Below are 144,179 nucleotides of genomic sequence, written 5' to 3'. Positions count from 1 at the left end.
ACGAACACTAGTCAGCACGATTCTCATAAAAATTTCCATGCTGCTCTTGATGGAGAGAGGTGTAATAGGGCTGGAACCTATGTCGACGGAGAATGTGTAGGAAACCTGCCCCACTGAAGTCCCCTCGTGCGATTGCGCTGTTGCTAAGGCACGGAGCAAATGCAACAGCAGCAAGAACAATAATTTCCCCCTCTTTTATCGTGACTTGTTTATTTCTGTTACTTTGTCTTGGTGTTACATGTAACTGGTTTAAGAGGGTGATAAATTGCACACTGTAAGTAAACACAACAATATCGTACCTAGTACTAACACGTGTCGGAGTAGATACGATATGTTGTGTACATAGTTCCGCGTAGTCAGCGCGTACACAACTTTCCCACTAGAGTGCACCCCACTAAGCACAACATCGCAGGCACAGCGCTCGTCCGTGTCCGCACTACGGGATGGCGCTGTCTTAGAGACGGACCAAATTCTGCTTCCGCCGATCCGTGTATTAATATGTAACGCAGCCAATGAGATTGCTGTTAACGTAGAATCTTTTCTCGTCGCAGATCACACTCGCGCAGTGATACCTGAACGCTCGAGGTATTATAACGAGTGTACAGACCTCCGATTAGTCAGTCTGCATTAGCCTTGTCTGGATGAGGTATCGAATATATTGCTTACCCCTACTTATACCTCCCGAAGAGATCACGAATGTAAAATTAGAGAGATTAGAGCGCGCACGGAGGCTTTCAGACAGTTGTTATTCCCGCGAACCATACACGACTGGAACAGGAAAGGGAGGTAATGACAGTGGCACCTAATGTGCCCTCCGCCACACACCGTTGGGTGGCTTGCGGAGTGAATGTAGATGTAGACGTAGATGTAGCCTGCATTAGTCTGCATTTGTCTGTACCAGTCTATAGTCAAGTTTCAGTCTGCGCCTAATAAGATTATCATATTCCTGTACATAGCCATGAAGAGAAATGTATAGACACTTCGTCAAGTATCAGAGATATGTGAGAATAAGATTAACGTACCAAGACCAAAGGAACTTCAGATTGTCAATTGTAAACAGCATCCAGAATCAAGTTATGTAATATCTATGATTTTTATTATTTTAACAAATGTGTGTGAAAATTAATCAAATTCTGTTTAAAGTTGGTCACCGTCAATCTGCTACTCTAAGCGTGCAAGTGGCATTTCTATCGTCTGACCTAACGGCAGAAGATAAACACGCCACGATAAGGCCACGAGCCATATTGCTGACACTCGCCTACTTCGCTAGAGCGACAAGTCAACTAATCTGATGGTGTGTGTACCGAAGGTCTTACAGTACACACACCGCACGATATTTTGTAAACCGACTCGCACTAGAATCCTGCAACGAACACCACTAACATTCTAACTTGCACTACTTTTAGACTCTTAATGTCAAAAGGCATTGCTCCATTTAAAAAGAGTGTATTTGCACAAAAAATACACTTTTTAAGTATTATTTCACTCTGCTGATTGGCTAACAATTCCAGCCCCTGACTACCAATCATTCAGTGAAAACCGCACATCAACAGTACTTTTTATTTCCGCAGTTTTAGGTGATTCATACTGTACGAGGGGCATGAAAAGCTTCAGATGTTGAGTCAGCATTGTGATGGACACGAAAACGCCACGTGCTCCTGTAACATAGCGCTAATGGCTCCGGACACATGTTTGAATGTGGCCTCATTGTGAGTCGCCATTAGGCCGGTGGTTTGCCAATGGCCTGTAGTTGGTCTGCATGGGAACGTGAGGACAGACATACCCGTGGTCATGGCTTCAGTCGACCACATTGCGACCTCCACAAGAGATCGTCGTAAGCGATTCAGATCTATGGCTCCCACCCGAGAACAAATAATCGACTCCCTGCAACATACTGTGGCAGCACACAGCGTCGATCGGAGCCCATCATCAGCTGGACTAGCGAGTTACTGTCCTACGTGTGGACTGTCAGCAATACCACAACACAAAAGGCTATGTTTGTGACTTGGATATTGTCCCATTGTGATCAGCGATGAACGGCAGTTCACCACTAACGCAGATGGTCACCATCGGTGAGAATGGCGGCGACCAGGGTAGAGTTCCTACTCTTACAATGTTTTGGATAGACAGAACGGTGTTACTGTTACCGTAATGGTGTGCAGATTGATAGTGCTTGAGTTCAGGTCACAGTTGTTAGTGACTAAGGGAACTCTGTCAGGAAAATGATAAGTCACGGACATTCTGCGTCCACAAATGGTATGTTTGTGGATGAACTGTGTGTGTGGTTTTGAGGCTCTCTCACAGCCGAGTCCCAAGGTTTGTTCTCAGCAGAATACGTGTGGGACGAGCTCGGACATCGACTGCATCCCAGTGTCAGTGTGCAGGATGTGAAGGACCAGCTGCTACAGTTGTGGGACAGCTTGCCTCAGGAAAGGATCGGACGGCTTTGTGGCACCTTTTCCAACTGAAACAGTGGATGCTTCCAAGCAATAGAGGATGCAACGTCATACTTGCAAGTTGGCTCACACTGCCAAGTACTTTGTAAATAACTTAATCCCTTCACTCAGTTTTTTTATCGCAGAGGGTAGTTAACCCTCATACCGATCACACTGAGCTTACTGACTGACCTGTGTTCGATTCCCTGCCGGGTCAGAGATCTTCTCCTCTGGGGGGCTGGGTATAAGCTTTTCCTTACGTTCGTGTCCTCGTAACATTTCACTGTTGGCATGGCTGTATGAGCACGTCCTGAAGCCAATACATGTATTACGGGAAAAAATAAACCTAAGAAGTACAATGCTTGGGCAGCTATTGCGACATGAGTCGTCTGTGGGCTCTGTGTTGAGTGCGGAAGTGAGTATGCGTGGGGCAGAGGGTAAACAGCACCCTAATCTGCGCGGGGCAGTCGGCCACATTCCGTGGTTGCCCGGTAACACCACGCGGCCGGTCGTGCGCTCCGTCACATCGCTCTCGTACTGACAACGCGCGCCACTGCCGCTGCCTGCATTCGTCTCTGCCAGCTGCAATTTCGAAGCGCGGCGCCGCTGCAATTTAATAACATGCGGCCGTTTCCGGAATCACTGCAAACACGGTCCTCTCGTCAAAAAGGGCATAAAAACGGGAAAATGTGCTCTCGTATCGTTCGGCAGTCTGTCTGCCAATTCCGGTCGGGTAATCAATCGCTGTCGTGTCGGGGAGAGGGGCGTAGTTTACAGGCGAACATGAAATTTTAACAGGACAGCCCATACGTTTCAGCACTAGTGATCGATTTATTAGAATCACTGGCTTTCCGATGATAGTTCATGGAAGCAGTGCCGTAAGTAAAATTAATGAACCAGAAAGCTGTTACCAATACATTATAATTCTGGATGACAAGTGCACATGTGGCTAAAGTGCACATCCAACTAAAGGAGACAATCCGGATTATCTCTGCAATACTCAGTGCCACCACATGTGCCAGGCTCCGTGATCTAGCAAACAGAGCCCTCTGTAATTGGACGATCACAAAAAATGATTCAAATGGCTCTGAGCACTATGGGACTTAACAGCTATGGTCATCAGTCCCCTAGAACTTAGAACTATTTAAACCTAACTAACCTAAGGACATCACACAACACCCAGTCATCACGAGGCAGAGAAAATCCCTGACCCCGCCGGGAATCGAACCCGGGAACCCGGGCGCGGGAATCGAGACGATCTCAGCTAGCCACAATATCATACAAAAAATCTTTGACAACCCAGAACTCTCTAAAGACTCAACACCTAAACATAGACTTAAATCTAGGTCACCTTTATGAAAAATGGGCGATGAAGTGCAGGGCTTCGACTCGAAGACAGCTTGAAAAGAACTGTGGGCTCAAAGTGATCATAAGTTGTGGAGAACCCCAACAAGAAAATCGGTGGAGTCAACCTCCAGAAGAAATTGTGGAAAACTTTGAACCGTGTCAGGACGAGTGTTCGTAGGCACAAGCAACTAATGAACAATTGGGGCCTGTTGGACAGTTCGAAGAGTGTGCGAGTGGGGGAGGGGGTAATCCAATCAGTGGACCATTTACTTATGTGTGAAGTTCATGGCTATGAGGGTGATCTGAAAGAGATACGCAGACTCTCCAATTTAGCCACAGAGTGGCTCAGGAATATTTGTTATATTGTTTATTATTATAAGAATATATGTAAAGAGTTTTGTAACTCACTGTAGAACTATCGCAATATTTTACTTAATATATTATGTGATAAAGGCCTTTGTGAAAGCCTAACGACTAAGTAAATAGGGTGCGATCAAAAATTTTCTGTTCAAAGGCCATACTGTCCAGAATCGGTATTTCAGTAAGGAAAATCGCTGTGAGCATTGAGGTAATCATTCCACCGATACATAAGGTTGAAGGTACCCATTTGGTGAAACGCCGTGTCCTTCTGTGTGAAGAAGTCCATAAAAGGCTGCTGCACATCCTTGTCCTACAGGAATCGTCGACTCTTCATGGCCTTTTCTTAAGGGACCAAAGGCGCGATAGTAACATGAAGAGAGATCAGGACTATAGGGCGGTTGGTCGGGTGTATCCCACATGAGTTGGGTAGCCTCCCAGATCGACTGGCGTCTTGCATCGAATCGCGACCAGCACAGAGCTTGGCGCACCATTCCACAGCGGTATTTTCAGACAGACTGGCCGCTCCAAACACAACCTTTATTCTCCAATGGACGTCTACAGGTGTTTGTCGTTCGTCAGCCAAGCAAATAATAACAGCACGTTGGTCCTGTTTAGTACCTATAACGATGAGCCAAGACGTTGTGACCACTTGTTCAACAGTGTGTTGGTTTATTATCGGGACGCCATACAGCTGCGATTCTGCGTGGTACAGATTCGCCTGGTCCTCGGTGAGATTACGGAGGTACACACCATTAGATGTCTACGCACAGGCCACACAATTCCCACAAATAACGCGCCGGCGTTCTGGTGCTTATCATCGGATTATTATCAACCAGATTTGGTGGCCTGGACATCAATGTAAATTCACTGTCAATCTCCTCAAACAACTGCAGGAAGATTAGGGGCAGCTAGGCTGCTGGATGATGGCACTAATTGCTGAGAAGACATCAAGCATGACAGGATGCATGTGGTCACCAATAATGTTCATATAGTTCACGGTAGTCACACTGCCTTCTATTACTGCCACAGGCCCCAGTAAATGTCCTCCACAGCACTGCACTGCCACCCGGAGAACTGCGTGCTTGTTTAGAGCAGCCTTTATCCTGGATGACGAGGATCCAGACAGGGAGACACGTATCCACTAATCCACGGTGCAATCTCGATGACCTCATTTCCACTTTAAGCACAAATGACGATCTTGGGTCAACTTGGGAGCACGTATGGTAACCCACCGATCTCCACTTCCTCTGATGAGGTGTTGACATACAACCCCTTCCCTTCCACTTGTGGTTTCACCGTCCTTCTACCTATAGCTTGAGCCTTGTCCCGTATTTACGCAGGCTCAGCCATCGTTAATCGGATTTTGGCATGTTAATGTCTAAGGGGTGGCCGTATGCCCTTCCTGCCGCCACCCCGTACCCCCAGGGACAGAATTAGTGTACCGCAACTGTCGGCGTCGAGTATAATCCAGAGAATAGTTGCGAATGTGTTCAGATGTCTGCGAGCCTTGTAACTGAGGCGGAACATGGGGACCAGCTCGGTATTAACCTAGCGGGATGTGGAAAACCGCCGGGGCCGGCGCGCCTACCCGAGTCCAGGAAGCGGCGCGTTACCGCTCTCGGCTACCTTGGCGGTTCGTTTCACCGTCCTGCAACCTTCCTATATATCTCCACGACGGCAGCACGCGAATAACGCAGCAGCTCCGCCGTTGCAGAGATGCTTGATTTAGCCGCCATGTTGTAACAGTCTCGCTTGTGTCAAAGTCGCTTATGGCAGTGGTTTTCCCCAGTTGTGGCCCTTATTGCGCTGGAATGATTCCGTATTTTTCTCTGCTCTACTTATACAGCGTGATTCAGTTACCCTTATCGATGTCGTTTTATGCAACCCACAGTGTTATATCTGGCATTCAAAAACCATTTGGAAAAACAGACATAATATCATGGCGCAGCATGTGAAGGTTGCTGTGTGTGGACGGGTTACTCCTGCAACCGAAATTGCTGATCTGAAGATGGTTCTAGAGCACCCGAAACCGGTCATGTGAATAAACATTTTATGGAATCAAAACGATTTTCAAATCGTCTCGCTCTGTATGCACGAACTGTTAGTCCCGAAAAAAAAAAAAAATTCAAATGGCCCCAAGCACTATGGGAGTTAACATCTGAGGTCATCAGTCCCCTAGACTTCGAACTACTTATACTTAACTAACCTAAGGACATCAGACACATCCATGCCCGAGGCAAGATTCGAACCTGCGACCGTAGCAGTAGCGCGGTTCTGGACTGAATCACCCAGAACTGCTAGGCCACAGCGGCCAGCTATAAGTCCTGCATCTTCTCACATATAGACCAGAATATTATTAAGGAGCAAGCAGGGTTTTGCCCTGGGAGGCCATGCTGTGGATAAATTTTGAACCTCACACAGCACATAGAAGACGGCTATGAATGGAAACAAACCACAGGTACAGCTTTTATCGGCCTCACAGCCGCGTATGACACCATTAACCGTAATAAGTTAATATCAAAAATATGTAACATCACCAAGGATTACCGACTACTGCATTTCATCCAGTGCCTACAGTAGAACAGACGCTGCTTTTTTACGGTGCAGACAAAGAGGAGCCGACGGCGGACCCAAAAAAATGTACAACCCAAAGGTAGCGTCCTTGCCCCACTGATTTACAACACCCACACCAATGACCAGCCTATTAGCACAGATGCTCGCACCTCCATTTACGCAGATGATACAGTTATTGCTGCTCAGGCATACCATTTGAAGAGGTGGAAAGAAAACTAACAAAATTACTTGAGCATGTAGCTGTCTGTGTGACGATAACCACCTCAAGCCAAACCCAGCAAAATCTCAGGTCTGCCCTTTTCACCTGCGTGGTAGGGAGGTCAGGAGAAAACTCAACATAACCTGGAGGGGACAGTGCCTCTCTCATTCTGACCCACCAAAATATCTTGGAGTCAAACTCGAGCGCGCTCTCACGTTCAAGGGTCACTGTTTGGGCACAAAGATGGAAGTGAGTACCAGGAACAACATCATGCGCAAGCTTACAAGTAGTAGACACGGAGCACAACCCACAGTTCTCCGTACGTCAGCTCTAGCGTTATGTTTCTCCGCTGCGGAGTACTCGGCACCTGCATGGTAAAAATCCACCCATGCAAAACATGTAAATATAGCTCTGGCAGACTGGATGCATCATAACAGGCTGCCTCCGCCCAACTACCACAAACCAGCTGTACCAACTTATGGGTATAGCCCCTCCAGACATCAGTAGGAGAACAGCTGCAGAAATCGAAAGACAAAAACAAGAAACAAATCCCAGGCACTCAATGTCTGGGCACTACCCCCAAGGTAAAAGACTTAAATCAAGGAAGAGTTTTCTACAAGCAACTGATACAACCCCTTTACCGCATCAGAGAATAGCTCCAAGGAATGAACTACAGTCGCCTTAGAACTTTCATACACGATCTGGGAAGCCTTGGTCGGGTGTATCACGACGCAAAGCAAACCTGAAGAAACGGGGCTATATCAGTACAGACGAGCTCTGCGAGTGTGGAGAACTGCAAGACCCACAACAGTTGCCAGTCTGCACTAAACTGGAGGAACTTTGCGCGATACAGGCCCTACTAACAGCAAATTACAAGGCCGTAGAAGCTGCAACATACTGGGCTTCGCATGGGATATAAAGATTGTAATCCCAGACAGAATCATACCCAGATCTTTTAAATGAACATTGTTTTCTGTGTTTTTATATTTGACTTTACTTCTCTCACTACCATGTACGGTACTGCTTTATGTTTTATATTTTCTCTTTACTGTAATCTTAAAGATTTAGTAAAAATGGTGCCTTGAATTTGATTTATAAGTACTTAAGTCCTAAAAAAAATGAACGTGGCTTTTCTGAAGTACATTTAATGTAGTTAAATTCTGTAGTGGAATACGTCTTCGCCAGGGGCCTTAGTTTTGGATTATTCGAGAAAGTGACCTTCAAATCCATCCACATTTATCCCGCAGCCGTTGTTCATCCACTCCCTCCTACCACTGTGCAAAATTTACGACTGCACGAATTATATTGAATAGTCAACTCGACCTCTGTGTAAATTTAACTAACAATTTTTCGAGTTTTATCAGTATAAAATAAAATGACATCGTTGTATTCGTTAGGCCTTCTTTCCAAGGCCTAACTTTTAAGGGTGAAGTTTGGATCGAATTATCAGCGTAGTTACTTCTAGCGTAACGTTTACAAATATCGTTCTCCTTGCGTTGCCTGCAGGGGCAGGTTTAAAGTAATAATGATAAAGAGTACCTTACTGTGCTGTGCCTACTAGCCATGTCAATAGGTACCAAAAAGTGTCGAATATCGGAAATAGTTCGTGTAGTCGGAAACTACTGTACTGTGGTAGGAGGGAGTGCCATGAAAAACATACAATATGTGATCAAAAGTATCCGGGCACCCCCAAAAACATACGTTTTTCATATTAGGTGCATTATGCTGCCACCTACTGCCAGGTAATCCATATCAGCGAACTCAGTCGTCATTAGACATCGTGAGAGAGCAGAATGGGGCGCTCCGTGGAACTTACAGACTTCGAACGTGGTCAGGTGACTGGATGTAACTTGTGTCATACGTCTGTACGCGAGATTTCTACACTCCTAAATATCCCTCGGTCCACTGTTTCCGATGTGATAGTGAAGTGGAAACGTGAAGGGACACGTACAGCACAAAAGTGTACAGGCCGGACTCGTCTGTTGATTGACGGAGACCACCGACAGTTGAAGGGGATAGTAATGTGTAATAGGCAGACACCTATCCAGACCATCACACAGGAATTCCAAACTGCATCATGATCTACTGCAAGTACTATGACAGTTAGGTGGAAGGTGAGAAAACTTGGATTTCATGGTCGAGCGGCTGCTCGTAAGTCACACATCTCACCGCTAAATGCTAAACGACGCCTCGCTTGGTGTAAGGAGCTTAAACATTGGGCGTTTGAACAGTGGAAAAACGTTGTGTGGAGTGATAAATCACGGTACATAATAGGGCAATCCGATGGCAGGGTGTGGGTAAGGCGAATGCCCGGTGAATGTCATCTGCTAGCGGGTGTAGTGCCGGGAAAATTCGGAGGCGGCGTTATAGTGTGGTTACGTTTTTCATGGAGGGGGCTTGCACCCCTTGTTGTTTTGCGTGGCACTATCACAGCACAGGCCCACACTGTTTTAAGCACCTTCTTGCTTGCCACTGTTGAAGAGCAATTCGGGGATGGCGATTGCGTCTTTGAACACGGTCGAGCGCCTGTTCATAACCCACGGCCTGCGGCAGAGTGGTTACACGACAATAACATCCCATTAGTTGACTGGCCTGCACAGAGTCCTGATATATAGAACACCTTTGGGATGTTTTGGAACGCCAGCTTTGTGCCAGGCCTCACCGACCGACATCGACACCTTTGCTCAGTGCAACGTTCCGTGAAGAACGGGCTGCCATTCCCCAAGAAACTTTCCAGCATCTGATTGAACGTATGCCTGCGAGAGTATGAGCTGTCATCAAGCCTAAGGGTGGGCCAAACACCATACTAAATTTCAGCATTACCGATGGCGCCACGAACTTGTAAGTCATTTTCAGCCAGGAGTTCGGATACTTTTGATCATATAGTACACTGGAGATCCTGATGTCACGGGTAAGTGTGGGGGTGGAGGTGCATTTGAAGGTCACTTTTATACATTCGCCTTGAATGATTCGAAAACCTTAGCCTCCAGCAAAAACGTGTACCAACACAAAATTTAAATACATTAAATTTCCTACATAAAGTTCCTGTTCCTTTTTCTGCAGGACTAATAGCATGCACAGAGCGAGCGAGATAACATGAAATTTTCGTGCATGGTTGCATGAAACGACATCGGTAGGGGCTGCAGAATCACTCTGTATACTTTCGTTACTGTGCCACGGGCCCGCAAACCACTAGGAGGTGTTTCATCTTGCAGAGGGCAGAGGCCGTAATGTTTTTCGCACATCAGTGTCCATGTAGACGTAGATACGGATGTAGATACAGATGCACATGGAAGACAGCTTAGCAAATCTGCAAGCTATGTCTGGGAACGAGTGAACTAAACTTTTACAAGGAAGAGCGTAACTCGTGAACGCAATGCTTGTAAGCTGTAGTTTGTGTGAACATTTTTGAGGAGCAGATTACAAAATGTTAAAACTAAATGCCATCATCAATTCCTCTATGAACATTTGATATCCCCTTATAATTGACCATATCTAACATAGTATTGTGACCTCAGCACCTTTAACTATTGTTAATTTGCATAATAATTGCGCTGTAGAATTCAGTTTTTTAATACACATTTAAATGGAAATCGTCAGCCATAGTGGAAGACTTCCAAAATAAGGAGACACGTTCTTTCTGCTAACGGTCTTGTCAAAGAAAACGGAAGAGCGAACAGAGTTTGGGAGCAACCTTGAAGTGGGAAACTCCCCCTAAAAGACGGTATTAAAACGAATTCCCATGGCATGAGGGTGGAGAAGGCAATGGAAATCCCTGCGTTAAGGACACACAATACGTATAAATGCACATCACGTATGTTCCGTAACTGAAAAAGTGTCAGGGTGGCAAAAGATCCAAATTGGTGCTCCAATAAGATGTCCAGTAGGGATCTGTCAAGATTAAGAAAGCAACAGAAAGGTAACATTCCGTGAGTCGGAGCGTGGGACGTCAGAAGTTTGAATTTGGTAGGGAATCTAGAAAGCCCGAAATGAAAAATGCGAACAGTTCACTTCCGCCTGTCGTGGCGTTCGGACATTCTCGCTAGTGCACTCTGCGTGGACGTGATTTATTAACGTTTTTGTGAACGAGTGTGATGCTTCGTACACTTCGTGTTCTTACTAGTATTTACCTATTCATATTGTCGTTTTTCGAGGAAAATCGTTTACATGCAGTGTAGCGTACGCCGGATTGTGTATGTTCCTTCGTCACACGTTCGCGGCGACAGTGCTATATAATTCACCGTAGAATCGCCGATCGCCCTGATACGGGTCAGGTCATACAGTCTGCACTAGAAAGCAGCAGTTTCAACTATTGCAGCTACAACAACAGCAAGTCCAGCAATATCACTACCAACAACAGCAGTTGCATAACAACAGTTGCGTAAGATTAGTCAACATGTTAGCCATCCCAGTGACCCTACTAGTTTCGCGCATGAAGCCAATCCACCTGCAAGTCAGCAGCAGGAAAGTTGTCTCCTAAGTAAAAGGCTGTGTGTCGACTCACCTTCTGTCGATGAATGTGATATGTGTGAGTTACCGATGAGCCATGGTAAAAATTACTGGTTGAAAAGCGCGCCGCAGCGCGTATTGTGAAGCAGTCGCCCTCCGTTTCTGGCGGTGGCGACGCTGTGGAAATCGCAGCTTTGGTGTCTCCCTCTGGTGGGAAGGGGGAAAGGCTACCTGTTCACCTGCATTTAAGGGGCGCTATGAGCTCGCCAGTCGGTCAGTCTGGGTCAGTCTCTCGTCCCCAGCTTGCTAGTCTGTCTCTCGTCCGCATTGGTTAGGCTGTTAGTGTCTGTGTGTCGTTTGGAGTGCTAGTCTGTGTGGTGTCACCGCCAGACACCACACTTGCTAGGTGGTAGCCTTTAAATCGGCCGCAGTCCGTTAGTATACGTCGGACCCGCGTGTCGCCACTATAAGAGATTGCAGACCGAGCGCCGCCACACGGCAGGTCTAGAGAGACTCCCTAGCACTCGCCCAGTTGGACAGCCGACTTTGCTAGCGTTGGTTCACTGTCTACATACGCTCTCATTTGATAAGACGAGAGTTTAGCATAGCCTTCAGCTACGTCATTTGCTACGACGTAGCAAGGCGCCATATTCTTCAAGAATGTATTCTGAACAGATAAAATTGTGAATCATGTACCGTCAAGAGCGACGTTCATCTTCAATGGATTAAAGTTAAGTATCAAACTAATTACATCCGCTTTCTGAATTCTAATTCCTTGTCATGTTCCAGACCTCACGTCAGTATAGTTCTTCCCTCCTCACGCTAGCCTGCGTGAGCTAAAACGTGTGCATTTCGGCCTCCTCTCGTAACACGGTGTTGGCTCTTCTGGCAACACAACAGTCTGTCTGTCGTTCGGATCAACCTTTAAAGCCGGCAAAATGAGAGTCTTTCCTCTCCGCCGTTAAGAGAACTCATCGAGTGGTCGCCCGGTCGGGGCTTATTTCCTGCATCTGAGTCTGCGCGTAAGGCTGCCAGTCTGCTCGAGTTTGCTCCGGGAATGGTTGTTGGCGGTTGGATCGATCGGTTGGTAGGTCGCGCACTGAGACACAAGATGACTTGTCCGTCTTGAGCGTCGGTGCATGTGAGGTCGCCACATGAGTCCAGTGGGCCGCGGCGTATAGCGAGGCTAGTGACTTCGCGGTCGACACGAGAACGACAGGAGTCAACCCACATCAGTCTGGCCGGTGGGAGCTGCGACGCCGTGAGATGGGAGATCGGCGCGCCTTCCTGCATCCGTTGAAGCGGCTGGCAGCGGACGGTTCGGGAGAGCGATTTGGGGGTGCTGCGTCAGGTCTTCTCGAGAAATCGCAGTTTATTAGAAGTTAAGTGATTGGTGATATGTTGTTTGATTTACTCTTGTTAAATTCTACTTGTTTTCTAGGCACCAGCCGTTTTGCTTTGGGGTCGTCCCACCATTCTTCTCCGTTTTCCCACCCGCGAGAAGGTGGTTGTTTGTAAATTGGGTGGTCCGTTTTTCCCTTATGGAGTAGGGTAGGGTTAGAGCAACCTGCGGTTCGGGTTGTTCGATAATCTCCCTATCAATCTACTGTATGTTAGTAGCTGCCTCTGTCATGTTTGTCGGATTGGTGTTTTAACGAATTTATTGCTTGGAGTGTAACGGCCTAGTACCTGAAATATGTTTTGATCTTTGGAAACCTTGATATTATTGCCTATGATCTTGAGAGGTGGTATCTATGTAGAGCATCTTAACTATTGTTTGGCCAACCTTGTAGAATTTTATATAAGATTGCATTTCATGGGCTTTTATTTAAATGATCATTTTATTATATAAAGTTGCCACCATTTCACCGTAAGACTTTTCTTAGAAATTAAAATCAAATTGCACCTTCGGTGGCAAGGTTAATACTTTAACTGTTAGTGTTTTGTACAATTTCCAATCCTCCTACCTAGGGGGGGGGGTCATAGTTTGTGTGCTTGTGTAAATTGTTAAAACTCTTAGTTTAAAGATATCTGGTGTGTTACAGATTTGAACCAGAGTAGTCTTTCAGAAGCTGTTGTGAGCGGTCGTAACTACGGCCGTGTCGAAAGAGAGCGGGCAAGGTTCTCTGCCCAAAAGCTCATACAGACAAAACTTGTTTCTTTCTGCCTCTGAATAAATTGTCACTTTGATGTTTAGAAGGTGCTTTCTGATTATAATTTTAAATCTGTTTCTTCTTAAAAAAAGGCTTTTAGGCACTATTAAAGAGAATAAAATTTCCATTTGTTAAAAGGAATTTGGTTACGATTTCATCAGTTACTCACTGGCAACTACTTCCATGCTTATATAGTGTGATTTAATGTGTTAATGTTCTTGATGAATCGCTAGTAAATAAAATATATTCCTAAGAATGTTCTTTGAAAATAAATCACGGTTCAACTGACTTCTAATCCCCCTTCTATTAACGGTACAGCGCTGACAAACTCAGAACGCTCTCAGTCAACCGTTGACTTCAACTGCTGCAGTGGTTTGGCCAAGTGTCGATCACATGCAGGCCCTTATATTGTCTTTGTGGAGAGCTTAGATAAGAACGTTGGCAAACCCCACCCTAGGTCGGCAGGCAAGTTATTATTTTCTTGTAACTCACATCTCACGCATGACAAACATTTATTCGTCAGGCAGAAACAGAGGTAATATAGATCTTAAAACTGCTCCGGCTGCCAACCCTTTGATGGGAATCCCTATTTTCAAAGATCGTAAGTTTTGTGTTCATGTTCTCAGCTTCCTGCTCCATGCGTATTGTATTATTTGTGATGTTGACATCAGCCTGACAGAGAAGGAGTTCGTTGACGCAATGGAGGGCAATATCCTGCCGCAAGTACTAAACGATGCACCAAGGAACATCATTCACATCCTGAACAAACTGTGACGATTCCAGTTTGTCTCGTAGTGTTTCGCTCCCAAACTCCGTCCTCACATGTTGCTGCTTTGGGGATGCCTTTTCCAGCGGAAACGTACGCCACTCCAGTCATTCAATAGAGAAATTTCTGGCGTTTTCATCATCGGACAAGCCAATGCAGACGTCGTACTCGTTGCAGCAAGTGTGGTGGTCCACGCCCAGCGGATTCATGTACGGCGCCGTTTCCGAGGTGTTTAAATTGCTCTGGTCTTCAACCAATGACAGAACGCTAATGCGCGCCCTTTATCCGTCAACAAGAGCTCCAACGTGCAAAATGCTACGCGCCGTCGGGGAGGGTAATTGGTAGCCTGCAGCTCTCATGCTCCGCTGCTCTCCGATAGCGTCCTAGTATCTAAAATCACATGGATTTTACCGCCTCTACCTGCAAGGTATTCCCCATAACCAACAGTCGCTTTACATGATTCTTCTGCGCGACCAACGCCACCGCCGGTGTCGTCCCAGTTGGGCCCCCTCCTACAGTGTGCCGCGTATCGTTAACACGAGTTACAGTCGTGTCATCTCTGGCACTGGAGGCCCCATCGAAATGGTGTGCTCCTAGGCCAGTACGGCGACATGGATTCTCAGACATTCCTCGCGAATATTCTGCCTCACATCATCTTCCCCAAGTCCCGCTACCACGCAACCCATATTCTACTTAATACAGTCAACAACCGCCGCCACTTTGTAATAACAAGAATATGTCATCGAAAAGATTATCTCGTTTATCACGCACCTCTTGGAAGATTCGAAGACACAGTCATCTGGAACTTTACGGATGCAGTCCATACGACAACTGTTGACGATCCTACTTACGCCTCGCAGCTGTGGCGGGCTTTTGGATCCTCGAATGGAATGCACGATCTGTGATTGCCAATAAAGGAATCCTGCAACGTGAACTTCTGATGCGGAAGATAGCAGTGGCGAACATCTTAGAGGCGTGTTGCCAAGCAGGTTCTGTTGTCTGTTTTCGAGGATACCAGGTTTATCGCCAAGCCAGAACACATGGTAGTGGAGGTGTCACCCTCTTCTTTAATAACGGACTGTATCACAGCTCAGCAAAATTATCCCACGAGGCTATTGACAGTTTTCAAGCGATAGCGGCCAGGCTCTCTACTTTAATGCGTCGCCCAACCATCGTGGCTATTTATAGCCGGCCAAGGTCGTATATTTCCCTTGAAGAATGGTACGCATTGGTTCAGCAGTTGGAACCTACGCTTTTATTTTGTGGGAGTTGAACGTGCACAGCAGACTGTGGGGATTTAGTGATAGATTGGGTGACGGAATCCTTGAGATTCTGGATGAGTTCAGTCTTACCCTCTTCAATAATCGATCCCCTACATTACTTCCATTACTTGCGGAGAGACCCTCAGGCGTCGATTTGACTCTGTGTTCAGCGTCACTTTCTTCGTTTTTTACATGAACTACTCTTTCCTATGCTATGGGGTCTAGCCACTACGCTCTTGTTATACCGACTTTCACTGAAACGCCTGTTACGGCCTATGGGCAATCTCGTAAATCCGATCCCCAGTTCACTGGTGGGACCCAGAATGTTCGCGCCAGGTGTTGCAACGGAGATTGGCTTGTAGTCATCTTAGACGGAATACCACGAGGAAGAACTACACTCCTGGAAATTGAAATAAGAACACCGTGAATTCATTGTCCCAGGAAGAGGAAACTTTATTGACACATTCCTGGGGTCAGATACATCACATGATCACACTGACAGAACCACAGGCACATAGACACAGGCAACAGAGCATGCACAATGTCGGCACTAGTACAGTGTATATCCACCTTTCGCAGCAATGCAGGCTGCTATTCTCCCATGGAGACGATCGTAGAGATGCTGGATGTAGTCCTGTGGAACGGCTTGCCATGCCATTTCCACCTGGCGCCTCAGTTGGACCAGCGTTCGTGCTGGACGTGCAGACCGCGTGAGACGACGCTTCATCCAGTCCCAAACATGCTCAATGGGGGACAGATCCGGAGATCTTGCTGGCCAGGGTAGTTGACTTACACCTTCTAGAGCACGTTGGGTGGCACGGGATACATGCGGACGTGCATTGTCCTGTTGGAACAGCAAGTTCCCTTGCCGGTCTAGGAATGGTAGAACGATGGGTTCGATGACGGTTTGGATGTACCGTGCACTATTCAGTGTCCCCTCGACGATCGCCAGTGGTGTACGGCCAGTGTAGGAGATCGCTCCCCACACCATGATGCCGGGTGTTGGTGTGCCTCGGTCGTATGCAGTCCTGATTGTGGCGCTCACCTGCACGGCGCCAAACACGCATACGACCATCATTGGCACCAAGGCAGAAGCGACTCTCATCGCTGAAGACGACACGTCTCCATTCGTCCCTCCATTCACGCCTGTCGCGACACCACTGGAGGCGGGCTGCACGATGTTGGGGCGTGAGCGGAAGACGGCCTAACGGTGTGCGGGACCGTAGCCCAGCTTCATGGAGACGGTTGCGAATGGTCCTCGCCGATACCCCAGGAGCAACAGTGTCCCTAATTTGCTGGGAAGTGGCGGTGCGGTCCCCTACGGCACTGCGTAGGATCCTACGGTCTTGGCGTGCATCCGTGCGTCGCTGCGGTCCGGTCCCAGGTCGACGGGCACGTGCACCTTCCGCCGACCACTGGCGACAACATCGATGTACTGTGGAGACCTCACGCCCCACGTGTTGAGCAATTCGACGGTACATCCACCCGGCCTCCCGCATGCCCACTATACGCCCTCGCTCAAAGTCCGTCAACTGCACATACGGTTCACGTCCACGCTGTCGCGGCATGCTACCAGTGTTAAAGACTGCGATGGAGCTCCGTATGCCACGGCAAACTGGCTGACACTGACGGCGGCGGTGCACAAATGCTGCGCAGCTAGCGCCATTCGACGGCCAACACCGCGGTTCCTGGTGTGTCCGCTGTGCCGTGCGTGTGATCATTGCTTGTACAGCCCTCTCGCAGTGTCCGGAGCAAGTATGGTGGGTCTGACACACCGGTGTCAATGTGTTCTTTTTTCCATTTCCAGGAGTGTATGTTGTCTATAAACGGCTGGATGCGTCCACGAAGGCTTTCTCAAGGTCCGCAAGAAAAAACACTGGAGGAAGTTCTATGAACAACTTTCTGTGCACAGTGTTGTTGGACGGACGCATTTGATCGATGGTGAACTCGCTCAAAAGGAAACTGGTACCTCTCAAGCGCTTGCAGCTCGGTATGGACGAGTTTACCGCCATTCACATGCTGTAAACCATCGATCTCGTGGCAACAGGTGCCGCTGCCGACGTACGAGACGGTTTAATCACGTCGTTCTCTTGCGCCGAAAATCACAGGGCTCTGACATCGTCATCAGATACCTCGCCCGGCTACGAGCAGATACGCTACTCCATTGTTCTAAATTTGTCAGAGGATGCAAAATGTGTTCTTGTGAATGAATTTATTTAATGGCATCTGAAGGGATGGGAACGTTCCCTACGGCAGAAGACTCAGAAATTGGTGTCCATACTGAAGCCTAGGAAAGAGCCTGGCCAAGCAACATCGTAACGTCCAATTGAACTGACGTCCTGCGTGTATAAGAATTCGAACGTCCCCTCAGTCTTCGGTTTTATTGGTGGCTGGAACACGAAAACTTTTTCCCAGGGACGCAAGTGTCTTCTGAAAGGGCAGAAGTACTTATGATAATATTACTTCGCACGCGATGGACACAGTAAACACGTTCTTCACTAATGGATACTTAACGGCCTTATTTCTTGAATTTTCGAGAGACTACAACATTGTCCTGATATCTGTTCTTATTAATAAATTGCAACTGCTGCACCTCCCGGTGTTTGTTTTGCGGATTACATACAGTTTTCTTGGTTCTCATACCATATATATCCACGATCAGGACAACAAGTTGTGTGGACCGCCCATAGTGTCTCCTGCCCTCTTGCAGGGATTCAGCCCCACCGTCTAAGTTCTTCAGTATGCGGACGAAGTCTGTTTATACGATCACTAGTCGTGCTTTTGTGTGACACACTTATGGCTTACCGATAAATGACAAATTTTGACCGCATGGGAGTTCAAAAATTGGCCCACTTCGTCACCTGGAAAATCAGTTGTTTTCATATTCACTAGCAAACGTCACAATAACTTCTCATCCGACCTTCAGCTTAGTCCATATGCTTTTCCTGTTCGGTCACATGCCAAGCTCCTTGGTGTCTACTTCTTCGACACCAAACTCACCTGGACACAACATGTTGCATACCTCATCGACAAGGTGGATAGCACTGAATGTCTCATTATGCTTGGTCGAGTACTGTAGGAAACGTAACGGATTATGCTCTTGACTCTGTAAAAGGTTCAGTTTTATCTTAGGTTATGGTAGCACTGCCTACAGCACTGCAACACAATCAACTTTGCACAGCTCGATGTCATCATTATAAAGTCATTCATCTTGTCCTCGGAGACATGAAATCAAAGCCCGACAATGCCGTGTTACGGTGATTCAATTTTGGACAGTCACATAGGCACCTCACGGGATGACGAATGAACAGAAGCCTTTACTTGTTCGCAGCTACGAGTAATGGCGCCATCTCTTTCCGCTCTTTCTACAGGACCCAAGACTCCCCTGTTTTCGTTTTTCATTTCGTGTATTCTTCACTCCAACCCCAGTGTCATACCTGCCGTCTGATTTCCGAACGGAGACCAACATCACTCGTGACATGTACCATTTTCTCAGCATACAATGACCGCAGTACGCTCACATCTATACGGATGGTTCTAAATCTGAGGCGGGTGTGGGATACACCTTCTTTAACCCTTCCAGTGGCGCCTACGACATATTTGCGCTTCCACTTCAGTCTTCTGTCTACACGGCGGAGTTACTGGCGATTAGGGAACCCATTCATTATGATACCCAGTCAGTCAAGTTCGTCCTGATACTTACGGACTCTCAAAGTGTGCTACAGAAATTTCAGTTTTGATAAACGGACCAACAGATAAGTTCTGGACGTCTTAGCGGCCATAAGAGACACGCAAACCTTGGGCATTGCCCTCCAATTACTCTGGATTAAAGGACATCATGGCATTCTCTATAATGAAACTGTTGACCGCCTTGCCAACAGGAGTAATATACAAGGACAGTTACCCCCAACGCAAATCCCTAATACGGATCTCATATCGACGAATCGAAGACTTCTTATCAAGCTTGGAACTGTGAGTGGCATATCTCTGAGCACTCTAAGGAAGTCCATCTGGCGGCCGTACAACCGGACGTCTCTTCTCGACCGGCTCGCCTCGGTGCAGCTTCGTAGACGCGGGTGCTACCCTGCGCACCAACAGCAGTTGAAGATTATCACTTCTGGACACTGCGAAAAGGACTCAACGGCAGTACTGTATCTTAATCACATAATATTCGGATGTTCCAAGTGCACGACTGCACAATCCGTCTTGTATAAGAAACTGGTTACGCTGGTTACGAGACGTTCGCCTTCCCCCCCCCCCCCCCCCGCAAAGTGTTCCTATTTTACTGCACCAATTAAGTATAACTTATTCATAGACTATTTAAAAACCATTGGCATTCAAATTTAATTTACGAGTTGCCGAGGTCTTCATTTTCATATGGTATGAGTCCTGTTCGTAGTCGGTGGCTTAAATTTGTGTTTCAATTCGCGTAAAGACTTTTATTTGTACATTAAGTTTTCATTATTGCTTTCTTGTACATTTTATGACACTGTTCAGATGGTTCAAATGGCTCCGGGCACTATGAGACTTAACATCTGAGGTCATCAGTCCCCTAGAACTTAGAACTACTTAAACCTAACTAACCTAAGGACATGACACACATCAATGCCCGAGGCAGGATTCGAACCTGCGACCGTAGCGATCTCGCGGTTCCAGACTGAAGCGCCTAGAGCCGCTCGGCCACTCCTGCCGGCTATGTCACTGTTCTACTGGTACTATTGTGGATACCGTTGGTTGCATTGTGCTTGTCATTTTGGGTTTTTCTTTTATTTTAAGTACGTCTATCTGAATGGTACTTTTCTCATAGTGTTATATGATGTTATCCGCAGTTTTCTTCTTCAGCTATTGCTGTACTTATAGTATGATGTACGGTATTTGCCCTTTTATGTTTTGTCTTTTATTTTAAGAGCATATGCGTGTTTGTCATAATGTTGTTGTACAGTGCTGTTTGTAATTCTGCTGCAGTGTCATTGTTATCATTATCGCCGACTACCTAGTGCTTGCGTAATTACGCTCTCATTTTACTTTAAGAGCGTGTTTGTATGCCAACTTCGTAATTTTGTTCTATTCTGATTTTTTGTTATTATGTTCCTCTGGCACTTTATAGCCGTTGTTTGCTGTATGTTTCTTGTAACCCAAAACCAAAACAAAGGAATAAAATAATGCCAACTCTCTCTTTAGATATAGTGGAGGTAAGTGGGCTTAAATGGGAAGATGATAAGAATTTACTGTCAGATGAATATTATGATAACGTCAATTTTGAATCTTTGCGAAGTGTCCACTTGCCAATCATACCCAAAACCCCATGACTGTCGACGAACAGCATCATTCTATTGCAGGACAATGCCCATTCACATGTTGCTAAGCTTGTTTCGACTATGTTGCAGAAGTATCATTGGAAAGCCCTCACAAATTCTCGATACAGTTCCGAGCTCCCCCATGCGATTCCAATATTTTTGGATCACTGAAGAAAGACATTCGTGGCCAACGTTTTGCTGCGGACGAAGATGTGCACGCCTGGATATAATCATGATTCCGTAGACAATTGCAAACATTTTTCTACGAATGCATTGACCGCCTTGTCTCACTGTGGGATAAGTATATTAACAGTTATGGCGATCCCGTTTGAAATAATGAACAGTGTCGTTCCTTCCATCTGTCTCGCTTCCATTTGACCGCCTCTTACATGAAGAGATGGAAGTCTTGATTCTGCTTACAGAAATGTCGAAACAATTTTCGGTGAAATCTAAAACAAAAGCACTTCGAGAATTGCGCTGTAAACGCAGAGGACAGATCGTATAGGTGGACAGAGTACATCGAAGGACTTTACGAGGTGAACGACTTGTGTGAAGACGTGATAGAAGAAGAAATGGGAGACGATGGACAAGACGTAGGGGATCCAGTCTTGGAGCCAGTTTACCAGAACTTTGAAAGACTTGCGATTAAAAGAGGCAGAAATACAAGTAACATTGCTTTGAAATTTATAAAATCATGGGAGGATGTGGCAAACGAACCACTGTTCAGGTAGGAGTGTACAGTCTACAAGGCTGAAAACATGCGAACAGAATTTCGAAAAAAAGTATCATCCACATTCTCCTGAAGATACCAGCTCCATGAATTATCGCAAAGTCAGCTTATCGTTTCATGCATCCAAGATGCGAACAAGAATAAAATACAGAAGAGTAGCGAACAAAACTGAGGATTCGTTAGATGATGACCAGACAGAGTTCAGGAAGGTAAAGACGCCAGAGAGGAAATTTGAAGTTCGCTTGATAATGGAAGCAGGACTTACGAAAAATGAACACACATTCATAGTGTCTGTCGAACTAGGAAAATCATTCGACTGTATAAATGGTGTAACACTTTCAAAATTCTGAGAAAAATAGCAGTAAGCTATGAGGATAGAAGGGTATCAAAATTCTGAGAAAAATAGGAGTAAGCTATGAGGATAGAGGGCTAATAAGAAAATATTTACAAAAGCCAATAGGGAATAATAAGACTGGAAGACCAAGAATGAAGTGTTTGGATGAAAATTAGTGTAAGACACTGATGCCGTCTTTCACTGATAGTTGTAGAAGAGACTGCCATCCCCACAAGGGAAGTGTGTGAACTTGAATGCTCAGAAATACACGTAGGATATCGCCATTGTAGCGCTGTGCTATAAGGTTGCCGTGGCTGACAACTAAAGCTATCCTGCTATGAAAATAAATGACACCCCAGACCACCTTCGGCCCGGAATTTCATTGACGGTAGTAGAACTGTATTCACTGGTGAGTCCCTCTTGGAACTGAGCAGCGAAGACATGTCTGGAGACGCTGCAGACAGCGGTGGGATATCAACCGACTGTCGCCCGTCATATGGCCTTCATCCAGGAGTGATGGTCCGGGGTGCCATCCCTTTTCATAGCAGGACACCTTTGGTTGTCATCCGTGGCATCCTTTCAACACAGCGGGAGGTCAACGATATTGTACATCCCGTTTTGTTGTCCTTCATGGCACGCCGTCCTGGACTCTTATTTCAACAAGATAATGGGCGCAAGCACATGGCGAGAGTTTCTACCGCTTGTCTTCATGCTCTCCAAACCCTACGTTGTTTAGTAAGGTCACCGGATCTCCCCACCCCTCCCCCAACTGAGAACATTTGAAGCATTGTGGTTAGGGGCCTCCAACCAACTAGGGGACGTAATGTGCAAATTGGACATAATTTGGTACGATATCCCTCAGGGGAGACACAACAATTCTATCAATCAGTGCCAAGTCGAATAACTACTTGCATGAGGAGCTGAGGTGGACCATCGCCTTTTTGACCTGCTCAAATCTGGAGCTCTTTCTCTTGAATGAATCATCCAGTTTTTCTAAAATTTGGACATGTACATCGCAGCTACCGATTTCCGTCTCATTCAGATGATTTCTCCGTGGTTTGTTGTTTTTATTTGTCTTAGGGTGCATTTCAATGAACAATATACACATTTAACTGTAGTCACTTTTTCACATTCAGTATCACTTCAGCATTCAAGCAATCCCATATCACAAGCTAAGTTTGAAAATGTAGTTGTGTGGGGATTACTACGATTAGAAAATGAGGAAATGCGGGAGTTCAGAAAGAGTCATATTCAGCCTCAAATTATATATTGAAATAACACATATATTGAAATCATGACTTGAAAACACAAAAATATCACTGTTTGGCAAGTAGAATAGCATTGAAATCGATATTAAAAGGTGCTTAATTTGTTGAAAATGAGAACATAAAATAAACCTGCAAGTTTGTTAGAGAATAAAAATAACAAGAAATAAAAGAAGATCCTACATAATGAGAACAACGAGAGAGGTATTGGCAAATAATTGTGCACTAAAACATTTAGTGTTACATGAGATAATGGCTTTGTGACAATCGTACTTACGATTTATCATCGTTAATTTACTTGAACGAGTTTCTGGGGCTAGCGGGCAACAAGATGATAAATATGATTGCTCGTTGCAAACGGCAAGCCTCCTCTACGCCTCTGAGGCTTCAGCAGTCCGGTAAACCCCCACAGTTGTGGCACCTGCCACAACTGTGGAAGCTGATTATGCCGACAGTGGAGGTGAGTGTCGTTCCGTCAGGGACCATGTAAATAGTGAGAGCGACGTCTGTGATCTGGTGCTGGGTAAAATCAACCAGTGAGGAAAACGGCCGACTGAGCCACGTGCATATACTTTTTTATGATCGAACTGGCTCTTCGTAGCAAGAAATAAAACCTAGGTATTAGTTGGGTTGCAAGGTTTTCGGACGTTTTACCACCAACATCGACTTGAAGGGGCATTCAGACATGCAAAGGTAGGCTTTCTTCGCACAGAGACACAGTTTTAACGGAAGTAGCCATGTTGGCGATACTATTTAACTTAGTACCGTTGTTATGTGGCGACTCTCAAAAATAAGGGAAGAATACGCCTACACAAATGGAACATTATTTTATTGTCATAATCTCTCAGTTTCCCTCGAAACACATGTACAATTGATAGTCAGAAATTCGCCCACACTAAGAAAGAGTTTTCATTAATTTTTCAATTTTACGGCTCTCTTAATTAATTTTACATGACTTTGGAGTATCACATTGGTATTGCTACCGCTTGAGGGTGTGGCATCACAAAATTGTGTTCACCATGAGGATTCTGTGCATGCAGGGTGTGATCTTCCGAAGTTTCTTCAGCCGTGAGGTTTCCACAGAGGCCGGCCTCGATAGTTGTGTGTCCTATTCGCTGTTGCACTTGTTCTGAACAAAGTAAATACTGTAATGTCGTGGCTTTCAGTATTTTTCAGTTCGTGTCTCCTCTGGCGAACTGTGTTGCTTCCGTGTCCCCCCTGTAGGAAACATTTAAAAACTGAAATAATAAATAAAAAAAGTTACAAAAAAGTAGTACGCTCCTCAATGCGACAATTGGGCTTGCTTCTTGTTACACAGCTTGTCAAATCTTGTCACCAAATTAGATGCAACTACCCCCATCTCTTTATCCGCAGAAGGTTTGAACTGTACATCGTTTTAAAGACAGCAGCTGCCAAAAAGCACTCTCGCAAACATAGGCGATTAACAACTTTAATACTTTTTTGTTCCCTGTTGGAAACTCTTTTCTTACTAAATATCAGTATTTTGGCAAAGTAATGGAAAACTCACTTTTAGTGAAGAACACGATGAAAGTTTTGTTAAATTTTCCTGAGGACTAGTATTAATACAGTTCACCACATTTACGACACTTTGCGGCACTTGTCTTAGACAAACACTCAAATCTTGCGAAGGAAGTGATTCTCTACGGATAAGGCAATGGACCCACATAATATCAGGAGCTTCGGCGCGGATAAATGCCTACATACCACTGTGACGCCACGACAGGGATCGCGGCAGCACACAAACCAACAGAGTGAGCCCAGTTAATTTGATTTTCCATCATGAACTTGCCTACTATTTCGAACAAATCTTTGCCTGTCGTATCTGAATTTATTTCCTTACAAAAGAAAGATCTTCCATAGTTTCGTTACTTTTGTTCATCAAGAAATCGCGCATAGCAAATTAAATGAACATCTCTAATGTTTTCACTGGCCTCATTAAGCTGCAAAGCGCAATACCTATGTCTAATTTTTTCTATGATTTGTTAACTAAAATCTTTTCCTAAATCTTGAATTCGACGACTACCTACAGCATCAGATAGAAGACTTGTTTTTCCATGGACTGTCCAAGCACGAGGGACATCGTGTCAATAGCACGCGCTAGAATTAGGTGTTCTGCAGTAGTATGAGCTTCGTTACTTTCGCTACTAGGTAAGCGACACTGCAGGACGCTAAAAAGTCCTTAACTGGAGATTTTCGCCTGGTAAAAAATTATGATATTTGTTCTTTCATTTGACTCAGTTTTCTAAAAGAAAATAGTCTGTCGGTTTGACCAAGTCATTCTTACGAATGCTTTCTAAATGATTCTTTAATATGTTAAGAAGCATACGTTACAGGTGAAGTACTTTGAAACTCTTCATCGTTCAGAACAGTGCACGTGAAACCAAAATCTAAGTGGCTACGGTATTTTCTATACTTGCGTTTCCAACCTTCGTTACCACTTTCCTTGTTGTTCTCAGTAAGTTCTCATTTCTTACTTTCACTTGACAAGTTCAAAAACTTTTCCGTAGTTTACCGCCCTTATCAGATTTATAACAAAGGCGCAATATAATAAAAACTGGCTGAAAACACAACAGTTGCTGCTGGTACTACGGTAAGTGTAACGCCCACAAAGTCCAGCTTCGAGATAGGACTGCTGGCCCACATCTAAAATGGAATTTCTCTGAGGCGACGCGGGCTGACACGAGAAATGAAATTTCCCGTAACTGTCTTCTTTGTCACTAACTACGAGACAAATCCGCGGCGTTGCAGGGGTCACTCGTGGCGCCCCAGGGCGCCGCTGCGCAGAGCCTGAACACGGCTGCGTGTGACAGGTGTGACTGCCGGAGGCGTGTCGAGTAAAGCACGTCTCGCTACGGTGGTATGCAGGAAGCAAGGCGGCAGCGTGACGTGTTCTGCGCAGAGCGGGCTAGTCCGCAGGGTGCTGTGGGTCTGTCTGCCTCCCACGCCTCTCCCTCCATCTGGCAACCAGTCTGGTAGGGATGGTGGTTGTCGCTAAGGCAACCAGTTTTCCGTTATATCGTTTTTTCTTCCGCGCCGGTTTAACGTGACTTTTAGAACCCCTCAAAACAAACTGTTTTTTAAATAACTTGTTCTCCGTTTCTTATTCCTAGTAGTTCCTGTAACGAATGTAGGAGTCGAACAAAGATTGACAGCGAGAAACTACCATACAGATCAGATGGGGCAAGCCTTGCACACTGCACGTTCACGTGTACCTTAAGCCACGACGCACACCTAGCGGACATGATTGCTTCAGCAATGCTGTACCAATTCTTATGCAATGTATTTGTTTATTGTTTCGGTCAGCATTGTTATGAAATAGTATTGATCGCTTTCCTCATTCTCCATAATAATGCAGTGTTTCAAACTAATCCAAATTTTACGAATAAAAATTACTCGTTTGTTAAAGGTGTATTTAAAAAGGAAAAAATTGGAATTCCTGCTTTGCCTAATTGATATATCTTTTTTTACACGGTTATTAGCAAAGAATTTTAAAAAGTCCTATTACATTCGCGACAAAAGGAATACCGGACAACACCGTTTATTCAGAATTAAAATACCAGTATCTGATTCAACCGGTCGTTTCTTCGCATTACTGCAGTGAGATGGAGAGGCCGTGGCTCGGTACTTGCACTCCCTGCCGTATCACGCCTTACTATTGGCCGCCGTTCCGAAGATGTTCTCAGAGCGAAGACAGTATTGTTTTGTAGATGAAAGAATGCTAATTTATTTCCGGAATTTTGTTTGCCGGGCGCTCCAGGTGCTATTGCACACACACGTCATGAAAAAAAAAATATTGAGGAGTGTACACATTTCTACGTGTGTTCTATAGCTGTTCTGTATTTTGTGTTCATTTACCTATTTCTTTCACCCAAGTTCTTCTTGCCTTACGCCATTACGCCATGTGATATTCTGGGGATTTTGTGATGGAGAATCTCGACATAGGCTTGGATTGTACTTTGTAACATGTACAAAACTTCAGGAGCATAAGATAGTAATTTGCGGGATGGGGGATATGGTAAATTACGTCTATTCCGCCCGAGTAATATAACGTTAATTATTCATCTTTTGGCAGTAGCAATAGACACTACTCCAAAAATGTAATTTGAAACTTTTGGAAGTTTTTAAATGAAATATGCTTCCCCCACATCACAAAAAATGAATTACAGACAGAAAGGCCTGTTATCTCCCGTGCGCAGATAATTAGATAATTATAAATTGAGATTACAATACTAGTCCTTTTTATGAAAAGTAAGAAGTACAAAAACCCTATGAAACAATTCCTCTAAACATGGGTACCCATTTTGCACTGTTTTGATACTTATAATGAGCAGATGATACAGTAATTTAGGGGGAAGTGCCTTAAATATTAATTCCATATACTTAGGGTCAGGAGACAACTTCTGCTGGCTTAGGTCGTAAGGTACCGGATTAATGAACCAGACTTTCTGTACGTGACCCACGTAACACAAGCCCTATTAATTACACAATGGATCTTTCTTCGGTTTTCACAACCAAACCAAGAATGAGAAATGGACAAATGGAGTATCGAACTGACCAGCGTGACGTCTAGTTCTGGAAAACAAAATATGTTTAAAAACGTTCAAATGTGTGTGAAATCTGATGGTACTTAACTGCTAAGGTCATCATTCCCTAAGCTTACACACTACTTAACCTAAATTATCCTAAGGACAAACACACACTCCCATGCCCGAGGGAAGACTCGAACCTCCGTCGGGACCAGCCGCACAGTCCATGATTGCAGCGCCCTGAGACAGCTCGGCTAATCCCGCGCGGCAAAATATGTTTAATAGATTGAAAGTAATCAGGGTAGTTAAGAAAAATTGAAATACTTCACGAACAGCTGCTGCTAGACACTTAAAAAAGTGTTAAAAATTTCATCTCTTCAAGCCGTAGCTACTTTGCACATTTGATCTGGTATTTTTAACTGTCAGCAAATGTCTGAGCAGACAGATCACAAGACTCGATATAAATTACACAAAAGGTTTTAGTCCTCATTTTCATAGCCAAAGGAAGAGAGGGAAATGAACAAATGGGGTACAAATTTCCCACCGTGACTTATAGTTTTGCAAGTATTATTTAATTGCTTGAAAACGATCATAGTAATTAAGAAACAGAACTTGAAAAAAAAATAGTGGTCAAATATTTTGTGGAATGAGCCATCTAATAGTAAGAAATAAAATAGATTAGAGAAAAATTTGACTTGTCTTTGAATGCTGATCGAAACCATGTGCAGCAAATGAGATGCCGAATGAGCATTTAAAATTCCACCAGGAAACTATCCTCCAATACTCTTGAAAATTTTAAGATTCTGAATTAAACATTTCATTTTCGATCGTTATTTTATTCGCTGTACATGGTTTCAAGCATAATTTAAGGCGAGGCAAGAGTTTCTATGTTATATTTTATTACTTACTTTTTAGACGAATTATTTTAAAAAAAATTGACCGTTTGTTTCATTTTCTTTTGTTTCACTTGTTTCAAATGAAAATATAAATTAGTATATACGCTACATACAGTTTGTATGGAAGCAATCTTTTTCTAGAACGTTCCTTCCTTAACTCTGTTCTCTGAAACTTGTGAGTTATACATATCTCCGATTAATTTTGTAATTTTTCTGTATTGGATATGTGTTATGTTTGGTAAATTGTGTATTAAACCTCATGAAATTGATCGTAAATTAAATTTTCCAGATAATTTCTTCTAATTGTGAATATCATTTCGTCTGGAACAAGAGTAATAGTGTATACGTATTACAGTTATTCCTGGAGGAAGATCAAGTGACTATCCTTCATAATCAAGGGCAATTTTACTTCTGACTGTAACTGCTGAACATTAACAATTGGATGTTATTTCCTAGTTATTTGACATGTAGTCTACCACCACGCCACACTATGGCTGTTGTTTTGACGGCATAGAACACGGCAGGGGATTTTTCTGTTTGGCTCACTGTCGTCGTCCTGTTACCTCTTTGTGGTGTTCTGTCTCTTTGCTGGCAACACAGTGTTCAGCGCCACATTGGGCTTCTGTTTCGGTTTCTGAATCTGCCTATACAAACTGTATGCGAAAAAAGCTACCACTTCTGCATCTTCACGTAACACTTGTCTTATTTACTGTGTGCCACTTATAGTGATCAGTATAGAGGCCAAGCACTGTCGGCATACCCAAAGTACAGTAGGACCTTGATAATTTGGCGTGCTCGGAGGTCCGTCAAAGGCAGTTATCAAGTACGCCGGATTATCAAGGTCATTTTTAAAAACTTTATTTATAAAAGGGGATTTATTATTTGTTTTTAATATTTTAATAGTTGAAAGTGTCATTTTCAAATTTATTCTTAGTACTGATTCAGTTCATACGTTTTTCCAATTTTCTTACGGCGTCCAGTGTTTGCTAGACTGACAGCGTCACATGCTTGCATTTAATCGTTTTAGGCACAGGTTTGCTCTGTTTGCAAAAAGTATTCACTGTACGAACGAACTTTTTACTGTATTCTAGTCTATTTGACACTCGTACAAGTAGCCGAATAGTGGTATAGTAAAATGACTTTATTGAAGTGAATTGATCGTATGGCAATGATGACCGGGAGTCCCCACCTCGGGAAGATAGGCCACCGAGTTGCAAACATTTTCAGGTGACGTCACATTGGGCGACTTGTGTCTCAGTGAAGATGAAACGATGATGAAGACAGCACAGCACCCAAATCCCGAACGGAGAAAATCTCCGAGCCGGTCGGGAATCGAACCCGAGCCCGCTGCATGGCAGTTAGACGCACTGACCTCTCAGCTAAGGAATCGGCCAATCGCTTTATTTAATAACTATTACATGAAAAGTATTCCCAGTTGCGAATACGAGTAAGTATCTCCCGTATAAGCGAATGACAACAACAAAAATATCTGCCAGACCGGGACTGGAACCCGAACTTCCCACTTTATGCGAGCCGTCGTCTTAACCGCTTTGGCTATCCGTGCACAACTCACAGCCAAACCAAAACTTCTACATGTCGTCGTTCCATCCTCACAGCCTGTACTCGTACACACGTTGTGTAATTCCAACACACGGGAGGATATTTTAATTGAATGTAGCTGCCCAGTATCGGCGAATAAGTACGATATTCTAGTGCCTGTGTTGTTAAGAAGAACGATACAGTTTACTAGCACTTAACTATCAATGTAACTGGCTTAAGTCTATTTTACACGAACGTCATTCTGGTCAATATCGACAACTCTGAGTGCGTGCGTATTTCGTGGCAGCGTGTATATCAGGAACCAACCACGACGCTAGTGTGTCTATGACGTCAGTGGTCTATAGATTGTGCCAATATGGAGTTCTAAATTTCCGAGTAGGCTACATTTTGCACATGCGCAGAAGCAATGGACTGTGGCAGCTTCTGCTACAATCGCAAGTTAACGTGTTCTGGGCGATCTCATTCCCACTGTTAAAATGGATTTTCTGCTTCTTTTTTCTTAATCCTTATTGAATTGCTTACTTTCCGTTCAGGCCACATTGAAAAGGTTGCAGGAGGTACTGATCTTTTTCCCATTAACGATCACCAACAAGAGAGAGGAAATATGTAAAGGCACAAACGTATCTACGGTTTACGAACAAGAGGTCTAATGTACGCTTAAAAAAATAAAAAAGAACTGGACAAAAGTATTTCAATGAAAACGATTTAAATAGGGAAAAAGAATGATTTCAGGAGAAAAATAATTTTCGACGTTTATTGGCACAAGAACTTAAGGTACAAAGGATAAGGCGCTATTTACTCCTTTCTAAATATTATTTTGCGTGCATATATTTTCTCGAGCAAATAAACGTCTATGTTGGGAAATGTTTGGATGCGTCTTTTCCTTTTCTTACAGTGTAAAGAGTTTACCACACGAGGCTACAAAAGCCGATTTCGCAACAACATCTCCTTTCAGTGCGACAGCCTTACGCCACTTTACTGGGAGGCTCTGTGTGGTTCAAATGGCTCTGAGCACTATGGGACTTAACATCTGAGGTCATCAGTTCCCTAGAACTTAGAACTGCTTAAACCTAACTAAACAAAGGTCGTCACACACATCCATGCCCGAGGCAGGATTCAAACCCGCGACCGTATCGGTCGCGCAGTTCCAGAATGAAGCGCCTCGAACCGCTCGGCCACACTGGCCGGCGCTCTGTATGGAAATTTTGACGTAAGGTCTTGTGGGACCAATCTGCTGAGGTCATCGGTCCCTAAGCTTACGCACTACTTAATCTAACTTACGCTACGGACAATACACACACACTCGTGTCTGAGGGAGGACTCAAACCTCCGATGGGGGGAGCTGCAAAAACCGAGACAAGGCGTCTGAGACCGCGCGGCTACCCCGCGCGGCAGGTCTGTATGCCAGCATGGTTTCACTCTCTCTACTGGTCGAAGTCGGAGCTAACGTCTGGCTGCATAGACAACCTCCCCACCATCCACGTACTGCTTTACTCGGAGCTCATCCTTCATTGGGCCAAACAGATGGAAGTTTGACGATGTGAGATCCGGGCTGTGGGATGGATGAGGAAGGAAAGTCCAGTGACTTTTTGTGAGCTCCTCTTGGGTGCGAAGACTTGTGGTAGGCCTTACATTGTCATGGAGAAGGCAAAGTTCGTTTGCATTCCTATGGTGACGAACACGTTGCAGTTGTTTCATCAGTTCCTTGAGTGTAGCACAGTGCACGTGAGAACTCATCGTTTCACCATGAGGACCCAGAAGACCGCCGCCATGTATTTAGCGGTTGACGGTTCCACTGCATGAATTGCAGTTTTGTTTCGAAGTGACGAATTCAAGTCTCATCGCCTGTGACGATGTTCGACAAAAAATTGTCCCGATCTGCCTCGTAAAGTGCAGGCAAATGTGCACAGATGGTCGAGGAACCCAACGGCACTGGTGTACGAATGTATCAGGACTACCAACTGACATATCAGTTGAGCGGCGACGTGTTTGACTGTGACCCGTTGATGATCTCGAATGAGACTGTCCGCACGTTTCACCATTGGCCGCAGTGGGGAAGATGGGTCAGGTTTGCGCTACCTTATTGCGTTGATGACAGACGCCTCGCCCAGTGACTCACCGTCATTTTGCTGACTGCTACGTATCCGTAAACATTCTGCAAGCTCTATGAATATTTGCGATGCTCTCAATGACAGCTCTCTGCTCGGAATGCGCCTCCGTTGCAGACGCCATTTTGAAGGCTACAAATAGCGCCGCCATCTGTCGGAACTTCGTGAAACCATGGGGGCTGAATCCGGAATATTCCACGTTGTTACGCCGCAACAAACTCCGCATTTTGTAACCGAAACTGGTCAAAAACATATGCTGCATTACTTATTGTACATCCTTCGCATACCCCGATTTTTTAGTGAAAAGGATAATCCCTCATAATCTCCCTTTCACCTTTCAGATGTCAAACAGCAGACAGCTCTCCCAACACACACAATTCTGGCGCTGACATGTAAACTAAAATGACCATCCGAGACTGACATGACCGGAATAAAACGCCAGGGGCCCTGCAGTAGATTCACTTGTCTCGAGTAGTCAGTTGAGACGAGAAGTAGACCGTGTAAAAGGGGCTTCACATTGGCTAGAATATAATCGCCCGGTGGGGCAGACAATTGTTACTGATGGGGCGCCGCTGTGATCAGTTCAACTGTACTGGCAACCATGCTGAATTAAAAACAAGGGGAAATTTCCGGAGCGCGCCGGACTCTGTGATCTGCTAGATTATCTAGTGCTGGACTACCACGTCTTATAACGTGTAAATCAACGCAACGACAGGCGCAGGTGGCAGAATGGCGCTTCTGGCTACATCGTCACATGCCGCACCGCCCTTTGGCACAAGGGATGGGAACAACCGACCGGTTATAACCCATACCGGTATTGTAGTTCTGAACAACGGATATTTTTCGGTATTTGTTTTTTGTTCCTTACAAGGGAACCTCCCCATCGCACCCCCCTCAGATTTAGTTATAAGTTGGCACAGTGGATAGGCCTTGAAAAACTGAACACAGATCAATCGAGAAAACAGGAAGAAGTTGTGTGGAACTATGAAAAAATAAGCAAAGGATAACGTTAGCTCAGGAGCTCCGTTGTCCCGTGGTTAGCGTGAGCAGCTGCGGAACGAGAGGTCCTTGGTTCAAGTCTTCCCTCCAGTGAAAACTTTAAATTTTTATTTTCAGACAATTATCAGAGTTCAGGCACTCACACATAATCAACTTCGCTCTCCAAAACTCCAGGACATGTTCAGATTTGCTTGGACATATGCAGGATTTGACGGTCTACACACGGTAAAATTTGAAAACGTTAAAAACATATGTTTTGACAGAGCACAGAGAAAACGCTGCGACTGTGAAACTGTTGCATTCATTTGTTGCAGTTTATGTCACACACTCTTATGTTTTCATCACTTTTTTGGGAGTGATTATCACATCCACAAGAAAACCTAAATCGGGCAAGGTAGAAGAATCTTTTTACCCATTCGCCAAGTGTGCAAGTTTGGTGGGTCGACAACATATTCCTGCACATGCCGTCACCAGTGTCGTATAGAATATATCAGACGTGTTTTCCTGGATCAAATGTTTCCGTTTCCCATTGGAGAGGCACGTCCTTGCGTCTACTAATCGTACAGTTTTCCGGTGCGGTCGCAAAACACAGACACTAAACTTATTACAGTGCACAGAGACGTCAACGAACGAACGGACAGATCATAACTTTGCAAAAATAAAGTAAGTAAAGTTTTCGCTCGAGGGAAGACTTGAACCAAGGGCCTCTCGCTCCGCACGCTAACCACCGGACCACGGCGCTCATCTGCTCACATCATCATTGATGTGGCCTATGTCGCCCATGGACTACTCTGTTTGTATATTTTGTTTATTTTTTCATAGTTCCACACAACTGCTTCCTGTTTTCTCGATTGATCTATGTTCAGTTTTTCAAGGCCTATCCACTGTGCCAAATTATAACTAAATCTGAGCGGGGTGCGATGGGGAGGTTCCCTTGTTAGTTTTTACTAATAATCGAGGTAAAAGGGACGCAATTCCAGTTAGTCCTAGCAGCAGTGTCAACATTTTTCGTTTTTAAATAATGCTTTAGTTACAAAAGAATAATTTTTATTTTTAAAATTTGCATTGTGTTGTTACGGAAAATGAGAGAAGCGATCAGTGCTATTTTAATAACAATGCCAACGGAAAGATCAACAAATATATGTCATAAGAATCGGTGTAGAATTGCTGAGACAATTATCTTCGTGTCGCAGTGGCTCGTGGCTTAAGGTACGGCTTGTACATGCAGAATGCCAGACTTGTTTTCCCCTGGCTTATACGATAGTTTCACGCTATCGCCGCTTAACATAAGTTGTGTTACTGAATGGCGCCAATGCCTATTCTGCAATAAATTTATGAAGTGACATAGCAATGAAGTACAAAGCTTAATTTGCTGTAAAAGATTATAGCCTGGTTTACAATCCATATAAAATAATAAAAGGGGAAGGAAATTATAGAAACATTAACAAATTAAAAATTTAACAGAAATTCATTCACAGTATATCATATAAATAGAAAGTGGAAGATCTGTTGCCTGTATTTACATGTTGTTGTTGTTGTGGTCTTCAGTCCTGAGACTGGTTTGATGCAGCTCTCCACGCTACTCTATCCTGTGCAAGCTTCATCATCTCCCAGTACGTACTGCAGACAACATCCCTCTGAATCTACTTAGTGTATTCATCTCTTGGTCTCCCTCTACGATTTTTACCCTCCACGCTGCCTTCCAATACTAAATTTGTGATCCCTTGATGCCTCAGAACATGTCCTATCAACCGATCTCTTCTTCTAGTCATGTTGTGCCACAAACTCCTCTTCTCCCCAATCCTATTCAGTACCTCCACATTAGTTATGTGATCTACCCATCTAATCTTCAGCATTCTTCAGTAGCACCACATCTCGAAAGCTTCTATTCTCTTCTTGTCCAAACTAGTTATCGTCCATGTTTCACTTCCACACATGGCTACACTCCATACGTATACTTCCAGAAACGACTTCTTGACACTTAAATCTATACTCGATGTTAACAAATTTCTCTTCTTCAGAAACGCTTTCCTTGCCATTGCCAGTCTACATTTTATATGCTCTCTACTTAGACCATCATCAGTTATTTTGCTCCCCAAATAGCAAAACTCCTTTACTACTTTAAGTGTCTCATTTCCTAATCTAATTCCCGCAGCATCACCCGATTTAATTCGACCACATTCCATTATCCTCGTTTTGCTTTTGTTGATGTTCATTTTGTATCCTCCTTTCAAGACACTGTCCATGCCGTTCAGCTGCTCTTCCAAGTCCTTTGCTGTCACTAACAGTATTACAATGTCATCGGCGAACCTTAAAGTTTTTATTTCTTATCCATGGATTTTAATACCTACTCCGAATTTTTCTTTCGTTTCCTTTACTGTTTGCTCAATATACAGATTGAATAACATCGGGGATAGGCTACAACCCTGTCTCACTCCCTTCCCAAGCACTGCTTCCCTTTAATGCCCTTTGACTCTTATAACTACCATCTGGTTCCTGTACAAATTGTAAATACCCTTTCACTCCCTGTATTTTACCCCTGCCACCTTCAGAATTTGAAAGAGAGTATTCCAGTCAACATTATCAAAAGCTTTCTCTAAGTCTACAAATGCTAGAAACGTAGGTTTGCCTTTTCTTCATCTAGATTCTAAAATAAGTCATAGGGTCAGTATTGCCTCACGTGTTCCAATATTTCTACAGAATCCAAACTGATCTTCCCCAAGGTCAGCTGGTCAGCTTCAACCAGTTTTTTCATTCGTCTGTAAAGAATTGGCGTTAGTATTATGCAGCCGTGGCTTATTAAACTGATATTTCGGTAATTTTCACATCTGTCAACGCCTGTGTTCTTTGGGATTGGAATTATTATATTCTTCTTGATGTCTGAGTGTATTTTGCCTGTCTCATACATCTTGCTCACTAGATGGTAGAGTTTTGTTAGACCTGGCTCTCCCAAGGCTGTCAGTAGTTCTAATGGAATTTTGTCTACTCCCGGGGCCTTGTTTCTATTTAGGCCATTCAGTTAGTTAGTGTTAGTGTTGTTTAACGTCCCGTCGACAACGAGGTCATTAGAGACGGAGCACAAGCTCGGGTTAGTGAAGGATGGGGAAGGAAATCGGCCGTGCCCTTTCAAAGGAACCATCCCGGCATTTGCCTGAAACGATTTAGGGGAATCACGGAAAACCTAAATCAGGATGGCTGGAGACGGGATTGAACCATCATCCTCCCGAATGCGAGTCCAGTGTGCTAACCACTGCGCCACCTCGCTCGGTTATGGTCATTCAGTGCTCTGTCAGTCTCTTGTCGCAGTATCACATCTCCTATTTCATCTGCATTCTCTTACATTTCTATAACATTGTCCTCAAGAACATCGTGCTTGTATAGACCCTCTATATACTCCTTCCACCTTTCTGCTTTCCCTTCTTTGCTTAGAACTGGGTTTCCATCTGAGCTCTTGATATTCTTGCAAGTGGTTCTCTTTTATCCAAAGGTCTCTTTAATTTTCCTGTAGATAGTATGTATCTTACCCCTAGTGATATGCGCCTCTACATCCTTACATTTATCCTCTAGCCATCCCTGCTTAGCCATTTTGCATTTCCTGTCTACCTAATTTTTGAGACGTTTGTATTCCTTTTTGCTTGCTTCATTTATTGCATTTTTATATTTTCTCCTTTCATCAATTAATTTCAGTATCTCTTCTGTTACCCATGGATTTCTTCTAGCCCTCGTCTTTTTACCTACTTTTTCCTCTGCTGCCTTCACTACTTCAGCACTAAACGCTACCCATTCTTCTTCTACTGTATTTCTTTCCCCCATTCTTGTCAATTGTTCCGTTATGCTCTCCCTGAAAATCTGTATAACCTCTGGTTCTTTGAGTTTATCCAGCTCCTTAAATTCCCACCTTTTTGCAGTTTCTTCAGTTTTAATCTACAGTTCATAACCAATAGATTGTGGTCGGAGTCCACATCCGCCCCTGGAAATGTCTTACAATTTAAAACCTGGTACCTAAATGTCTGTCTTACCATTATATAATCTATATGAAACCTGTCAGTATCTCCAGGCCTCTTCCATGTATACAACCTTCTTTCATGATTCTTGAACCAAGTGTTAGCTATGATTAAGTTGTGCTGTGTGCAAAATTCCACCAGGCGGCTTCCTCTTTCATTTCTTATCCCCAATCCATATTCACCTACTACGTTTCCTTCTCTCCCTTATTTACATAATAGGCCTTTATGTGCTCCTAGTTCTCGAAAACGGACAAATTAACACAAAGAAAAGAGTTGTTCAACCTCAGTGTCTCATCCTCTAGCACTGACTATTCGCAATGATGAAATAGTAGTATGATGCCCGATTACAATATGATACTTGAGCAGTGTTTAAAAAAATTAGACTCAATAGGATAATACCTATCACCTCTCAAGAAAAGCAGCGAACAATTTGGGGACTAAGTTTTCTTTTATTTACCTTTTCAATTTCCTACTTTGATTCTATGTATCTTGAAACTGAGGGATTCAAAATTTTTCAATCTTTGCTCGATTTATACGTTTATACCAGGAAATAATAGCAATAAAGAAACTAAAAATCGATAATTTCTGAAACTGGTTGTTTAGAGTTGTTTTGATGGTCAAGCTAAACTGGTTCAAGTACAAACCTGATATAACCGAAAACCGCGTGTTTCAGCGATAACTGCCATCCTTACTTGGCACTGTGCATCGTCGTACCAACCACTGCCTGGTGTGTGCACCACTGTGGTAACCAGAGAAGGCAGGCGGACAGGTTCCCGGGTTCGATTCCCGGCGGGGTCAGGGATTTTCTCTGCCTCGTGATGGCTGGGTGTTGTGTGCTGTCCTTAGGTTAGTTAGCTTTAAGTAGTTCTAAGTTCTAGGGGCTGATGACCATAGATGTTAAGTCCCATAGTGCTCAGAGCCATTTGAACCATTTTTGAGTAGGCGGACAGGCATCCGGCCTGGCTGCGAGTGTACTATAGGCGGAGTCACGAACGATGGCGGTCGGGTTTGGGCTTATTCTGCGCATGTACGTCACGCATATTCCGACAGCCAATGAGTGTTCAGTAGTGTTCCAGGCGCTCTGCTCTCAATGCCGTAGCTAATGCGAGCATTAAATATGAACGTAGCGAATTGTTTAGTGAATTCATATTTCATTTCTTGCGATTTGTCATTGATGGTGGTGGTAAGTGATAAATTCTGCATAAACGAGCAAGAGACATAATTTGCAGCATACACGCCTCCTAGCGGAAAGCATTTTCAGGCGCGTACCGCAACTGTCGCTTGGAATCGTCAACAATGCCGTGCATCTACGCGAGCGAACCGCCATCGTTAGTGGGTCGAGCTATAGTAGCGGCAGGGCCAGGACAGGGTCTCGTGCCTACAGACCAGCTTACATGCTCTCTCGCGATATTTCGTGGCGGGTTCCTTCGCGGCGCCAGCAAGCGCGGCCGGGAATGTCTACGAGGGGCGAAAACAAGCTCGCGCTCTGGCCGTAAACTGGCGTCCTGGTTTATGCACGACGCGTTATGCGGCTTGCAATTCCGCTAGGGCTTACGGCCGCTGCTGACGGCGAGACTTTATGCTTTCGCAGCGTTGCCTCGTCGCTGGGTCCGGGAGCGGCGGCGTCTGCATTGCCGCCTCGTTCCATCCCTGCGTTCGTTCAGCGTCAGTGTGAGTGGTGCTCTCTTTGAATTGTTGTGTGACAGAAATAAGGCACACTCAAACGATAGTACTTCCATTTTCTGCAATCTCTCTGGAACTGCCGTGAGGCACAGTAGTTTAGAAAGACGTTGAAATTAACGTGTAAATATGGCAGCCGGTTCCAATAGCAACTGACTCGGATGACCGGTCTTATCTAGGTGGGGTCGTCACAGTGATTAACTAACTCCGCTAAGTTGCCAGGACACGACTTGGATCGTATTGCGATCGCAGTGCAGGATGCAGATCTCCCTTTCCTTCCGAATGCATGTCACCATCTGCATCTTTTATTAGACCCACCGTTAATAGTACAATACATTTCATGAATTCTGAGTGACGTAAGCTGAGTTTCCGAAAGCGATTTCCAGGTGTAAGCTGAAGGTAAGTATGCATGAGTCAGTTGGTAACTGATAGCCATCAATGGCTTCAGATAGAGACTACAGGGATCCAATACGCGGGCTATTGTTTTTCGCGAAATTTCTTCATATTAGGTGCCCTGAGACTGATTTTTCGTTGCTGTAGCCTGTGAACTTACTTTTTGGTAGACTTGAACTTGCGTAACGCAGGATTCTGTAGTTACCCTGTCGCTGGGTCCGCGAGCTTGAAGACAATAAATGATGAAAAAACTGGCAATCTGATTAACAGTAAGCAGAAAAGAGAACGATTTGATAAGAATACAATGTTATTGTGGGATCCTGCCCACTCGTCCCTTAGAGAGTGCCTAGGAAGCTTTTTTCTCGGATAGCTAGACAACAAACAAGCAAATCATATTAATGGCGTTTATTACGGTAATTGAATTGTCAGTACTTAATTTGCATATGTACAAGGTGGTGTCCCAAGCAACTGGCGACATGCAAATAATCAGTGTCCTTCAAAGTAGACAATTTCCATGCAAGTAAGTCACGGCTCGTCTTCCAGTGCGTCTCTTATAGTGCGCCCGAGGCTAGGCGGCGCTTCGCTTTTATTTTATTCGTGTAGAGGTCGCTCTTGTCGTGGTGAAGTCCAAATCAGCGTGCTATTGACTGACGGCATCTCACAGACCTCTCTTGTGTATCGTTCTTGATCTTCGTGAAGCCGCTCTCGTTACGCCGGAACAGTTGTAAAATAGGTTAAATTCTGTGTACACAAAAAGGTGGCGAATAGGGTTTTCGTGCAACGGCGCATAGAGCCCCAAAATTCATGTTTCAAATGCGTTTTCTATAACTCTCAAATAGGAACCCCTTTGCCCCACAGCCAGTCGTTTGGGGTGTAAGTGTGGAAAGAACACAGTTCTACGACAACTCACCTTACACTCATGAGTGGAGAAAGACACGCGTAACAAAATAATACTATAAAATCCGGGGCTTTCTACACTTGTGGTGAACATTTTCTGCACCTCATCAATAATCCTACAATACTTTCTGTTGATAAAGCATTAAGAATATACATGGCCCAACGGGAATAAGCGCAGATATTTTTAAATGCGGTGCCTTATGATGTACACACATCACTGTCTTGGCTCTTTCTTCTCTGCGTCGAACAGTCTTCCCGCAAACATGTTACAAGCTTTACGACCTCATGTTTTCTGCTTGGATGTAACAGCGTCACTAAATGAACTACCCCTGTCCCTAAGACTAACCGTTTTGCGTCTACACGTCCACAGTTCGACAGCTGGCTTGCTGTCCAGGTCAGCATTAATGCCTTGCTCTGGGCATACATACTTGGAGATATTAACTAATCAAAAAAGACAGCACTTGTAATGGCTATAATTATTAGTCTGCAAAGGACGTAAATAGTGATGTAATGTAGTTCAGTGCACCTTCCTCATTCGCCGATATAAATGTCTGCACTTATAGCCAATACACTTTGTGTGATGGAAAGTTTAATGGTTTAATGATAACCCACTGCCATTAACATACGGTACATCACAGCCGCCTCTCTCTGAACAGTGATATTATATGAGGTATTCATTAACAGGGAATTTTAACAACACTGAGTTGACAAGTCATGAGATAGCGATATATATATATATATATATATATATATATATATATATATATATATATATATATATATATGTGCGGCAGTATCTCATAAACAAGGTAAGGAAGTGCAGCGCACTGGCGCAGCTCTCATTTGCACTCAGGTGATTCACGTGAACAGATTTCCGAGGTGATAATGGCAGCACGACGGGAATTAACAGACTCTGAACGTGGAATGATAAGGTTGGAGCTAGACGCATGGGGCATTCCGTTTCGTAAATAGTTAGGGAATTCAATATTCGGAGATCCACAGTATCGAGTGTGTCCCAAGAATAACAAATTTCAGGCATTATCTCTCACCACGAGTACCGCGGTGACTGACGGCATTCACTTAACGACCAAGAGCAGCGGCATTTGCGTAGAGTTGTCAGTGCTAACTGACAAGCAACACTGCGTGAAATAATCATCCGTCAGGACAGTGCTGCAAAATTTGTCGTAAATAGGCTACGGCAACAGACTATCGACTAGGGAGCCTTTGAACAGCACGACATCGTCTGCTACGACTCTCCTCGAATCGTGACCATACACGTTGGATCCTAGAGGACTGGAAAACCTTGGTCTGGTCACTTGAGTCCCGATTTCAGTTAGTAAGGGCTTATGGTAGATTTTTGTTTTCCGTAGACCCCATGAAGCCATAGACCTAAGTTGTCTACAAGGCACTAGTGGTGACTCTATAATGGTGTTTACATGTAATGGACTGGGTCTTTCCGGCCGCTGTGGCCGAGTAGTTACAGGCGCTTCCGTCTGGAACCGCGCTGCTGCCACGGTCGCAGGTTCGAATCCTGCCTCAGGCATGGATGCGTGTGATATCCTTAGGTTAGTTAGGTTTAGATAGTTCTAAGTCTAGGGGACTGTTGACCTCAGATGCTAAGTCCCATAGTGCTTAGAGCCATTTGAACCATTTGACTGGGTCTTCTGGTTCAACTGAACCGATCATTTATTCGTAATGGTTATGTTCAGCTCTTTCGAACCATTTGTAGCCATTCTTGGACTTCATGTTCCCAAATAACAATCGAATGTTTATAGATTACAACACGCCATGTCACCAGCCGTGTCTGAGGCATGTTTACGTGACTTAACATTCCGTCTTCTAATGCCACAGGCATCATCAGAATCTGTAAAGACTCGAGTAATACCTTCCAACTCAAAGAGGGTCAACAGACCTAACTCAGATTGTTTGCATTTGAAGCTACTGTCTCGGTCCTCATAGCCGGTGATGGTGGCGCCAGCATAATGAGTCGCAACGTTAAATACATAAACATGCTTGAGACCACGCCCTTACGCCCATAAAACAAAAATAAACAAGGATGTTCCTTTGATATGACTTAACACATGTCGCATTGTCGTATCCTTTCTTAGCCTTTTTCCACACATCCCCTCCTCTGTCGATTCGGCAGAATATCTCGTCATTTATTATCAGTCTACGTAATTTTCGGCATAATTATCTTGCACCACATCTAAAATACATCTGTTCGCTGCTTTTACAATCGTCCCACAGCGTATGCCGGTATCTGAAATACTCCTCCGTGATACTGACAAGAGGTAGATTGAGTCAATTATTAAATCACTGAAGACGGAGGACTCTCATGGATATGATGGAGTATCTAGCAGAATACGAAATTACTGTACTGCAGATGTTAGCCCTGTACTTACTCAAATTTGTAATTTTTGCTTTAGGAATAGTCAGTATCATGAACGACTAAAATACTCAGTGGTAAAGCTGCTTTATAAAAAGAGGTAAGAGATAATGTACACAATTTCAGGTCTATTTCTTTGCCGTCATTGTTTGATAAAGTTACTGAAAAGGCTGTGTATGTAAGGATAATTGATCACTTCATATCACATAATTTGCTGCCAAATATATAGTTTGATTTTAGTAATGGTTTAACAACTGAAAATGATATATTCTCTTTTCTCTGTGCGATATTGAATCGATTAAACAAAAGGTTTCAAAAGCTAGGCATCTTTTTTGATTTAACTAAGGCGTTTGACTGTGTTGCTCACAAAATATTGCTCCAGAAGTTGGATCATTATGGAATACGGGGAGCTGCTCATAATTGGTTCACATCTTACATTAAGAACAGACAGCAAAAAGTCGTTCTGCACAGTATTAAGATTGGCTATGATGTGGAGCCCCAGTGGGGCATGGTTGAATGGGGGGTACCCCAGGAATCAGTGCTGGGGCCACTCCTGTTCCTTATTTATGTAAATGATATGCCTTCTAGTATTACAGGTGATTCTAAAATATTTCTGTTTGTTGATGACACTAGCTTTGTTGTTAAGTATGCTGTGTGCAACGATGGCACTCGAATAGTGCAGTTCAAGACATAAATTCATGACTTGTAGGAAAGAAACTCACGCTAAATCATAGTAAGATTCAGTCTGTACGGTTTGTAACACACAATTCAACAAAACCTTAAGTTTTAATTACACAGAATGGGTACATCATTTGTGCGACAGAACTGTTCAAATTTCTAGGTGTTCAGATGGACAGCAACCTGTCGTGGAAAGTCCGTGTTCAGGATCTTGTTCAAAGACTTAATGCTGCTATTTATATTATTATAACAGTGTCTGAAGTAGGTGATAGTTCAACAAAAAAAAGTATTCTGCTTTGCATATTTTCATTTGCTTATGGCTTATGTTATTATATTCTGGGACAACGTCCCCCTTTCTAAAAGGGTATTTTTGGATCAGAAACAGACTGTTCGGGCAATAAGTGCTGTAAGTTCGCGAACATCTTGTCGACCCCGTTCATTAGTCTGGGTACTCAGACATTGATCGCTCGTTACACATGTTCTTTAATGTCATTTCTTGTTAACAATATCAGTTTATCCCCAAGAATTAGCAGTTTTCACTCAGTTAGTACTAGCCAGATCTCCAATCTGCATTTGGATCGTACCTCCTTGACTTTTGTGCAGAAAGGCGTACAATATTCTGCTGTATCCATTTTCAGTAAGCTACCACAGGAAATCCAAAATCTTTAACAGTAATCCACGTGTTTTCAAATCTAAATTAAAGAGTTTCTTCATGGGTCAATCCTTCCATTCTGTCAAGAAGTTCCTTGAAAAATTAAGCTGATTACTATGTTAAACTGTTGATTGCATTTATATAAACTTATAGTTTGTCGTCTTTTTAGGACGTATGAACATTTTACTTTGTCTATTATTACTTTTCTGTTTTAATTTCATGTTCTGACACGTTCCATATCCATGGAGAGTTGCTCCTCAATTTTGTCCCACGGCACTAGACGTGTAAAATAAATATAAATTAAAATACATGTCCCCCACGCCTTATGTTCACAGAAATGAGTCCGTCGAATTGGGGACGATGTTTGATATGAGTAGACTTCTTTTACCCAAGAATTCCTTCTTTTACTGTGGTAGTCTGCTTCTTATACCCATATAGCTTCATTCATCAATTGGTATTTTGCTTTAAAGGTTCAGAATACTTTTCCGTCTTTTGCTAAGTGGCCCCAGATTTTGACATAAGTTTTATCCATTATCTCATTTGCGCTAAACCTCATTACTTCCGTCTTTCTTCGGTTCACTCGCAATCGCTGGTTCGTGCTCAGTGGACTGTTAATTTCATTCAGTATGTCCTACAATTCTCCCTTATTTTCACAGTGAATGGGCAATTCACTCCTATCCTTTATCCTCGAATTTTTAACTCATTTCTGAAACTTTATTTTATTTGCTTTACTGTTTCTACAATAAACAAGTTGGACACTTTAGGAGAAACACTGAATCGCTGGCTTACGCTCTTTTCATTCCGGGTCTTGCGCCTTGATTTTCCATTCTTATTGTTTTCTCCCCGTTCTTGTTCATGATGGTGTCATGCCTCGCTTTTCTGATACCGCTTATCTATTTTGCTGAGGACTGAAGAACTCCCATAAGCATCTTGCACCCCTTTAAATTGTCGAGCGCTTTTTTTTGGTCGGCAAGTCGTATTAAGTGCTTATGTCTTATTCCATTATAAAGTGTAACACCAGACTGCCTCTTTAGTTCCGTTACTTTCTTAAAGCCAAACTGATCGTCAACCAACAGAGCTTGAGTTATCTTTTACGTCATCATCCTGGATACGTGGGCCTCATACTGTCACTTGTGACTGTCCCGTTCAAGATTGTGTGCACGATATTCATCGAAAAGTCTAAAGGAATGTCCGTATTCTCACAGATTCTAAATACTAAATTGAAAAATCTAATTTTTTCAATTTCAATGATTTTAGAAATTTGCAATAATGTTATCTATCCCATGTAACGTGTTTGATCTCAAGACTTCCGCCGTTTGTAAGTCTTATACTGGATCCATAACGTCTTTCAAACCGATATCCATTTCTTCATCTGTGTTGTTATCAGACAGTTCCTCTGCTTCATAGAGGCGTTCAGTGTACTCTTCTCACATTTCTACTCTCCCCTCGTAGAGGGGGTTTCACTTTGGAATCTCTGTTGCGTTCTTAGTACTGACACGTTTGTTTTCAAATTCACCGAAAGTTGATTTCACTCTCGTATCTGCTGACGCCCTTCATCCAGTAACCATTTCCTCTCGATCAATCTCTTCTTACTGATTCCCATTATATAAACTGTTTTCTTAGGTTCGTCAAAACTCTTCTCTGTTTTCGAACATTAATTAACCTTCTCGCTATCATTATTTCACATTTTTTGGGTCCTCAGTCTGCTGAAGTTTCACTCGGGCCAACATTATTTACTTTCCTTGCCTTCGTTGTCTTTCGATACGTCATCGATTTCTCACCTCTCATTTCAAGTCTCAGCTCTCGTTCTTCCAAGACATGCATCATGTTCATTTCCTCAACTTGTAACCCTAGATTTCTTTGAGAGTACTGTTAAATTGTTTATATGCTATGTCAGATGTAAAATTCCGATAACGAGTTTCGATGCTAAATTTATATTCAAAGATTCCGCTTTAAAGTTCATATTTCCCTTTCCTTTTTACAGAACTCTTTTCATAGTCTTTGTACCATCCATATTCGAATTTAGGTACTAGCTGTTCGAATACATTTTTGAGTCCATATTACAACGCCAAAGAATAACCTGCCATCTGTTCTTTTTGTGCTCTGAGAATCGTGTGATATCGTAGCTTCGGCCTACTTTGCAAACTCTTCACTCTTCACGCATCTCCAGATCACTTTTTTTTCCTAGTTTAATTCTTCTGTTTGTTTCCTAGTTAACGTCATTTACATTGCAAATAACACTTAGGGCAGCAAAGATCAATCTGCCAATGAAGGAAATACTATTTACGATTCATACTGGATTTGTTCATATCAACTGATTGCGTGAGATTACTCGTTTCATCCTGTGATTATGTAAATATCCTGAATGATTTTATTGGATTTGGTCGTCGTTTTATTGGTCTGCTCGTTAATAAATGCATTAGCAAAAATAATTATAGAAATTCGTTTCGCTTGTGTTTATAAAAAAAAAGCACGTACACAGGAGCTGCTCGTATGGCGCGCGACACACGAGAAGAAAAAATGAACGTCGACTGTTGTCACAGGGTGTGGTATGAGTAAACGCTGCGTAATTAAAAAGGGCAGCATATACTAATCCACATGTGCTGCCAGTAAAAACAGCTGAACGGTGTTTTCATTATTTAGTTTCCGTAGATGTACACACTAGACTAAATGACGTCAAGAGGGTAAAGGCCAAAACAACAGCAGAACTGTTGCTCTACACAAACAGTATAAATCTTTTCTTTATTTTCTTCTAAAATTCACGAAGAAATGATAAAGTTTCGCAAATGACCATTTCAGATAACAGTCTGCCTTAGTAAAAAAAAAGTCATAAAATAATAAATTCATGCAAATATCAACTGCTCACTCACAATGAAGAGTTCTGTGGTGATAAGTGAATTAGCACTTAGTATAAAGTATGCCACCAGTGTTGTGATAATAATAGAAAATATGCAGGTTCCATTTATAAAGCTATTTGGTCACAACTCCTTAATATAACGAAAATAAGTAAAAGTAAGACGCATTGTACAGAAGCGCAGAAGCATGTGGTATGCGGTTACATCCACGCCCTGTGTACCAGACAACTGGGAAGGCTGAAAATATTCCAGACACATTAACTACTGCATAAATGGGTCCCACTAGGCTCTGTTGTTGTTGTGGTCTTCAGTCTGAAGACTCGTTTGATGCAGCTCTCCACGTTGTTCTACTCTGTGCGAGCCTCTTAATCTCCAAATAATTTCCTTCTGAATCTGTTTCCTGCATTCCCCTCTTAGTCTCCCTCTACGATTTTTACACCCCTCCCCCTCCCCAACCACGCATTTCCCTCGAATACTAAGTTGGTGATCCCTTGATGTCTCAGAATGGGTCCTATCAACTGATCTCTTCTTTTGCTCCTGTCTTCACAATTCTATCACTATCTCATTACTTTCGTGATCTACCAATCAACATTCTACCCTTCAACATTCTTATGAAGCACCACATTTCAAAAGCTTCTAATCTGTTTTTCTCTAAATTGTTTATCTTCTATGTTCCATATCCATACATGGCTACACTCCAGACAAATACCCTCAGAAAACCGTTCCTAACACTTAATGCTATATGCGATATTAACAAATTTCTATTCTTCAGAAATATTTTTCTTGGCGTTGCCAGTCTGCATTTTAAATCTTCTCTACTTTGGCCGTCATCAGTTACTTTGATGCCCAAACAGCAAATCTTATCTACTACTTTAAGTGTCTCATTTCCTAATCTAATCCCTTAGAATCACCTGATTTAATTTGACTACATAATATTATCGTCGTTCTGCTTATGTTTATGTTCATCATGTATCTTTCTTTCAAGACACTGTGCATCCCATTCAACTGCTCTTCCAAGTCGTTTGGTATCTTTGACAGAATGTCATCGGCAAACCTCAGAGTTTTTGTTTCTTCTCCCTGAACTTTAATTCCTGCTTCAAATTTTTCTTTGGTTTCCTTTGCTACTTGTTTAATCTACAGATTGAATAACAGCGGGGATAGGCTGCAACCCTGTCTCACTCCCTTCTCAACCACTGCTTCCCTTTCATGTCCCTCGACTCTCACAACTGCCGTCTGGTTTCTATATAAGTTGTAAACAAAGTTTCGCTCCCTGTATTACACCCATGCTACCGTGAGAATTTCAGAGTATTCAAGCAAATATTGTCAAAAGCTCTCTATAAGTCCACAAGTGCTATAAACGTAGGTTTTCCGATCCTTAACCTATTTTCTAAGATAAACCAAGAGGTCAGTATTCCCTTGGATGTTCCAGCATTTCTCCGGAATCCAAACTCGTCTCCCCAAGTTCGGCTTCTACCAGTTTTTCCATTATTCTGTACGGAATTCGTGTTAGTACTTTGCAACCATGACTTATTAAACTGATACTTCGGTAATTTTCACATCTGCCAGTACCTTCTTTCTTTGTAATGAGATTTACTACATTCTTCTTGAAATCTGAGGTTATTCCGCATGTCTCTTACATCTTGCACACCATATGGAAGAGTTTGATCATGGTTGGCTCTCCATAGGCTATCAGTAGTTCTGACGGAATGTCGCCTACTCCTAGTTTCGACTTAGGTCTGTGAGAGCTCTGTGACATTCTTCTCGCAGGATCATATATCCCCTCTCATCTCCATCTATATTTCCCTAGATTTCTACAATATTGTCTTCAAGTTCATCCCCATGTATATATCCTCTACATATCGCTTTTACCTTTCATCTTTCCCTCTTTTCGTAGGACTGGTTTACCATCTGAGCTCTTGATATTCACACATCCGCTCCTCTTTTTCCCAAGCGTCTCTATAATTTTCCTGTAGGCGTTACCTACCTTTCCCCCAGTGAAATATGCTTGTAAATCCTTACATTTTTCCACTAGCCATTCCTGCTTACTCATTTTACACTTCCTGTCAATCTCATTCTTTAAACGTTTGTGTTCATTTTCGCCAGCTTCACTTGCTGCATTTTTATATTCTCTCCTTTCATCAATTAAATTCAATATCTCTTGTGTTATCCAAAGGATTCTAGCAGGACTTGTCTTTTTACCTATTTGATTCTCTGCTGCCTTTGCTATTTCATCTCTTAGAGCTATCCATTGGTATTCTACTGTATTTTTTCCCCTGTTCTAGTCAACTGTTACATTACGCTCCCTCTGAAACATTCAAAAATCTCTGGTTCTTGTAAATTAGCTAGGTCCCATATCCTTAATTTATTACCTTTTTCCAATTTCTTCAGTTTTAAACTACAGTTCATAACCAGTAAATTGTTCAGAGTCCCCATCTGCCGCTGGAAATGTCTTACAATTTAAAATCTGGTTCCTAAATATCTGTCTCACCTTTATATAGTCAATCAGAAACCATCCAGTGTCTCCAGGTCTCTTCCACGTATACAATCTTCTTTTATAATTCATAAATAAAAAATTATGCTCTGTGCAAAATTCTACCAGGTTGCTTCCTCTTTCATTCCTTTCCCCCAGCCAATATTCACCTAATATTTTTCCTCCTCCTCATTTTCCTACTATCGAATTCATCACAATTTAATTTTCCTCTTATTTAACTATCTGAATAATTTCTTTTTTCTCATCATACATTTCTTCAATCTTTGCTTATGTGGAGCTAGTTGACATATAAATTTGTACTTCTACGGTAGGCGTGGGCTTCGTGTCTACCTTGGCTAAGATAATGGGTCCACTATGCCCCTGATAGTAGCTTAACTGCATTCCTATTTTCTTATTCATTATTAAACCTGCTCTTCACTAATTCGCACTATATCTAACTTCAACCTATCCATTTACTTTATCAAATTTGTCTAACTTACCTGCTCGGTTCGTAGAACACTAGTTTTGTTTCTTCTGACGATGACGTCCTCCTGAGTAGTCCCCGCCTGGAGATCCGAATGGGGGACTATTTTATCTTAGGAATATTTCATCTCAAGAGGACGCCATCATCATTTAACGATACGGTAGAGCTGCATGCATACGGCTGTAGTTTCTCATAGCCTTTAGCCGTTCTCAGTACCAGCACACCACGGCCGTTTCGGTTGACGTTACAAGGCCAGATCAGTCAGTCATTCAGACTGCTGCTCCTTTCCAGGAACCACACGTCTGTCTGGTCTCTCATCAGATACCCCTCTTCTGCGGTTGCAAGCCACCTCACCGACAGAAAGGTCGGACCATGGTTAGTTAATTGCGGAGGGCGGGGGGGGGGGGGGGGCGACATAGGCTCTACTACACAGAAAATTCTGACGGAATGCCTTTCAGGCTTAAGCATTGCTTGCTTTGGGTAAATTAAAGACAATTTGTTAACAAAAGTGTTATACTTATTCCCATAAAATCAATGACAATTTAAGCACAGCATAAATAACTAAACAGGCAGAAGTTTGTCATAAATAATCTTCATCGTAACGAATAAATCTGTAGACAGTTAAGTCTAACTGTGTGTGTGGCACCGCACCTGATGGAACTGGGTACTTAGCAGCAGTACCGTCCTCCTCAGGAACGCCAGTGTGTGTGCCACCTCCTCAAATGGTTCAAATGGCTCTGAGCACTATGGGACTTAACATCTGAGGTCATCAGTCCCCTGGAACTACGTAAACCTAACTAACCTAAGGACATCACACACAGCCATGCCCGAGGCAGGATTGGAACCTGTGACCGCAGCAGTAGTGCGGTTCCGGACTGAAGCCCCTAGAACCGCTCGGCCACAGCGGCTGGCGCCACCTCCTCGTAGAGTAATCACCACTGTTTTTGTGCGGGCCGACGCTCCTATTGTCTTTACGCGAAGGCTAGAGTGGTGGTTTCTTTAACCTAACAATTTTACGGAAGTTAACGTTTTCTTGCTATACCACGCGTTAAATAACACAACGTTTCATGCGTTAAATGTCGCCGGTTTGGGAGCACGCCGGTTACACGAGGTACAGTTAAAGTAGTTTCCTTTGTGCAACGGTCCACTGTGCACTGACTGGCGCACATGTCAGGCACGCGTGTCTCACAACTACTTCACATTCAATCATCCACACATCTTGTTTATTAGAACGACTTTTTAATCAGTCTCGCGAACATCATGTAAAAATTCATGATTTTCAACTGCCATTATAAAATGTACGCTTTCATTAGATTCCACTGTAAGTGTCTGGCTAGCCAAACATATTGAGCCGCATGTAGAGCAACTTCCAACTTCTATAGCTACAACCGAGGCCAACGTTAGCCCTTACCCGCTATTTAACGCACGTTCGGAAGCTTCCATTTCCACCTTTTGGCGGTAATAAATGGACCCAAGACTTTAGTCAGCGTTAGGGCATTGAGGACACACCTGTCCTTCAGCAATAAGTGTTAATTTCTGTACCGTTTAGCCACCATCACATAGCACAACGCTGTGCTTACTTATCACACAAAATTTGCGTTCAAAAACGCCCGTGTCGACTGAATCCGTCATCATACGGATTTTCTGTTCCGGCGTAATGACAAGCGCCGGCACGAAGATGAAGAGAGCAAGAGCAGAAAAGGCTGTGAGACGACGTCAGCCAATAGCCCGCTGACTAAGACGTCACAACGGCAGGAGCGGCCTCTACAAGAAGAGAATACAAGCGCCATTTCTGCCAGCTCCGGTCGGGAAGAGAAGACGGTCACCACTAGACCCGGAGCAGAAGAGACGACACGGGAAGAACCGTCATCCTGACTGTTATACTGACTTGCGCCTTATACTAATTGCTTGTACGGACACTGAATATAGCGAAGGACACTGACTTTTTGAATGTCGCCAATCGCTTGTAACACGTTCTTGCAAACAAAGTTAAGTATGAAATTACAGTTAAATCCAGACCGTTAGCTGCTAACAGCCGTTAATAAATATCAACGGGGACAATTGAAAATGTAGGCCTCGACCGGGACACGAACCCAGGATGATCTGCTTACATGGCAGACGTTCTATCCAACTGAACCATCCAGGGCACAGAGCATAGCGCTCCTCGTGAGACCCACTTACAGTTCAAACACTACATTTGTAGTGCCCCTGCCGGCCACGGTGGCCGAGCGGTTCTAGGCGCTTCAGTCCGGAACAGCGCGACTGCTACGGTCGCAGGTTCGAATCCTGCCTCGGACATGGATGTGTGTGATGTCCTTTGGTTAGTTAGGTTTAAGTAGGTCTCAGTTCTAGGGGACTGATGACCTCAGAAGTTAAGTCCCATAGTGCTCAGAGCCATTTGAACCATTTGCACGTCTTTGGTCCTTGAGCGCCAAGCTGTTCAAAAAACAATGGGCCAATGATGAACGTAGCCGTGAAGCCACACCATGCGGTTAAACTTTCACCGCACAGAGGAACTTCAGGTGAAGATCCCAACACTAGGCAATTCTGTATGCTCACCTCACCTGTCAGAGAAAAATGAGCTCTGTCTGCCTACAGGATGGCCCAGAGCCAGCCCTCGTCAACTTCAACCTTTGAGAGAAAGTGGAGAGCGAAGTCACACGTCGTGCGTCCTGTGGTGCAAACCGCTGTACGATATGGATCTTGTAAGGATACCATTTGAGAATGATTCGAAACACCTTCCGTACAGCGGACAGTGGACCACGAGATGTTTAACTGTCATGACACAGCACGCTCACTGTCTGACGACTGGGAACTGCGCTCAGTGATGTCTGCCATAGCAACAGCGGCTTCATTAACCACCTGTGGTGCAACCGGTCGTCAGCCTTCCTGGAGCGACGCTCAGTTCTCCAATTGATTCAAACTTGATCATGCTACTCACAGCAGGTGGAGAAAGACGACCCTTCCGTAATCCTTTCAGTTGGCGTTATTCTCGAAGTGCAGCTGCAGAAATACTGTTGTTTTTGTGGTGTCACCGCCAGACACCACACTTGCTGACGCTGACGCTAGAATGACGAGCCTGTCCATGGCTCGTGGTGGTGCAGTCTAGACAAAAATTGTCATTCCTGCGGTTCCTGTAAGAGAGAGAAATATATATTACCACTCTTGTCGAGTGGTAATATATATTTGCCAGACACCACACTTGCTAGGTGGTAGCCTTTAAATCGGCGGCGGTCCGTTAGTATACGACGGACCCGCGTGTCGCCACTGTCAGTGATTGCAGACCGAGCGCCGCCACACGGCAGGTCTAGAGACACTTCCTAGCACTCGCCCAGTTGTACAGCCGACTTTGCTAGAGATGTTTCACTGACAAATTACGCTCTCATTTGCCGAGACGATAGTTAGCATAGCCTTCAGCTACGTCATTTACTACGACCTAGCAAGGCGCCGTTATCATTTGCTATTTATCTTGTGATGCATGTACCGTCAGACCGATGTTCACCAATTATGGATTAAAGTTAAGTATTCCAGAAGCTACGTACTTTTTTTACTAGACCCAACTGCTATAACTGTTTCAGACCTCACGCCAGCCTGCGTGAGCTTAAACGCGTGCCTTTCGGCTTCCTCAGAGTGGCTTGGTTGTCTTGCCAAGTCACAACAGTTTTCACTATAGAGCTTCAACAATAACGCCCTGCTCCTTTTGTCCAAGGTAATGTTGACACGTCAACAAGTGCACTGCTACTGGTCAGGTGTGAGACTATGAATCACGATCACTGATCACGGCACCTGGTGGTCATAGTTGGAACTGGACGGTAGCGCTGTGACGCATGGATATCATGGATCCCATACTCTCGACATTAATGCTATCACGTTTGGTACTCGTAATTACTTTCAGTGTTATAAGTTGTTAAACGGAGGAAGTATAATTATAAACACCTGGTATAATATTCGATGTTATGTAAATAAGCGTGTGCTCCGTCTCAGGAGTGTGTTTGGTCCATTGGCCTTATCTAGAAGAGAGCTTGCGCTCCTTGCAGTACGATGTTTTGGACTTGCTTCTTTAGTCTTTTTTTCCACATGTACTAAAGATTCTGCTACTGAATGGAAACGCCGATAAAATAAGAATGAGCTTAGGGTTTTACCAAAAAGTGAGAGTTTTGAAATAACTTTTCTCCTATGTGGAAGACTATTGTAAATTTGTATCGCATTATTTGCAATGGAACTTTCATGAGCAACTATCCCTACTGACTCTATATAGAACTTTCCTTTTTGCCTGATGACATGTTCATGGATGTTGAAGTTTTTATGTCTGTATGTTACAGATAGGACAACATGGCTAGCATATGGACAAGAGAATAATAGGGCTAACGTAGGATTTTTACGCCCGTCCACTTCGTAAACAAACCGTCGGATTTACGAGACAGATACAGCCTAGAACTACCATTGCAACACGCTTATACCACGTCGAGGCACACATTCTGTTCGCACAAGCCGCGTAGTTTGTGTGCATTCAGCAGCGCGGCGAATTCATAACGATCCATATTCATGTTCCCGGGCACTGACCGTGGGAGGACAACTTCAGCCTAACTGGTCAGCTTTGAAATCGGCCAATAGGCGACAACTTTACCACTCTCCACATGCCACGTTTATTTTCCTCGCACTATACTTACTACTAATTTAAACTGTATTTAAACTGTATGTCTCTATTCCTTATTCATATGCAGTCACCGTTTTGTGTTGTTCGTTAGTGAATTAGATCTCTCACTGTTTATATGACTTCAGCGTTTTCTAATATGCGAGCTTCCCACAAGGGAAGCGTACATGCAGCTTCCCACGCTTAAGAAAGTCCGTTAACCCTTGCTATGGGGGTGGTGCGGGGCTATAGGCCCACCCGCCGGCCAGCGGACGCTTCAGCAGAGAAAACACGGACATCAAGGCGCCCCGTTTGTATGCCGTGCCTGCCGTGCCCCAGTGGTAACGCGCGCCTCTTAAAAGCTCTGCTGTACGTTCTTTTCTGAAACATCGAGTAAATGGGCTGAAAATAGCTAGACAATGTTTCATAGGGGAAGAAAAGAGTAAGTTGCATACTTGCTATGTCATAGCTACGAGAAATAACAATTATTCTCAGTGATAAAAGAGACAGTTCTACGTTCTACATTAAATATGGAATATTTGGTATGTTTGATAAAAACGGGAAAGGAAATCTGCGGTGTGCTTGTAGCAGCAGCAGTGTTTACATTCGTGAAGGGGTCAGTTTTATCGAAGTGAACATGTAGTGGTATGGCAGTCTAAGTGAAAGAAAAAGTAATTAATATATACAGAAATTTATAGTACACTAACAGATTTGGTCTGACAATGACGGGAATTGTAGTCGCGCATATCGTTACAGCAGCAGCCATCTCGGCATTTGCCTGAAATAATTACGAAAACCCAGGGAAAATTAAAATCACTGCAGCTTGATGGAAATTTGGGCCTGCATTTCTACATCCGTGAGCAAAGAACACACAGAAAGTTCACAGATTAGGAGTAACCGGAGGGAGATTGATGGTAAAGTATGCTGCTGAGCGTGTGTGTTTGCGGAAGTGAAAAAGACACACAGCTACACTCGTCGTGAGGATCTGAGAGATTCGAAAGATCACCAAAGAGAAATTTAAATTCCTAAATAGTAGAAATTACTACCCTGTTCAGCTTTCTTCAAAAAAAGGTTCAAATGGCTCTGAGCACTATGGGACTCAACATCTTAGGTCATAAGTCCCCTAGAACTTAGAACTACTTAAACCTAACTAACCTAAGGACATCACACACATCCATGCCCGAGGCAGGATTCGAACCTGCGACCGTAGCAGTCCCGCGGTTCCGGACTGCAGCGCCAGAACCGCTAGACCACCGCGGCCGGCCTCAGCTTCCTTGTTCACGAGTTTAGGTTTTTACTGGACTAGATACACTGATCAGCCAGAACATTATGACTACTTCCACAACAGGCAGCATGTCTACCTTCGGCGCAGATAACAGTGGCGATGCGTCGTGGCATGGAAGCAATGAGGCCTTGGTGGGTCGCTGATGGGAGTTAGCACCTTATCTGCCCACAGGTCACCTACTTTGCGCAAATTCCGGGGATGTGGGTAGGGGGGGGGGGGGGCGATGAGCTCTGAGGTCTGACGACTTGTTCAGTCAATCCAAGATGTGTTCGATCAGGGACCAGCACATCAATTCGAACATGGCACTGTGTTCTGAAAAGCGCTTAATCACACTGCTGGCCCTGTGACATGGCACATTAACTTGCTGAGAAGTGCCATTGCTGTCAGGAGACACGATCGTCATGAAGGGGTGTACGTGGTCTGAAACCAGTGTACGATACTCCTTGATCGTCATGGTGCCTTGCACGAGCTCCACTGGACCCGCGGACGCACACGTGAATGTTGCCCAGAGCATAATGCAGCCACCACCAACTTGTCTCTGCCCCGCAATACAGGTGTCGAGGACTGTTCCCCTGGAAGACGACGAATTCGTCCCCCCCCCCCCCCCCCCGCCCATGGAACCTATTGTGTACATAGTTCCGCGTAGTCAGCGCATACACAACTTTCCCACTAGAGCGCGCCCCACTAAGCACAACAGCGCAGTCGCAGCGCTCGTCCGTCTCCGCACTATGAGATGGCGCTGCCTTAGAGATGGACCAGATTCTCCTTCCGCCGATCCGCGTATTAATATGTAATGCAGTCAATGAGATTCCTGCTGACGTAGAACCTTTTCTCCTCGCAGATCACACTCGCGCAGTGATACATGAAAGCGCGAGGTATTATAACGAGTGTACAGACCTCCGATTAGTCAGTCTGCGTTAGTCTGCATTTGTCTGCACCAGTCTGTCTGCATTAGTCTGTACCAGTCTATAGTCAAGTTTCACTCTGTACCTAATAAGATTACCATATTCCTCTACATAGCCATGAAGATAAATGAATAGACACTTTGTCAAGTATCAGAGATATGTGAGAATAAGATTAACGTACCAAGACCAAAGGAACTTCAGATTGTCAATTGTAAACAGCATCCAGAATCAAGTTATGTAATGTCTATGCTTTTTATTATTTTAATAAATATGTGTGAAAATTAATCAAATTCTGGCCCGCATCTCGTGGTCGTGCGGTAGCGTTCCCGCTTCCCACGCCCGGGTTCCCGGGTTCGATTCCCGGCGGGGTCAGGGATTTTCTCTGCCTCGTGATGGCTAGGTGTTGTGTTCTGTCCTTAGGTTAGTTAGGTTTAAGTAGTTCTAATTCTAGGGACTGATGACGATAGATGTTAAGTCTCATAGTGCTCAGAGCCATTTGAACCATTTTAATCAAATTCTGTTTAAAGTTGGTCACCGCCAATCTGCTACTCTAAGCGTGCAAGTGGCATTTCTATCGTCTGACCTAACGGCAGAAGATAAACACGCCACGATAAGACCACGAGCCATATTGCTGACACTCGCCTACTTCGATAGAGCGACATGTCAAATAATCTGATGGTGTGTGTACCGAAGGTCTTACAGTACCCACACCACAGAACCCGCTGCTACTGCGCCAACGTACAGCGCCCATGGTCATGTGCCCATTTCAGAGGTTGTCACTGATGTCGTTGCGCTAACATTGGCATATGGATGGGTCGTCGGTTGGGGATATCCATCATTACGAGTATTCGGTGCACTGTGTGTTCAGGAGAACTCGTGCTCCGTCCAGCATTAAAGTTTGATGTTAGTTCTTCTACAGTTCGCTGCCTGTCCTGTTTCACAAGTCTGCCCAATCTACGACGTCCCACGCCTATAATGACGGATGGGCGCCCAATCTTACGACGTCTAGACGTAGTTTCACCTAGGTTGCGCCACGTTTTGAAGATACTAATCACAGCACTCTTCGAACACCCGACAAGTCGTGCAGTTTCCGAAATGATCGTGCCGAGCCTCCAGGTCATCACAGTATCTCCTCAGTGATACTCAGATAGATCCCACGGCTTCCCATTTACACACGGACAGCACACTCACTGATATTACATGCACCGTGTGTATTTCTGACCAGCACTCATTCCTCTCCAAGTGACGCTGCTGTCGCCTGGATGGATTTATAACGTGGTTACAACGTTATGGCTGATCATTGTATATCCCCTTGAATGCCGTTATCTATGATCAACGATGAGAATTTGAGAAAAAAAAAACATTAAATAAATTCGACCTTTTCTTGTTGTACTACAAACAAGACGCTGTCAACAACTCGAGAAAGGGCGTACAAATCAAATTTTGTAAAGTGTTCGCAGAGCCTGTGCTTTTGTAGGGATGAGAGTATTGGGCTCCGGAAGAAAGGAGAAGTATGAAAACAGAAGAATTTATGATTGGAAAAGCTCCACATACCCCTGTAGGAAACGAAAAAATCGGAGAAGAATGTTAATGATTATTAATATATAATCTAAGACAAAAGTGATGTACCTTGAAGGAATTATATGAATGGGACACAAATCTCTGGATGTGATGTACATGTACAGAAAACAAATTTCTACAATTTCATAAAATTGTGCCGGCCTCGGTGGCCGAGCGGTTCTAGGCGCTTCAGTCCATAACTGCGCGATTGCTACGGTCGCAGGTTCGAATCCTGCCTCGGGCATGGATGTGTGTGATGTCCTTAGGTTAGTTAGGTTTAAGTCGTTCTGAGTTCTAGGGGACTGATGACCTCAGATGTTTAGTCCCATAGTGCTAAGAGCCATTTGAACCATAAAACTGTAAACGTAGGCTTCCCCGGACGTAGTCACAGTCAATAAAATTCTTCTGGCTTTGAGGCCGCATTGTCATCCTTAAAATTCCGACGTTTCGGCGGCTGTTGCAAGCCGCCTTCCTCAGCGTGTATTGCTAACTGCTGAATGAGCACTAGTTTGGAGACACATATACTTTGGAGGAGTTGGTTCAAATGGTTCAAATGGCTCTGAGCACTATGGGACTCAACATCTTAGGTCATAAGTCCCCTAGAACTTAAAACTACTTAAACCCAACTAACCTAAGGACATCACACACACCCATGCCAGAGGCAGGATTCGAACCTGCGACCGTAGCAGTCCCGCGGTTCCGGACTGCAGCGCCAGGCCCGCACGGCCACCGCGGCCGGCTTTGGGAGGAGTGCTGTCATTGGATGTGAGGGTGATGAGGAAAGGTATTAGGAGTTCATTTATTGGTTTTTGCATTGCGTGTTGTCATCGGCGGAAATGGGGGTTTTCCGTTGGAGTTTCCTTTACTGCTTGCCAGTGACGGACATCGGCGAATAGGAGACAGAGCGGCGACTACAGCGTAGCGTTGTTTACTAACTGCCTAGTATCGGCTAGGCCGCGTCTGCGCTCTGTGTACCCTCCACCGCTGTGGCCTGCCGCGCCTGGCTGCCAGCTGTGACAGCTTTGCGGAAGGACAGCTCACGCAGAGCAACAGGCACGGCCTAGTCGATACTAGGCAGTTAGTAAACAACGCTACGCTGTAGTCATCGCTCTGTCTCCTATTCACCGATTTCCACCAATGGGAAGCAATAAAGGAAACTAAAAAAAAAAATGTTCAAATGTGTGTGAAATCTTATGGGACTTAACTGCTGAGATCATCAGTCCCTAAGCTTACACACTACTTAGCCTAAATTATCCTAAGGACAGACACACACACCCATGCCCGAGAGAGGACTCGAACCTCCGCCGGGATCAGCCGCACAGTCCATGACTGCAGCGCCCTAGACCACTCGGCTAATCCCGCGCGGCGAAACTCCAAAGGAAAACGCCCATTTCCGCCACTGACAACATGCAATACCAAGACCAATAAAATGAACTCCTAATACCCTTCCTCCTCACCCTCACATCCAAATGGTTCAAATGGTTCAAATGGCTCTGAGCACTATGGGACTTAACATCTATGGTCATCAGTCCCCTAGAACTTAGAACTACTTAAACCTAACTAACCTAAGGACAGCACACAACACCCAGCCATCACGAGGCAGTGAAAATCCCTGACCCCGCCGGGAATCGAACCCGGGAACCCGGGCGTGGGAAGCGATAACGCTACCGCACGACCACGAGATGCGGGCTCCCTCACATCCAATGACAGCACTCCTCCGAAGTATATAAGTATCCAAACTAGTGCTCATTCAGCAGTTATCAATACACGCTGAGGAAGCCACCTTGCAACAGTCGCCGAAACGTCGAAATTTTACAGATGACAATGCGGCCTCAAACCCAGAAGAATTTTATTGACTGTTCATAAAATTGGATGATTTATTCAGGATAAGGAGTTTCACAAATTGAGCAAGTCAATAACACGATTAATAGAGCCGTTGCGTCTCCTCCTATGGGATATCGTGCCACATTACGTCTGATTGGCACGTTAGATTCCCAAAATCCCTAGCTGCTGGGAGGGCCCTGCCCATAGTGCCTAAAATGTTCTCGATTGGGGGGAGATCCGGCGACTCTGCTGACCAAGCTAGGGTTTGTCAAGCACGAAGACAAGCGGTAGAAACACTCTCCGTGTGTTGGTGGGCATTATCTTACTGAAATGTAAGCCAAGGATGGATTACCATGAAGAGCAACAGAACAGAGCGTACAATATCGTCGATGTACCGCTGTGCTGTAATGGTGTCGCGGATAACAACCAGAAGGGTCCTGCAATGAAAAGAAGTGGCATTCCAGACCGTCAGTCCCCGTTATCAGGCAGCATGGCGGGCGGCAGTCAGGCTGGTACCCCACCACTGTCAGGGGCGCCCCAGGCACGTCTTTGACCTGGAGTCTCAATGACTGTAGTTGAATTATCTTCAGTGATAAATCCCGCTTCGAACTGAGCTTCGATGATCAGTGAAGACGTGTCTGGAGACGCCCCAGTGGCGGTGCATAAGGACCTGAGGTAGACCAAGGCGTTGCTGACTTGCTCAGTTTGTGAAGCTCTTTCTCTTGAATAAATCATCCAAATTTTCTGAAACTGTAATCATTTATTTGTCTATAGATGTACGTCACGTCCACCGACGTCCTTCCCCCTTCGAATAATTCCTCGTGACGCGCCGTCCTTTTATTTCATACAGTGTACACAAAGACATAAACAAAAAAGGAAATGGTGCAAGTCCGTTTTACAAAAGGAAGATAAAAGACCTGTGATTCTACAAACCGACTGGACTTCTGCAGAAATAGCTGTTGCTTCATAACAAATGGTTCAAATGGCTCTAAGCACTATGGCACTTAACATGTGAGGTCATCAGTCACCTAGACTTAGAACTACTTAAGCCTAACTTACCTAAGGACATCACACACATCCATGTCCGAGGCAGGATTCGAACCTGCGACCATAGCAGCAGCGTGGTTCCGGAATGAAGTGCCTAGAACCGTTCGGCCACAGAGGCCGGCGTACTGCGTAACAGATACAAAGCAAAATTTAGGTTTATAGACAGGGAGATGCTGAATGAAACGTGTTTATCAGTCAAGTGATAATGTATTTAGTCTTTAGCGACTAAAGTTGGAGAACATTATCGAAAGACCACTCAGAAAACAGAAATAAATCGTGGCAACATGAAAAGCTGTCAGGGGCACCACAGTTAATGTTCAGACACAGATGACAGAGGAACTGAAATTAAATGTGGCAAATTAAAATTAGAAGTGGAGACCATTTTCTGTGGAAGATACAGTGCTACTTCCCCTGCTACGTTCTCAGATCGCTGCAAAGATAAGTGATATAGATATTGTCTCAGTGGCGCTCAGAAATTTCTGAAACTGAACAAGGCTCCGGGGCTACATGGAATCCATCTCACATTCTATACAGAACTTGCAGTGACTTGGCTCCCATTTTAACCAAAATATACTGTAGATAGAGTAGGTTCCTTGAGCAAACGCTGTGCCCCATGAGTGAAAGAAATACAGGTCACCCCTATCTACAAGAAGAGTAGCAGAACTACTGTCAAACGTCATTCATGTGCACCAGTTGTAGAATCCTAGAACATATTATGAATGCAAACATAATGACGAGTCTTGAACAAAATGATTTATTTTATGGCAACCGGTACGGATTCCGGGTACGTCTGCCATGCGAAATCTCACTTACGTTGTGTCAGATGACATCCTGAAAGCCGTGGGTCAATGTAATTAGCTGGGTGTATAGTTTCTTGATATTCGGAAACTGATTCCGTGAAAGACATACAGAGTGTTTGGAAATTCCTGTTACAAATTTCTAGGACTTGTAGAGGGGAGTGAGTAGATAATATTTTGAATGGGAATAGATGTCCAGAAACGTACCGTTTCCGAGCTACAAGCATTTGAATACATATTGATAATGCAACCACTTTTACAAATAATTGATTAGGCCTGATCCAGACAGTATATCACTTGCCTCATAGGTCCACTCACTGTTAGCTAAAGAAACCGCTCGTGTTTCGTTGACGGGTTCTCTTCAACATGATGCAGTATGGCCTCTTCCAGTTCGGGTGTGTGGCGTCTGCTTCGAACACCACAGTTACGCCTGCTAACGATGATGATAGCCGCTGCGTAATTGTGGTGAACATGGTATGCGATGGAGTCCAAATTGTGGAGAACGATCATGATAAAGGCGACGAGCAGCCCTTCTATTACCGAGAGCTTCACTATTCAGAAGATTAATGTCGGTGTTTCCTTGAAATGTGTACTCAACTATATTGCTCTAACATTCACAGACACGTGAATGAGGCTCGAAGCAGGTCAGTGAGATAGGGCAGACGTCAAATGACATCAGTTAATCGGGGGTAGCCACCCCCCACCATGACTATCTGGGTGAATTCCTACCTAGCAAACATGTTTCCTAAATGGCTGTAGCACGGAAACTGTACGTTTCCGGACACGGGTTCCTGATCAAAATATTTTGTATTCACTCCACTCTACGAGTCCTAAAAGTTTATAATGGGAATTTCCGAACACTCTGTAAGTATAATTATTTCGTATATCACAAAAAGTTTGTGACAGTATGATTATTTCTTGGTAGGAAGGTCACACCATTTTATCTTTGATGGAGAGGCAGTGACAGAAGTAGAAATTACTTCAGGTGTGCCGCAGGAGAGTGTGCTGGGACGCTTGCTGTCCAAGTTGCTTGTTATTGATCTGACACACGATGCTAATAGTAACCTCAGACGTTTTGACGGTGACGCAGTTGTCTAGAATGAAGTATTGCCTGAAAGTTGCACAGATATCCAGTCAGACGTTGATATGATTTAGAAAGATTGGCAACTTGTTTCATATGTGAAGAAATGTAAATTCGAACACTTCACAAGACGCAGAAAGCTATTATCCTGTGTTTACAACATCAATGAGTCACCATTGGCGTCTGCCAACTCTTACGAACATCTAGCTGCAGCAGTTCGTAAGGATGTGAAATGAAACCATCACATAGGCTCACTGTAGCTTGCGGCTGGTGGTTGGTGGCTGTCACACTTGTAAATATAGTAAGTCGATAAATCTGACTGCATAAAAGACCCTTTAAGATTGCCGAAGTGTGTGTGACCATACCAGATAGTACTAGCCAGGTTATTGAACCTGTACACAGAAGAGTGGCACAAATGATGACATGTTTTCTTGACTGATGGGAATGCTAAAAGACCTGAACCGGTAGAATCTCGAAAATGGACCTCAAGTACACAATGAAAGCTTACAAAGTTTCTAGAGCCATTATCAAGTGAAGAGTCTGGAGATATTCTTCAACCCGCATCCTTAGTCCCTGTAGCGACCGAGAGGAGAAGGGCAGACTACTCACAGTGCGCACACAGTTGTTTAAGCAATCGTTCTTGCCACTCCCCATATGCGAAAGGTATGAAACTCAGACATGTTGTACAGCGGAAAATAATCACTACCATGCACTTTCTATGATTTGCAGAGTGTATATGGGGGTGTAAATGTTGACAGAGGTATTTCGTGTGCCGTGGGGCAGGTGGGCGGATGATATTGCTATCCCTACACTGTCGGAAAGAATGCGATTCTAAAAAGAACTGTGTTCATTGACACCAGAGTATAATTCGTGCTTACTGAGGGGTTATAGTGGTAGCGATTCGTTTTTCACTGTCTTCGGCGATCAGATGGCGCTCAGAAAGCCTGTTTTGACTTTGCAGGCAGCGACTATGCTGGGTTTAAAGGTGAAGAGTTATTGCGACAATGATTCTAGCGTACAACCATGCCCCACTGGCGAGTACGTACTTCTGTTAAATAGCTTCACCCATGTGAAAGGGGTCATATTGTGGGCCCGCGGGAAACTGTATGGAAGTATCGATGGATTGCTGCATATATTGACACAATGCGTCAACTGCATGTCCCTGCTCTCAACAATGGTTTGTGGAAATTTCCCACAACTACAGTCCAGTAACGGGACGTCTACATGGTAAACACACACGCCAAGTTCGACGCATTGTGTGGACAGTGGTCGCCGACTGAATACTGTCCAAGAACGAAATCTGGCGACATATTGCACATGCTGTATCATCAGACACCCTTCATAACTGTCTGCCTGCAGCAGAATTAAGATCACATGTGGCTCTGGCGGGGTTACCACTGGCACCATGACACCGCCAAGCAGGGATACTCTGGTGCCATCAGTGAGGTGACTGCAGCATTGCATGTTGTCTTCAGTGATAAGAGTAGTTTCTGCCTGTATGTGAGGGATGCATATGCAAGTGTATGGCATGGACCTGGTGAGCTACCTACTCCAGAGTACATTCGCCCACATCATACAGGCCCCATTCCAGGCTTTCTTGGTGTGGGCTGCCATCAGTTCAACTAGCTGTCACATTTGATGTTTCTGCAGGCTAAAGTGACCACTGCCTGTTATACTGCACAGGTTGTTACCCCGTGCTATTGTCATTTCTTCAACAGGAAGGTGATGTGCTTTTCTTGTGTGGCTCACACGTCCATGTAAGCAGAGGGGTAGAACAGGTTCTGGGACACTTTTGATATCAAGCTGATATCAAATTAATTATGCAAATTAATTCAATTGATCAATTAACTACTCCCACCCCAGATGATGTCATGGCTTTTCCCCCGCCAGCTTGTGGGCCTTCATCACGGAGCTCTCAGCACCCTCCTCTCCCCTCTGCTCCTGTGACACAATTTAAGATGGCAACCCATAAAAAAGGAGGGAAATTCGCTCAGTCTCTGTCAGGCTGCTGGACTGGGTGGACCTCACGACAATAGGATAATATGGCGTACGTAGGCCATTGTTTATATAATTTGCTTCTGAGATCGGAATACATCTCGAAATTGATGCTGATGTTCAAACAATTTAGATAGTATTAAATAATAGTTGTCCTTTTTCTAATTCCGATAATGAAAGGAACCGCGTAATCACACTGTCATAGAGCACATTAAACATATCTGAAAAACTTTCTTGCACTTGCTCCATCCACCAGAGTCGCGCCCACTGGAAGGAGCCGGGCACGCGGCACCTGCCAGGGTCTGAGACAAGGCAGCTGCAGGGATGGTGTTGTGCTGGAAATACACCCAGCCTCCCTTCTCAATGGCGCGCTTTCTCTTTGTGGCACACTGATCACACTACCCTCCTTCCTGGTACACTTTTTTGGCAAATACCCCAACCTTTCTTTGTGGCACACTTCACGTGCTTTTTGTGTGAAATACGCCAGCCTTCCTCTGTGGCCCACTTTCTTTGTGGCACACTTGTGAGAAATATCTCAGACTTCTCATTGTTGTCGAACACAAACTGCTTCACGAGTTATTAAATCTAGTGTTTAAGCAGTGTGCGGAATATTGTCACATACATATCATGAAGATGCCGAAAAAGTCTGTAAATATTGCACTTGAACAATGTCTCTAAAAAGAGCGTGGCAGTTTGTGGCACACTTGTGAAGCCTCCCAATCATCATCCAGTCTTTCTCCCTCAGACACTTCACGTGCTTTTGTGGGAAATACCATAGCCTTCCCTAGTCTTTCAGAATGGGCTGCTTCATGAGTTATTAAATGCTAATGAATATGTCTCTAAATACACATTCAAAAAGATCGCTGCACAATAGTTTGCTTTATGATGTGTTACTATTAATTCGGTAAACAATTTGCCGAGATGGATTTCACAAATTCAGTATACACTTGCACAGTTCGAAGTATCAATTAAAACTACAAATCGACACTACATTGAAATATTTGTGCACATAAACATATTAGGTAAACTGTTTCATGCCTCAATACATATGCAAATGTTGCTTTAGACAATTTGTTACAAACACAGAATCGTCGTCCCAAAGAAAGGTACATGTGCCTCAGTGCATACCCTTCTCCCCAGCACGCACCTCCTCCCCAACGACGTCATCCACCGAGTTGTCCCCTAGTCGTAGTATTAATGATAATGAACCTGTGGTTAGCGGTAGTGTTCTCTCGCGTCCTAGTAGTGAAAGACATCAGATTAGTGGCGACATGACCCCTATAGAATACTTAGTGATTGCTAGGGCCTTTGAGGGCCACATCTCTTTCACTAGAATTGAAAATCCGACTGGGAGGTATCAGTACCCAGTCATATTTCTAGAAGCCTGGCTCCCGATGTTGTAGCTCCTCAAAGCCCTAGATGATCTGTGGTATAATGTCATTAAATGAAAGCAGTACTCTGCTGCAGGTTGACGCACCCTCCCGAACAGCAGTGTGCTGATGAAGAGAAAAGCCTGCATTACATCTAGGGTGATAATGGCATTATATCTCAGAGCACATCATCTGCTGAGTGATATCGTGAATCCACCGTGAGTGTTACATTGACCCAGTTTTTCGAAATGGAAGTAAGAGGGTCAACTACAGTGTTCAGCCTAATACCACACCTCGACATCCATATTCATGTCTATGAGACATTAAAAGTTGAGGCCATTTACATCAAGCTCACTAAGGATATAGCTGATACGAGGACATTTATTACTGTCCAAATTAAAGAGGACAATGCGCGTTTTGAATGGTCAATCCTAGCTTGCTAGTGAACTGCGTCCTAGTTTCCTCGAGCAACCACAACCCCAAACGCTGGCTCATCTCTCTCTCCTATCTCCAGCCCTTTCCTAGGGGCCTATGTTGATGCCCTCTCCTCAGTTGGTGGATGATTTTCCCGGAGATAACCAGCAGACGCCGGCTGCTAGCCCCGGCCGCCGCATACTCCAGATCCGGTGCAGCTCCGTGACCTTCCCCTGAACCCACTTCCCGGCCCCTCTTTGGCGCCGCCTCGGTTGGACGCCGCAGACGTCGCCATGCCGCTTGCCCAGCCCGACGTCGCCTCACAACCGCCACTGTTTCGGCGTTCCAGCCGCCTCGTGATGATGGCGGCGCCCTACTCTCCAGCGGCCGGGTTCCACCGCCTCCTTCAGGAGGACTTAGCCGCAGATCAGCCTAAGGCATCGGGCGTTACATTGGTACTATCTCCCAGACGGTCGCCAGTGCTGCACCAGCTTTTCCAAGTGGGGACGGATGTTATGCTGGAGTCAGTGTAGCCCCTGAGGGCTGGCAACCCATATTACACCACAGAGGACAGGGTTTTCTATGTCCAAGGCGTACCAAAAGCACCATGGTAAACACTGGCTATTTACATACCAGATAATGGAAACAGACATTCCAAGCACTACTTCCTGCAGGGGGAGCTCGAGCCACGGCCTGCGGGAAGTATCACTACGCCAAAACCTGATTGGCTGGAGACAGCTATTTAGGGGCTAGAACCAGCCCTGAAGTTCAGTTCAGTCCGGTTGCCGACCTCGTGGACTTCGACCATTGAAGACTACGTCTTCGTCTCTGAATTGGACTTTTTATAGTATGTGTGGGTTACCACGAATCTTTGTGGATAATTAGAAGTGAACTTTTGTTTGCCTCAGTTAGGAGACTTAATGGCATCGTTATTGTTACCTTTGTTTTGTTGTTGAGTCATCAACCTTGTAAACGTACATAAATAAAAGTTGTGTTGTGAAAATTGCGAATTGTCAGTCACTACACTACCCATATTATCTTTTCATGTACCTGCAATTATATCATTGTAAAACATAAACAGGAGTTGGATTCTGTAACGAATCGGGAATGGACGACAGGTTACTCGTGATTACTGTTTTGTAAAAATGACCTCCTTTAAAACCCTTTTTCTAACGAAAATACGAACTGAACAGAGTTTTGTTATAGCCATTTTTGTATTTCCCGTACGCAGGGAATCGCTCTTTTAAGTCAGAGAGCGCGGCATTTTCTGCACCGCACTGCCTCACTTGGGAAAATCTAGAGCCGAAGTAGGTGACAGGAGTAGGATCGAGAAGAGCGCACCGAAGGGACGAATAGAGATGTAGTTTAGCATGGCTAATAAAACAATCTACGCAACACCTGCAGCGACATCCGCCATGGACACAAAACGCTAGGAAGTCAACGAGGACGGTAGCCGTAATGCTCAAATTACAGATACATAGTGGTTAATTCTAGCTAGCGCAATGCGTTGCAGTAAAACATACAATTTATTTTCACTTAAAGTTTGAGAAGCCTTCCACTGTCTGGAATGCCTGTACATCAAGCAAATGTTGAAGTTAACATAGAGACCCGCGAACATTACTTTACAATTAAATCACGCAATCTCTGAAGACAGTTTTAAAATGATCAATTAGATGCATTTTTATTTTTTAATACCCGTACTTTTGGGGAAGTAACACTCTTTTCTTGTTGTGCCACCTCCAACATAATTATGTTTCATACCGTCACTAAACATGTGAATCAAGAATACCTTGTCCACGGAAAAATATATTATCAGGGGTAATCATTTTGCAGAGTTACATCCACTGCGCATTACGATTGAGGAATCACTTTATGAAACTCCGTAATTATTTCTCATTGCGACACAGAAGTCTGAAATTTGGTTCTAACTTGTCTGAGACGTTCCTCTGTCAGGGTGCTAAGCGTGGCGTCTTGAGATGCTTTTAATTGCGAGGTATCGACCCATGCGGAAAAAGAGGCCACAGCTCAGAAATTTATGTGAGGCGTAAGGTGGGTTAACGATGTCACATTGTCATCAAATTTGACCACAATTACGCCCAACGCCACCGTGGCCGTTCCACTCGATTGTAAGGTCGACACACGCCACCTTACCCAGATTTCAACTCTTCTTGCGATGACTCCGCGACGGAGGTCAGGACCGTGACGCTCAGTGTTGAAATCACGCGATTTTCTTATGGACAGCAAGGAAAGCAATTCATACTCATCGCCGCTCAGAATCGACACGAAAGGTCCTCAGGCGGCAGCGTGAAGGGTGTCAATGAAACCATCTCTTTCCATGGGTCATTGATACACAGTGCATTCGAAAACGCCCGTTCCCAAGACGTTCAACAACCGTACGAAGTTCTTGATAAGCCTTGGCAGTGCTGACATTCTCGTACAATTCAACCCTTCGCAAGGACATTGTGGGCCAGCAATCCCACTGACATGATCTCACTCCTAGAAAGTCAAGTGTGACCGAAAAGAAAAAAAAACTTTAAATAGCTCTAAACACTATGGGACTTAACATCTGAGAGTTCATCAGTCCCCTATACTTAGAACTACGTAAATCTAACTAACCTAAGGAGATCACACACATACATGCCCGAGGTAGGATTCGAACCAGCAACCGTAGCACCCGCGTAGTTCCGGACTGATGCGCCTAGAACCACTCGGCCACAACGGCCGGCGAAGTGTGACTTCAATTTTTGCTCTTTTGTACAGGTGGAAACACTAGAGACGATTCAGAACAATTTGACGGAATTTGTACACAGTCCAAAGCAGCAAAAGATGCTTATGTTTTATCAGCCGTACTGCTTCGTGCCCCAACTGGCGTGATCACGGAGCCATGCGACATTGACATACGCGTGAATAAAACAGCAAAGCTTCCGTTTAAACCCCCGAGTTTGGCAACACCCTCCGTGCCACCCACGTGCTTTTGAGGAGCAGTTTAAAAATGTACTTGTGCAGAGACAACATGCCACGAAGTCCTACGCACTTCCAGACAATCGAACCCCTTCCACCCCCCTCCAATGCCACAGGCGCAAGGGCAGCATCGTAGCCTTCCTCCAGGCACCTTCATCACAGTTTGTCCCTGTACAGGTACATTTTAAAGGTGCTCAACAAAGGTGGCAGTGTGTCACCGAGGGTGTTACCTAACCGGGCGGTCTTAACGGGACCGTTCACCATTTTATCCAAGAGTATCTCAATGTCGCAGCCCCTCCTGGTAACATCACAGGTGGGCGTGAAAGACGAACGCTGGAAATGTGTAAGCGCCCTTTGCTGGTTCAGGTCATGTTCAAATCTCGTCGAATAGTTTTTAACGGTCCACAGTGGTTTCGCACTGTACTCTATAGCGAAAATTGCGGTCTTATTGCACTCCAGCGGTGTGCGATCATGTTCAATAGTGTTTCTGTCTCACGATGTCTCAGAGACGTGTGCTTGAGAGATTTGTACCAAATAAATTAACAAACAACGCATCTGATTCCCCATGGTACACAAAATAGGTCAGTAAAACCGCATGCCAAATCCAAACGAACGCCAAACACTCAAGATCTTTTACAGCAGCTCGAAATTTAGTGCGGACTTCAGTGCGAGATTCTTATAATAGTTTCCACAGCAAAACTCTGTCTCGAAACCTCTCAGAAAATCCGAAGACATTTTGGTCGTATGTGAAGTATACTAACGACAAGTCACAATAAATGCCTTCTCTGCGCGGTGGCAATGGCAGTACTATCTATGACAGCGTTCCTAAAGCAGTGTTACTTAACGCAGCCTTCCGAAATCTCTTCAACAAAGAAGACGAAGTAAATATTCTAGAATTCGGGTCAATAACAGCTGCTGACATTAGTAACTTAGAAGTAGATAAGATCGGGGTAATCAAGTAACTCAGAAGTAAATGTGATCGGAGCAGTAAAGCAACTTGAGTCACTAAATAAAACGAAGTCTTCTGGTCAAGATTGTGTACCAATTTCGTTCCTTTGAGAGTATGCTGATGCAATAGCTCCTTACTTAACAATCAGATGCTACAGTTCGCTAGGAGTTATCCACTGAACTACAGAGCCATATCAAAAACGCCGATATGCAGCAATATTTTGGAACATATATTGTGTTCAAACACTATCAGTTACTTCGAAGAGACTAGTCTATTGACAAACGGATTTAGAAGACATCGTTCTTGTGAAACACAACTAGCTCTTTACTCACACGAAATGTTGAGGGCTGTCGACAAACGATATCAAATTAATTCCGTATTTCTAGATTTCTTGAAGGCTTTTGACACCGTACCTCACAAGCGGCTTGTGATCAAATTTCCTGCGTATTGAATGCCGACTGCATCATGCGACTGGATTCCAGATTTCCGGTCAGAGTGGTCACAATTCGCAGTAATCGACAGAAAGTCCTCGAGTAAAACAGAAGTGATTTCTGGCGTTCCCCAAGTTAGTGTTATCGGCCCTCTGTTGTTTCTTATCTATATAACCGCTTTTGGAGACAATCTGAGCAGCCGTGTTAGGTTGTTTGCAGATGATGCTACCGGTTATCGCCTGGTAAAGTCATCAGAAGATAGAAGCAATTGCAAAGCTATTTTGATAAGAAATCTGTATGGCGCGAGAACTGGTAATTGACCCTACACAATAAAAAATTCGAGATCATCCACATGAGTGCTAAAAGGACCGTTAAAATTCGGTTACACAATAAATAAATCAAATCTAAATTGGTAAATTCAACTAAATTGTTCAGGCGCAGCGACAAGCGCCAGCAGAAGAACGGAAGAGCAGAGAGGACTGTGAGAGGACATCAGCCAATAGTACACTGGCGAAGCCCTCTCTAGGACTAAATTGTTCCGGCGCAGCGACAAGCGCCTGCACGACAATCAAGAACGGAAGAGCAGAGAGGACTGTGAGAGGACATCAGCCAATAGTACACTGGCGAAGCCCTCTCTAGGACGACAGCAAGACAGGAGTGGTCTCTGCGTGAAGAGAATACAAGCGCCGCCCCTCCTAGCCGGGGGCGGAGTGGAAGACGAGCCGTAGTACAACTCTACAGCAATGACTTATGAACTGTATTTTTTTGCTGGCTTTGAAATTGTATATACCGAAGGACATTGATTATTTGCATGTCACCATTTGGTTCCGACACACCTTTGTGAATACGCAAAGTTAAATACTATCAATTTAACTCAGTGTAATAAACTCCATTAATACGATTTGCTTGATTTGTTGTCTAGCGATCCATGAAAACAGCTTCCTAGGCACCCTATATTAGACGAGCGGGCAGAACACAACATAAATATCTAGGAATTACAGTTACGAACAACTTAAAAGGGAACCAACACATAGAAAACGTTATGTGGAAGGGGAAGCAAAGACTGTGTTTTATTGGCAGAACACTTAGAAGAAGCAATAGATCTACTAAAGAGACTACATACACTATGCTTTCCCGTCCTCTCTCTGAGTAATGTTGTTCGGTGTGGGATCCTTACCAGATAGGATTAACGGAGTACATCGAGAAAGCTCAAAGAATGGCAGCACGTGTTGTATTATCGAAAAACATGGGAGAGAGTGTCACGGACATGTTACAGCATTTGGGATAGACTTTATCAGCACAAACGATTTCCTCGTTGCGGCGGGATTCTCTCGCGAAATTTCGATCAACAACTTTGTCCTCCGAATGTGAAAATAATTTATGGATGCCGACCTACAGAAGGAGAGACGCTCATTATAACAAAATTACGGAAATCAGAGCTCACACGGGAAGCTATAGGTTTTTGTTTTTCCGCATACTACAGATGGTTCAAAAAAATGGCTTTGAGCACTATGGGACTTAACTTATGCGGCCATCAGTCCCCTAGAACTTAGAACTACTTAAACCTAACTAACCTAAGGACATCACACACATCCATGCCCGAGGCAGGATTCGAACCTGCGACCGTAGCGGTTCCAGACTGTAGCGCCTAGAACCGCTTGGCCACTCTGGCCGGCTGAAGGTGGCTCGATGAACCCTCTGCCAGGCACTTAAGTCTGATTTGCAGAGTAGCCGTGTTGATGTAGAGAAGAGTTGAGTCCTCGGGGGTTTTCAGCAGTGTCAAGGGTTTTCAAGAACGTCGTGTTAGTGCTCATCATACTGCGAATTGTTTTTTACGACCGCCAAACGTGTGGTAATCATCGCCGCAGGGAGAGGAGTGAGTTGTCGCCGTTCATGTCCCTTCCCCCTCCCCTTGTGGTCTGAACGGCGAAATGGTTTCCTCGGCCACCATAAGAAAACCGCGTCATTTCAAAGCTCTGTGTCGCGGCTCTGACCTCCATCGCGGAGGCGTCAAAAGAATGGGTCACACATGGGCAAGATGGGGTGCGACGACCTTCCCATAGTGCGGCACGTCCGCGGTGGCTTTGGGCAGAACACAAGGTACCGACTTGACAGAAAATCCTAGGAAGTTCTGGTCTTACGTTAAATCAGTAAGTGGCTCGAAACATCATGTCCAGACATTCCGGGATGATGATGGCATTGAAACAGAGGATGACAAGCGTAAAGCTGAAATACTAAACACCTTTTTCCAAAGCTGTTTCACAGAGAAAGATCGCACTGCAGTTCCTTCTCTAAATCCTCGCACAAACGAAAAAAAGGCTGACATCGAAATAAGTGTCCAAGGAATAGAAAAGCAACTGGAATCACTCAACAGAGGAAAGTCCACTGGACCTGACGGGATACCAATTCGATTCTACACAGAATACGCGAAAGAACTTGCCCCCCTTCTAACAGCCGTGTACCGCAAGTCTCTAGAGGAACAGAAGGTTCGAAATGATTGGAAAAGAGCACAGGTAGTCCCAGTCTTCAAGAAGGGTCGTCGAGCAGATGCGCAAAACTATAGACCTATATCTCTGACGTCGATCTGTTGTAGAATTTTAGAACATGTGTTTTGCTCGAGTATCATGTCGTTTTTGGAAACTCAGAATCTACTATGTAGGAATCAACATGGATTCCGGAAACAGCGATCGTGTGAGACCCAACTCGCTTTATTTGTTCATGAGACCCAGAAAATATTAGATACAGGCTCCCAGGTAGATGCTATTTTTCTTGACTTCCGGAAGGCGTTCGATACAGTTCCGCACTGTCGCCTGATAAACAAAGTAAGAGCCTACGGAATATCAGACCAGCTGTGTGGCTGGATTGAAGAGTTTTTAGCAGACAGAACACAGCATGTTGTTATCAACGGAAAGACGTCTACAGACATTAAAGTAACCTCTGGCGTGCCACAGGGGAGTGTTATGGGACCATTGCTTTTCACAATATATATAAATGACCTAGTAGATAGTGTCGGAAGTTCCATGCGGCTTTTCGCGGATGATGCTGTAGTATACAGAGAAGTTGCAGCATTAGAAAATTGTAGCGAAATGCAGGAAGATCTGCAGCGGATAGGCACTTGGTGCAGGGAGTGGCAACTGACCCTTAACATAGACAAATGTAATGTATTGCGAGTACATAGAAAGAAGGATCCTTTATTGTATGATTATATGATAGCGGAACAAACACTGGTAGCAGTTACTTCTGTAAAATATCTGGGAGTATGCGTGCGGAACGATTTGAAGTGGAATGATCATATAAAATTAATTGTTGGTAAGGCGGGTACCAGGTTGAGATTCATTGGGAGAGTCCTTAGAAAATGTGGTCCATCAACAAAGGTGGTGGCTTACAAAACCCTCGTTCGACCTATACTTGAGTATTGCTCATCAGTGTGGGATCCGTATCAGGTCGGGTTGACGGAGGAGATAGAGAAGATCCAAAGAAGAGCGGCGCGTTTCGTCACAGGGTTATTTGGTAACCGTGATAGCGTTACGGAGATGTTTAACAAACTCAAGTGGCAGACTCTGCAAGAGAGGCGCTCTGCATCGCGGTGTAGCTTGCTCGCCAGGTTTCGAGAGGGTGCATTTCTGGATGAGGTATCGAATATATTGCTTCCCCCTACTTATACCTCCCGAGGAGATCACAAATGTAAAATTAGAGAGATTAGAGAACGCACAGAGGCTTTCAGACAGTCGTTCTTCCCGCGAACCATACGCGAGTGGAACAGGAAAGGGAAGTAATGACAGTGGCACGTAAAGTGCCCTCCGCCACACACCGTTGGGTGGCTTGCGGAGTATAAATGTAGATGTAGATGTAGACTTGTGAAACTTGGTGCCGATGTGACGTCATTAATCCACCTTGCCAGTCACGTGACCTTTTGAGCTCGGTGCTCGAGGCATCGCAGAGCCCGAGGGTGACGTCACAGGGCGCCATGCTTTTGCACAAGTACACAGGAATGTTGTAGACACCTTCGAGCCAAGCTTCTGCGTCGCATTGTGGATAATTACGAGGTTATGAAAATTGACCCTTTAATTATCTTGCGCTGTTTAATTAAGTATGACCTCTAGAGTGACGTAATTAGAAACTTTAAGAATGGATTCGTACCGTAATTACAAAATGATTCATCCTTCGCTCAGCCGGTAACGACGCTCTAGAAGTAATGGAGGACATAAATCCCGCCTGGAACTGGGCGTCTGTCGCCGCTCGGCGGCCGCGGCGTTATGGATGTGAACGACGACTAACAGCCGTGACGGGGTTTAAGTGGCACGCGCTAAGAAGCGGCCAAGTGAACGCCGCTCGTAACTCAGGGGTCTGCTGCGCTGTCAGGCCGACATTTCTTCCCTCGCCTCTCGCTGAAAGTGGTGTACTCGTGCGGAAACGTCGATGTAGGGCAATCTGTTGTTCCAGCCCGCCACAAAATTTCGATATATTCTTTCGTACGTAGGTCGTTGAAGCGGAATATAAATTTCAGTGTTGGGAAGCATTTTTTAAGAGTATTTGTTTTGTACGTAGCCTAATATGGAAGCGGAAGTTGGGTAATAAGCGCAGATCAGACAAGAAAGAAATAGATTTTCAAATGTGATGCTACAAAAGAATGCTGAAGATTAACTACTTTGTAACATCAACATAGGTGTCGTTACATGATTAAAATAATGAGTGATGCAACTAATCAATTTAGCCCCAACAACCGCATGCCTGTAGAAGCAATATGGGTCTACACATTTCTTTTTTTCATTCTTATGTGCACGTCCCGTGCCCTTATTTCCATTTTCACCCTTCCTGAAAGTGTGTGGTCAAATGTGAATGATTTCAATGCAGTAGCAGACGAACCAGAGAATTGGTGGGTTTCTTAATCTATCAATCTAAACGGTGTCGGTAGAAGGCAGAGAGCAGGAACAGGAGGGCTTGGCCAAAGATGAGTAAAGCAAAACGTTTTCCTCGGGCGGTTCGGAGAGAGCTTCGCATGACGGTTACAGGTTGAGTTCTGAAGACAAGTAAGCGACCACACGTTCCCTGACAACGTCTGTGTCGAACAAAGGACAAAAGGTACTTGAATCTGTTAATAATAAATTGTTAATCGCAACGATTTCTTGTCCCAGCCATTTTCTGAATTACCGTTTAGGTTCTGTTACAGTTTTTGGTTCAGTTAATCAGCGTCATAACAGTGTGATTCCCGTTAGGCGCGACCACGTGGTCGATAGATTTAAAGGGCAGCCCAAGCCTTGAAAGTTACTGTCTGCCATTTTATTTTATTTGCGCGGGACATTTTAAATTATCAATAAAACTGTACCGAGCGTATATTCGGCAAGATGAATCGATTTGATTCAAAAATGGTTCAAATGGCTCTGAGCACTATGGGACTAAACATCTGTGGTCATCAGTCCCCTAGAACGTAGAACTACTTAAACCTAACTAACCTAAGGACATCACACACATCCATGACCGAGGCAGGATTCGAACCTGCGACCGTAGCAGTCGCGCGGTTCCGGACTGAGCGCCTAGAACCGCTAGACCACCGCGGCCGGCGATTTGATTCCAAAGATATGCGGTCACCAAAATCCTGCTCCATGCCAGCCAGGTGGTGCATACAATTCTTCACACTAATAAATGCTGTCGACATGTTGTTTGCCGTGTGAATTAGTGCATGTAAATGTCTGTGTTACAAACTTGAGCAGTGACCATGTGTTCCCAGATTTTCACACCTCACAGGACTACAGATTAAGGCCAAGATGGCTTGTTATTCTCGTATGAGAAAGCCATAGGATCATATAAATGTACCAGGAATGTCTTGTCCATCAATTAAATGCAAAAAGATTACGGTTAACTGCGAAATATTAGCCGAAAATAAATGTTTTATCATTTGAAGCTATTTCCGTGATCGTTAATTTATTTTCAGTACATCTGAAAATAGTGTGACATTTGTAGTATTGATGATTATGCTCCTAAAATCAAAAGTGCTTGGCTCAAGTTTAGCTAACGGTACGCAGCTTTCTCTGACTGCCCCACAGAATACCATTGCGTTATACGTTGCGACCTTAATAAATTCAGTCAGTGAAGGAATTGTTCCTAAAATTTAGGTGAGCCTAAACCTATATCAAATAACGGGCAAAACTACTCAGAGACGGTTACGTTGCCAAAGAAAAATAAGAGCGAATGTGGACAGGATATGACATCATAGCAGGCTGGAACAAAAGAAATAATAATAATCAAAAGAAGCTCTTACTAGTGAAAGTAAGTAACCCTCCATAGGCTGCCACTCAATGAACAGTAAAAAAACCAGAAGTAAGTTACAACTTTACAGGTACTGAATGGAATTTGAGAGAAAAGAGATATATTGAACGACTTAGAATTGTTCAGAGGCTTCCCTTAACGTAATAAAGATTAGCTTATAATTTTTCAAGGAGCATCTTGTGGAGAAAATGGTATTCCATGTAGTCTAAGATCTCGATTGAAACCGACTTTCCCTGACCCAGTTTCCTAATAAAATATATATTTTACACATAACATAGTATAAGTACACTCGTGTTCAGAAAAATCAGAACACCTTAACATCTAGAGACAAGACGTTCATATTTACAGGACATGTATGTTCTGCAGAAATGTGTAGCATTTCAACCATGTCGGTACGCGGGTTCAATGTCAACATCGATATCGCAGCCCAACACAACCTACGGTGGAGTGTACCTGCGGTTCTCGTTGTCGCTATAAGTGGAAGTTAATGGATCAGTGTGACTTGAGCAGAGGTATGCGCGAACTGTACCCTCAAATCAGTGAGCCTAAACCAGGGCACATTATTGACGTGAGAGAATGTGAAGCTTCCATCCAGGAAACTGCTGCTCTAATGGGACAAAGTGTCTCAGTAGTGCCGGCCGGTGTGGCTGAGCGGTTCTAGGCGCTTCAGTCTAGAACCGCGTGACTGCTACGGTCGCAGGTTCGAATCCTGCTTCGGGAATGGGTGTGTGTGATGTCCTTAGGTTAGTTAGATTTAACTAGGTCTACGTTGTAGGGGACTGCTGACCTCAGATGTTAAGTCCCATAGTGCTCAGAGCCATTTGTCTCAGTAGTGCAACGAGTGTGTGCAGAATGGTTTACCACAGGCCAGAGAACACGACCAAAATGGGTGAAGTCATCCCCCCCCCCCCCCCCCGAGAAGATTGACATCTCATACATTTGAATGGCATTGCAAGACAGATCTGCGTCCACCTCGGCTCTGGCGCTACAGTGGAACAGTGTAACACAACGTACACTATCCGGGGTCGCAGTACATCGGTGTTTATTACGGCATGTGTTACGTGCGCGGCGTCCACTTCTCCCCCTACCTTTGACGAATGTAGAGAAACGTGCTAGATGGCAGTGGTGTATGGAACGACGTCCCTGGGGACAGAAATGGCGCCAGATAGAGTTTTCGGACGAAGCAAGGTTCTGTTTATTTGAAAATTATGGCCACAATTTGGTTCCACTCACACAGGGGGAGCAGCAATACAGACTCCATTCGCACAAGACATACAGCGCCAATTCAAGGCCTTATGGTGTGGGGTGCTACTGTGTACAACCGCAAATCACGGTTGGTGCGTATCCAGGGCACTGCGACCGGTGTGACTTCCGTTAATTTTCAGCATGACAATGCACGATCACATAATGCTGCACGAACACGTGCCTTCTTTGTGTCACAGAATGTCAATCTTTCGCCCTGGTCCACCAGATCACCAGACTTGTCGCTACTCGAAAATGCTTGAGATATGGTGTAACGACGTGTGCTACTCTTTGACCCATTGCCAACCACCACAGAGAACTTTGGAACGTGAAGAATGCAGCATGAGCGGCTATACCATAGGACCCTTACACGCGTTAATGCCCATGGCGGACCCTGTGCCTAGTAGGCAACAGGACACATGCTGAACCGAGGTGACTGAAATGCTAATCATTTCAGCAGAACACACTAATGTACATGTCCTGTGAATATGAACGTCCTGTCTCTATTTGTCGAAGGTTTCTGTTTTTTTCCTGAACATGAGTGTATGTGCGGAAAAGGTAATGTCCCGACTGACTGACTCACTGATTCATCATCGCCCAGCCCAAATCGCTAAAGTCTGAAATCTGAAATTCATTTCAGAATTTTTGAAAATTTAATTCCTACGTGTGTGAAATCTTTTTTGAATAAGAAAACCATTATTAAAGAATTACTAAAGTATTTTTATACCTACATCTATGAAATTTGGTATTTGATGACTCGGTTAGAAATTTAAAAAAATACATGTTTTAGTGTTCTTCAAAGTTCAACTGCTAAGGGGGTGAAGTAGGCCACGAAATGTTTTATGAAAATATTTTATTATGATAGCATTTTTTGAAGCTAAATCTATGAAAATTTGTATTTGGCTTCTCTGTTAGAGATAAAAAAATACGTGTTTCAATGTTTTTTGCAAATTCAAAGCCTTAGGGGGTGGAACAGAAGATGAATTGTACTAAGAAAATATTTCTTTGTATTAAAAACTTTTAAAGCTAAATCTATGAAACTTAGTGATTCACTTATCTGTTGGATGTATTGAAATATGTGTGAATGGATGAAAGCTTCTATGGAAATGTCAGTACAAGAACGCAAAAGGCATGACTAACAAAAACCATGAACACCAGATACTGTAATAACCTTTTGGCCAGAAGTACATTGGGAAAATACCATGCTTCTATGACCTTAATCAGAGGAAAGTTTAGAAGGTATTACAGTTTGTGAACAATATAAAAATTTAATTAAAGGAAAAGAAAAAAAATATCAGTGCAGACCATAAAGTCTACGCGAGTGAAGCAGCGGGTGCTAAGCTAGTATGCAGTATGTACAAAAAAAGAAGAGTGAGTGATAAGAATGGAACACCAAGAATGGAATCAGCAGTCTAATGAGTACAGAATGTGGATTGAGGAGGAGTACCATAAATGAGATTATCTATACACTTGTCAAAATTGGCGACCACGAAGTACACGAAGTTGTGTTACCTCTGAAGGCAAATAATACGATACGGATGATGCAAGGAGGAGATGTAGAGCGGGCCATCAGAGGAAAACAGGGAATTTGCGGCCAAAAGAAGTCTACTAGTTTCTTCCCGTTTGTTTTCCAAAACTGTACCTGTCGGTCCTTGTGCGGCAACTAGCAAACTACGGTGGTCACGGGCAAGCACAAGCAGCTATTACTTCCCTACTTGTTTCATACACTAACAAACAGGCTCGAAGCAGTGTCTGCACGTTGAGAAGTTAAGCATAGTAGCGATATTGTGGTTGTTTACACTATATTTAGGCACGAATCATAGTGTAAGTGTGATAGGTTCCATCATTGTTTCTATAATCTTTTCTTATGGGTCGTTTTCATATTAACTGAAAGACAATTTTCCTGTTTGTTTCTATAGATCTGAGGATGGTTGCGTATCACCCGAAACCGGTAATCATCTGTCACTAAATAACATTGCTTTCAAGGGTATTCAAATTTATTATGTAACTAGATTTTCCCGCTCTCACGTTCCTATGGCGCAGTTTAGTGAAATGGTACAGGAAGGAAAGAGAAAGCACACGTTTCCACTACGTATGGGAGTGAGACATACGCCTAATCTTCTTCTCCCACTGTCTCTGTTCATCTTCTCTCCCCCTCCTTCATCATCTCTCAGTCCATCACCTCCTCCTCCATCTCTCTCTGCATTTCCTCTTGTCGCTCTCATTCTCTCTCTCTTCGATCATCATCTCCTCCCCCTATCTCTGTCCATCTTCTCTTTCCCCCCTATCTCCGTCTCTTCCTACCCACTCTCTCTCTCATCCCGACTTTGTCCATCACCTCCCCCCAAATTCTATGCCCTCTGCTTCTCGCCCTCTCTCCATTTCCTCCTCCCCTCCTTCTCCCTATCTATTTGTCCGCCACCTCCTCCCCTCTATTGTATGTTTATCTTCGTCTCTCCCTTTCTCTCCATCTCGTCGTGCCCCCTCTCTCTATTGATTTGCTTTCCACTTTCTATATCCATTCCCTCCCATTCCTTTGTCCATCCCTTCTTCCTCGCTCTCTCCGACGTTTACTTTATTGTTGTTGCAGGACCAGTTTCTATAGTAGTAGTAGTATAAGCGAGCACACACACACACACACACACACACACACACACACACACACACACACACACACACACACACACCCTCAATAACGTGTACATGCTGCTTAAACAGGTGGATCACATATATTTTAATAAAGATGTAATTAATGGGATGTAGTTTCACACTCCATTTTCACAATAAATTATGGCATCCTTTTTATAGGATTCATTTGCTTCGTTCCTCAGAATACTTCTTGCCAGGACTTATATATCTCATGTGACGCTACAGTAGGTATACAAAAACAAGAGAGTAGTTCAATGCAACGTTCTGTCAAAATTTCAGAGTAATCAAGAAGTTTCGAATATTTAGAATTTTAACAATCGAACGTTTACATTTTTATTTTTATAGATAATACAGTTCGCTGCGTATCCCATGCATGAGGATGTCAGATCTTGGACATATTTCGTTGTTGTACAGGGCAATAGTGTCATCAGAGAAAATGCTTTTCTATTTGGCACGTAAATTACACAAAACCCATTTACTGCTTTTCGTCAAATGAGAGGGTACTCGGTTTCCTTTTATCCTTGTATGAGAGTACGTTAAGTTACCATTGGAAGCGCACTATTCGCCGACTCCGCAACGTATGTTGCTCCGGCCGGCCTCTCGATAGCTCGTCTCGTCACACGGGCAACGCAAAATACTCATAAAACTGCCCCACAAACTATTTAATGCACATTAAGACAAGCGAGCCAACTTGTATTATCTGCACCCATAGTGGATGATTAAGTTAGGTTGCCTATCTAACGGTGTTTGAATTACGTTCGGGGCCTGTTCTATTCTTTCTGGCCTCTGTGACAGCACTGTAAGTAGATGGACAGGCTAGCTCACTTCTCACAAACTGCGACTTCGTCGCTGGTTAATCGGAACCCTTCGCCAGCTCTAGCTGCGGCAACTGAGACAGGAATGCGAGCAATCGGGAAGCGGCAGTGGAACTTGGCAGTGTGTTTCCCAGCTGCAGGTCGCAGGCCAACAAGAAACTAATTTGCGCTTCCAGAACGGTAAACGACACGCTTTATATCAGAGGCTCTCGCTGCGCGTCTGTACCTTCGAACGTACGAGCACTCAGTTCGAGGTCTTTTCTGCTGGAAACTGACTACACGGATCGAACATTAATTGTTGGCTGCATCGTAAAGCCGTGAGAAATGAGACTTCACCGATGCGACAACACACTGTGACCACTGCCCGACGCGAAACGCCATTACGGGCACGTGACATGGTTAAGAAAAAGTATGAGGGGGCAGTCAAATGAAAGCGATACATATACATACAGGGTGTTTGTTTTAACTTGAGACGACGTATCGTACGAAATGAATATTATAAGTGAAAAGTTGATGTCAGTAAAAAGCTGTCTGTGTTACAACTGCCCACCTCCTACCTAACCTTCCTGCATCGGCGGGCTCAACTTCATATTTTAAAATTGGGGAACCACCCCGTATTTTTATTGCTCATTCGATTTATACGCCAAAAAAATACACACGGTTCACTCAAACCATTGTTCACCATTCGTGGTAGATGGCGCTGTAATCGACAAACATCAAGTGTGCCTGTTTCTGCAACTGAGTGTCGACACATGTGACTCTACTTTTTATTTACGACATAAGTGTAAACCTGTCTGTTCTAACGATTGATACTGATATTCAACCGCTAACTAGTGTTGCAAACGTGATTGTATAGTGCACGTAATATGGCTAGACATTGACATTTCTGGCAACTAAACTACTTATATCGTAAGGTAGTTTTCTCTTATCAACGGAGATGACTGCGGTGAGACGCAAGACAGTTCAAATGCTCGATTTCGGTGGCTGCCCTCGAGCACCGCCATCAGGGTGACTCATTTTGGTGTGTGTTTCCATGCAACCTTCGCAATTGGCTCTGAGCGCTATGGGACTTAACTTCTGAGGTCTTCAGTCCCCTAGATTTAGAACTACTTAAACCTAAGGACATCACCCACATCCATGCTCAAGGCAGGATTCGAACCTGGGAGCGTAGCGGTCACACGGTTCCATACTGTGGCGGCTAGAACCGCACGGCCACCCTAGCCGGCCCTTCGCAATTCTTGCACTGGCCCCTACGCGGCTACCGGCCAAATACTAACCATAGCCATTGCAATAAGGTTAAGTGTTCAGCAAGCTGCGGCTGGTCGCGGCGGAGATTCGAGTCCTCCCTCGGGCATGGGTGTGTGTGTTTGTCCATAGGATAATTTAGGTTAAATAGTATGTAAGCTTAGGGACTGCTGACCTTAGCAGTTAAGTGCCTTAAGATTTCACACACATTTTTTTGTTCAGCAAGCGACAGTGACAAGCGCACCTACCATGGATACTCATCGAAATCGAGCACCCCATTAACGAGAGGCAAGGGGATTCACCGAAATCAAACACCCTAGTGGTGATAGTTGACGGGACTTACAGATATCAAGCAACCCGATGGGAACAGAAAATTTATTACGCCCACATCGTCCATCCTGGACCACGCTAAACGTAGTTTCTAACCAGACATTCAAAGGCCTAACCATATCGTACTAAACAATGAAATTTGCAACGATAAAGTAAATTCCGAACGTAAATATCAATCGTTTCAACACAAAGGCTTACATTTATATCGTAAATCAAATATAGGGTCAAATGAGTCTCCTGTTAGCCGCGCACTTGCTATTTGTCGAATACAGCGCCGTCTATCGCGAATTAAAAACAGTGGTCTAAATAAACTGTATGTAGTTTTTGTGTGTAGAACCTGAATATGCAATAAAAGTGTGTGTATGGGGGGAGGGGGGGTGGGGATCCCATTTGAAAATACAAAGTAGACACCTCCGATGCAGGAGGCATGGTTGGGAAGTGGTCAGGTGTAGCACACAGACAGATGTACGCTTAACTAATATTAACTTTTCAGCTATAACATTTTCTTCGTACGATGCATCGTTTTCGAGATATGTAGTTGTCTCACGATTTAACAAAGACCCTGTTTAGCCTGGCGCAGATGCTGGTAACGCAGACAGTTCTGTGTATAAAAGTGTCCTGTATTGAGAATCAGAAATGAACAGCACGAATGTTCACCGCTGCGCCTTTTACCTGCGAGACGTGCTGGACGTGAGATCAGCGAGTCGTTTGCGCGTCCGATTTCACTATCGAGGCAGGGAAAGAGAAACAGCGAGGCTCAGTGTGGTGTTTGACTGCGGGAAGGAGTGTCAGGAAGTGAAATTCAAGCCGGTATGTCCGCTCTGCACGTCGAACACGCTGCGTCACGTTCGCGTGTGTTTGTGTGGAATAAACGGTTTCGAGAAGGTCGGGTGTCACTGAAAAACAGCAATCGGCCGGGGCACACTCATTGTGTCATTTCCCCCTCTGTCACTGCTGTGCTGGATGCTGCGTCAGAAAAGAGCGACGCCGGATGGTGGAAGACATTTGGCTCAAGTCAAACGTAGAATTCGAATATGAAATAAAAATCGGTGGTTGCCGTTTGCTCATGCCGTTATGACAGAGCGTCTGAAGTTTGAAAAATTGTACGCAGTGGGTTCCCCTCAGCCTGACGGAGGAGCAGAAGTTGAAGAGAACGTCGACCTTACCGCAGCAGCTGGAACGGTATCACGATGAAGAATAGCATTTCCTGTCCTTTACTCACACGGGAGCTCAAACACGGCGCTATCAGTTTGAGCCGAAGAGCAAGCGTCGGAGCAAACAAAGGAAGTAAGTGGATTCATCACCACCAAAGAGATCGAAAGCTGTGGAGGCCAGAACCGGGTAAGGTTGATGAACTACTTCTTTGACTGAAAGGGCTGTCCGCCTCCGGTAGATGAGTGGTCAGCGCGACAGAATGTCAACCCTAAGGGCCCGGGTTCGATTCCCGGCTACGTCGGAGATTTTCTCCGCTCAGGGACTGGGTGTTGTGTTGTCCCAATCATCGACACGCAAGTCACCGAAGTGGCGTCAAATCGAAAGACTTGCATCCGGTGAACGGTCTACCCGACTGGAGACCCAGTTACACGACTGAAAGGGCCCACTGGTCATTGACTTCCTGGAACACGGCTTCACAAGTAATGCGTGGCGGTACCTGGACATTGGAAAATCTGAAGTGCACTATCAAGTCGAAACGCCCAGGGATGTGGACGGACGGCATCATTCTACTGCAGGACAACGCGCACCAACAAGCTGCCAGGGGTGTTTCCACTACGCTGTACAAGTTTCGCAGGAGAGCACTTACACATCATCCATACATACCCCATCTCTCCCCATGCGATCTCCATTCTTTTGGGTCCCTGAAAAATGACATTTCTGGCTGTTGATTTGCTTCCGAAGTAGAGGTCCATGCATGGACACATTCGTGGTTCCATACACTACCACAAGCATTTTTTACTCGAAAGCATTGACAATCTTGACTCACAGTGGAGTAAATGTATTAAAAATTGTGACGATTAATATTGAAGTAATAAAAAGTTCACTTACATTTTTCGATATTTCTCGTTTCATTTGACTGTACCTTATATATAAGCGGTATAGAGACAGATTGGAAATCATCCGAACGTCAAAAGGGACATAAGTGAATTTTATGTACGCTCACGGAAAAAAATCAAAACACCAAGGAGTTGTGCGACATAAACGAAAGTTGGTAGACCAGTTTCTACAAATGAAAGATGATCTCTATTCAAATTTCGCGACAGGGGAATAAAAGTTACTATGGCAGTGCCTCTATGAGGATGCAAATGAAGTTTATTTGAAATACGCACTGTGAAGGTCTTGGGTGTTTGTTAACTTTGAGACGACGTAGTGAGTCGATATTAAGGCGACAAAGACGCTATTATCAACACCTCGCCGAGTTTGAACGAGGTTATGTATTAGGGCTACGAGAAGCTGTATGTTCATTGTGCGATATTGCAGAAACACTTACAAGGAGACGGCACGACCGTGGGGTCGGGGATTTGTCCGAAATTTTATTTGGTGAGGAAGGACCCCTAACACCTCACGTGGTTAAAATATTAGGACGCACTGCCCGGAAAATTTGATCCAGAGTTTCTTAGGTGCCGTATGAGTATAAAATGTTAGTGCATTGCCGAGGCGCCGTCTGCCCTAGATGTTTAGGGCTCGGACACTTACGCCAAAGAACTCGGGTCCGATTCCTCCTCCGGCACTTTTTTTTCCTTCCGTTTCATTTTCTTTTGTTATTCCAGCAATTATTGAGAAAGTTTCCCAAACCTACATTATCTTTAACAAATTAGTTACATTACTGAATAAAAATTATTTTCTTTTTGTCCAACAACATAATTCATGGTAGTGGGTTTTCCATTTTTCATTGTAAAGTATATGAGGAGAAACATTGGGTTTTTAATGAGAATAACAAAGTCGATTTGGAAACATTCAATTTTTATACATATAATAATTATAAACAAGAACCGCAGCGGTAATTATCGTAAAAACAAACAAAGCAATAGTTTATGCGACGTCTTGCGCAACATATGAAAACGGATTTTTCACAGTCACTGAGCGTTTGCAATAAATCTGTACAAAAACATGCCCCATTAACATTTACGAAAAAGGTTTTGAGTTTCTGATAATTCTGAGGCAAACCAGGAATATTGAATCATGTCTCGGAATATTGGCGACGATAATTGATGGTGGATTATAGAATGAATTTTTACACAATCTTCCCGGGAATTAATTTCACGATTCTCCTGTAACAATGCGCTGCAATTTTGCAAGCAACAGAAGAAAAAAAAAATGTGCTGGAGGAGAAATCGATCCCGAGACCTCTGGCGGCTCGGCAATGGACTAACATTTTATACTCATACGGCACCTAAGAAACTTTGAATCGATTTTTCTCGGGATTTTCCGAGTAGTGCGTCCTAATATTTTGACCACGTGAGGTGTTAGGAGTCCTCTTTCACTACACAAAATTGCGGACAAATCCCCGTCCCCACGGTCGTGCCGTCTTCTTGTTAGTACAGGGTGTTTCAAAAATGACCGGTATATTTGAAACGGCAATAAAAACTAAACGAGCAGCGATAGAAATACACCGTTTGTTGCAATATGCTTGGGACAACAGTACATTTTCAGGCGGACAAACTTTCGAAATTACAGTAGTTACAATTTTCAACAACAGATGGCGCTGCAAGTGATGTGAAAGATATAGAAGACAACGCAGTCTGTGGGTGCGCCATTCTGTACGTCGTCTTTCTGCTGTAAGCGTGTGCTGTTCACAACGTGCAAGTGTGCTGTAGACAACATGGTTTATTCCTTAGAACAGAGGATTTTTCTGGTGTTGGAATTCCACCGCCTAGAACACAGTGTTGTCGCAACAAGACGAAGTATTCAACGGAGGTTTAATGTAACCAAAGGACCGAAAAGCGATACAATAAAGGATCTGTTTGAAAAATTTCAACGGACTGGGAACGTGACGGATGAACATGCTGGAAAGGTAGGGCGACCGCGTACGGCAACCACAGAGGGCAACGCGCAGCTAGTGCAGCAGGTGATCCGACAGCGGCCTCGGGTTTCCGTTCGCCGTGTTGCAGCTGCGGTCCAAATGACGCCAACGTCCACGTAACGTCTCATGCGTCAGAGTTTACACCTCTATCCATACAAAATTCAAACGCGGCAACCCCTCAGCGCCGCTACCATTGCTGCACGAGAGACATTAGCTAACGATATAGTGCACAGGATTGATGACGGCGATATGCATGTGGGCAGCATTTGGTTTACTGACGAAGCTTATTTTTAACTGGACGGCTTCGTCAATAAACAGAACTGGTGCATATGGGGAACCGAAAAGCCCCATGTTGCAGTCCCATCGTCCCTGCATCCTCAAAAAGTACTGGTCTGGGCCGCCACTTCTTCCAAAGGAATCATTGGCCCATTTTTCAGATCCGAAACGATTACTGCATCACGCTATCTGGACATTCTTGGTGAATTTGTGGCGGTACAAACTGCCTTAGACGACACTGAGAACACCTCGTGGTTTATGCAAGATGGTGCCCGGCCACATCGCACGGCCGACGTCCTTAATTTCCTGAATGAATATTTCGATGATCGTGTGATTGCTTTGGGCTATCCGAAACATACAGGAGGCGGCGTGGATTGGCCTCCCTATTCGCCAGACATGAACCCCTGTGACTTCTTTCTGTGGGGACACTTGAAAGACCAGGTGTACCGCCAGAATCCAGAAACAATTGAACAGCTGAAGCAGTACATCTCATCTGCATGTGAAGCCATTCCGCCAGACACGTTGTCAAAGGTTTCGGGTAATTTCATTCAGAGACTACGCCATATTATTGCTACGCATGGTGGATATGTGGAAAATATCGTACTATAGAGTTTCCCAGACCGCAGCGCCATCTGTTGTTGAAAATTGTAACTACTGTAATTTCGAAAGTTTGTCTGCCTGAAAATGTACTGTTGTCCCAAGCATATTGCAACAAACGGTGTATTTCTATCGCTGCTCGTTTAGTTTTTATTGCCGTTTCAAATATACCGGTCATTTTTGAAACACCCTGTAGGAAGGTAGGTAACCACTGCTGGCAGTGGTGGCCACCAGAATGTACGGCCTCAAGAACACCTGGCTCCGCACGGCCACCTGGCACTACCGAGAGGGAACACCATAGTGTTCGGCGTATGACTCTAGGGTATCGCACTGCATCTGCAGCAGAAATTTCAGCAGCAGTTGGCACCACAGTGACACAACGAACTGTTAAAAATCGGTTGCTACAGCTCCGAGCCGGCCCCCCTCTAGCGTGTATTCCACTTACCCCAAAAAACCTCCATTTGCTGCTTCAATGGTATCAAGCGGCAGCTCTTTGGAGAGCAAGGTGGAGGACTGTTGCGTTTTCTGGTGTAAGCTGGTTGTGCCTCGGTGCCAGTGATGACCGTGTGTTGGTTACAAGGAGGCCAGTTGAGGACCTGCCAGCAACCTGTGTGCTTGCCAGACACACTGCACATCAGCCTGGAGTTATGATTTTGGGTGTGATTTCGTATGACAGCAGGAGCGCTCTCGTCGTTATCGCCGCAACTTGACTGTAGACTTGTACGTCGTTCTGATGGTTCGACCTGTTGTGCTGCCTTTCATGAACAGCATTTCAGGCGATGTTTTCCAACAGGATAAAGCTCGCCCACGTACTGCTGTCTGCTATCGAGTACACACGGGACATCATCGGACGGCAACTCCAGCGTCAGCGACAAGCGGCATTCACCGTCCCTGTATTGACCGACCAAATGCAACAGATATGGAACTTCATCCCACAAACTGACATCTGGCACCTGTACAACGCATACACGTTTGGATCCTTGCTTTCAATATTCTGGTGGTTACAGCAGCAGTTAACATTTTCGGTGTCTTATCTCGCACTTACATCAACCTCCGATCTTGCAGTGATAATCTCGTAAATACTCAGCTACACAAATGTATTCCTGAAATTTCGTTACTCTGCTACATTAACGACAGTGTAAAGAAAGATAGTTTGCTACTTACTGTAAAGACTACAACGCTAAGTTGCTGACCTGCCATTGTAGCCCGAGCTGCTGGAGCTGGCAGTCGCGTGCGTGTGAGGTGTGCTTGCTTGTGTGAATGTGCCATCCGGGTGGCCGAGAGGTTCTAGGCGCTACAGTCTGGAACGGCGCGACTGCTATGGTCGCAGGTTCGAATCCTGCCTCGGGTATGGATGTGTGTGATGTCCTTAGGTTAGTTAGGTTTAAGCAGTTCTAAGTTCTAGGGGGCTGATGACCTTAGAAATTAAGTCCCATAGTGCTCAGAGCCATTTGAACCATTTGTGTGAATGAATGTTGTGTGTTACTCCGACGAAGGCTGTGGCCGAAAGCTTATGTGTAAATGTCTTTAATTGTGAATGTCTGCAACTTAGCGTGTTATCTTTACGTTAAGTAGCAACCTCTCTTTTCCTACATTGTTGTTATTCCTACCTGGAGTTTCCATTATTTGATTACTCTACATTTATTATTTTTTGGTGTTGCGATTTTTGCTGTCAGTTTATGTTGTGTGTGTTCTTTCCGCTATTTCGGAAAGAACAGCTGCTACATATATTGTTAAGTTAACGACGAGCAATTTATCACTACAATGGAGAAGCACTTCACACTCTGTTTGGAATACGCGAATGGTCGCCAGTAGTGAAGATAACGGTCAGTAATAGCGGATACATTGAGAATTTGGGATTTTCGGGATGAATGCTACTGTCATGACCATTGTGTCTAGTTGGTGCAGAGGTCAGCGCATCTGCCTAAAGTCGGCTTTTGGCCGTGGTCGCATGCGAACTGGCTCCGGAGCTATTTACTTCCGCCCGCGGTATTTGTGTCGCGTAACGTCCATTACTGTTCTACCTCGTGGAACACTGTTACCACCGACTGACACTTTTAATTCCAAACCAAAAATGCATTCGTTCACGAAGAGCTACATCTCGAACCACGAGAAGTGACAGGTATTCACTGATCTATAACTGGCAGTATCGTCTGTGTTAACATGACGATGGAGGAACCATGTGCTGACGTATTTCGACAACACGCACACGGACTCAGGTTTAAGCATTTTGACGGGCATACTGGGGAGGTGTCGGTAGACCACGCTGGTTTCGGTCTTCAAGCAATTCGGGTCTTTGAGCTCCCTTTTGAAGCGCCACAAGACGTGGTCATCGAAGCCTTCCGACACTGCAGCAATGGTGTGGGCCACAGCGCGGAAAAATGGCAGACGTTCACGACATACCGTATGTTGAATGGTTTTCGCCAGATCAGAACTGTCCAAACATGTACCACTGATAGGCGGTGTGCGAGCTATCGTTACGTACGATGGCCAGCTGCGGACGTGTGCCGGATGTGGACAAGAGAACCATTTCTGGTCAGATTGTCTCCGTCACCCTTTTTTACAGATCCCTAGCAGTGACGCAGCTTCTAAAGCGATTGTCACTTATTTACCAGACAGCTCCGCCACAGCCGTGAGCAGCCCCAGTGCGTCACTTGAGGAAGCGCCTCTTCTCCCGCCAGCACTCCCCACTGGGAATGTCGGTGAGGCCGAGGCCTCACCGCCACCACCTGCTTCGACGGCTACGAGACCACCAACTCTCCAGAGTTTAATGACCAGCGTGCCTGCTGCGATGCACACTGATGTGAGTGCAGTGCCTACCTCTGATTTCTTTCAGATGTGAGCGACCTCGGACACTGAACGTCCACATTCTGACACAGAACAGCTCCTCCGAAAACAGCAGTCGACCCGAAAGCGGAAGAAGCGAAGTCGAACACTCTCTGACGACACATTTCTTCTTGTGCATCACAGGCAGTGGACTGGATACCAGACAGTGATCTCCATTTGAGCGCCCTGACTACACGAGTGGCCATTCCTGATGTCCCATCTGAGGAGCATTCTTTCCTCCATCTTTGATCCCATCTGACAAAGATGGATCCCGTGGAGGGAGGTTCGTTGGATCCCACTACGGCAGCATCACCACACCTACCCCTCAACTAGTGCGACAGTTACCTGCCATCTGTTCCGATTTCCTGGTCTGACGATGTTGACAATGAAGCAGGTAAAGATGGCGACTCACCTGTCAAGCAGTGCCCCACAGAGGTGCCGGACCCACCTTCGACCCAGTCATTGTGGCTACAGTGGCTGCACCTCATGTGTTATGCCAGTCAGGCATCTCTGCCTGATCCTCTGTGCCAATACTGCTACCATTCAGGCTCCACATAAACTGGAAATGTTCCAAGAGACCATTTACGCTGATGATGTAGACATTCCCTTCCTCCAAGAGGTGATCATCGCTGATTTCTATGCCCCACTGGCTACATGGCACACATCTTCCATGACTCTCCATGCTGGAAACCCCAAGAAGATCTAGTGTACTTTCCTAATGGTAGAGTATGGCCCTTACACTGTTCAGCGTCGGCATCCTCAATGTATGCGCCATCTGGCTCCAGTCGATATCGTGACCGACACAACTTCTTTGCGGTGGAGGTAGCGCCGCTTTTTGAGGGTCCCCTGGATGAAAGTGTCATCAGTGGCGATTTCAACATCACACAAGGGCCTACTGACCAACTTCCACGAAATTCCCCATGCGTGACTCTCTCTCTCATCATCGACTGACTTCAGCCTGTCGAGACCTGGACGAAGGGTCATGGCAGCCACGCAGGTTGCGCACACTATATGGCGCACTCGTCCAATCGCCTCGACCAGTATATCTCACATGTTATCTTTCTGGCGACACTTGGCATGCCGAAGTTTGGCCTCTGGCATTCTCCAAACATGCAGTCTACATCTGCGATGTCGTCCTCGTCCGCCAACAGGTGTAGCACAGTCGCGGACTGTGGAAATTAAACGTTTCCCACCTGCCTGTCCCTGATTGCCGACGGATCGTTGAGGATTCGTGGGTCCTCTGTCGTCGACGTCGCCCAGCCTACACATCCACCTTATCCTGGTGGCTATCCTGTTCAAAACCAGCTCCACACAGGGCACTGTTGGGATATGGCAAAGACTTCAAAGCTTATCAAGCGAGCACTATAGACCTTTATTATGCGATGCTAAATGACTGCACTTCAATGGCATTCTCTCTTTTCCGACAGATGATAGCGAATCGTGCTAAAGCGCAGATCACTTCACTCATGCGACGACGCTTGGAAGCGACCATTGTCACGTTCTGCATCTGTGATTATGTACCTCACGAAACGCTATCGATGTACCACCTCCTTACAGAGAGCCGACGTTGTCATCGAGCTCCCATACATGACCTCACTGATGAAGAAAGACGGCGATACAGTACGCGATGCGCCATTGCTCACGCTTTCCACTCTCATTTCAGCCGGCTGTATGCTGCCGCCTCACATCAGCCGACCGAGGAGGTAGCGGCACTCACTGTCGACACTGTGCCGGAGGACATGGCTTAAGAACTTCAGGAAAACATGACCCTGTCAAGGTGCGAGCTGCCAATAAGTCCCCTGGACATGACGCCTTTCCCCTCGAATTTTACATTTGTTTTAGCTATCTGTTTAGCTATCTACTTGGACGTCCACTGCCGTGAACTGATGTCACCCACGACGACGATCCCAGCCAGTTTCCTTGATGGTGCCATCACCCTGGACCTATGATTACCGGCCCATTGCTCTACTCAACAGTGAGATGGAAATTTTTTTCCATTTGTTGACCTCGCGACTCAAAAAGGCAGCAAGATACGTCACGTCCCTTGATCATACTTCGCTGAGCAGTGACAACAATATCCAAACGTTACCATTACAGGGACATGATCGCACTCGCGAGGTCGCAACATTTGCCTGGTGCATTGGCATCGTCTGACTTCAGTCAGGCGTTGAACTGTGTCGACCATACCCCCCTTCTTGAAATCGGTCCTCCAGCATATATAGTAACAGTGGTAATGCGCCTCTTGAGCGACTTCAAGAATGTAAAGGTCGCCTCACCGCGCCTCTAGCAGGCGATGCCTGCTTTCCACGATACTGTATGCTTTGGCATTAAAGCCCCTACTCCAGGGTCTTCGCCAACCCCTGGTGGGCCTGACATTGCATGAACACCGCTTCTGCTTTACGGCCTATGCTGTCGATCTTGTCCTCTACCTAAGCAATAAGGACGATGTTCTATCTACACAATGAAGACTATGTTCGCGCGGCTCTGACTTGGATGGCGACGTACTCCGGAGGCATCGGGTAGTTCTCTTAAAATTTCCAAATCGATGGTTCTGCTCACTGGAAGGTATGTCGCTCCTCTAAGTAAGGCCACCAGCGTCCTCTGTTTGGGCACTGATTTTATGAATGTCATTCAGCGGAAACGTCTCCTCTAAACGATCAGAGCTGACCTTATGGACCACCAGCTTGGATCCCTCGACATTGTACAGCGTCGCAAAATGTGTCTACCACGCCTGTCGCATCCTCCATGTGGCAAGCGTTCCAGGTACCGATTACCCTCGCCCGTCGTTGTGTTGATTGCGATGGGATCCTTTGTCTGTACTAGAACGTTATTTAAGGTTCAATATTCCTCCCTCGCCCTCCCACGAGAGCGTGGTGAAGTGGGCTTATTCCACGTGGCAGACAGAGTTATGGCACTTTCTGTTAGCTCCCAACTGAAAGTCTGGGGCCGTTACCCGACGATACCGAATGGTCTGCTTTTGCATGAATATGCGCCAGTCTCCATGTCAGCCCCAGTCATGTTATCAGACATTCGACCGCCTTTTATCACTTTCGGCATTTATTTCAGGAATGAAGTTACATCCTCCTCTCCGTGCCCCTTTCACGCACATTTTCGACAAAGACTGTACGCGACACATTACAAATGTCTCGATCCTCCAATCCTGTCGAACACGAGATCATATGGCGTCATGTGTGGAAAGCGGTGATTGCAGGCTTCCTCGACACCAGCATGCAGCAAGCCTGATATATCACCTTCAATGCCAAACAAATCAACCAGTTTCGTTTGCACCGCACCCGCCTCGCTGACACATCCATCTGTGTTCGCTGCGGTGTAGACGACACAGACGCTCACCGATTCCCATGTGGACTGACGTCTGGAGGCTCGCACAGCGTACCTTGGCTTTCCTTACCCGACAGACACCTGCTCAGATCACTTTCCAGACGCTTGTATTCCCAGATGTGATTCATTACCCCCACAACAAAAAGTAACGCCGTAATTGGATACACGACCATACGGTCCGCTGCTTTTTTGGCCCAGACGAGATATCAGAAATAGGTTATTAGACATACCTTCACGATAGCAATTTGCACTTTTTCGTAAGCCAAAGCAGCTCTTTTCCAAATTTCCATGGAGCACCTTTCATGATCCTTCTTCCAGATGAAACGTCCAAGCCATGAGATACTGATGCTTATTTGGCTGACATTATGCTCTGAATGCATTACAAACGGAATCTACATCAAAATTTCGAGAAGACACGATTGGATGTTCCGTCAATCCGAAGGCGCTAGCGACTCCTGGAATTCTGGTACATAGAACAATTAAAAAAATAAATATAAATAAATAAGAAACGGAAAGGTACAAAAAAATAATAAAAACCAAAAATGAAATAAAATATGCTAAAGAAAAGAAAAAAAGCCTCTACACAACTACTTCCATTTTCATTGCTGCTTTATATGTTATTCCCCTTACTTCCCTTTCTACATCCTTTTAGCAAATAGGTTAATTGTTTTGGGATAGGCGTAGACAGGCGCCAACGCCTGAATATGTGCAGTTTCTATTCTCGTAAGAACTTAAGTGGCAGTGGTGGCAAGCCCTATTTTTTTTTTTAGACCCGAGTTCGAACCAAGCCACGGCAAAAAATTTCAACTTACACCATCGATTTAAATCAATGTGCACTAGCAGCTAGTGTCATTAATTCTTTGTGTCTTGGTAGGTGTGTGTGTGTGTTAAGCAACTATGGGACGAAACTACTGAGGTCATCGGTCCTAAGACTTACACACTAATTCGGGAGGACGACGGTTCAATCCCGCGTCCGCCCATCCTGATTTAGATTTTCCGTGATTTCCCTACATCGCTCCTGGCAAATGCCGGGATGGTTCCTTTGAAAGGGCACAGCCGACTTCCTTCCTTAATCAGATGAGACCGATGACATCGCTGTCTGGTCTCCTCCGCCAAACAACAACCCTTACACAATACTTATTCTAACTTAAACTAACTTCCGCTAAGGAGATAAGGAGAACACACATGCCCACGCCCAAGGGAGGTCTCGAACCTACGACGGGGGGGGGGGGGGGGGGGGGGGAGGGGGGGAGCCGCGCGAACCGTGACAAGGCACCTAGACCGCGCGGTTTGGATAAGTGAATTTGACAAATGAAGTCATTTAGGGGGGCGGGGGAGCCGCGCGAACCGTGACAAGGCCCCTAGACCGCGCGGTTTGGATAAGTGAATTTGACAAATGAAGTCATTTTGAGAGGAATTAATAATTTGCTCAATATGACGGCGGTCGTTAAAAGAAATGAAGTAGAAACGGAGCGTCTTCTTGGTCTTTTGGCCCCGCACGAATACAGAAAAGCGCTCCCTTCCAATGGCGGAGTCTGCACCAGGTTAGGAAACCCTGGGGCAAAAAGGAAGCGGCTAATTATATGGGCCAGCAGGCGACAGCTAGCCACTGGACCAGACAGCAAGTTGACACCAGAACTACTTTTCGCAGCTGTAGGCGCACTACTCTGAGGTGGCCGGCCAGCTAACAAAACCCCTGAGCACCGACGCTCTGAGACAATCTGCAACATCTTATTGGATGAACCCACTGCTGCCGTCTCGCCTGCGACCGCGTGTCGGCTATAGGCACTTAGCGCCCTGCTACAGCAGCGTTTGTGTGTTCGATACTTAGAGCACAGTTTAGTAATGACGCTCAAATTCGGTCGCCATTTCGGTCGTTTGGCGATCGCGAGTATTTCGCGATACTACATAGTTCTCGCGGTTCCCTTTTCACTCTCTGAACTGTTCTCAAGTAAAACGTGTGTAGTTGTTGATGGATGTTATTTCTGTATGTATTTATATATACTGATCAACCATAACATTATGACCGCCTAACTAACAGCCAGTATGTCCACCTTTGATACGGATAACAGCTGCCACGCGTCGTGGCATGGAAGAAATGGAAATGCCGTGTGGCTAGGGCCTCCCGTCGGGTAGACCGTTCGCCTGGTTCAAATGGGTCTGAGCACTATGGGACTTAACATCTGAGGTCATCAGTCCCGTAGAACTTAGAACTACTTAAACCTAACTAACCTAAGGACATCACACACAGCCGTGGCCGAGGCAGAATTCTAACCTGCGACCGTAGCGGTCGCACGGTTCCAGACTGAAGTACCTAGAACCGCTCGGCCACACTGGCCGGCCAGTTCGTCTGGTGCAAGTCTTTTGAGTTGACATCACTTCGGTAACTTGCGTGTCGGTGGGGATGAAATGATGATGATAAGGACAACACAACACCCAGCCCCTGAGCGGAGAAAATCTCCGACCCAGCCGGGAATCGAACCCGGTCCGTTAGGTATGACAGTCCGTCAGCTACCAGGGGCGGACATGGAAGCTATGAGGCCTTGGGTGGCCGCTGGAGGGAGCTGGCACTACATCTGCACACACAAATCATCTAATTCCCATAAATTCAGTGGAGAGAATAGATGAGCTCTGACGCCACGTTTAATAACATACCAGTTGAGTTTGATCAGGTTTAGATACGGCGAGTTGGCGGGTCAGCACATCATTTGGAACTCGCCACTGTGTTCCTCGAATCATTCCACCACAACCGTAGCCTTGCAACTTGGCGAATTGTCTTTCTGAAAAATGTCATTGCCGTCGGGAAACATGATCGTCATGAAGGGGTGTACGTGGGCTGCAACCATTGTACGATACTCCTTGACCTTGATGATGCCTTGCAGGAGCTCTGCTGGACCCATAGATGGCCATGTGAATGTCCCCCAGAGCACAGTGAAGCCGTCGCCAGCCTGTCCCCGTCCCACAGTACAAGTGAAGGACCTGTTCCCCTGGAAGATGACGGATTCGCTCCCTCCCATGGGCATGATGAAGAAAGTAGCGGGATTCAACAGACCACGCAACGCTCTATCACTGCGCCAACGTCCAGTGCCGAATGTCACGCGCCCGTTTTAGTCGTAGTTGCTGATATCGTGGTATTAACAATGGCACATGCATGGGTCGTCGGCTGCGGAGGCGCATCTTTAGGGGTGATCGGTGCACTGTGTCTCGAGACACACGTCTACTCTGACCAGCATTAAAGTCTGATTTTAGTTCCGCCACAGTTTGCTGCCTGTCCTGTTTTACCAGTCTACCCAGATTACCACGTCCGTCACCCGCAACGAGTGCTGGTCGCCCAACCCCACGACGCCTGGACTTGGTTTCACCTTGTTTTCACCACGTGTTGAAGGGTGGATGAATGCTCCCCACAATATAATACTGCACACACTGCCCTGCGTCGATACCGCAGAGCGTTTTAAGAGTAGCCATTCGCATAAACGATGGCATAACCCGACACGACCAGTGACGTGGTGTAACAAGAAATGTGTCTCACCCAAATAGGTGACACCGCACTGCTACATCTGAACAGTTTGACGCAGAGCTCGTATCCCATCACTCCTTAAACACGCGACAAGTCATGCAGTTTGCGAAATGCCCGTGCTGAGTCTCCCACTCCCTCCCCCCCCCCCCCCCCCCCCCACAATCGTGCGCCTTTCCATTTCTGCACATGGACAGCACGGCCAATGAAGCCACGTGCACTGTGAGTCTGTCTGACTAGCAGACGTTCCTCACCAAGTGATGCTGCTATCGTCGAGAGTACGTAGGTGGTCATAAGGTTCTCACTATTCAGTGTTAGTCGTTTCTCTGAATGTTTGTGTGTCACTGAGGTCTGCCCTCGGTTAAGAGTACCTTGTCCTATACTAACTTCAGAAAATACCTCTATTTCCTATACCTCTGATTTATTAGTATTGTGATTTCCATCACCTTTCCCCAGTTTCCATTGAAATCAGCTCTCTGAAAGTAGAGTCGTAGTCGACGCCTTCGCACGGTCTGATACTGTGCATAATACTAATAGGAGACCCTGACGGCCTATCAATATTTACTTCGTCCGTTACCTGGGGCAAGTTCTTTTCTTTGGGATACGATGTTGGTCGTGTCGGGCCACCTGTTCTTCCATGGGACCTGTGGTAATAATCGAAGACATCATGAAAAATGTGCACTGCGTGGAGATCCCTTCACGGTTGATGTTTTCTCCGCAGGTGGTGGCGTCTTGCAGCGGGGTACCTGCCAGTCTCACAATTGCAAAATCTTGCAACAATGTTTTGTGGAGCATGAAAGTGAAAGCACGTCGATGACTTGGGCGCTACACCTGTGCGATTTGGACCAAATGGAACACATCGGGAAAGTCACTAGGCAGCTGCTCTGTAATCACGAACAACACGACCAACCAAAGACTTGACAAGCCCATGCTACACAGAGTCGATGTTGTATTGTGTTTGAAAGGTGGATCAACACACTTTTAAGAAGGTGGTCATAATCTGGAAACAGATACGACTGCCACGCTAAATATACAGGGCTGCAAGGCACAGCAGGAGAAGAGCCTGGTCAGTTAAAGTGGTCTTAGAGTGGCTTCTTCACTCCCCACGGTCACCACAGTGTTGCCATATTTGTAGGCGACGGTTTTATTCACGGTACTTGAAAGGTGGCAACAGTGATACGAATTGTCTGTGACCTCCTTTCGTCATACGTACCAATGTTCACTTTTAAAACCGAGTTCTGCAGGATCTTTACATGTCTCTTACGTTGGCATTACCTGGTACTGATCACCAACCGCTTCTCGGCAGAGATGTGGTTTCACTCATGGCGTCCTTCTTCGTACAAAGAAATATACCCCACATCCACCGCCATGTCAGTGAAAATTAATAATTGCAAAATGAAAGCAATTTTATCAAAATTAAAACTGTGTAAAACAACTTCTGTGCCTAATGAATAACACTATCTGATTTTCTCCTCTCAGAATCGTTTAAGGAATACACAAAATTTTACCGTGGAAGCTGTGGATAACATTGATTAAAATTTTGTCTTTTGAATAAAATATAATTAGCCAGTTGTACTCACCTAACAGAAAGATGAGGGCCAAGAAGCGCATGTTCGTTGTCTTCAGACGCGACGGGCTCGCAGTGACCACCCTGCGAAAGGAAGACTGGGTCAGTACATGGACTACATTCATGTATGTTATTCTCAATGATTTCTCACGTTACAAAAAGTAAAGATAACCTGAAAACTAAGCGCTAACACAAAACGGATGTATAACAATTTTTAAATTATTTTGACATTTCTGGCGGTGTTTTATAGTAATTCTAGTCACGTTGGTTTGACGGGAAACAAAGCATAAAGGCAACAGCCCAACACATCCTGTAGAGTCTTCATTCTCATTCCATCTTACGAATTAGCCAGAAAGGCAAATGTCCTGATTATAATTAAAACCAAGTTTAAATCTAGTGATTGTAATCAATATTAAAAACACGTTTAAACCTTGTCATTCCAAAGTGAACTCTATTGACTTAGTGAACAATCCGAGCCAAACTAGTTTCTTTTGATATTAGCAGCTTATTAACTAAGATGTGCATTCAGGAGTGATGAAGTAATCTCAGATACTTACTCAGCAATTATAGAGATAACCCAGTTGTAATTGATGATACGAGGTTAGCAACACATACTTTTCTAACACAAAATTACTTCTGTTAAGTGATAGCATATACAGACAGTCAGATGGTCCAACTATGGTTTGCCCCCTCACCCTAGTCCCTATAGAAATCCTCGTGGACAATTCTGAAAAACAATTTTTGGAAAATAAACCAGTCTTCCATGGTTGGTTACTGGTTTTGGGTATAAAGACTATGTACTATCCTTATGGACAGGTATTAACAGAAAGCGTCAAGGATTTGTTAAACATTTAAGTTGTACACATATAAATATTAATTCACAATGAATTGTGTAGGTAACCCTATAAATTATTTGGAATTAACGACAGACATAAGTGATATCCACCATAAGCTTTAGGATTTACGGGAAGTGTACTTCCACTGACCTTGTACTACTAACTAATTTTCAAACCCAGCAACATATAAACATGCTGCCTTTCATTCATTAATACATTACCTAATATCCACCCCAATGAGTGAAAGCAACTTCCATGTAGAATTACATACAATTAATTAGCGCAAACAGTGGTTACACTCAAGCCTTGATGGACTCACCACTACACTGACTGGGAAAAAAACAGGTCTCTTTTCTTGCGTACCCTGCGGCCAACACACTAAGTCAAGACCTCAGAAAATTGTTCAGGGTTCCATATTTAGGAAAAATCTCTTAGTATGTGGCCAGAAAGCCTAAATGTATCGACTGTAAAGCATTTATTGTGCAGAACACTATAGGACATTTTTTGCCAATGATGAGGACAGCACATCAGCTTTGTGAAAGAGTGCAATGTATAAAATCACCAATGTTTTACTTAATTTCAATTTCTGCGATTTCACTTGCCCCATAATTTTACTTTGTATACTTAACAGTTACTTCATGTACCAGTTTAGTTTCATCAAGTGTGTCACTTGTAATCTTAGACTTCTTTAAAACAATATCTACTTCAGTCAGACCTCGAAACATGTCACCAAAGTAATTGTGTCTTTCTCAATTTACTTTTTCTTCCCTGACCAAGTGTAGTCATTTACAACACAGTTCATTAGCTCAGAGTGTCATATTTAATCTAAGCTCAATAGATTTACTTCACACATGTATCAAAATAATTCTTCTTATTTTAAATTTACATCAGACGTTAATAATTGTCATCTTTGACTGTCCATTCAGGTACTGTTAGAAATGTACCCAGTTTAAAATCATTGATGTCATTATATTCACATCGCATATATTCATCACTGTACATTAGCATGGCCTGAAGTTAAATAATGAATGCTGCAGAATTTTACATTAGTGTCATGGATTTTGCTTTCATAATGGGAAGAAAACGTGTTCTGCCATGACCGAATAGAATAGTCATTTAACAGTCTTCCATCACACAGAGCGAATGGAAAAAAGTTATGTATATATGTAAGAGAAGTGTGTGTTCATTTCCATGCTCAGAATTTAGATGTGTATTGTGTACTCTTCAGTCAAGATATCTGCAGCCTAACGAGAAAATATCAATGAACATGTTTAACTTGTTGCTCAGAACTAGACGACCTGATAGCATAAAACCCCTTTAACTCAGTAATACCTAACAGTTTTCTTTTTGCACATATTTCATTCCCTGTTCTTAAGAGTTGAGGGTGGGCTCCTGTAAAACGGACTTTTTTTTTTTGTCCCATTTGGTGGGCTGTGGCAGAGGAGCTCCTAGTTAGGAATGTTTTAGGATCCAGAAAGGACAGTGACGACATATGTTCCTGTAGTCAGACATCCGCTGAAGTTCGTTGTTGATCCCTTCATTGAGTTTTTTTTTTTTATTACAAAGACCAACCAACTCTCTGACCGAACACGCTGAGCTACCGTTCCGGTACTGACCTATCCAAACACGATTAGCGTCGCCGCTTTACTTTCACCAGTATACAATCCCCTACCTTCCAGACTCTGCATAAGTTCTCCTGCATACCTTGTGGGACTAGGACTCCTGGGGGAACTTTTGTGAAGTATGGAATGTAGGAGATGAGGTAATTGTGGAAGTAAAGCTGCGAGGGCGGAACGCTAGTCGTGTTTGCACAGCTCGGTTCCTCCCTCGCTGCGCTGCTATCTGCTTATAAATATATTTGACCGTTGATGTGAATTCCAACAGTGTAGCTAGCGGTCTTTAATTAAAATGGGCGAAATCTGCTAATTGTTATTCAGTCTGCAGGCAGTTTTGCTGTTCCATAAAAGGGCAGAATGACTGTTCACATTGGGGGTGGGAATTTTACTTTGTGGAAAAGAAAGTCACGTATTGACGTTTTAACCAGTTTACACTGGAATTTTATAATTTGTATCTGCGAATTCATTTCATAAAAATATTGCGAACTACCCAATCACTAAATCACAATAATTTAAAATAGTTGCTAATCTCGCCGCTTCTTCTTCGTAGGCGAAAGTAATTAATATCGACAACACTTGTCTTTGTGGAACAGCACTGATTTTCATACGAAAAATCACCGGCGAGACTCTTGCATCAAATTGTTGATTAATTACAACGATTCTACTGTTTTAAACTAACTTTAAACACGCAAGACATCATAGAGACAACTATTTCCTTTCCAACACGTCTCCAGTTCCTCCCTGACCTCTCTAGCCTCAGCTGTCTCCACTCGGTTCCGAATTTATCCGAGATACACTCCTGGAAATTGAAATAAGAACACCGTGAATTAATTGTCCCAGGAAAGGGAAACTTTATTGACACATTCCTGCGGTCAGATACATCACATGATCACACTGACAGAACCACAGGCACATAGACACAGGCAACAGAGCATGCACAATGTCGGCACTAGTACAGTGTATATCCACCTTTCGCAGCAATGCAGGCTGCTGTTCTCCCATGGAGACGATCGTAGAGATGCTGGATGTAGTCCTGTGGAACGGCTTGCCATGCCATTTCCACCTGGCGCCTCAGTTGGACCAGCGTTCGTGCTGGACGTGCAGACCGCGTGAGACGACGCTTCATCCAGTCCCAAACATGCTCAATGGGGGACAGATCCGGAGATCTTGCTGGCCAGGGTAGTTGACTTACACCTTCTAGAGCACGTTGGGTGGCACGGGATACATGCGGACGTACATTGTCCTGTTGGAACAGCAAGTTCCCTTGCCGGTCTAGGAATGGTAGAACGATGGGTTCGATGACGGTTTGGATGTACCGTGCACTATTCAGTGTCCCCTCGACGATCACCAGTGGTGTACGGCCAGTGTAGGAGATCGCTCCCCACACCATGATGCCGGGTGTTGGCCCTGTGTGCCTCGGTCGTATGCAGTCCTGATTGTGGCGCTCACCTGCACGGCGCCAAACACGCATACGACCATCATTGGCACCAAGGCAGAAGCGACTCTCATCGCTGAAGACGACACGTCTCCATTCGTCCCTCCATTCACGCCTGTCGCGACACCACTGGAGGCGGGCTGCACGATGTTGGGGCGTGAGCGGAAGACGGCCTAACGGTGTGCGGGACCGTAGCCCAGCTTCATGGAGACGGTTGCGAATGGTCCTCGCCGATACCCCAGGAGCAACAGTGTCCCTAATTTGCTGGGAAGTGGCGGTGCGATCCCCTACGGCACTGCGTAGGATCCTACGGTCTTGGCGTGCATCCGTGCGTCGCTGCGGTCCGGTCCCAGGTCGACGGGCACGTGCACCTTCCGACGACCACTGGCGACAACATCGATGTACTGTGGAGACCTCACGCCCCATGTGTTGAGCAAATCGGCGGTACGTCCACCCGGCCTCCCGCATGCCCACTATACGCCCTCGCTCTAAGTCCGTCAACTGCACATACGGTTCACGTCCACGCTGTCGCGGCATGCTACCAGTGTTAAAGACTGCGATGGAGCTCCGTATGCCACGGCAAACTGGCTGACACTGACGGCGGCGGTGCACAAATGCTGCGCAGCTAGCGCCATTCGACGGCCAACACCGCGGTTCCTGGTGTGTCCGCTGTGCCGTGCGTGTGATCATTGCTTGTACAGCCCTCTCGCAGTGTCCGGAGCAAGTATGGTGGGTCTGACACACCGGTGTCAATGTGTTCTTTTTTCCATTTCCAGGAGTGTAGTAAAGTGCGTTTAAAGTTAGTTGCGGTTTTTGACGTTTGTAGCATGGACGGGACGTTACGCCGTTGCCCAAGCAACATCACGCCACCAGCGATTTGGTTGGTAAAACGCCCCTGTTGCCACGCCGTGGAGAAACATTAACTTGTGGTGTCGCGCGGTACATGCATTACGTTCGTCGTCTCTCGTAATAATGTGGTATTTTCTGGCTTTGAAGTGTTCTGACGCCGTCAGGTATTGTGAACAGATGTTTTGTGTTGGCGCTGCATTTATAGCAACAGTGCGGCTCGTCTGAACAGACGAGATTCGCTACAAAAGTGGCCGTTCTGGAACACATACACAGAATGTGAATATAATGTCCTGCTGAAAAATATTCCTCAAAATTTGAAAATAATATTGGACAATGCGCCATACCACTCTATTGTGATGGATAAAGCTACAACAATACATTTGAAGAAAGCGAATATCTTGCTCTGGGTACAAAGAAATGTTCCACTAGATAAAGTTACTTTATATGTGAATTACAGGTGGAGTGGGGACAAATGAAAGGGACTATTGATGTCAGCTGCATCTGGACTTTACACGGAATGAACGGTGATGAGTGAAAATGTGGAGAGGACTGGGATTCGAACCTGGGATCTTCTGCTTAGTAGGCTGTTTATCACAACTGGGGAGAGTATGTCGGCGCTCCTCTGGGCCAACTCACATTCCCACCAAACGCCTCCTATCCGAAGTCCCTGTCCACGTCCATGTCCTCCATGCTCGCTACTCCGAGATTTCAGCAGGAGGATGGGCGTGATTGTGCATACGCAGTACGGAAGGTGGATTCTTTCCCATCGAGGCGAAATCAAGTATATGAATACATGGCGACACCACGCAGAAACCGCAGCTCTGATACATTATATGTAAATTGTAGGGTTAGGGGGCACAAAGGAAAGAAAAAGACTGGACAGGAACTGTGGATAGATGGCGCTTGGTGGGAGTGTGGGTTGGCCATGAGGCATCCGAGGTGGTCCACGCAGTTCCGATCCACACCGTGTTGCAGTAGGCGCATTGGTTAATGCAACCACCTAGTGGGAAGTCCGCTTTAGGCAGTGGCGCTGCTCGGACCTGTTGTTCCGGCCGCGGGCGCGCTTGGAAGAAGAAGTGTTTACGGGGCTGATACTCGTGTGTGTTGTTGTCTGAATTGATCGACATTGAACACAATTATAGATAGACTACGCCCCAATAGACGTTCGGCAACAACTACGCCAGACCAAAAGCTTTCGAAATAGAGCGTTTTTTGAGGGAAGAAGTTCGTTTATCTGTTACAGACCTAACTCGGATAAACCTATCCATCGTAAGTTCAAATGGCTCTATGCACTATGGGACTTAACATCTGAGGTCATCAGTCCCCTAGACTTAGAAATGCTCAAACCTAACTAACCTAAGGACATCACAAACATCCATGCCCGCAGCAGGATTCGAACCTGCAACCTTAGCAACTGTGTTGTTCGGGACTGAAGCCCCTAGAACCGCTCGACCACAGCTGCCGGCTCCATTGTAAGCAGTACAATGTACGTCAGGATGACCGATGAAGCTGTGTGTAGAGCTATATACGCTGCTCAAAGAGGATTTAAATTTCGACACTCTAATGACCATATCAGCGATGTAACAGTAGCTCCTTCAGACTTGGGAGTGAGGGTCATTCGGATCTTTGAATTTCCGTTTGAGGTGCCAGAATCGATGGTTACTGAATCGCTGCAACCATATGGAACGGTACTCAGTCATACGCGTGAAAGCGGGGTGGGTATTAGCACCTGTCCTCTTCTAAACGGCGTCCGACAGGTGCGGATCATCTTTAACGGACATATCCCTTCATATTTATATACTGGAGAATGCCGAGCTATCGTGATTTACGATGGCCAGCCACGGACACGTTCTGACTGTGGTGGAGGACAACATATCGGCTCGGAGTGCGTACAACGCCGCGTCATGCAACTGCCACATGGAGAAGCGTCACAGCGTGAAGTTCCCACGCAACTGACGATGACGTACTTGTCGGTGGCACGCTGGGAGGTGTTTCCGAGTTCTGAGCGTGATACGGACGTGTTGACGGAAGAGCAGACCGAGTTAGGCGAGCGTGGATGTGACAGAGAAGAACCTTCCGCATCCTCACATGCAGCACGCGGCTTGGAATTGGGAGGTCGCGACTGTGGCGGCGGTAACGTACCAACGAACGCTCGACGAACACAATGAGGCGTCGCTTACGGCGGCAGAGGGCAGGGCGCGCAAACAACGATCGCCAAAGCGTCGCAGAAAGCGTTGCCATAGTTCGGGGGACACGTCCTTCCCTAGTCAAAGGGACTTGGAAGTTATTCGAGACGAAGAAACGTCAGACGTGGAAAACGTGACTTTAGATGTCACTGAAATGATTCCTTCCGATTGTGACCGGATGCCCTGCCTTTTAGGCGGTCCCTCTTCACTGACACCGACTGACCCAGTACTGCCGACGGAGGAGTCAGTGACAATTTTCCGACAGCAGAGGGCGTTTCTGGGATTGACGACCAATGTGACTGGGCAGAGCAAGTTGATCGGGTACAGATGACGACTCACTTACAGGATGCACATCACAGAACGAAAACAACGGAGTGCACCCCTCTGAGCATGAATAGTGGACTAAAGCGCCTGGAGTACACAATAACATAACACGAGCATGACAGCGACAAAGGACCAACCATATAAGGTGGGAACAGTGAACATGAACACCGCACGATCGCTTGCAAAAGTGCAACTTTTCCGGGACATGATTTACGCGACGGACGTGGATATTCCGCCGGTGCACGAAACCAGCAATGCAACCTTTCCAAACATGCGTGGTTGCAACATTTATCTGGCGCCGACTCCAGACGTAGGACGTAGGCGATGTTAATCCGGGAAGGGATTCCGGTGTGTGACTTCGATTACCTCCTTAGGGTTTGGCGATGACCGTGAACTGCATTCGTATTGTCAACACCTATGCACCCTCCGGATCTGTCAATCGACGGCCGCGTGCGCAGTTCTCCTCGGATGGGTCTGCGCTCCTATTCCATGGGAGATATGATTATATCTTGGTAGGAGGGAGTTTTAACTGTGTTCTCACACCGAACGATCCAACCCCTAATTTCAGCTCTGCCGAGACGTGCTACTAATGGTCACGTGGGAAAAGATCCTTGGGTAGTGTGAGGGCTATACGTTGTTTACTAGCCACTCAGCGTGCAGGCTGAATCAGATTTATATTTCTGAAGGTTTAAGAGATCAAGTGCTGGCTGCTGAACGGAGCATATTTCGGATTTATGCACGTTAACCCTCCCACGGCAGCAGGTCTCGTGGAGCCGTAGTTCGCGGAAACTTAATTCATCACTATGGGTGAATCCTGAATGTCGCCAGCGGATCGAAGAAACTTGGCAGTCATGGATATGCCGTCTGCCTAAGCACTGTACGGTTCTTTCATGGCGGCTGCAATGTACAAAACCGGAAATACGAAGAGCTCTCAAAACTTACGGCAAGGAAAAAGCGAGATGTCTCCGAGATACACTTGATTATTACTACATGGTGCTCTGTGGCCTGTCCTCCAGGGCCCCATCGCCCGAGCGTCAAGCTGAAGCGTATCGCGTTCAGGCGTGCATTTTATCGACCACGAGACGTCGACTGGAGGGACTTTCGATCCGTGCTCTGTGCTTACACAACGTCGATGGAGATTTTGTCCAGGGGACACGTGCGTAGTAGACTATCTTTGATCACAGTGCTCCATGACGGTGTTCATCGGCCGCCGACGTCACAACAGGGCATTGCGTCTGGGTTTCTGGAGCATTACGGCCTCCTTCTCACGGGGACGCCGACGAACAGTCGGATAGGAAAAGAAATTTTGCGACAGATGCAAACGAAGGTGGATGGTCCGGATTTATATGCATGATTGCAGCCCCTAACGGAAGATGACTTACGGAGGGCACTCACGAATGGTGCCGTGCATAAATCCCCTGGGCCAGGTGGGTTGACACTCGGATTTTATCACGAATTTGGAGATCTAATGATGTCCCAATGGGTGTTGATGTATAGTGAGTTATTGTGCCGTGACACGGCGGTCTCGTCGCAGTTCATAGCGGGAATGCTTATACCAGTACCGAAATCGGCAAGGAGTGTCAGCGCCCATCAATTTCGACCGCTCTTGATGCTCAATACTGACTATAAGATCTTTGCGCGAATGTTGGCGGGAAAGCTCAAGCCTATAACATCCAAGGCACTATCACCAGGCCATGCTTGTATAGGGGTTCGGAGCAACACCCATTCTATCCTGGGCGAATACCGTGACATAATTTCCCTGACGCAAGTATGTCGCATGCGAGCGGCGATCGTAACGGTTGATTTTGATCGTGTGTTTGACAGCATCAACCATGATTTCCCTGGCTCGACCATGCGATGCATGGCGATACCTGAGGATTTTATTACCGTCCTCATGGGCCTCCTTAGCGGCGCTCCTTCGACGGTGAGAGACAATGGCAGGGAGGCAGGAACGACTCCTGTTTGCAGCTCAGTTAGGCAAGGATTTCCTTGTCGATGGTGCTGATCGCAATAGCGCTCGAACCATTGATGGAGACCCACAGACGGACGTATACAGGCGTCCAACTCCGTGTGAGTTCCTTCACATGTCGTGCATAAGCTGACGACTTGATGAAACTCGTCCGGAGCGACTAATTTTAAACCCAGTATAACAAAGTATTTTCCTATGGGCGTGATACAGTACCAGAATTTTTTCTTTTCGAACGAAATACAAACTCATAAGTATTATTGACGTAAATACAAACTGAATAATTATATGTATTTCTTTACACTTTCTCGGCAAATTTTTTGTACGTCTAGCATTTATTCTAGTGTATATCGCTTCAATGAAACGATGAGAAAAATAAAAATGATGAGACATCTCAAACATCATTGATGTTTGTTACCGTTAAGATGCAAAAAATGGCTCTGAGCACTAAGGGACTTAACATCTGATGTCATCAGTCCCCAAGAACGTAGAACTACTTAAACCTAACTAACCGGAAGACATCATACACATCCATGCCCGAATCAGGTTTCGAACCTGCGACCGTAGCTGTCGTGCCACAGTATAAGAATGCACTTTTATTTCATAATTCCCTGTCAGACACACTGTAGACCTGTACTCGTATTTTATCCTGTCAGGACTTGGTGATTACGAAGATACCAACATCAAGCCGAAGCGTAAAATCATACTTTTGTCTTCTAATATGCATTCAGATGTGTAACATCAAACAGTAGAGGCGCATGCGGTTGCACACTGCTCAGCTACCGTGCAGCGCTCAGAAAGTGATTTTGAGAAAGAAGAAGGTAGATTATGGCAGTTTTGAACCACGAACATTGTCAGTATAAACTGAAGCCGTGTCTTTCTGTCATCATAAGTTATTAGGAAATACGTGTTAGAGCGTGGTACGAAATCCTCTGTACGTTAAATGAGTGTAGACTGTAGACAACATTGGTGGTAATCAGAAAGAAAGAAAAACTCTGCATTCATACTGCTACCGAGAATGTCATTGATACCTCAAAGAGAAGGAATGCGAGTGAGGATGTTTAGGTATAAATGGATCGTTTTTTGACAGACTTCAAACCACTAGTGGTATGGAATTTTACATTAGCTGATAAGTTCTCAGAGAATCGTAATCGTTTTTCTCACATTGTAACGCTTGGTTAATTTCTCTTACACGAGGCCTAGTTTTTACACACCTGGAAATTGAAATAAGAACACCGTGAATTCATTGTCCCAGGAAGGGGAAACTTTATTGACACATTCCTGGGGTCCGATACATCACATGATCACACTGACAGAACCACAGGCACATAGACACAGGCAACAGAGCATGCACAATGTCGGCACTAGTACAGTGTATATCCACCTTTCGCAGCAATGCAGGCTGCTATTCTCCCATGGAGACGATCGTAGAGATGCTGGATGTAGTCCTGTGGAACGGCTTGCCATGCCATTTCCACCTGGCGCCTCAGTTGGACCAGCGTTCGTGCTGGACGTGCAGACCGCGTGAGACGACGCTTCATCCAGTCCCAAACATGCTCAATGGGGGACAGATCCGGAGATCTTGCTGGCCAGGGTAGTTGACTTACACCTTCTAGAGCACGTTGGGTGGCACGGGATACATGCGGACGTGCATTGTCCTGTTGGAACAGCAAGTTCCCTTGCCGGTCTAAGAATGGTAGAACGATGGGTTCGATGACGGTTTGGATGTACCGTGCACTATTCAGTGTCCCCTCGACGATCACCAGTGGTGTACGGCCAGTGTAGGAGATCGCTCCCCACACCATGATGTCGGGTGTTGGCCCTGTGTGCCTCGGTCGTATGCAGTCCTGATTGTGGCGCTCACCTGCACGGCGCCAAACACGCATACGACCATCATTGGCACCAAGGCAGAAGCGACTCTCATCGCTGAAGACGACACGTCTCCATTCGTCCCTCCATTCACGCCTGTCGCGACACCACTGGAGGCGGGCTGCACGATGTTGGGGCGTGAGCGGAAGACGGCCTAACGGTGTGCGGGACCGTAGCCGAGCTTCATGGAGACGGTTGCGAATGGTCCTCGCCGATACCCCAGGAGCAACAGTGTCCCTAATTTGCTGGGAAGTGGCGGTGCGGTCCCCTACGGCACTGCGTAGGATCCTACGGTCTTGGCGTGCATCCGTGCGTCGCTGCGGTCCGGTCCCAGGTCGACGGGTACGTGCACCTTCCGCCGACCACTGGCGACAACATCGATGTACTGTGGAGACCTCACGCCCCACGTGTTGAGCAATTCGGCGGTACGTCCACCCGGCCTCCCGCATGCCCACTATACGCCCTCGCTCAAAGTCCGTCAACTGCACATACGGTTCACGTCCACGCTGTCGCGGCATGCTACCAGTGTTAAAGACTGCGATGGAGCTCCGTATGCCACGGCAAACTGGCTGACACTGACGGCGGCGGTGCACAAATGCTGCGCAGCTAGCGCCATTCGACGGCCAACACCGCGGTTCCTGGTGTGTCCGCTGTGCCGTGCGTGTGATCATTGCTTGTACAGCCCTCTCGCAGTGTCCGGAGCAAGTATGGTGGGTCTGACACACCGGTGTCAATGTGTTCCTTTTTCCATTTCCAGGAGTGTATTTTTGATCACAAATCTGCTGACTGGTGTGACGTCGCTCGCTGCGAATCCCGCCCTTGTGCGCCAGCCTCACCTCAGAACAGCACTCTCACCCCATCTCCTCACATGTTTACTGGATGCAATCAAATCTTTGTCTTCCCCAACAGGTTTCACCATCTCTCTAGGACCATAAAATATGGCTGTTATTCCCAGGTGTAACACATTACATATCGTCTAGTCCCGTCTCCTTGTTTTACTCCCTTCTTCACCGCATCTGCAGAGAACCTTTTCATTTCTTAGCGGTCCCCCTCATTTTCAACACCCTTTATAGCATTTCGAACACTTTTTCTTCTTTTCCTTTTTTTCCGATTTCCATGGTTCACTACGATACAGTGCACCCTCTTAGCTGAGTTGTCAGCGCGTCTGACTGCCGTGCAAAGAGCTCGGGTTCGATTCTCAGTCCGATCGGAAATTTCTCCCCGCTCGGAGACTGGATGTTGCGTTGACCTAACCATCGTTTCATGATCACCGACACGCACATCGCCCAGTGTGGCGTCAGCTGAAAAGACTTCCAACTAAGCGGCCGAACTTCCTAAGGTGGGGACTACCAACCATCAGTGCCATACTAACTGTTATGTCTAGACAAGACAGTCTAGACACAAGGCGAGGAAGCCGAAAGGGCACGCGCTTAATTCACGCAGGTGGGCGGTAGGTCTGAAACAGGATACGTAATGAATGCTATAAAGAAAAGTACGTAGCTGCTGGAATACTTAACTTTAATCCATCATTTGTATACAGCATTCTTGATGATACAAGTGAGACTCTCTCTAGAAATGGTTAATGGCGCCTTGCTAGGTCGTAGCCATGGACTTAGCTGAAGGCTATTCCAACTATCTCTCGGCAAATGAGAGAAAGGCTTCGTCAGTGTGGTCGCTAGCAAAGTCGTCAGTACAACTGGGGACGAGTCCTAGTACGTCCCTCTAGACCTGCTGTGTGGTGGCGCTCGGTCTACAATTACTGACAGTGGCGACACGCGGGTCCGACATGTACTAATGGACCGCGGCCGATTTAAAGCTACCACCTAGCAAGTGTGGTGTCTGGCGGTGACACCACACTAACATACAGTACTCTGCTCCAAATGTATATTGTTAGAAATTTATTCGTCAGATTAAGGCGCATGTTTGATTCTAGCAGCCTTCTTTTACCCATGAACACCCTCGTTGCTTGTGCTAGTCTGCTTTTTACATCCTAGCTTTGTCCATCATAGGTTAATTTTCTTCCAGGTTAGCAGAATATCTTCACTTCTTTTACTTCGTGGTCCTAAGTTTTGATGGCAACTTTCTCACTAATCTCCTACTCTTAACGTTCGTCTTTCTTAGGTTCACTTCAGACTATGTGCTGAATTATTAGACTGTTCATTCCATCCAACATGTCCTATAATTGTTCTTCTCTTTCACTAACGAACAGTAATGTCATTAGCAAACCTAATCATTGATATCCTTTCTCCCTAATTTTTGATCCCACTTTCAACCGTGTAACTAAAATGTACACTTATTCTCAATTTCTAAACGAGTTTTAGTCCTCTAAAGTAAGTTATTTTCGTAGCAGCGTCTAGCTGCCTCTCCCATCCCGGCTCATTATCAATTTTCGCACGTAATAGACGTTTTCTTCCGTTCTAGTTGTTCATTGCCACAGAACACAATGCGATGGCTGCAGAGAGAGAGCGATACCTGCTAATATCGACTCCGATAGCTCTTTGGGAGCGGAGTACTGGCGCGCTCTTCGAAGAGCGTTTAATCACAGGCGACTCTAGCATGCCCTTTGTTCTGCACCTTAGGGAACGAGTAAGTGGGCACTGACGTGACGTTCCGGCTATTGACCCATCTTCGGTGTTGTGTGGGAACGGGACACGTGTTTGGGGCCAGACAGGCTACCGCCATTAGTATCGGCGCGGCAGTAATGTGGACCAGCCGAGCGCAGCCGGCACGCTCATTTGCGGCGTAAACAGTGTGAGGTGAGATTTATGCATCGCACGCGGCGGCCGCAGGACCTGCCGTTAGCCAATGGCGGCTGCCCTGCTCACAGCGATCAACAGCTGCGGCGCGACACGAATCCAGCGTCGGCCGTAGTGGGCGATACTGCTCATGACGGCTACTGTGGCACAGTCTTTGTCGTACCTTCTTCGTACTGGAGCCTTCACCTCCATCTACAGCGTGGCTGAGATAAAAATGGCCCTACACCTTAAGGTAGACAATGCATCTCGCAATATCCGTCCCAGGTGCGGATGATGTAAGTTGCGGCCTAACTGGAGATGGATGAAATTTGTCCGAATAACTTTCATTTTGCCACCCTGTATATATGAACATACCATGCAAGTCTCAATAACGTACTTTCTGGAGGGTATCTTACAGCATTTCCACTCGAAACTGAAGAGAGGGAAAACGACTGTCTATAGCTTTCGTACGAGTCGTCTTTCTGCTCCTTACGTTAGACGTATGTTGGTGACAGTAGGATCGTCACACAGTCTGCCGCAAATGCCAGTTATCTGTTCTTTCTCAAGGCTGCTCTGCGAAAAGAACACTTCTTCCCATAGTCGGGTATACAGAAACTGCGGGTAAGAAATACGGTAGTATGCCTCTGATTTTATCGATGTCTTCCTTTGATTGGAGACAGTGGGGATCCAAACACTCAAGCACTGCTCAAGAACACACAAGTGTTGTGCACGTGGTGGCATTAATAGCTGAGCTACACTTCCCTAAAGTTTCGCAATAAACCCAAAGTCGACAATTCGCCTACCCTACAACTGCCTCTATGACCTCATTCCATTTCATATCCCTCCGCAACGCTACGCCCGGATATTTACTCGACGTGACTGTCAAACAGCACACTACTGGTACGGTATTCGAAATTTATTGTGTTGTTTATCCAATTCATTTGCGCTACCTTACATTTCTACTACAATCAGAGCAAGCTGAAATTCATCACACTAAAGTTCTATTCAAGTTCTGTACTCTTCAACAGTCACTCAAAGACAATACTTTGCCACACACTAAAGTATCGTCAGTAGAAGGCCACCGTAACTACCGTCGAACGCCGTCAACGGGCAGCCACATGTCATGGGAGTCATCGCTTGGGTTTCACTGTGGTAATGCACTGTAACCGTCGTCCTGGCACGCTGCCGCCACAAACGCCGTGACCAGTGCCGGGGTGGGGGACCCTGACCCGCCGACACCAGACAGCCACGGCCGTGAATCGTCGCTGAGACACAGCACCGACCTGTCCTGAGGTGGCGCCTCCCAGCCACCACCGCAACAAAGGCCTGCGGCGGGTGGTTCCAGCCAACGCAGTACGAGTCTGCAGTGCCGTAGCGTCGGCGCCACGTCAGCAGATTCCAGGTAACTCAAGTGCAGGTACAATCGCCGAAATGCCTAACAACGCTAATGGCCATTAAAATTGCTACACCAACAAGAAATACAGATGATAAACGGGTATTCATTGGACAAATATATTATACTAGAAGTGACATGTGATTACATTTTCACCCAATTTGGGTGCATAGATTTTGAGAAATCAGTACCCAGAACAACCACCTCTGGTCATAATAACGGCCTTGATACGCCTGGGCACTGATCAAACAGAGCTTGGATAGCGTGTACAGGTACAGTTGACCATGCAGCTTCAACACGATACCGCAGTTCATCAGGAGTAGTGATTGGCGTATTGTGACGAGCCAGTTTTTCGGCCAACATTGACCAGACGTTTTCAATTGGTGAGAGATCTGGAGAATGTGCTGGCCAGGGCAGCAGTCGAACATTTTCTGTATCCAGAAAGGCCCGTACAGGACTTGCAACGTGCGGTCGTGCATTATCCTGTTGAAACGTAGGGTTTCGCAGCGATCGAATGAAGGGTAGAGCCACGGGTCGTAACACATCTGAAATGTAACGTCCACTGTTCAAAGTGCCGTCAATAAGAACTAGAGGTGACCGAGACGTGTAACCAATGGCACCCCATACCACCACGCCGGGTGATACACCAGTATGGCGATGACGAATACACGCTTCCAATGTGCGTTCACCGCGATGTCGCCAAACACGGATGCCACCATCATGATGCTGTAAACAGAACCTGGGTTCATCCGAAAAAATGACGTTTCGCCATTCGTGCACCCAGGTTGGTCCTTGAGTACACCATCCCAGGCGCTCCTGTGTGTGATGCAGCGTCAAGGGTAACCGCAGCCATGGTCTCCGAGCTGATAGTCCATGCTGCTGCAAACGTCGTCGAACTGTTCGTGCAGATGGTTGTTGTCTTGCAAACGTCCCCATCTGTTGACTCAGGGATCGAGACGTGGCTGCACAATCTGTTACAGCCATCCGGATAAGATGCCTGTCATCTCGACTGCTAGTGATACGAGGCCGTTGGGAACCAGCACGGCGTTCCGTATTACCCTCCTGAATCCACCGATTCCATATTCTGCTAACAGTCATTGGATCTCGACCAACGCGAGCAGCAATGTCACGATACGATAAACCGCAATCGCGATAGGCTACAATCCGACCTTTGTCAAAGTCGGAAACGTGATGGTACGCATTACTTCTCTTTGCGCGACACATCACAACAACGTTTCACCAGGCAACGCCGGTCAACTGCTGTTTGTGTATGAGAAATCGGTTGGAAACTTTCCTCATGTCAGCACGTTGTAGGTGTCGCTACCGGCACCAACCTTGTGTGAATGCTGTGAAAAGCTAATCATTTGCATGTCACAGCATCTTCTTCCCGTCGGTTAAATTTCGCGTCTGTAGCATGTCATCTTCGTGGTGTACCAATTTTAATGGCCAGTAGTGTATCATACAACGTCAGTATTGGTACAGGGTTCAAAGTCATGTAAATACAGTTGGGTGTAGAGGCAGAATGCAGGAACGCACTCTTTCTGTAGAAGGATGGAGCGTAGAGGGTCGAAAAAGAAGAGTAATTAAATTAGTTAAAGGTAGGAATTCTACAGTAACGAAATTAGTTAAAATGTTAAGGGATACTGGGAGGCAGAAGCCGTATGTGTGTTACATTCTGCTACAGGGTGTTTCAAAAATGACCGGTATATTTGAAACGGCAATAAAAACTAAACGAGCAGCGATAGAAATACACCGTTTGTTGCAATATGCTTGGGACAACAGTACATTTTCAGGCGGACAAACTTTCGAAATTACAGTAGTTACAATTTTCAACAACAGATGGCGCTGCAAGTGATGTGAAAGATATAGAAGACAACGCAGTCTGTGGGTGCGCCATTCTGTACGTCGTCTTTCTGCTGTAAGCGTGTGCTGTTCACAACGTGCAAGTGTGCTGTAGACAACATGGTTTATTCCTTAGAACAGAGGATTTTTCTGGTGTTGGAATTCCACCGCCTAGAACACAGTGTTGTTGCAACAAGACGAAGTTTTCAACGGAGGTTTAATGTAACCAAAGGACCGAAAAGCGATACAATAAAGGATCTGTTTGAAAAATTTCAACGGACTGGGAACGTGACGGTTGAACGTGCTGGAAAGGTAGGGCGACCGCGTACGGCAACCACAGAGGGCAACGTGCAGCTAGTGCAGCAGGTGATCCAACAGCGGCCTCGGGTTTCCGTTCGCCGTGTTGCAGCTGCGGTCCAAATGACGCCAACGTCCACGTATCGTCTCATGCGCCAGAGTTTACACCTCTATCCATACAAAATTCAAACGCGGCAACCCCTCAGCGCTGCTACCATTGCTGCACGAGAGACATTCGCCAACGATATAGTGCACAGGATTGATGACGGCGATATGCATGTGGGCAGTATTTGGTTTACTGACGAAGCTAATTTTTACCTGGACGGCTTCGTCAATAAACAGAACTGGCGCATATGGGGAACCGAAAAGCCCCATGTTGCAGTCCCATCGTCCCTGCATCCTCAAAAAGTACTGGTCTGGGCCGCCATTTCTTCCAAAGGAATCATTGGCCCATTTTTCAGATCCGAAACGATTACTGCATCACGCTATCTGGACATTCTTGGTGAATTTGTGGCGGTACAAACTGCCTTAGACGACACTGCGAACACCTCGTGGTTTATGCAAGATGGTGCCCGGCCACATCGCGCGGCCGACGTCTTTAAGTTCCTGAATGAATATTTCGATGATCGTGTGATTGCTTTGGGCTATCCGAAACATACAGGAGGCGGCGTGGATTGGCCTCCCTATTCGCCAGACATGAACCCCTGTGACTTCTTTCTGTGGGGACACTTGAAAGACCAGGTGTACCGCCAGAATCCAGAAACAATTGAACAGCTGAAGCAGTACATCTCATCTGCATGTGAAGCCATTCCGCCAGACACGTTGTCAAAGGTTTCGGGTAATTTCATTCAGAGACTACGCCATATTATTGCTACGCATGGTGGATATGTGGAAAATATCGTACTATAGAGTTTCCCAGACCGCAGCGCCATCTGTTGTTGAAAATTGTAACTACTGTAATTTCGAAAGTTTGTCCGCCTGAAAATGTACTGTTGTCCCAAGCATATTGCAACAAACGGTGTATTTCTATCGCTGCTCGTTTAGTTTTTATTGCCGTTTCAAATATACCGGTCATTTTTGAAACACCCTGTATGATACTGTGACATAGTGGGTCGGCGGGGCGCCGACTTAAACAAAAGGAAGGAGAAAGGTGTCAGCGGCCAGCGGAGGACGTGGAAGAAGCAGCTCGCCTGACGCCGGAGTGCCATCGCTGAAAGCGGTAATCGGGTCAGTCACGCTAGCTGAGGAACACCGCCCATGCGAGCGTCTGCCAGCCAGCTTCGACACCGCTGAGGGTATTACGAGTGGAATCAAACCTCGCCCACAGGGCCAACAACCTGCGTATTGTAGCTGATCAATAAATGTTAGCCGGCAGTTGTGGCCGAGCGGTTCTAGGCGCTTCAGTCGGGAACCACACGACCGCTACGGTTGCAGGTTCGAATTCTGCCTCGGGCACGGATGTGTGTGACGTCCTTAGGTTAGTTAGGTCTTATGACCTCAGATGTCCCATAGTGCTCAGAGCCATTTGAAACATTTGAACCAATAAATGCTATTCTCTCATCAGGAGCCATCCGTAGACACGCCACCGCCATCCTCTTACTCACTTACTGTACAGAAGCCACATTCGAGTCTGGCGACGGGCAGTGGAGTCCCGTGCCAGTTAACGCGCCGCCGTTTAAAGTTCTTATGTGCTCTTGTGTAATCATTACAGCTTAATGAAGTAAAAAAGACATTACTTGATAACGTATTACAGTCATTTCCCTTTTCTCATTTATAATAGCGTGTCCCAGTTCTTTTAAATCATTGCCAACACGAATGTACTAACGAAAACTTTATTTGTCCTCATTTTACTTAAGAATCAATTAGTTCTAAGGCACTTGGTAAAACACATTATTTATTTCTGTGTGAACCATCCAGAAATGACTAACACCGCTGTAGCTGTACGAGACCCAGCATAGTAAATCGAAAGAGCTCTTAAAACCCCCATCAGTAAGAAATTATAATTAAATCGAAACCCTTAGCTGCCGACAGGTGTTGTTGATATACATCAGTTGGGTCAGCTGAAAATGTGTGCCCCGACTGGGACACGAACCCGGGATCTCCTGCTTACATGGCAGACGCTCTAATCATCTGAGCCTCCGAGGACACAAAGAATAGTCGGACGGCAGGGGCATATCCCTTACACGCCTCCCGCGCTACCCACATTCCCAACTGTCCACAACCTACATTCGTAGTACTCCTAATAGATATTTGCCCATACACTCATTCCTCGCGCCAGACCAAGCTGACGAGCCCCGTAAGTTTATTATGTAGATACTTTGAATTTATGTGCGCTGTCAACAAATGAACACATAATGAATCTACAAGGCGGCTCTGAAAAGCTCGGAGAATGATCCCACACGTAAAAGAAACATTCTGCTTAGGATGAGCTGACCGCACACATGGATTGAGACACATTTCAACAAGCACCTCAGCCCCCCCCCCCCCCCTCCCCTCTTTCGCCCCTATCGTGTAAATCACCGAAGTGCAGCAGTGGTGAAAGCTCCGATCAAGTTAATGTCAGTGTGAGAACAGTCATTGCGAAATGGAGCAACGACTTAATGTGAAGTCTTGCTTCAAATGATTGACCAGAATGCGCTGTTTTTGGAAACTATCATTACAGGAGATCAGACCCGGTGGTATCAATATGAAGCGGAGGAAAATGGTTCAAATGGCTCTGAGCCCTATGGGACTTAAATTCTGAGGTCATCAGTTCTCTAGAACTTAGAACTACTTAAACCTAACTAACCTAAGGAATCACACACATCCATGCCTGAGGCAGGATTCGAAGCTGCGACCGTAGCGGTCGTGCGGTACCAGACTGTGACGAAGCGGAGACGCCGTTACAGTCTATGGCATTGTCTTCATCGTCTTCCCAGTTTCCCCTGCTCACCCTTCCCCTGCCCCCCCCCAAAAAAAAATCGACTGACAAAAACCAAGATGATGACGATGTTGGTAGCTTTTTTCGATAGCAAGAACGTCATCCATTATGAATTTCTACCCGAGGGTCAGTCTGTCAACGGGAGTTTTAGAAATGGCTGCTACAATGCATCCGGCTGGTTTGGTCAGAGCTGTGACCCAGTGGACAGTAGGTTTTTCTCCACGACAACGCCCGTCCGCACACTGCGATCTATGTGCCCAATTTTTTCGCTCAACGCAAGGTGACTGTTCTTCAAAACTTCCCTTATTCTCCAGATTTAGCGCCGCAGGCTTGCTTTTTCATCCCTATCTTAAATTAGCCCTGAACCGCTTACGATTCGCAGACATTGCGGATGATCAACGACACGTGAATGTCAAGAGTGTATTGTAGCGATCGGTGATTATTTTAAAGGCCAGTAAGGGTATTTTGTTGGTAACTCTCTATCTTCCTCTATTTTCGAGTCCATCCAACCAACTTTAGACGCACCTTCAACACAAGCAAAAAGAAGTAGTTCGTGGTACGAAGGTTTACAGGCCCTTTCACTTCTCGCAGTCAGGCACGCACGCAACATGTACGTTGGTCGTATCTTTTCTCGGAAGCGCCAGGCGTTGTTGGTGTACCTTGTGAGTGACAAGGTCTGATAGAAACCCACACAGCCCCTCTTATACGGATATTCCATTAGCGAATGTTAATATCTGGCACACTAATGGGGAGTGTTATGAAATTCGTGACGCAACGTTGGAAGTTATCAAATGCGCCAAGTTATCAAATGGGGTGCATTTTCGTCGCTCAGGTCCTGGGCCTCGGCTTGCAAGGGCGTTAATTCTAACTTCCTTGAGCGGATCAGGGCCGACGGAAAATCCTGTTAGGAAGGAGTTACCCGAGACAAACGACCGTAGATATTATTATATCAGAGCGATGCGAGAAGGCTTTCTGGAAATATATAGTTTGCTCCTAACGAAGCGCTTGTTTGTATTGTTGACAACAGAGAAAGTTACGACAGCCAGCAGCAGATTGGTGGCGTTAACAATAGTTAGCATCATCTCTCTTTGGTACAATAGACCTCTGCTCCACGTCAGCATCGAAGAATTGTTGCTCACACACATCGTTATCTTATGGAAATATTTTGATTTATTACTTCGTAATATTTTACAATCTACATTTTAGAACCGAAGACGAAAATCCACATTGAACACTAGATCCACCCAAATAAAATGAAACTGCAGTGTTGATATAAACACGATAAAGAATTTACAGAGGTACAAACACACACAACCTGCTAAAGAAAGAGGAGCACCCTGAACGGGGGGAGGGGGAGGGGAGGGGATGAAATGAAACCACGTGGATGGCGAGGGTATGTGATGTTTCAGTGATTGAAGAATACATTCAAATATACAAAGATCCCTGTCACATTCGAATGCCACACAAGTCGGAATCCAGCACGATTCGCCCAGCCAGCCAAATGGAAACACCGCGATGAGGCTCGTTTAAAACGCCGTATGATGCTGAGATATACTCAGACAAGTACGTGGAATTGCTATGTCCTTCACTGGGACCACGAAATTCTTGTTCTCGCCCCCTTTGTAACCTACCGCGCTCGTAGCAGCAGTAAACACGCACGATACTAATGCGCTCTTGTGGCCTCCCTAAATTGCGCAAAGCCTCTGATGATATCTGCGCGTACAAAGTTTGACTGACATCTGACCATTACTTCTTCATGCTTCATTTCTTTTTCTGTCAGTCTCTCTATCACGTTAACCTTCAGTGAATTTCTCTCGCTGTCAACCCGTTATATTTCTTATGTCTTATATTTTTAGCGTTCTACGTCTCAGCTGGTAAAAACGGAACCCTTATAGGATCGCTTTGTTGTCTGTCTATCTGTCCGACTTAAAAGCCCTAAACATAACAAGTTGAAATTAATGTCACATACCTAGGTCTATGTCCCCTTGGCCGTGTAAAACACTGAAGCTTCTAAGTCATACAGTCAAAAGATGAGGTGACTTATGTCACGTATTTTGATACAAACTCACCCATCAAAACCTGCACAGTACTTCCCGTTGACCTACAGTAATGAAGTTTGACGAAGAGCGAGGTTTCACAGCACAAGTAGAGAAAAAAAATCCGAAAGTTGTTAATTTGTAATTGTATGACACGAATAAAATACTTTTTTCTCATTTATTGTCCGACATCCAACTTGAAATAAAATCACTCACTAGTTCTGCACTCAGGCTGACTGGGTCGTAAAATCAAACATCAGGCGTGGAATGACATTATTGCAGACATGAAACGTTTCGGAATTAATCCACCAGTAAATATCCAGGTGCGGTTACTGCACGCTTCAAGTCGTATTTGTAACAAACATTCGCAGATGTCGCTCTTGGATGTCTAATGGTGGATGAATTCCGAGCATTTTCATATGAGCAGTAAAGTCATCTCTTGCTTGCTGAACGCAAAAATGCTGATTGTTATAATAATAGTCGCCTGCCTCCTACGTAAGTTTACTTCACATTTATATTATTCAAATTAAAACATTCTCGAAAATCTTGGAATCCCTGGGATCGATATCTTGCCACCATCAATGTCAGTAACAGGGAAAAATGGTCGGGATTCTCGATTTCCGGAATGGATGAACTATCTGTACACATAATTAAGTTTGCTTACCACTGGGATATGTGAATCCGAGGGACAACCTAACGCTGGTGTTGTGATTCACTTCATAAGTTGCATCAGCAGGAGCACAGTGTGCAGTTAGTGGAGTTCGAGTGATTGGGCTAATCTTTTTTCACCAGACAATGACTTACGACAGTTATGTGACGTCTAACGTGTATTAAGAAGTCTAACAAATGATAAAAAAGACCTACGGCTATGCTGTGCAGGACACTGAAAGAGCACTTGTCCACTTGTGACAGTATTAGGAGTCTTTTTTCTATGATAGGAACTGCCCTCGCAATACTATCATAGACAGTGATTGTCTTACGTTACGTAGCAGTAGGTCTCTTCGTTACTTCTCCAGTAGAAGGTAGTAGTAAATTATTGCAATACCTGTCTGAACGTATGGTTCGATTGAAAATATACCTCGTTAGAAAGAAGCAGCATATCAGGATCAACATCTTCATCCAGAAATACTCAGTTCCAGTTCTAACTTCCAGCAACGGTATTTGAGTTGGTCAGCCGATGCTCTGTGTTACTTTGTAAGGTTTCACCTTCAATTTGTTCACTGCTCCGGCAACAAACTACTGACATGCTGGTTTCAAGGGTTAAAGAACGTAACGAATTACTGGTACATCTTTCCAAAACCTCTCCTAAAGCCGGCCGGAGTGGCCGAGCGGTTAAAGGCGCTACAGTCTGGAACCGCACGACCGCTACGGTCGCAGGTTCGAATCCTGCCTCGGGCATGGATGTGTGTGATGTCCTTAGGTTAGTTAGGTTTAAGTAGTTCTAAGTTCTAGGGGACTTATGACCACAGCAGTTGAGTCCCATAGTGCTCAGAGCCATTTGAACCATTTGAACCTGTCCTAACGCATCTGTTTCGGCTGAAATAGATAACCGTGTCATGAAAAAGAGGGGGGTAACTTGCAGCAACTGAAGGTAGTAGGTTTCGATATTCTTTCTTATACGGAATGCAGTTGAGATACAAAATCCTAGTTTTCGACGGAGGCAGCTTCCCAGATGACTCATGGGTATACCAAAAACTACTTAATTTTCGCAGTTTTATCGTTTTTCTCATTTTTACCATGAAGGAGCACGTTTCTGACGTAGACCATTCCATTCATTTCTGCACTAGATTGAAGTCTCTACAATTTGAGACTAAAATGGGCTTGGAAGGCCTAATGGTTTCTGAGATACAGCTTTTCAAACCTTGGAAAATGTTTCAAACTTGACACACCTCTGGACACTACCCTTGTTGAGAGCCCTTCCCGTCACAAAGTAACAATGCGGACGCGATCGAACCGCGGTAGTGACTGTCTAGGCATGGTTAAACTACAGACAACACGAGCCGTGTACTTCCTTCCTGGTGGAATGACTGGAACTGATCGGCTCTCGGGCCGCCTCCGTCTACTCGGCGCTGCTCATCCATGGGTGTTTACGTCTTTGAGCGGGTTTAGCGACATCTCTCAACAGTCGAAGAACCGTGTCTGTGATACAGTATCCACAGTCAATGTCTGTCTTCAGTAGTAATGTGAACAGGGGTGATGTAAAACTTTTTTTAATGTGTTTAGTAATTAGATTCTTTTACCGATCTCCCAATTCAGATGCAGAAAGTCTGAAAGAAGACTTGAGTTTGATTTCAAAAACGTATCCGACTCATCCAATTATAGTTGGTGTTGACTAATTTACCCTCGATGTGTTGGCGAAAATACATATTTAATTCCGGAGGCACGCATAAAACATCATCCGAAATTGTGCTAAACGCATTCTCTGAAAATTATTTCGAGGAGTTGGCTCATAAAAATGTCGTATGGCTAGTGTCCCCCTTCGGGTAGACCACTCGCCGGGTGCAGGTCTTTCGAGTTGACGCCACTTCGGCAACCTGCGCATCGATGGGGATGAAATGATGATGGTCAGGTCAACACAACACCCAGTCCCTGAGCGGAGAAAATCTCCGACCCAGCCGGGAATCGAACCCGGGCCCTTAGGATTGACATTTTAATGACTTTTTTATTTTTTTTTTTATTTTTTACTTTTTTTGTTCTTTGTTTATCGTTGTGTTTGGTCGTTGCGGACGTTGATCCTTCTACTCAGTTTTTTTACTATAGAGGCCAACGAGCTCTCTGACCGAACAAGCTGCCGAACAAACTTGCTGTCCATCAAAACTGATACAGGGATTAGTGAACGCAGGCTTGTCGTAGCGAGACTGAGTACTGTAAACGCCAAATCCTCCAAAAATAAACGAAAAATATACCTACGCAAAAAGCAGATAAAAATTCGCTTGATGCATTCCTGTGAGAAAATCTCCGCTCCATCCAAATTGACAATGTAAGTGTAGCTTAAAAGTGGTCTGAATTCAAAGAAGTAGCATCGGCAGCAATTGATTTACACCAAATAAATTAACAAACGACGTTGCTGATCCTCCCCTTGGTACACAAAATAGGTCAGAACACTGTTGCAGAAACAACGAAAAAAACGCCAAATTTAGACAGACGTAAATCTCCAAACTAGCGATCTCTTACAGAATCTCGAAATTTAGCGTGGAGTTCAACGCGAGATGATTCTAATAGTTTCCATAACGAAACTTTGTCTAGAAACCTAGCAGAAAATCCAAAGAGATTCTAGTCGTATGTGAAGTATGTTGGCTGGAAGACACAATCAACGCCTTCTCTGCGCGATAAGCAATGGAGATACTATCGAAGTCAGTGTTGACAAAACAGAGTTACTAAACACAGCCTTCCAAAATGCCTTCACAAAAGAAGATGAAGCAAATACTCCACAATTCGAATCAAGAACAGTTGCCAACATGAGTAACGTAGAAGAAGATATCCTCAGAGTAGGGAAGCAACTTTAATTACTTAATAAAAGTAAGTCTTCTGGCCCACATTGTATACCAATTAGGTTCCTTTCAGAGTATGCTGATGCAATAGCTCCATACTTAACAACCATATACAACCGTTTGCTTGTTTGCTCGACGAAAGATCCGTTCCCAAAACTTTGTAGGAGTTACTCCACTAAATTACAGGCCCATATCATTTACGTCGATATGCAGCAGGATTTTGGAACATATATTATGTTCGAAAATTATGAATTAACTCGAAGAAAAAGGTCTATTGACACACAGTTAACACAGATTATAAAACATCGTTCTTGTGAAGCACAACTAGCTCTTTACTCGCATGAAGTGCTGAGTGCTATTAACAAGGGATCTCAAAGTGATTCCGTATTTCTTGATTTCCAGAAGGCTTTTGACACTATACCACACAAGCGACTTGTAGTGAAATTGCGTGCTTATAGAATATCGGCTCAGTTATGTGACTGGATTCGTGATTTTCTGTCCGAGAGGTCACAATTCGTATAAGGGATGTTCATAGAGAAACGAGACGGAGGCATAATCACAGAAACCAGTACCTGTATGTTAGAAATGTTGACCGTGGCTGTTGAGACACTTGTCCCACTGTGTCAGAAGACGGTGAATAGCTGTCTCATAAAATTCCCGGGGCTGTAATGTTGACTGGCTCCGCACGTACAGCTGGACGTCATCGTCCGACGTTAATCGTTTTGCCCCTCAGAGCCCTTTGAAGGAGCCCAAAAAGGCCCCCTTTGATTCACTTCCTGCAGCATGGGACAACAGTGAATGCCAGAGTTACTCGCAGACCTTGACCACCCTTCGCCAAGCGATCAAATCAAAACGATCAGGCAATCTCACCCGACAATGCAAAGCCTCATACGGCCAACACAGTCGCGGCACTCTCACAGAAATTCAAATGCGAGGTTATCGACCACCCTCCATACAGTTCGGACCTCTCTGCCTGTGATTACGCCATTTTTGGTCTCCTTAAAAAGGCTCTGAGGGGCAAACGATCACCTCGGACGACGACGCCCAGCTGTACGTGCGGAACTGGTCAACATTGCAGCCTCGGGAGTTTTATTGGACAGCCATGCATCGCCTTGTGTCACAGAGGAACAAGTGTCTCAACAGCCAGGGTCAATACTTCTAACATACATTATTAAATTCATTTTTAGTAACAATAAGCTTTATCCGTTGCTGCTGCGAATTGCTGTAAGCCACTTGGAAAAAAGGAGTCATTTAAAGAGGTGAGAGCAAAACTTAGGGCCAAGACAGAGATACCGACACACCACAACCTGTCATGTACTCTAATCCAGGAAAGTCCTTTGTACAAGCCAGGCCGGCCGAAGTGGCCGTGTGGTTAAAGGCGCTGCAGTCTGGAACCGCAAGACCGCTACGGTCGCAGGTTCGAATCCAGCCTCGGGCATGGATGTTTGTGATGTCCTTAGGTTAGTTAGGTTCAACTAGTTCTAAGTTCAAGGGGACTAATGACCACAGAAGTTGAGTCCCATAGTGCTCAGAGCCATTTTTTTTATTGCACAAGCCAGATTCTATATCACTTGTAAATTCCTGTTCAAATACGCAGTCAGCTAGCTTATCCAAATGTTAGTTCTAAGTTTTTCACGTAATGATCTGTTGAGGGCTGAAATGACAGTGAAACTGACACTCATACAAGACGCACACAGTGTTTTGCGTTTTAGATTCCGATTACTGATAGCTCAGGTTGATTATCGAGTCCATTTTCACAGACAAACATAGCGTGTTTTTGCTGTAGGTACATTACAACTTGTCGACTGAAACTGCCTATCTCATTTTCGTATTCTGTTTTTGTCGTATAAACACGAGTAAATAATTATATTAACGTAATAATATCATTATTTTCCGTTGTGGGCGTATTATAACACTGAAACCGTTGAAACAGTCTGTAATTTATAATGAATTGGGTGCAGCCATTGCCTTCTAAGAGTTTATATTTCCATGATGACATTTATTTACGTGTTGTCAACAGTATTTCTTCACTGACGGCGCTGCAGAATTTTGCAACGGACATTTTTAAGGCAGCTACTGTAAAACGTTGGACGCATAGAAACCATGTTTACGTCCCGCCTAACTGTGGGTCTTCACTTCACCGCCGGCCGTAGTGGTCGAGCGGTTCTAGGCGCTTCAGTCTGGAACCGCGCGACCGCTACGGTCGCAGGTTCCAATCCTGCCTCGGGCATGGGTGTGTGTGATGTCCTTAGGTTAGTTAGGTTTAAGTAGTTCTAAGTTCTAGGGGACTGACGACCTCAGATGGTAAGTCCCATAGTGCTCAGAGCCATTTGAACCATTTTCACTTCACCAGCTGGTCGAATCGTGCAAAATCCAGATAATGGGCCATTCGGACGTGAATGGAATGATGGATTGCATGGGACCATCAGGGCAGGCGTAATCGTCTGCATGGTTCCAGTCGCCCACGTCTGATTACCACTTGAGACGATCGTCATCTTGTATGGAAGTATCTCGTAATTTTACAAGCGATAAGAAGTAACGTACTCCCTGCAGATTTCGTCGTTATCCCACAATGCTGGTCGCAGACTAGCAGCAGTTGGATTAGGGAATTACCATACAATGTTTAGGCTGACGTTAATACTACAGCTCGAACGGCTGCGTTTGGTGCGGTGAGCTGACCGGTAAGCAGGGACAGCTGATAAATGGAGTCGCATTTTGTATAGCGATTATCCGTATTATCCCAGATGACCATCGTAGGCGTGAGTGTAGGTTGCACGATATGATGCCATCAAGGAGAAGAATGAGATAGAATGAGCTGCCCCGTCGGTTATCACTATGGTGTCAGCAGAAAAATCATACCTATCCTGCAGATCTTCTGGTCCACGACTGTGGCGTATCAGAGGTGTATCCACCGGAAGTTGTATAATAAGAGACTGGAGGAAAGCCACGAACTCGAAACAGACAAACAATAAATCGATGGTATAATTATATACCGACCCTTTAAAACAAGTTAGAATGCGAGGTAACTTTGTCACAGCATGGAACAACATAAATCCACAATTTCAGATTACTCGCTGGCTAGCCAGTTCTAGGCCGGAATTATGCTCAGTTAAAAGAAAAAACAATCGAACTAGAAATAACTGTTTGTCTAGCCCCTAGAGTATGTTAATAGTGGAATGTGGTAAAACGTCTTTAGGAAAGTACTGGAGATATTGTTCTTGACCATGTGAGACGAGAGAGTCGATACAAACGGCTGTAACTCTGATACCAGCAGCATCGGTGAGAGATGTGCAAGCAGCTTGAAATGTGACCTTATAATAATGGCAGCATTTGAGGTAAGTGCGTGTATACTGTTACGGCGTGAGCAGGTTTCTGACTGACCCCAAGGTAGTGGAAGCCAGTTAATGTTAGCTAAAGATGACAACTACCTCTGCACTAATGATTGAACACGATTGCTGTGAACCTGCATTCGAGTGGGCACCGTCTGAAATCTGCAAAGAAATGGGCTCGGAGAGAAGGTCTCTGTAACTTTCCTGAGTTGCAACAAACGCGGTGGCGCAGGTACTCTGTAAAAAAAATAGTTGCTGCAGCCAACTTCATCAGCGAGCAGCACTGACCGTTCCACTAGTTTTGATGGGAGAAGTGGGGAAAGACACCTTAGTGCTTAGGTTGGTCATTCTGCAACGGTGTCAGGAGGGCGACTACTGGGAAGAAACCGTCTCCTTTCACGCTGGCGTATTTGTATTGCCAACGTGAAAGCAACAGCACTTTTCTTTAGATATTTACGTCTTGTAACTTATTCAAACTACTTATCCAGCTGATGTCAGGATTGATTTACCCCTACCGTCTGGTGGCCGAACATCTAGACAACATGTCAGTCGAGAAGATTCATACTATAACTGAAATATATCTATTTAGTTTTCCAACTTATTCAGGCCAGCCGGAGTGGCCGTGCGGTTCTAGGCTCTACAGTCTGGAACCGGGCGGCCGCTACGGTCGCAGGTTCGAATCCTGCCTCGGGCATGGATGTGTGTGATGTCCTTAGGTTAGTTAGGTTTAATTAGTTCTAAGTTCTAGGCGACTGATGACCTCAGAAGTTAAGTCGCATAGTGCTCAGAGCCATTTGAACCATTCTAAATATTCAGGCAATAGACCTGAGATTACTGTTAATGGATTTGTACGGCCGTTGCTCTACACATATTCATATTTCCTTTTAAAGATTCTGATTTGGATTTCGGATATGCGGTACATCCATTAACGTCACACATGCAGCGGCACAAATATAAAGCGCAACGTAATTAAAGGATCACTTTTCCGAAACCCTGCAATTGTATTCCATATCGACACACAAGATTGAAATTTGACACAAAGGTTCCTACAAACTTAATGTGTAGTGTTGCAAAAGCCTCGGGCTGGACGGCGCTTCAAACAGCTATGTGTCTACATATACGAAAAAAAGTCTCTGGGCTCAAAAGTTCATGTGAAGTTTAAGGTGGGTTAGTGACGTCACATTGGTACTAAATTTCACAGCAATTCTGCCTAACGCCACCGTGAACGTGTCACACGGTGGAAAAATCGGCGCACCCGGTGTTATCCACGATTTTACCCCCTCTTTTGACGCCTCTGTGATGGAGATCACAATCTCGACGCCCAGAGTTGAAATCACGCGGCGTTCCTGTGAGTGGCCGAGGAAAACATTTCAGACGCACCATCTCTCAGAATCGACACGAAAAGGCCACAAGGGATTCGCATAAAGGGTGACAGTGAAACATCCCCTTTCCTTGGGATGTCGATTTGCACACATTTAGCGGTCGAAAACAAGAGTTTGCAGTGCGGTAAGCAACAAGAAACGTCCTTAACATTCTTCGATATCGCTGACATCCCCTTGATTTTCAACAGTTCTCTAACGACGTTGTGAGCTAGCAACCCCATTCAACGCTATCTCACCCCTTTGGAATGCAGCGAAACCGCAATTTGTGCTCTGTTGTTCGACGAAGTTTGAACGTGATACGCAACAACAAAGGGTTCTGATGCTTTTTCAGTGCTTCCGTTTCCTAAGGGCCCGGTTCGATTCCCGGCTGGGTGAGAGATTTTCTCCGCTCAGGGACTGGGTGTTGTGTTGTCCTAATCATCATCATTTCATCCCCATCGACGCGCAAGTCGCCGAAGTGGCGTCAAATCGAAAGACTTGCACCAGGCGAACGGTCTACCCGACGGGAGGCCCTAGTCACACGACATTATTATTATTAGTGCTTCCGTTGCACTCCCTCCTGTGGCGTAATCACAGAAGGGTGCGACATGGACATAAGTGTGAATAAAGCGATAAAGATTCTTCTAACACCCCTCAGTTCGCCGATAACGTCGGTGACAACCCCCCACCCGCCCACCCCCTATATTTACAGGAAATTTTAATTGGGAATTTAAAAAATGTACCTTTGGGGAGAAAACCTTCGAAGTAGTGGTGGGCACCTGGCACCGGAGGTGTATCAAGTGGCTGCTACCTGCAAACACCCAGCACTACTTCGAAGCTTTTCTCTGTAAAGGTACATTTTTAAAATTTTCAATAAATGTGGGGATGGGGTGTGACCGACGTTATTACCGAACTGAGGGGTGTTAGACAGACATTAGCCGTTTTATGCAAACACGTATCAATATCACACTCTTCTGTTGATGACGCCACAGGAGGCGTGAAACAGAAGCACGGAAAAAGCTTCAGAACTCTTTGCCACTTCAGGTCACGTTCAGATTTCGCCGAATGGTTGTGAACAGTCACCAGTGCTTCCACCCCTTACAACAGAGCAAAATTGCGGTTGAAATGTACTCCACAGGGGTGAGGTAACGTTCAATGGCGTTCCTAGCCCACGACGTCCTTACATAATGTTCAAGCATCTTGGAGATGTCAACACTGTCGAGTACTATCAAGAACGTCTTCCTGTTACTCGTCGCACCGCAAACTGTCGTTTTAGGACGCGAAATGTGTCGGAATCAACGTCCCTATGAAAGGGTGGTTTTATTGACATCCTTTATACAACCCCCCTGAGGCCTTTCCGTGCCGATACTGAGATTCAGTGTGTCTACATGCTTTCCTCGGCAGCTCATAAGAAAACCGCGTAATTTAAATGCTGGGCGTCGCGGTTCGGATCTCCATCGCAGAGGTGTCAAAAGAAGGGGTAAAATGTGGGTATGGCGGCGTGCGACGCCTTCCCATCGTGTGGCACGTACGCGACGGCGTTAGGCAAAATTCTGGTAAAATTCGGTGCCAATGGAACATCATTAACTCACTTTACACGTGTCGTGAACTTCTGAGCTGTGGCCTTCTTTTCGCACGTGTCGACACCTTGCGGTTTGAGGTGACGTCTCAGGGTGCCACGCTTTTTCAACATTACAGAGTAAGGTTGTAGGCACCTTTTTAGGCAAATTTCAAACTGTTGCATCACAATGGGAAAGAACTACGGTGTTTCGAAATAGTGATCCTTTAATCCTGTTGCACATTGAATGTGTCATTGGGAAGTACTACAAATACTCGGAGAGGAATCAATCAGTCCAAATTTGATATATTTTTATGGTTTCAAAATTTAGTGGTTTCATCAAGTAGAGCATCTCTCCCATACTTTTTACATGCCAGAGCGGAAATTCACGTTGGGAACCGTAATACTGAGTGTGTTTTATTTTCGCTTTTACATTTGATATTCATCAGACTGTCTACCTGTAACCACCTTTCCTGAACATGGATGGTAGCTTGATTGAATGAATGTGGGTGTAATTACAAAGCACGTGACAGTGAAATTTTTTGGTGAAAACTCTTGATTTAATATTGCAGTAGAAGCCTGAGAAACATGACTGAATGTAATTTTTGAAGCCCATCCGTGGCGCCAGACTATCGGAACAGCCGTCTGCGAAGCGTTTTAAGCCTTCGGCGGTGGGATTGGTTCCTGTGGATCCATGCGTTAAGGATACCGTTTTCATATTTTCCTTACTATCTTTCTTTCGAAGCCTAGCAGTTTTTTTCATCTTTTTTTCTTAACGTAAATGTTTAAAAGCCGTGTACACCTGGTGAACTATACTCTGGTATAGTCTGTTTTTTTATTTAAAAACCTTCTGGAAACTGCCCTACTGCACAGCACGTCCCGTGAGCCAAAACGTGATCTATTTGCCGCTGCGACCCTTGTCTTAATCTTAATTTCCGTTCTATTCTGATCGCTAAAAATGCTTCCCCAATGTTTAAATACGTCTACTCTTTTAAAAGTGAATTCATGAATTATCAGTGGTATTTGATCATTGGGTGCCTTGTCCATGACCATGTACTCAGTTTTCCGCTCGTTAATTTGTAACCCTGCTTTGATGGCAACATTTCTGTAAGAACTTGTCATGAGCTGCAAGTCACCTTTGCTACCACTTACTGGAACTACGTCGTCCACCTATGCGAGCCGATTATTACCCCGTTTAATTCTTCGTGATCTCCGTCTGACCTGCTAAAATTAAATTAAAAGTGTTGGAGATAACGCTTCTCCATGTCTAAGACCCGTTCTGACTCCAAAGTGCTCTGACGTTGTTGTAGTGATCGTTACTCTGCAATAGGTTTCCTCTAAACACATATGACCTAGCTTTATTAACACATGTGGAAACTAATGCTCTTTCAAGACATTGGTGATTGTGTCCATATGTAGGCTGTCATATCCTTTTCTGAAATCTACATAAATCATGCGAATATCAACGTTATGTTCCCAATCTATCTCGGTTGTCCGTCTGAGCGTAAAAATGCGGTCTGTAGTTGGTCTGTTCCTTCTGAAACCTCATTAATAGAACCCTATAATTCCATCGGCGTTAGGGATCATTCCCTTTAGTAGCTGCTGTGATAGAATTTTTTAGCTTACAGTAACGAGTGCAATCCCTCTATAATTATCACAAACAGTAATACCGGCACGAAGTTTGCTTTTTGAAATGGAACAATAATTCTGTCTGTTGCTACAATCATTGCTATCTGACTAAATTCAACCGACATACTCTCTCCGAAATCCAATAAATGGTTTCGAAAACGTAGGTGTATCTATAACTATCCCTTATTTTCTGGTTTTGTGTGTCTATTCATACTTTGACTTTGTCGTTGTTTATTGTGTTAGTGCGTTTATGATTGCACAACGTGTTCTTGCAAATATTGTACAGCAATACGATGATCAAGGTATTGTGCATTCTTGTGTATGTAATAATGAAAGGGTACAAAATAAATATACACTATTAAAAAACAGGGACGCAACAGCTACTGGAGTATAACGGAAAACAATAATATTTAACTTACAGTTGTGTCTACACTGAAAAACACACGCATACTTTATTACACGACGTCTCTTTCGAGCATTTCCAGCTGGTATATCTTGCTGACAGTTTTACATCCACGTGTCATAATTTCACTCAGGTTATGTGGGCAATAAATAGTGCTGAAGAGTGAAAGTACAGAGAAACAACAACCACAAGAGTCTCTGTAACACACCTAATAACGCCGTGAACTGACTACAGCAGAGCTTTAAAATTTGCTTTCAGTAGTACGACTGTTCTCTTAAACAACACTAATAGTCACAAGAGATTGTTAGGCGGAAAACAGCGCCGTTCTAAGTAAATAACGCGTTAACCTCCATTTACAGGAAGTTAAGGTTCCAAGTGCAGGAGGAAAAGTGGAACGTTTCCCAAGAAGTTCATTATGAATTAATTATGAAGGGAATCGTAGAAATAAATAGATGAACATATATACAAAAACTGTCATTAATAACGACTTGATAATCATAGACACAGAAAAGAAAGGCACGACAAGACTTGCAGGAACTATAACCTGAGTTCATAAAACACCTGTCAGACTTATGACACAACATTAAGTACTGCGCTGCCTCACTAGGTAGTGCTTCGGGATAGCTAAGAATATAATTGGTAGGGCCGCCTGCTCGAGGCGTAGTAATGTACACAGCAATAACACTCAGAGAGTGCTGCATTGAATCTCTCTCTCCACAATCTACGAACAGTTAATAAATAACAAATTTTTCCAACACATACGATAACAGTCAGATTATGGATTACACCGTATACATTCACCGAGGAGGCAAGTTACTTGTTCATTGTCATTTAAACGACAAACTATCAACTATAGGAACTTTCAGTTACCTACCTACGTCGCTAAAATATTAATATTGCATCACTATTTTGGAGACACGTCATCTTTACTGTATTCATAATTCGACAGTAACCAGATTATTGCATATTTTAGTATTATTTTGAAGCTGCATTAGTCTGCACAATGAATCACCTTACGACTAGGGACAAGTCTGCACTAGAGTGCTGTAAAATACGACGTTGGGTTTGTTTAAGGTTCGTTCCTTTTATATGCAAATAACCTTCCACATAATACTGATAGAGACGGAATAATTCTTTTTGTTGGTGATGGAAGCGCCATAACCAAATTTATCAGAGGCCCTCCGACAGAAGGAATTAAAAATGAAATTTTTACTACTCTTATTAATTGGTTTTGAGTAAATGGTCTGCCAGTAACTTTGTCAGTACAGTACGGTATCGAAACAAGACAATATCTAGTAAACTGATGAATATGTAAAGGCGTACATGTGGTTTCAAAGTCAGACCAGAAAACACACACAGGAAATCAGTTTAGCTGTTCGTTTGTCAACCGTAATTTTGTTTTCAGTCATCTGGTTCTCAGGAGACGACGTACTGCCTTTTGTCCTGGCTACCGGTATTAATTACAGATATATCAGTATCAACTTCGCTTTATCAGATGGAACTGTACTAATTTTTCTGCTAGTCTCTCAGATTTCAACGACATTTACAACTTGGTAAGTCTATTAGCAGCTCCGGAGAATTTGAGATACTTAGAATCACTGAATTATAAAGTCTGAGCCCAGAGTGATTGCTATCTTACATGGAAGTACGTGTTAACATACGGAAGAATTGCAGTCGGTTGGTTTTGGCTAACAGCTTGACATATTTAAGACAGTCCAACTACAAATTCTCAGTAGATCAGAAACTTTCAGTTTAAAACTGATAGTAAAACAACTTACGTTGTTGAACCAAAACTTTAACATGGAGGCAAAGAAGTAGCATCTATCGATGATTCACGAGCTGACTATGTCAGCTCCTCTCCTACTAGATCCTTGAAACAAAGGTATACGTCAAAAATTGACTGGATTTGCGAAACAGAGATTCTAGTTATAAAGACTTTAAAATTACTTCCCCCCATGAGTTAAATATCAACATACACACGAGTATCTAAATTGTTTATACATCGGATCACTTAGGGTAACTTACATCTATATCGATAATATGTTGTGGAACAATTAACGAACTTGGTAATTGAGATGTATAAACAGAGACAACATTTTATATGGAACGTCACTGCATAATATTCCTTGTAATCAGATCATTTTAAATAGGCGTGATGCCGACTTCATATCGTCTTTTCGCATCGGGAAGTCAATGAGCAATTGTGTGTTCCGTTTCTGCATGTTAGCGCTAAATTGAAATTTTCATTGTACCATTATCTTCAGTTTTAATAATAATTCAACGTTAATATATTAGAAAATGATTTGGAGTTCATTGAGGCGTTAATAACGACTCGTTTGTTCGTTTATCAGGCGACGTAGCGATCGACTGATAGTCGCTATGTCGCTCTATCCCAAACCAACTTACTACTAAAATCGATCCTGTATTTTTGGTGACATTGTCAGCCTTTCATATTAATGCAAACTGTAGGTGTGCCTTTGGGACTTTATTTTCATGTTTTTACTCGCCACCACAAATGTCATCTAAAGGAGATCGCGAAAAGGAATAATGATTGCACTTTCTGCGTTAGAATAGCCGTAACTTTAGTAATACTACGTCCAATTTGAACAAAGAATTTAAATACTGACGCCGTACTGCAATAAAATCAAGAGCTTTTTGTTAAAGTGTATATCTCTCTCAGTTAATTTCTCTGCTAGTCATAATACAAAAAGGCAATACAAACAAACAAAAATTATTCAACTTTCACGAGAGCATTGTACAAATAACATTACAAAATTACGTCAATAGCATCAACAGAAAGGGTACCACAAAAGAACGTGGTCGTAAACATTTATTTAAAATTCCTGTCATGTCATCAAGTGTTTGAATTGCCCAACGTCTACTGCATTACATGTCTGCAGTCGCTGGTGCAAAAGCTTCTGGACAATCTGAAGATGTTTCTTCGAAATCACTACACATGCTGCAACAATAGATTGTTGTATATTCTCTTGGGCCATCAGAGCTCTTGCAGATACTTCATTTTTGAGCCTACTACAGAAAAGAAAAGTGCAGTATCATCGAACCAGACAATTGTGCAGACTAACTAGTACCACCTTCATGTTCTCTTCAGCGACTTGGCGCAGAGCTGGTTGAGCGCTTTTCTACCCGTGAGCGGCTAGTGAACTTGTTTGGTGCCCATCGTGCTGGTACCAGATACATGTACGCATTTTAAGTGGTGCTTTCTTCAGCAGTGCAGGTAGTAAGAAATGGAACGTATCAGTTACTTGTCAAGGCTTTCTAAATGAACCGAGAAGCTGTTGCATAGTGTCCCATGATTCCATAACAAACGCTCACAATCCGTTGTCTCTGAACTTCAACCTGCGTCTGCCATTGGGAATTCAAAGCGCCGAAAAATGTATAATATTGAGTTTCAGTGATTATAAAGGTTGATTATGGGCAAGGAGAATTCTTTGAAGGAAGAGCCTACGCTTGGAGTCATGAAACTATGGTGCGCAGACGTCCTCATTTTCTGGGGACTGTCCTCAATTTGCATGATTTGTCCACAGTTACTTTAAAACTGACTGAGGACAACAAATGCTCCGAACATTTTAAACTGGAACTCAACTGATTACACTAGTGCAACCAAATATTTCTTTTATTTGATTACGAGACCATGGACAAATAAAAGTGCGGGCCCCTTTTTGGTGTGAAAGAATTTTTCCTTGAGTCTGAAAAATTATGATACACTGATGGGGGAGCAGAAGCATCAAGTTAGGTCATCTGGATAATCGTGGTGTCATTTCGTTTTTGATGGAAATCTTTTTAGAATGAGGAATGAATCTCACCTTATTCAACATCCACTTTCTTACTATTAAATAAATAAATGTTGCCTTGTTTGCATTCTCTATAGAGAGTTCTGCAACTTTTCTTAAGCTCCCTGTTAGCGCAGTGATGTATTCGTCCAAGATGGATCTGCATTCGAAGCCCAGTGAGGCAGAGATGTTGTGTTCGTCTAAAGGCACTGACTCTTTCCTTCCCCTGTAGTCAGTGGCCCTAAATTAGGGACGGACGACTGCTTATAGAGCATTGAGTTGCTCTTGATTAAACTCTTAAGTTACACAAAATGTTAAGTACATTTCTTTCGTTAAACTGTTTCATCAAGGGACGTTACTAGCCTTTGAATATTTCTTCTTCTCTATAGCAAATTTTTGGAGTGAGATTGCTCACAATGTGATTTCAGTACGACGTCAAAATGCAGCTTTGTTTTTACATGCTGCCACCATGAGTTGCCAATATTTAAAATCTATGAGAAGCAGTAGTCTGAATAATAACACTTTATTCTTATTTTATACTTATTTAACGTCTATAGTGACACTCATATTCATCGTACGTTTACGCAGTTATGCAGTTCATAAATTCTTTGCTAATCTTCGCCAAGTCAGCGCCAAGTCCAGCGTTACACAGAGATGAACCGGGGTCACGTTTGTTTCCGTTTCGTGCTGAGTAGCGGCTGATTTAGTTCTCAGATAGGTGGCGGCACTGTGTTCCATTTCGTCAAAGACAGTAAAGACTCATTAACTGTTTCGTACTCTTTCGAAAACAGTTCCGTGTTTTAATTTTTCCTATTTTTCATTTTTTCTCCTCGTTTGCTCATATTTTTTGCAGTCTGATTAGAAATTAATTTGCTGTCGCTCTTTGCTGCCCCTAATATTTTTCTGCCATAGGCGGTCAGCCGGTTTTGTCTAATGGTAGAAATGGCTTTGGCAACCGGTTCCCGAGTACTGATCGTTAAAAGTCGGCAACATCCGCGACTGTGACGCCACCCTGAGCTGCCCCAAAGTTGCTAAACTGTAACTGCCTGGCCAAGTGTTGTGCGCCGTTTGTGTGAGCGAATGTTCAGTTGCTTAACATGTTGACTGCCGGCCACATAAACCTCACAGTTTCTTAGAATGCCTGCCCCTTTTATGAAAGTATGAAACTGCTTATTTTGGTTTGCGTGCATAAATTGTAAACATTTCTTTCCATAGTATATATTTTTTGTGTGACAGACGCTGTAAAAAGGTTTCTTGCACATGGCTATTTCACACTCTGTGTAATGGTATGTAGTGTCTCTTTGAAACGTCCTTGTTCTACATCTACATCTACATTTACACTCCGCAAGCCACCCAACGGTGCGTGGCGGAGGGCACTTTACGTGCCACTGTCATTACCTCCCTTTCCTGTTCCAGTCGCGTATGGTTCGCGGGAAGAACGACTGTCTGAAAGCCTCCGTGCGCGCTGTAATCTCTCTAATTTTACATTCGTGATCTCCTCGGGAGGTATAAGTAGGGGGAAGCAATATATTCGATACCTCATCCAGAAACGCACCCTCTCGAAACCTGGCGAGCAAGCTACACCGCGATGCAGAGTGCCTCTCTTGGAGAGTCTACCACTTGAGTTTGTTAAACATCTCCGTAACGCTATCACGGTTACCAAATAACTGTGACGAAACGCGCCGCTCTCCTTTGGATCTTCTCTATCTCCTCCGCCAACCCGATCTGGTACGGATCCCACACTGATGAGCAATACTCAAGTATAGGTCGAACGAGTGTTTTGTAAGCCACCTCCTTTGTTGATGGACTACATTTTCTAAGGACTCTCCCAATGAATCTCAACCTGGTACCCGCCTTACCAACAATTAATTTTATATGATCATTCCACTTCAAATCGTTCCGCACGCATACTCCCAGATATTTTACAGAAGTAACTGCTACCAGTGTTTGTTCCGCTATCATATAATCATACAATAAAGGATCCTTCTTTCTATGTATTCGCAATACATTACATTTGTCTATGTTAAGGGTCAGTTGCCACTCCCTGCACCAAGTGCCTATCCGCTGCAGATCTTCCTGCATTTCGCTACAATTTTCTAATGCTGCAACTTCTCTGTATACTACAGCATCATCCGCGAAAAGCCGCATGGAACTTCCGACACTATCTAGATTCGTTTCATATTATTTAACTTATGTTTCGTGATGCCACGCCCAACTATTGGTAATTTAGTTTTTACTTCGTGTTTGCCCCCATTCAGTGATATACAATTGCACTGAAGTATCAACTTTTCCAGTAAGCATCAAATCCTATATATATTACCTACATTTGTGCTCCCAAATTCCTCTCTCTCTCTTTACAATCTGTATGAATGAGTGAGTGAGTGTGTATGTTATATGACAGAGTAGAGCATCTGGCTGTCTGCTGTGGTAACATCGTTGCCAATGCAATTTTGTCAGTCAAGACAAAGAGATTTGTACCATTATGGTAGTCATTCGACAGTAATTAAGCTGGTGGCGGAAAGCACTCTGCTGGTCTCTTCCCTGCAGGAAGAGCGTGAAGCGTGCTCTCGTCACTCCGGACTGGACATTTGGTGAGTGAAGACGGTACTCTCAAGAGCGACTTGTCGTTCGTGAGTGTGTTAGTGTGTGATTGTTTGTAGTTGTTCCGACTGATGGACACATTTGATACGCTACTTTATTTTTAACTTCGCTAGTAGAATTCTCAATTTTTTCAGAGTGTAGTCACGAGTATATTTTTCTGTATGTTATAAGTTTTTCCGAACCTCGCTTTATGTAAGCAGAACATGTGGTGCAAGAAGTTTATTACTCCAGCACAGGTTTAAAATTCAGTTGTCTGACTTCTCTTTCGACTGAAATGTATGTGTGATCTTTTCTCGTGTGTGTGTGTGTGTTTTATTTGCTCTTCTTTTCATTCCGTTTCAGTTTTAAAGTTGGGCAACATTTTTCATACCATGATTTCACCGTGTGGAATTCAGGACCACCTGAAACAAGTATTATTCTTAATTCAGCGTGATATTTTATTGGTATTTCTGTCTATACGGTTTACATCTGTGTTGTTGAAGTTTTCACGAGACTTCGTCATTTTGCTTTGTTCAAGAATATTCACGGTATTTGCGGATGTTTCACGCCACCGTACCTTAGTTTCATCTGCAAGGTCATGCAGATGAAATTCTCTGTCGGAGAGTGTTCCATGCTATTCCTACTCACCGTACCTCAGTCACATCGATAGAGATGAACCTCTGAGACATTGACTTACGTTGATGGGCAAAATTCTTTTTATCTCTATCCTTGTGTGTGCGAATCGTGTACGTTTGTGTGAACTTTTTCCGTGTGCCCCTATGATTTGCTTTTCATTTATCACCGCAATGTACTTCAGCACTCAATATAATAATAACACAAGTTAGTTAATAAATGAAGTAACAGGCAACGACAGATCATAGTTAAGAATTACTTTGTGAACTTTTAATATGATGTTTTATTTTAACAAAGCATGTTAAACTGTAATGACTGTTTCTCAGATTACCGTTCCCCTTTTGTAAGATTATTTTTAATATATATCACCTGCAGTTTTGAAGCGAAAAATGCAGGCCTTATACTTGTAGAGCCGGCCGTTGTGACCGTGCGGTTATAGGCGCTTCAGTCCAGAACCTCGCTGCTGCGACGGTCGCAGATTCGAATCCTGCCTCGGGCATGGATGTGTGTGATGTCCTTAGGTTAGATAGGTTTAAGTAGTTCTAAGTTTTTAGGGGACTGATGACCTCAGCAGTTAAGTCCTATAGTGCTTAGAGCCATATACTTGTAGAATTTTGTCTGATTATCTTATTCTTATTCTTTTTTAACGTTTGCACTTAAATTGTTCCCATACGCTCATTCCATATACTCACTTCGATCTTTTTTTTAATATTAACAAGTTAGCTATGTTTACCAGTTCAGTGATTAATTCAGACTTATATTAAATTTTCCCAATTTTAATTAAATTAGGTGGCGTCCCAGAAAAATTCTGTGGCACGCGAAACTTACAGTAGACTGCAGAGTTCCTTATTGGCTAACTTCCCCCAGTTTCTGTTTGCAAATCACTCTCCAAATAACCATTCATCCATTAATAACCATATATTTTCTCTGGCCTTTCCTGTGTGCCTATACCAAATTAAAAAAATGTTTCATGGCTTACAAATTGTGGAAACATCAGAAAATGACGCAATGTTTCAACGAGACTCTTACGAAATCAAACCGAGAAATTCTCGCCGGAAGTTTGACACAGTTCTTCTTAAACAAGCCGGCCGCGCTGGCCGAGCGGTTCTAGGCGCTAAAGTCTGGTACCGCGCAACCGCTACGGTCGCAGGTTCGAATCCTGCCTCGGGCATGGGTGTGTGTGATGTCCTTAGGTTAATTAGGTTTAAGTAGTTCTAAGTTCTAGGGGACTGATGACCTCAGCAGTTAAGTCCCATAGTGCTCAAAGCCATCTGAACCATCTTAAACAAGCCAGGGTCATCATCTGAATTGTCGATATGGTGATCCTCCCTGTCATGGGCAACAAAATCTTACTCCAGTTCACACGAAAATTCATCGTCCATAGGACAAGTTGAAGCCATGTGTTTCATATCTTCACGCACTGAACGGACAGCTGCCGGCCTCTAGCTGTTTGATTTCAAACAGAAAACAAGTGTTTTAAAAACTACACGTCCCTTGAAACATGGTGAAGGCCGATCGAGCCCCTCAATATATTTACGTGGTTTCTTGTGTAAGCGGAAGAAAGTACACCCAGCCACTTGGCGGGATCGTGAGGCCACCGAAATCTTCTCGTCCTGTCAGTTGTGGACATTGGTAGTGAAAGTGTTTATGTTGTTGTTGTGGTCTTCAGTCCTGAGACTGGTTTGATGCAGCTCTCCATGCTACTCTATCCTGTGCAAGCTTCTTCATCTCCCAGTATCTACTGCAACCTACATCCTTCTGAATCTGCTTAGTGTATTCATCTCTTGGTCTCCCTCTACGATTTTTACCCTACACACTGCCCTCCAATGCTAAATTTGTGATCCCTTGATGCCTCAAAACATGTCCTACCAACCGATCCCTTCTTCTAGTCAAGTTGTGCCACAAACTTCTCTTCTCCCCAATCCTATTCAATACCAAAGTGTTTATAACGGCATTTAAAGGCTTTATGGAATAATAGACACGATCTCGTTTGTTTACTAAATGTTTTGAACGCCGCTTCTTCTACTCAGCGCGTTGTTCACATCCACCTCAATTTAATTTCATATTACGTGATACGTCAAAGAAAGTGGTACACCTGCCTAACATCGTGTAGGGCCTCGCGACCACACAGAAGTGCCGCAACACAACGTGGCATGGACTCGACTAATGTCGCAAGTAGTGCTGGAGGCAACGGACACCATGAATCCTGCAGGGCTGCTCATAAATGCGTAAGAGTACGACGGAGTAGAGATCTCTTCTGGACAGCATGTTGCAGGACATCCAAGATATGCTCAATAATGCTTGTGTCTGGGGAGTTTGATGACCAGCGGAAGTGTTTACACTCAGAAGAGTGGACGTGTGGGGAGTAGCATTGCCCTCCTGTGATTGCTCAAGACTCGTCCGACCAGACAACATGTTTCCAGTCATCAACAATCCACTGTCGGTGCTGACGGGCCCAGGTGAGGCATAAAGCTTTGTGTGCTGAAGCCATCAAGGGTACACGAGAGGGCTTTCGGCACAGAAAGCTCACATCGATGATGTTTCGTTGAATGGTTCGCACGCTGACACTTGTCGATGACCCAGCATTGAAATCTGTTGCAATTTGCAGAAGGGTTGTACTGTCACGTTGAACGATCCTCTTCAGTCGTCGTTGGTCTCGTTGTTGCCGGATCTTTTTCCGACCGCAGTGATGTCGGAAATCTGAGGTGTTACCGGATTCCTGATATTCACAGTATACTCGTGAAATGATCGTACGGGGAAATCCCATCTTTATCGGTACCTCGGAGATACTGTGTCTTGCCGCTCGTGTGCCCACTATAACACCACGTTCAAAGTCACTTAAATCCTTATAACCTGCCATCGCAGCAGCAGTAGCCAATCTAACTACTGCGTGAGATACTTATTGTAGTGTATAGGCGTTGCCCACCGCAGCGCCGTATTCTGCTTGTTTACATATCTCTGTATTTGAATACGCATGATTATACCAGTTTCTTTGATGCTTCAGTGTATATATAGTACTTGGAGAGGGTCGTCTCTGCAATGTGCATTTACGAATCCATGTTACCTTCGTTTGAAATTTATACCATAACAGCTGGTCAGTACCAGGCACTTACGCTAGGGAATTGTCAGCACAGGACAGCAAACAAGGGAATATTTCCCCTCTCACAGCCTGTAACCCCGCAGTGGCCACACTACCTACCTCTCTGTCCCTGAAATAAGCTACAAAATTCACTTAGCTCAAGGTCGAATTCACCAGAACGGCAGTTAAAGCGATTCACATCTTAAATATTACTTTCACTGTAAGTCTTTTTGTTTCTTACTGAACAGAAGAATTACACTCTTAAGAAGCTATTTACGTTAGTTGGCGTTTCTATATTCGGTTG

The sequence above is a fragment of the Schistocerca cancellata genome, chromosome 2 (assembly GCF_023864275.1).
Source record: "Schistocerca cancellata isolate TAMUIC-IGC-003103 chromosome 2, iqSchCanc2.1, whole genome shotgun sequence".
NCBI lineage: Eukaryota > Metazoa > Arthropoda > Insecta > Orthoptera > Acrididae > Schistocerca > Schistocerca cancellata.
Note: the sequence above shows the minus strand (reverse complement) of the source record.